This window comes from Procambarus clarkii, chromosome 5 (genome assembly GCF_040958095.1).
Source record: "Procambarus clarkii isolate CNS0578487 chromosome 5, FALCON_Pclarkii_2.0, whole genome shotgun sequence".
Lineage (NCBI taxonomy): Eukaryota > Metazoa > Arthropoda > Malacostraca > Decapoda > Cambaridae > Procambarus > Procambarus clarkii.
Window position 1 is genome coordinate 27706667 of NC_091154.1, and position 124405 is coordinate 27831071.

Here is a 124405-nt window from a genome sequence, read left to right on the forward strand (position 1 = left end):
CACCGCCCCTGAGGATGTCCAGCCACAGCCTCCGCCGGACCCAGAGGAGCCAGAGACTGAACTTCCTTCTGAGCCTCAACCTCCACCAGAACCCCAAACACCTCCAGGACCCCAAACTCCCCCAGAACCTCAAACTCCTCCCGCGCCCCAAGCTCCTCCAGAACCCCAAGCTCCTCCAGAGCCCCAAATTCCAGCAGAATCCCAAACTCCTCCAGAATCTCAAACTGCTCCAGAACCCCAGACCCCTCCGCGACCCCAGCAGACTCCTCCACGGCCTCAGCAGACCCCTCCACGGCCTCAGCAGACCCCTCCACAGCCCCAGCAGACCCCTCCACGACCTGGAGCACAGCCTCAGGGCCGTCCACCCAAGCAGCCACAAGCACAACCACCACCGCGGCGCCAGCGTCCAGCACAACAAGTGAACGCCAGTTCCGAGCAGCCGGGTGCTTCAGGTACTGAACGCCGATGACAGAAGAAGCGCAAAAAAGTCGAGTTTTCGTGCAAACTACGAAGTTTCGTTTGAGCGAGAAGCTGCAGGCACATTGGTAGAAGCTCCGTTTCACAGCGGCGCTCCTCCAATGGAAACGCAGCTTTCAGAAACAAAACTTGGAAGCTTGACAACAAAAACTCGTCTTTAAGATCTGTTCACACATGCAATCGCCTCGAGTACTTGTGCTCCACCGCCCCCCGTCTTCACGGCACCAGGAGAAGAGTTTCTCAACATACACGATTTTTCAACTGGCTGACCCTGAGTGCCTCACCACCCGCTTATTTATTTGGATACTTTCTGGTCTCTGCTTGGGTGGGGAATCTGTGCTTGACACCCTGGCTTAATCTCAGCAAGACATTCTTATAAATGGCTCCTCGTGGCTCTTCTGCGCTAATTCACATAGACTTTTTACTGTTTTATATTCACTTTTTAAACTTTCTTTTCATGATAAGTCCTACAATTAAAACTAAATATTGTCATCGCCATCAGTAGTAACAGCTAGTTTGATCACAGTTATGCGGGCCACAACAGGCTGGTTATACACACACACATGCACGTACAGGTAGTTATGAACACTCACTCATAACCCCCCCATAGGTCCCAGTGTGCAGTGTGCAGCAAGGCTTTATCACCCACATGCACTGAGGTCTGCACCCAGGGTAAGATCACCCACTGGCTGTCATGCTGAGTCCAGGCACTGGCTGTCATGCTGAGTCCAGGCACTGGCTGTCATGCTGAGTCCAGGCACTGGCTGTCATGCTGAGTCCAGGCACTGGCCGTCATGCTGAGCCCAGGCACTGTCTCACGGGTTGCTACTATGCACTGGCACCTTCATTGCAGCTAGCTCACAGCTTAATATCACGTTTTATGACTTATGTTTATAATTTAATAATTCAGTTTGTTAAGACATGTCGATGCTGACAGCGTGAACGAAGGCTTATAGTTTCACTGTCATATAGTCCCAGTAACCTGAAGCTTTCTCGGAAGTACCATCTATTATTTATATATAAAAAAAGAGCACAGGTAAATTTGTGTTTTATAGAGCAGCAATGTCATGTACAGAGATGTGTTAAATAGCACATTTTAGCAATTAATATATATATAACACTGATATGGGGATAATGTTAGAGCCATAGAGCCCTTATTATTTAAAAGAGCTCATAGAGTCAAAGAGCCATAGAGTCTTATCTACCGAGCTCCATGACTCGTTACTCATTGTGAGAAGGCACCAAGACTCAGTAATACTGAAGGTCAAGCCCGGAATGCTCATTACAGCACTAACAATGCTGTAATTAAGCATGCCAGTACCCATAAGAAGGCTGTATAGAAGGTGATATATTAATGTGTATATATATATATGTATTAGAAATGTATAGTTCACAACATATACTCGAAGACCACTGGAGAGCTCTGATGATGATGATTTAATGCATTTTTGATGTTATGAAAGAAGTTTGAGGCCAGACGCTTTCGGCTAGTCTCACCCAAATGTGCAGGAGGGAATATAGTCTCTGCGGTACGGGATAGACATAGGCTGGTCGGCGTAGTTCTCAGATAAATGTTTTAAGAAATACCAACAATTATAAACACCCCCCAAGGCCATTTTTCATGTTGTCTTTCATGGCGTCGTGTGAAATATGGCCTGGGATTAACGCGGGGTCGTCATAACAATGTAATTGCTTACACAATGGCAGTTGTTTCAGTGGTTTTTAATGCTACATTTTCTGAGAGGTAGGTAAAGGGGGGGGGGAGCGGGGATAGATATATGGGTACGTGGATGAATAGATAGATGGACAGATACATAGAAGGATAGATGGCTGGATTGATAAATAGATGAATAGGAAGAAAGATGCATAGACTGAAACGCAGGCGAGGAGTCACAATAACGTGGCTGATGTATATTGACCAAACCACACACTAGAAGGTGAAGGGACGACGACGTTTCGGTCCGTCCTGGACCATTCTCAAGTCGACTGTGATAATGTCGATCACAATCGACTTGAGAATGGTCCAGGACGGACCGAAACGTCGTCGTCCCTTCACCTTCTAGTGTGTGGTCTGGTCAACATGGACTGAAATGTAAATGGTTAAATAAGAGAGAGGCAGACCCGGCAAACGCCAGGTATCCCTCCTTGTGTATATATTTGATTCACTCTGGCCTTCGGAACCAACACTCCTTCATAAGGAAGAATTTCAGACACACACCTATCTGCTGAATGCCGACTGGGAAGGTATAAATAAACTTTATACCTTCCCTCGGGTGACTCTTTAGCATGAAGGTGTCAGGTGATTCCCGTCCTCAGTCACATAAACTGTTAATAACCATATGGTGGATAGTAACAGAACACTCGGGGCCTCGAACCCTACACCACAAACAGCTCTAGCTATAGAGCCATCAGCACCATCCTCCTATAATATATTTATATATATATATATATATATATATATATATATATATATATATATATATATATATATATATATATATATATGTCGTACCTAGTAGCCAGAACGCACTTCTCAGGCTACTATGCAAGGCCCGATTTGCCTAATAAGCCAAGTTTTCATGAAATAATTGTTTTTCGACTACCTAACCTACCTAACCTAACCTAACTTTTTCGGCTACCTAACCTAACCTATAAAGATAGGTTAGGTTATATATATATATATATATATATATATATATATATATATATATATATATATATATATATATATATATATATATATATATATATATATATATATATATATATATATATATATTAACCCATCCTCAGACCAAGTGCATTCCATCCAGCGGTCGACCCCAAAGAAGCATTCATCACTTTTAACATGCTGTTCATTCAAAACATGACTTTTCACAAATATAAATTAATATTATTATATGCTAGCTTATTGTGCATATTTAGGCATTAGTTAGGTTAGGTGTTTAGGTTGAGTTGACCATTATTGGTATTTGTAGTACGTAGGTGGAGCATTTACAGCGTTGTGGTTCGAACAAAAGTCGTCAGTAGCACTTGTTTGTGAAGTGTTCGGACGTCATTTATTTATCTGTTGTGAGTCGTGTGTCAGCGCGTCCTCACAAAGGCCAAAGTCCATTCCATGCACCTGCCAAACCTCTTGTTTATGATTGAAAAATGATTTACACACGACTCACAACTGATTTCGTTCGAACACTTCCGGAACAAGTGCTTCACTGACGAATTTTGTTCGAACCACAACGCTGTAAATGCTTCACCCACGTACTACAAATACAAATAATCGCCAACAGAACCTAAACACCTAACCTAACCAATACCTAAATATGCACAATATGCTAGCATATAATAATATTAATTTATATTTGAGAAAATTTATGTTTTGAATGAACAGCATGTTAAAAGTGATGAATACTTCTTCGGGGTCGACCGCTGGATGGAATGGACTTAATCTGAGGACGGGTTGAGTGTACACCGTATCGTGTTCTGGGAAAACATTTCACTGAAAACGTAACCGGTTCCAGAATCTGACCTGGTTCCAGTGTCAGGCCAGACACCTGAATTACATCATAAAAACGGCGAAACTATACAACTTTGACTCACATTCATCACTTGTACAGCTTACCATTGTATTAGTGTCACTGACTCATCTACTGTATCAACGGTTCGAGACGCTTGAGCGCATCACCGCCTCCTGAAGGGGCGGCCACTGACGCCTCTCTCCCGCCAGACTTGTGCGACTTCGGCAGCAGTCCGACGGTGTCCCTGTGCAACTGGACCAACCTGAAGGTGACGCAGCTGCAGTGGCAACCCTCGCAAGGCCAGAACGCCTACTGGATAGGAGGCCCGAAGGAAGACGTTAGTTATGGCGACGACCAGGGTAAGTCTGCAGGGGGCGGGGGGAAGGGGACCAGGGTGAGTCTGCAGGGGGCGGGGGGAAGGGGACCAGGGTGAGTCTGCAGGGGGCGGGGGGAAGGGGACCAGGGTAAGTCTGCAGGGGGCGGGGGGAAGGGGACCAGGGTGAGTCTGCAGGGGGCGGGGGAGACTAGGGGCAAGGACACAGTGTGGTAAATTTGGGCCAACGACCTGGGAAAGGTGAGTACAAGACCTGGGCGGATAGTATCGAGGCATCTCCCGGCGGAACCCTGGGTATGGGGAAGCCAGGTTCCGGCCGCCAAGCCACACCACCAAACGGCATATGTCTGTGGATTAGGCTGACGCCAGTTAGGTTAAGGATAATTATACATCTGAGGGATTAAGGTCATATCTGTGTGGTTGGCGTGACTAAGATCACGCGAGACCCCTCCCTATAATTATGGTAATTTTTCATAGTATAATTATATTTACACAATATACATAAGAACAAAATAGTGTTCATTAGGTGTTACAGAAAATGTTCATTATATAAAGCCACCAATACGTAAACACTTGCAATTCTTAACTACACAGAAATATACATTCCATACAGCTCTGAGTCTCTGAGTATAGCTTGTGTGTTCGAATCAAGATGTATCGCTTCGTGATACAGGTATACATATATGCCATGTATAGCCTTGTAACAGGTATATATATGCCTTGTATAGCTTCGTGATGCAGGTATAAATATGTCTTACTAGTATACATGAACCTTGAATAGCTTCATTGCACAGGTATGCATAAAGCTTGTATAGCTATATTACACAGGTATACATAAACTTTGTATAGCTGCATTGCACAGGTATACACAGACCTTGCATAGCTTCATGATAAACATACACAAGCGGTGACTTTTGCTACTCCCGCAGGAGGGTATGCCGTGTTCGAGACGTCCCAGATCCCAGAGAGACAGATCGGGCAGCCCAACTTCGAGTCTGCGATGCTCATGTCTCCTCTGAGGAAGTCCACGGGACCCAAGGGCATGTGTATAAAGTTCTGGTGAGTTGTAAGTCCCCCCCCCTCTAGTTATCTTCTCTCCAACCTACTCCATGGACAGGGTTACCCCCCACACCTGCAGGCATGCCCCCACACCTGCATGCATGCCCCCACACCTGCAGGCATGCCCCCACACCACCCAGCGTGCCCCCCACACATTTACCCACCACCCAGCTTGTTGAGTCACACTAAAATAGTGCTCTCAGAGAAGGTAATGAGCTTATAATACTGCCTCTCCAACGAAACCACCGAAGCAACAACTGTGCTACACTTTCCAATGGTCCTGGACAAATGCACCTGGACACTATCATCGGGTAACATATAGTTGAACCCTTTAGAAGATAATTGGCCACAGTGGCCGTCGGGTAAGCTTATGTATCTAACAGATTCCAACTTTTTCTTAAAAAAAGTGTCTCTCGGTATAGTGTGAGTGGTTGTTCGCACAGGTACTCGATGGCTGGCCTGAGTCCGGACCGTCTACGGGTCCTGCTGCACCCGGTGACCGGCAACATCACCTCCCGGGGCTCTGTGGTCGACATGATGCTCAACTACGACGGCAGTGACGACGAGGTGCTGTGGGAGGAGCGTGACATGACCATGGGAGACTGGAAGGAGGGCCAGATCTCCTACGCTTACGGCAAGAATCACACGGTGAGTTCTTGCTTGAGATTGTTAGCACTGTCTCCTTGGTGGAGGTGGGAGAGATTATCTTAATAAGCAAAGTATTTTTGTTGTGAAGTGAAACCACAAGAGATAACCCTTTAGGAACGCCAAAAAATAATGTGCCCAACATATAATATAAAAGTTAGATGTTGATCGATCGTTTTGATCTGAGCAATCGAGTGTCAAGCTTCTTCCTCCCTCCGTGGTTCTCTGCCGTATGACTACTCTCCATCTTTATATCCCTCTGATCCCTCTATCGACGCATGCTCGATCATCTCCTCGTATGGACCAAACGTCTTTGCATGCGCGCCACATGTCTGGTGTTCCGAAATGTGCGTCGCGCGCCTCTCCTCATGGTCACGCCCGTCCCCTCATGGTCACTCATGCCGTAGGTGATCTTCGAGGGCATCCCGGTGGACAACAGCGACATCAGCCGCAGGTTCCGGGGCTACATCGCCGTCGACGAGCTCAGCTTCGTCGACTCTGATCAGTGCAGCGTCTTCTGTAACTTTGAGGGAGGCACCTGTGGCTGGACGCAGGACTCCAATGATGACTTCGACTGGACGCTGGTAAATATTGTGTGTGCGAGTGCATGTGTGTGTGTGTATGAGCGTGTACCCAAATATGTGTCTTGGGGTCACGCTCCAACTATTAAAACGCAACCTTTTAGAGATTAGATGTTGAATGTAATGACTCATTTTTATGACTGATATCCCCCCCTTACCCCTTCTAATCTCCCCCCCAATACTCGCCAGAGTCGAGGAAGTCTGAACCCGTCAACAGGTCCCCCTCGAGACCGCTCCTCCTTTGCCAAGGATGAGATGATGGGAGGCTACGCCTTCATCGACTCCGGCTACCCAAGGAGGCCTGGTGACAGGGCCAGACTCATGAGCCAGGAGTTCCAGAGTACAAGTGAGTTCCCGAGTGTCGGGTGGTAAGCTTGCGAGTCCGCGAGTGTCGAGGGGGTAAGCTTCAATATCCTAAGTTCGCCGCCTTACTCTTATCATTTTACCCCCCAGACATCCTCATTAATGTGGCATCCATCAGTCTCAGGAGACTATGGAGTTGCACTCTGATGTCGGTCTGGAGTGGCCTCTCCAGGGCGCAAAGCCAGGGTAGGTTGATTCGGGGGAGAAGCTGTTACCCAGGCAGCAGGCCCCCCCCCTCTCCATGGCGCTGAAAGTCTCCAATGGAAAGGCATACGCCAATACGATTGGTTCCAGCACCGTCGCAGGAACTGTGAGTTCCGGGGTTGACCTCGAAGTTGAAGAAGGGCACAGGGACCTCCAACCCCGGAGACCGCCGTGGCCGGGGCCGGAGAAGAACCACCCCATCAAGGGTATGAACGACCCCAGCCTCCTGAAGCAGTGCCTGGGGGGCCGCACGACCCTCGGGAGGTGGGCGTCCCGGTCCCGCACCTACGGGTTCCTGACAATGATCGTCACAGCCCTCTTTCACCCGAGGCCGGCCTCCTTCAAGACCAAGTAGAAGGAAGAGTGATAATTATTAAATATAATAATTATTATTATAATAATGTACGTAATTAATGTACGTGTTTACATTCTCATTACCATCCTCACCTTGCCTCGTATTCTCATTTCTTCCTCATTCTCGTTGCAATTTTATACTCGTTTACCTTTTGTGTGTGTACATCCCTTTCGTAATCTCCCATTTTCCCTTCCCACACACGTTTTGTAACCCCCTCTCCCTCCTCCTTCAGACCCGGACAGCCCCATCTGCATGCGCTTCTGGACGCACATGTTCGGCAACGGGATCGGGACGCTGCGGGTGATCATCTACGACGTCAACACCGGCAAGGACATCGCTATCTGGAAGATCTCGGGCGAGGCCGGCAACGCCTGGTACCAGGGTCAGGTACCCATATCGTCGCCCGCGCCCTTCAAGGTACCACCACACTCTCTTGAGCTGCCCAGCTTCAAGGTACAATCGGGAAACCCAAGCCGGAGTTGCCACTGCATCTACGAACACACCTCGCTAACCCAGCCTCCCTCCCCCCTCCTCCCCTATTAGGATAAACACAGGATGGGGTGTAAATTTAGTAGAATATGGGATGTAGATTATGTAGATGGGACGTAGATTATGTAGATGAGTATAGATTCGGGAAATGGGAAGTAGATTCTGTACCTGGGCAACCCGTTCTCGCACTTTCGTACAGTCAATATTGACTTATTAAATAAGTGCATATGTGACATACTAATTTATTGTGAATATTTTAGTTTACCTTGAAAAGCTTCATAGAAAACACCGACCTTACCTAACCTTCTTAGTATGTTAAGATAAGCATCTTATTGCTTCGTAATTACAATTATTACTTAACCTATACCTATAATAGGTTAAGTAATAATTGTAATTACGAAGCAATAAGATCCTTATCTTAACATACTAAGGAGGTTAGGTAATGTTGGTGTTTTCTATGAAGCTTTTCAAGGTAAACTAAAATATTCACAATAAATTAGTATGTCACATATGCACGTATTTAATAAGTCAATATTGACTATACGAAAGTGCGAGAACGGGTTGCCCTGGGCTGTGTAGCATTGGTATATATGATGGTGGTGAAGTAGACGAGGTGTAGATGTAGATTAAGTATATGGGATGATGTAATAACGGTTATATATACACAAAAGGTTGTAGATTGTGAATATAGGCTGTAGATTATGTAGATGCTAGGTAGATTGTAGATGGTATGTAGATTTTGTAGATGAAATGGAGATTCGGTAGATATTAAGTATTTTGTGTAGAATATGGGTTGTAGATTATGTCGATAGGATGCCCAATATGTAATCAAGAATGTAGATTCTGTTGCGGACGGAATTAAGTAGATAAAATGAATTATGTATAAAATTTAATTATGTATAAAATGAATAGTAGACCATGCAGAAATGTAGATGTAGAGATGATGTGTGAGAGAGAGTAGCAAGAAGGGTGGTTTAGTTTACACACAGTTGATGAGTTAGGGGACGGTATATAACCGTTCCCGGGACAGGGAGACTTAGACGGGAGACATCTCCCGTCACGCAGGGTGCAGTTGCACCTCCACAGATCTCCAGTATCAGTTCTTGATACTGATAATGGCTCAGAAGGGCCACCACTTACGAGCTATTCATGCCCGTGTCACCTTTTGGGTGGCTTATATCTTTATCAATCAGGGAGACTTAAGTTACAGCCCCGCTCCTGTGCCAGGTAAGTCCACTACGGGCTCACCATATCCCGTGCTACTTGGAACATTTTGTTCCTAGAAGCTGAATCTTAAACAACAGCAGGGAGACTTATTACGGGCTATTCATGCCCATGCCACCTCTTAGGTGGCTTATATCTTTATCAATCGGGGAGACTTAGCACTGGACAAGACGAGGACAATAATACTCTCGCAATGTTTGGACTTTAAGGCCAATATCCACCTCTTTAGGGTTATTATTTTCACCACAACAGGTTATACTGACTAATCAGCAAATATACTGAATTCCGGGATATCGGATTATATTAAACTCTTAAGTGTATATACACCTAGAAGCTGTGTATAGTCTGTATACCGTCTGTATACCTCTTGAAGAGAAGAAAGATACTGAAGATTTTGTTGAAAATAAAGCTTTGTGATCGCAATGATAATTTTAAATATATTTGATGAAGGAAGTTGGCATAGCACGGACAATATATTGAAAAATACCAATAAAAATATTAGACAAAATAATACTATCGTAAGCTGAAATAGTAAGACTCTAGACTTACTAAGACTTGGTGAGCCGTAAATGTATTCCCGCTATAATTTTACCTGTGACTTGTTGCGAGAGTTGTGCTTGCTCCCCAAGCTTAGGATTAATCAAGCATTGTCTCAAGCCCTTAGGAAACCTGTACATCTTTGGTTAATTATTGTGGAATTTAATAAACGTTAACAAAGGTTCACAAGCCAAGGATATTATTCTGAACAGCCTCGTTGTGCTTCAGAGCTCGTTAACTGTTTAATAAATGCAAACAAAGCCTCCATGATTAAGGAAAGATGTAGGGGTTTCGTCAGTGGTGGCGTATATTATTGATTAACCTGCCAGAGGTTCAGGATTGGTTAGGTTGGTTGGCTGTCAGGAGACCGCAAGTACACGACTCCTCCCACGCCTTCCCTTCACCCACGTCTAGCCTACACCCATTACCACGCCTCCCATACACCCACTATTCATTCCATACTTTGATATACAGTGAACGTAATAAGTAAGAATCTTTATGTAGGAACGTGACACCCAATAGGCCTACGTAGATGTCAACTAGTAGGTCTAGGCAGGAACGTGACACCCAGTAGGCCTTCACATCATCAGTCACCCTCTGTCGGGGGCAGAGAAAAGGAAACTATCAGGGGAAAAGCGCCAAGCCATCACGACTATATAGCACTGGGAAGGGGTCAGGATAAGGATTTGGGATGGGACGGGGGGAAGGAATGGTGCCCAACCACTTGTGGACGGTCGGGGATTGAACGCCGACCTGCAGGAAGCGAGACCGTCGCTCTACCGTCCAGCCCAAGTGGTTGGACCGGGGGCAGCAAATGTTAAAACAAATTAAAATACATCCAAAGGAAAGGAAAGGAAAGATCAGAGGTAACAGAATAACAGGAAAAGATAAGCGGGATGCTGAACATGTTCACATCTCCTATATCTGTAACAGGCGGTGAATGTTCACCAATTAGGCAAGAGTTAGGCCTGGCACCTCCCTAATAACACTGCGCATGTTCAGGACTCCCTACGACCATTTTTATTTTATTTTTTTTTTTTTTTTAACTGCCACTTGGCTTTCCTTAGAGTATATTGAGGCTGGCTGCGCCACCACACTGTTGCTTCCACGTGCTGGTATGAGATGCAGTTGGCGTAGAGTCTGCTTGGTGCGTGCTTGAGCTGTCGTCTGCATGACACACTCTTGCCCCCTCACTGCTTCTTGTACTCGTAGTCACTCGTAACCTGAAACAATAAACCCAATTTTATTTTTTATAAGTAGAACTTATTTTACATTTTAATAGAAACATTAAACCACTTAAACTGTATAATTAGCTCGATTACTTAAAAACCCCTTTACTAATTTTCGTATGAATGCTTCTTTTCAGGAACCTTAATGCATCGTTTTTTTTTAATTATTCGTCCATTAGCTGCACGTTAAAGCTATATTGTTTTATGTTGAGGAATACTGATGTTCTGTGAATAATAATGACCGTTGTGGAGAGGGTGTTCAGACGAACACTAACTACTAATGTCTGTGGTTCAGATCGTGTTCGAGGGCGTGGTTGGCAACAACAACCTGGGCGATATTGCCATCGACGAGATCACCATCAAGCAGGGGGCGTGCCCCAGTGAGTATTGACCCCCCCCCACCCCTGCCCACCTCCCCCCTATTTTATGTAACGGTTCATTTCTCACGCTTTTATTATATTTATATATAGAATTTTTATTAGTTAACTATAACGACTTTTAAATCTAACCTATTCCACTTATTGACAGCTAATTACTTAAAAATTAATTCATTTGTATTAGTTATTCACTAATGCATTGTAATATTTTTATGATTTATGACATTAATTAAAACCATGTTTATGATGCATAACTAATTATACGATTTGTTGCTGGTGTAGAGAAAAGGCCATTGGGTGAACTACACTCGAGAATTATTTATACTAGGCTGTAGTGTGTTTTCCACAGCCTTGAAAGATTCCCAGTTTAGGTTTCTAAACGATGTTCTAATGTTTGCTAGCGTGTCATATGCTGCCGATGTCACCCTATTACTGTGACCCTTAGGTGTTGGTTTTGGAATTATATCCTCTCAAATCTTTCTCTTTCCAATTCTTGTAGTTGCCTTCTACTTGTCTAGTAGATAACCCCTGGGTTCTATTCCGCCCTTTCCCATCTTCATTACCTTACACTTGTTGCGATTGAATTTCAACAACCATTTGTTTGTCTACTCCTGACGATTATCAAGACCCTCTTGTAACATTCTTCAATCCTAATCAACTTTGTGCCATGTGGAAACACTTGTATGTACGTGCTCACTCCCTCGGCTTGGTCGTTGACATAAATAAGGACCAGCAGAGGGGGACCTAGGCCTTGTGGGACCCCACTTTTTGCATTGTTTCAGCTTGAAATCTGAGTGTAACTCTTAGCTTTCCGTCCTTCGGGTGCTGCTTTACCCAATGCAATGTATTCCCAGTTATGGCAGCCTGCCTCTCCACCTTGTACGCCAGCCTCTCATGGGGAAAACTGTCAAATGTTCTTGACAATATAGGAAAATACTGTATACCCAACCTTCCTTTTTCCTCTCCTATTTTAGTCACTATATCAGAACTCGAGTATTTGTCAGGCATGACTTCGCCTTTATAAATCCATGCTGACCTTTCGACACAAAACTGGTGCTCTCCAGGTGGGCCATCATTCTTCCCCCGAGTGCTGACTCCAGCGCTTAGCATAGAAGCCATCATAGCGTCATGATGCTCTTCTGTAATTGTCTCCTGTCTCTCCGTTTTATTTAAATACTGGAACTATTTTTTTCGGTAATTTTGGGGATTTCCATTGTCAGTGTGTAGAAATTTTTCATTGTGTCTGTCAGTGTAAATATATAATACAATATATCTTGGCCAAATAAAGCAACCTTCCACAATATCGTGACTGGTGCCACCTTGCAGGCGCACCACAGGTAGCGGCGGCGAAGAGTGGTGACTGTACCTTCGAGGTCGACGAGTGCGGGTGGTCGAACCCGGGTCCGCGGGAAAGACTGGATGAAATGGACTGGGTGAGAACCGTGGCAGCAGACAGTCGCGTCCCCATCAGAGACCACTCCATGGGCACCCAGCAAGGTGAGCATCCTCGGTCCTGTCTTTTACGAGGAACCGGACTGAGGTTTCACGAGTTGAAATATATTGTGCAAATATGTGCAAAGAGTCAGAATTCGGCAGAAAAATCTGGCTCAGGCGTCAGATTTGCGATATTTCCAGTTAGTCAGCTTGTGGGGTTGCATCCTGGGGAGGGTCAGTAATTCTACCCTGGATGGGACCTCGATTTAAGCCTAACATGTAATGTATATAATGGCTGCCTCTCCACCGACACAATGAATTGTTAATTAAATATGAGGCAACGGCTTCAACCTCCACAATGTAACGGGAAATATCAGGTGTGTTTTCAAAAAGTAATCGGCAAAAAAACCGTCCTCAGACCAAGTCCATTCTATCCAGCGGTCAACCTCAGTCGCATTCAACAATTTTAACATGCTGTTCATTTAAAATAGGAATTTTCTCAAATTAAAATTTTTACATATTAGCATAGTGTGCATATATAGGCATTGGTTAGGCTTAGGTTATGTTGGCTAGTATTTGTGTACGTGGGGTTGAAGCTTTTACAGCGTTGTGGTTCGAACAAAAGTCGTCAGTGAAGCACTTGTTCGATAAATGTTCGAACGTCATCAGTTGAGTAGTGTGTAGAGTTTTCCATTCATAAACGGGGGTTTGGCGGGTGCATGGAATGGTCTTTGGCCTTAGTTTATGAGGACGGGCTGTTTCCAGTGGTGTGAGCTTTAACGCCTGTAGTCTTGCCTCATAGCTCATACCTCTCGACCCTGGAATTTGCTTAGTGGTATATCTCTGAACTTTCCCAAGTTTTGTTTTGTGTTCAGCAAGATAAGGACTCTGGGGTAGTACCGCATATTCCAGAACTGGTCTGAGATAAACGATATACAGGATTCTGAAAGACTTTCTACTGATTCCTAAAGGCGGTTCTTATATTAGCCAACCTTCCGTATGCAGCTGCCGGTGTTCTTTCGATGTGGGGGATGTCACACCGGAGCTACATATTCTTGTACTAGTTTAACATAATAAATAAATAATAATTAATAAATAAATGTTTATTCAGGTAAGGTACATACTACAAGAGATTTTTACAAAAATTGCTAGGTTTATAGATAGAGCTAGTACATACAATGCCTAAAGCCACTATTACGCAAAGCGTTTCGGGCAGAAACGTAGTAGTTACATAAGTAGTGTATAATGCTCTGGAAGCTTCATGGGGTGTTAGTGGCAGAATACTGTGTAGCTGTATTTTGTAATGCTCTGGAAGCTTCCTGGGGTGTTAGTGGCAGAATACTGTGTAGCTGTATTTTGTAATGAGGGTTACAAGAGCAAGCACACATACATTTTAGTTACCCATGTTATGAATAGTACATTGTTTTCTTTGTATGTGCACCCTTGTGCCTTTTCAGCATTAACTGTTGCAATCAACAGTAGTATTGAATCAACCTGTCCTCTTAAAAAGAACGTCGCTTTTGGCCGTTTGCCCGTATGGCCGAATATGGACGTAATTTGAAAATGAAAAAATATTGAAAATAAATTTGGGATTTTTTTTTTCAACAACAGTAAGTTAAGGGTCCTCTAGTAGGTTAGGTGGGCAGGAAATTCTCATAAAGTTTCAAAATGGTATGAAAAACGTTAATGGAAAGAATCCTTTTCTAAGCTACCCGAGTAAGCCGGACGACTCAAACAGAAAACGGAACAGTACGTCACTTTTGTGAGTCGATTTCATTTCAAATTACGTCCAAATTTGGCCATAGTGCGCATACCAGCCAAAAGTGACGTTATTTTTAAGAGGACGGGTTGATTGATTAACACTATGAACAAAGCTATTTTTCAATATTTGATATCAAATGTTTAAACGATTAAGAGTTCATAATTCGCGTCAACTTATTTGAAACTATAATGCATGGTTCTGAACGAGAGGCATTGTGCACTGAGCCCAACTATGTATCTCCCTCTGTTCATGTATCATACATGTACACATAAATAAAATATTATGAGTGCACAATGCAATCGCATTAACGTGATGTATCAATGATAAAATCGGTAGGAGCCGTGAAGAGGACTCGAACCAGCACAGTTGGTACTCCCAAGCACCAGGAGTGCCTAAGACGTGGTCTAGGCCTCTAGGGCGTTTGCTTAGGAGTAAGTACCAAGTGAGCAGGTTCGAATCCTCCTCATTCTCGTACTGATTTTCTCATTATAGCACCAAATTATATAACCTTAGAAATGTTATGTAATTAGCTAATAAGTATACAGTATTTACCTTTTACGCTATTTTTGTATTTAAAAAGTTATTAAAGCTTGTGTTAAGACCTGCGTGTAGTGACTCTGGACGGTTGCCTACAGGTTACTACATGACGATGCCCCGAGGAACTGTCCAGAGAGGAGGAGACCGGGCCTGGCTCATCTCCAAGACCATGAAGGGCTCGACCCAACCCATGTGTATTATATTCTGGTGAGTCACTGTGCATTCTGGTGAAGCTGTGTGTGTGTGTGTGTGTGTGTGTGTGTGTGTTGGTCTCTGAAGCTGTGTGTATTGATCTCTGAAGCTGTGTGTATTGGTCTCTGATGAAGCTGTGTGTGTGTTGGTCTCTGAAGCTGTGTGTGTGTGTGTTGGTCTCTGGTGAAGCTGTGTGTGTTGGTCTCTGGTGAAGCTGTGTATGTATTGGTCTCTGGAGCTGTGTGTGTGTTGGTCTCTGGTGAAGCTGTGTGTGTGTTGGTCTCTGGTGAAGCTGTGTGTTGGTCTCTGGTGAAGCTGTGTGTATGTTGGTCTCTGGTGAAGCTGTGTGTATTGGGCTCCGGTGAGCAGTTAACCAATATAATCGGTACTATAACGATCAAACCCGTCCTCAAACCAAGTCCATTCCATCCAGCGGTCAACCCCCCTAGACGCATTTACCAATTTTAAGATGCTGTTCATTCAAAATAGTAATTTTCTCAAATATAAATTATTATAATAGCATATTGTGCATATATAGGCATAGGTTAGGTTAGGTGTTTAGGTTCTGTTGGCTATTCTTTGTTTTTGTAGTACGTGGGTGAAGCATTTACAGCGTTGTGGTTCGAACAAAATTCGTCAGTGAATCACTTGTTCCGGAAGTGTTCGAATGTCAGCAGTTGTGAATCGTGCGTAAACCGCTTTTCATTCATAAACAAGGGGTTTGGCGGGTGCATGGAATGGACTTTGGCTTTTGTTTATGAGGACGGGCTGCTGAATGATTATAAGAACTAGTTTGAATCAGAATTTCTTGTTTTTTTTAACTAGTACTTGATCTCCAACGGAGTGTTACTGCTTCAGTTGAAAAGAATTAATTGTCCCTTTTCATGAATATATGTTTATATATATGACTCTCACAAAATTTTAATAAATGAGGTGCAACGTGTGTGTGTATATATATATATATATATATATATATAATGACGAACAATTTGAACCAAAATGCAGTACTTAGCGTATTCATCAAAGCTGATAACTTCATCGCTGTTTCCGTCTACTCATATTCTTGACAACTTTTCTCAAGTCCATACTAAGAGTTAAGTTCACCTAATATTACATAAGAAGAGACAGTTATCTCTGAAGCCCGGGCTTCCGCCCTACACTACGCGTATACAGTGGCCGTCCCTCGCTCCAGGTACTTCATGTACGAGCCGTTCATCGACCCGTCGGGGCCGTCCCTCGGGTCCCTGATGCTGCACATGAGGTACGAGAACAAGGACGGGGACATGGTGCTGCAGCCGGTGTGGGCCCTCAAGAACCATCAGGGACCCAGCTGGATGCACGGCCAGGCCAAGCTCCTCAACGACAATGACTTTGTGGTGAGTCGCCACGACACTACTGTGTACTATATAGTGGGCATCCATCAGTCTCAGGAGACTATGGAGTTGCGCTCTGGTTGTCGGTCTGGAGTGGCCTCACCAGGGCGCAAAGCCAGGGTAGGTTGATTCGGGGGGAGAAGCTGTTACCCAGGCAGTAGGTCCTGGGTAACAGCTATGTACTATTATTACTATGGTAATATGTACTATATACTATATTATTATTTAACAAGTTCACAGGAGCCGTGATGAGGGTTCGAAACTATGCGTGGGTGTTCCCAGATGCCACGTTCTAGTAGACTGCGCCATGACATGATGATCTGAACATAGTCGCATAGGTTCGAACACTCATCACAGAGCATGTGGATTTGTTCATTGATATATCACAGTAATGTGATTTCTCTGTATATTATTACTAATATTTAAGGTGAAGATAAAGACGACATAAAGCATGTGTTATTAAACTAAACCTTCGGATGAAACCTACATCCTTTATCAAGGTCATGTCAAATATTCTTCTGAACAAAAACTCTAGGTCCATGTGTTTATATGTCTGGCGTAGCGCCTCGTGCGGCGTCCACCATTGGACGTAGCTATGATCCCTCCCCCCAGGTACTCCCAAGGGATGCCAGTATGTATCCTTGGGGAGCGAATAACAACGTCCAAAGGTGGATGCCACACGAGGCGCTCTGTCAAACATATCTCTAATACAGATGTGTGCAAATACAGAATCTGTAGTTCGAGCAGCACGGGAGACACACACACACACACACACACACACACACACACACACACACACACACACACACACACACACCTTAAACACAGATGCAAGATCACTCGTTACTCAATCTAATTAGTGCTAACTTGAGGGGACAAACGCCCTAAATAAGAAAATAGTAAACACGGAATATGCTGTCATATTCAGTCAAACTTACCATGTTTCCACACGTGTCATGTGTCGTGCATCCCTGCGTGTCGCTATGTATCGTGTTTCTTCAGATGGGGGTCACACATCCACGCATTGAGCATAACTCTTTTCACCTTTGGGTTATTACAGGCAATAAACACAGAGGGAAGGGGTCATGTCTGTTGTTCGAGGTTTTCATATTTCCAGTGCTAGTAGACACTGTAGTTGTGGCCGCCATTTACATAGTGCTTGACCATGGTTGTGTGGGGCAGGTGGCGTTCGAGGGAGTGTGGGGCAGCAGCCGGGGCACCGGGTTCATCGCCTTGGACGACATCACCATCTTCAGCGGTGACTGCTCCAGTGAGTACACGGGAGCCCCGACCTCGCTTCCTATACCACAGGGCTCCCCAACGGACTTTTAAAACCTTCCTCACCTTACCTAACACTGCCTAACCTTGTCATGGTTAGGCTGTGATTGATTCTTGAGGTTTGGGAACTCTCTGGTGATCAACTTTCTTAGTCCTGTGTTGCTATGCATTTTTTGTTATACATTACTGAACTGCCCTTTGTTACCGTAGTATTTTTCTACTGAAAATTTTTGATTGCAAATATTCTAATAGATTTTAGACTGTCTAGCAGTAAGATTCCACATGTAGGAGAAATGTCCCTGTAGTGAATATTATCCATGTGTTTGGCTCCCTGCTTCACCTGAAAGAGCGTCAGGGTCTTCCTAGTTGTGGCGCCAGAGAAATAATTTATGAATTGATTCAGTAGTCGACCTTACCTGCAGCCAAGCCACAGAAGGCGACGACGAGCGGCGGGGACTGCGACTTCCAGCGCGATGCCTGCCTCTGGAAGAACGTAACTACCGATGCAGACTTCCGCTGGACCACCGCCTCCATCTCCCGCCGACCTGCCAACCTTCCCGACCACACCTTCGGCGGCCCTAGTGAGTTCTTGTTTTCCCTGTAATATTTATTCTCTCACCTCTCACCGTTTCTCATGGCATAACCCTGGCCTTCGTAAGGGCCCAAGGACCTTGGGATACACCACACACACACACACACACAGATGAGTCAATAACTTGATCCAGTCCTGTATAATTTTATTGTCAACGACTCCATTGAGTCCTCCCTCAGCAACTTTGCGTCTCCTCTTGCAGTCGGATACGCATACTTCGACGTCTTCAACCAGAATGCTCGTCCTCAGAGTCTCATGCTCCTCTCCCCGCCCATGGACAAGACCTCGGACAATTCTCCCATCTGCTTCACCTTCTGGTACGCCTACTTCGGTGCCAGTGAGAGTACCAAGCTGAAGGTCACTAGGGAGTCCTACGACAAGGCCGCCGAAGAGGACAAGAGGACTGGTACTCCTGTTGAGGTAAGGTCCCTGGAAGTACTTTTGGGATCACTTGCTGGGGGTGCAACGGGCTGGAATGGTGATTCTTCAGGACGTGTCGGGGTAGTAGGTTGTGTTGTTACTATTGTGGGGTAGCATGGTTCATATCAGAGTACTATCGTTGGGGAGAAAGGATTGTAATTTGACTTCTCTGGTGTAGTAAGCCAGTGAAGAGACAAAATTGCACACCTTTGTGAATACATATGCACATGATACTGACAATATTGTTTCCTCTCTTTGTACATGATTTGTGAATAATGTACACTTTTTGTAATGTACACTTACACTGTTCATTGTTGAAATGTAAAGTAAATTTAGTGGCTTCAGTATGTGTTTAGCGTTAGAATACTTGATACAAACGCAGATGTTTACAGCTCTAAGGTGAGGCTGTTTTGGGTAAAGGTGATCAAGGAGAAAAGCTCCGTCAGTGTGACTATAGCACGTAAAGTATGAGGATAGAGTGAAGGAAATGTTTCTCTTAAGTGTGCAAACGGTTGTATGAATGAGCATATAAATGTGTACGTATTTTACGTTATTCTTGAAATATAATAAAAACACTTGGGAATCAGGCCTTAGTTCAGGCACTAGAACTAGTTAGGTTATTCAGTGCCACGTTTCCTCCCTAACACAATACGCAGATTGTTACACATCCTGGTTCCCTAATTACTAGTGGGCGCCCAGCAATGGATAGTGCCTCCAAGTTGCCCATTCCTTCCAAGGGTTCCCCCGCTCCAGGATAGTAGAGATCGTTACTGCCTTCGCTACCTTGCGAGGCCTCTGCAACATCCTCATTCTCGCTTTTGCTCTACTTTGGCTGTTCCAGCGGTGGACCTTGTTCCCATTTCACCATCTTCATTTTTCTGTTCAGATGTTTTAGTTACAAACTTCCCTTTCAAGTTGTGTTAGTAATGTCTTTCCTCATGTCGTTCCATCCTCGCCTCTTTAGCGGGGCCCCACTTATGGAGTTTTGCATGACTTTGACCCTCGTGATAAAGGCTTCTATCACTTCTGTTATGAAACGCTTGAACATTTTTCTTCGCACTCTCATTCTTTTGCTCTCTTTACAAATCGGCTTCAGTCTGCCGACGGTATTGCACCCTGTTGTCTCTCCAGTCCAAACATTCATGTGCCACCTACCTCCGGAGGCTAACATCTTCACACCCGAATTCTATGCTATCTTTTATGCCCTGTGTTGACTGCTTTTCCGTCGTTATCACTGTTGTCATTGTGGTAGACTATTGCAGTGCCCTAATGGTTTTGGAGTCATTTATTCCTATACGTCCTGTGGTAGTTAAAATCAAATATTGGCTGTTTTTAATCTCTAAAGGCCGCCGAAGAGGACGGCCTTTAGATTTTAGTAGTTTGAGTTTTGCTGGGTTCCCAGCCATTTTGGCGTTTCCTTAAATGAGCGTGCAGACACTGCTGCTAAGGAGGCTATTATCCACACTTGTCCTATTTCCCTCAAAAACATTCCTTATTCTGATTTCTACCCAGCCATTCAATCTTCGTCCTGTTCCCATTGGCAGGGTCATTGGTTTTCTTACTGGTAACAAGATACGTGCTATTAAGGGTAGTGTCCCCTTGGCCTTTGTCCTACCACCGTAACCGGTGGTGGGAAACGGCTCTGGTGAGGTTGTATTGTACCATACACGTTTAACCTATAGGCACTTAATGGAGCGCTGCCCTGCTCCTTATTGTCCAAACTGAATTATCTCTCTTACAATTGTGCATATCTTTGTTAAATGTCCGGACTTTCAGAACAGGCGTGTCTTGCTTCCCGACCATCCCTCACGGTCACTTCCCGCCAAACACACACCGAAATTACGACGTTGGTACAACATTCGGACTAGTTTAAACACCTCCTAACCAGTTATAACAACCAATATAGCAAGTTGTAACAACGTTCTAATACGTCATAAACACGTTAAGTCAAGATGTAACAACATTATTACAAGTTGTAACATGTGGAAAATAGAGACAGTTTTGGTTTGTGTTTCCAGGGTTGTCCCTCAATAGAATCCTTGGTAAATCTGATGACTTTAATATCACACGCCTTGTGCGCTTTTGTTCTCGTATTGACATCCTTAGTCATATTTAGTATTTTTTTTTTAATCTCTAGCGACTTGGATTGTGCTACATAGTCTCCCCGGCTTGGTGCCTTCTTTTGATAATTACTTACTTCAAAGGATTCAAACACGGGTCGTTCCTGCTTGAGGGTAGCTGGTGAGGGTGCTCACGATGTAATTAGTATTGTCGGAGTAAATAACTATGCACTGCTGTTCTTACCACCTGTTCAGCTGTGGGTGCTGGAGGCGAAGACTGTTGGGACGCAGCGGCCGGAGTGGCAGTTTGGACAGGTGGAGGTCGACGCCTCGACCGACTACAGGGTGTCCGTGGTGGGCATGGCGACCAACGGCGGCTTTGCCATCGACGACATCAAGACCTACAAGGGGGCCTGCCGCAGTAAGTCATCTTACTAGTGGATAACTGGTATCTTTATGACTTAACTAGTTCATAATGCTCTCGCATGATTTATCGACATAAATAACTTAAGACGATTGTTGATGGACGATGTTCGAATAAGTTTTGGCACGTGTCCGAGAAGCGCAGAGCCGAAATATCCTAGAGCCATTAAATGTTCAATAAGTCAACATTTCGTACTCTTTTTCAGTTCGGCCAACAGCTGCCAACCCAACGACGCCGCCTGCTGCACCAAACCCACCCACGTAAACCCCTGACATGGTCTCCAGTGCAAGTGGAGAACTAGTATTGGGCCTTAGAAAAAAGGAAGCGAAAGGCCTCATTCAAAATCCTTATACATAAGAGTGCACATTTATAATTCTTTTTCAAATTTGAAATGCATTAATCATTTACACAAGACTAGCATTAAAAATAATACTGATGATAATTATTAATTATTTTAGAACGGCAACGTCCTCTGTGACATATTGCATTAATTAAAACGACAATTTAAAGATCAGTGACAATTTTTAATTCTAACAACATTAATATACACATTATATAACCAGGAGAGAGGTTGGACGGGCTGTTGTGTCACGTCACGTGTCAAACTTGAATAACCTTCAAGCAGAGAGGGAGAAGGTGAATGAGAAGTGGACCGTCATTGATAAGAAAATCCTCGGATTAAAGAAGTGATAATATAACTTCAAACCCATTTACTACCCTTCATGATGAGGGCTGCGTGCATGAAGGGATGAAGGACCCTCATAAGGTGGTCTAATACGAAAGCTGCTCAGAGCCATGCCGACAATGAAAGTAAGAGTTTTAATACTTGGTGACTTTCATGAGGGATTAACATTGGCTGTTTCTTATCTCTAGTAAATTTAAATCCGTAGAGTTTTGCTGGGTAGATGCTCATAAATTGACATTTATGCTTATCCAATGTTTCCTTTGAAACGGTCATGCACTAAGCCTACTTAGTCTGTTTCAAATATTGATTGGATATGTGAGCGAGTTGAGCAGAGTTTAAGATAGCTGTTACGAATGGGCCAATTGGACCTTTGTTGTCCACAGTCCCCGTAACTAGCGCACCCGTCCACGCTCCCCGTAACTAGCGCACCCGTCCACACTCCCCATAACTAGCGCACCCGTCCAGTCTCCGTAACTAGCGCACCCGTCCACTCTCCCCGTAACTAGCGCACCCGTCCACACTCCCCGTAACTAGCGCAGCCGTCCACTCTCCCCATAACTAGCGCACCCGTCCAGTCTCCGTAACTAGCGCACCCGTCCACTCTCCCCGTAACTAGCGCACCCGTCCACACTCCCCGTAACTAGCGCACCCGTCCACACTCCCCGTAACTAGCGCACCCGTCCACACTCCCCATAACTAGCGCACCCGTCCAGTCTCCGTAACTAGCGCACCCGTCCACTCTCCCCGTAACTAGCGCACCCGTCCACTCTCCCCATAACTAGCGCACCCGTCCACAGTCCCCGTAACTAGCGCACCCATCCACTCTCCCCGTAACTAGCGCACCCGTCCACAATCCCTATAACTAGCGCACCCGTCCACTCTCCCCATAACTAGCGCACCCGTCCACAGTCCCTGTAACTAGCGCACCCGTCCACACTCCCCGTAACTAGCGCACCCGTCCACTCTCCCCATAACTAGCGCACCCGTCCACTCTCCCCATAACTAGCGCACCCGTCCACACTCCCCGTAACTAGCGCACCCGTCCACACTCCCCGTAACTAGCGCACCCGTCCACACTCCCCGTAACTAGCGCACCCGTCCACTCTCCCCATAACTAGCGCACCCATCCACACTCCCCGTAACTAGCGCACCCGTCCACACTCCCCGCAACTAGCGCACCCGTCCACTCTCCCCATAATTAGCGTACCCGTCCACACTCCCCATAACTAGCGCACCCGTCCACACTCCCCGTAACTAGCGCACCCGTCCACACTCCCCATAACTAGCGCACCCGTCCAGTCTCCGTAACTAGCGCACCCGTCCACTCTCCCCGTAACTAGCGCACCCGTCCACTCTCCCCATAACTAGCGCACCCGTCCACAGTCCCCGTAACTAGCGCACCCATCCACTCTCCCCGTAACTAGCGCACCCGTCCACACTCCCCGTAACTAGCGCACCCGTCCACACTCCCCGTAACTAGCGCACCCGTCCACTCTCCCCATAATTAGCGTACCCGTCCACACTCCCCATAACTAGCGCACCCGTCCACACTCCCCGTAACTAGCGCACCCGTCCACACTCCCCATAACTAGCGCACCCGTCCAGTCTCCGTAACTAGCGCACCCGTCCACTCTCCCCGTAACTAGCGCACCCGTCCACTCTCCCCATAACTAGCGCACCCGTCCACACTCCCTGTAACTAGCGCAGCCGTCCACTCTCCCCATAACTAGCGCACCCGTCCACACTCCCCGTAACTAGCGCACCCGTCCACTCTCCCCGTAACTAGCGCAGCCGTCCACTCTCCCCATAACTAGCGCACCCGTCCACACTCCCCGTAACTAGCGCAGCCGTCCACTCTCCCCATAACTAGCGCACCCGTCCACACTCCCCGTAACTAGCGCACCCGTCCACAGTCCCCGTAACTAGCGCACCCGTCCACACTCCCCATAACTAGCGCACCCGTCCAGTCTCCGTAACTAGCGCACCCGTCCACTCTCCCCGTAACTAGCGCACCCGTCCACAGTCCCCGTAACTAGCGCACCCATCCACTCTCCCCGTAACTAGCGCACCCGTCCACACTCCCCATAACTAGCGCACCCGTCCACAGTCCCCGTAACTAGCGCACCCGTCCACTCTCCCCATAACTAGCGCACCCGTCCACACACCCCGTAACTAGCGCACCCGTCCACACACCCCGTAACTAGCGCACCCGTCCACTCTCCCCCATAACTAGCGCACCCGTCCACACTTCCCATAACTAGCGCACCCGTCCACTCTCCCCATAACTAGCGCAGCCGTCCACACTCCCCATAACTAGCGCACCCGTCCACTCTCCCTATAACTAGCGCACCCGTCCACTCTCCCCATAACTAGCGCACCCGTCCACAGTCCTCAGACGTACTGATGCTATGCAGTTAAAAATCCTGGATGTTGACATTACTATATTTACACATTTTAGCCAATAGTGAACTTATTGAACTACACAATAATATTCAGGATTGATTTTGTAAAAAAAAAAACAACAACAACTAAACTTGATAAGATAATTAGCTGCGGGGATTGCTGCCAATTTTGACTGGGAACAAATTATTAAAAGTTGCGTTTGTGAACATTTTTTATGATTAATGAACATATTTTATGATTAATGAACATATTTTATGATTAATGAACATATTTTGTGATTAATGAACATATTTTATGATTAATGAACATATTTTATGATTAACCCTATTTTCGAAGGGTGTCTATAGGGAAATATAAACACAATCATAGATAGAACTGAGCCAACAGTTGTAACCAAATGCTATACGTAGCCAGCGATCCAAACTTCCTAAAGAGGTAATGCTGAACAGGAAATCCCGAGGCGTATAATGATTATGATAAAATAGTGTCACTTATAAACGTGAATAAAATAATCAAAATCGGCAATTTACAGAATGGAAAAAGATAATAACAAAAATAACTTGCCAGAGTTTGCAGGCGATGAGTCACAATAACGTGGCTGACGTATGTTGACCAGACCACACACTAGAAGGTGAAGGGACGACGGACGTTTCGGTCCGTCCTGGACCATTCTCAAGTCGATTGTCAGAGCCAGAGTTTGACTCGTTAAGATAAACAATTAGATATCGTCCTGCGCTCTTCTTATTGGCCTTAATGGTGAATGGTTCCACGAGAGAAGTCCCATGCTGTCGTACACATCATGGTCTTGTCTATTAAAAGTAAGCATAAAGTTAGCTTGAGCTTTTGCTGTATTTTGTAGAGCGCTCTCCGTGTTGGCAACACTAGGCGCTAACATTAGCAAAGTACCAAGTTCCTCAGCTCTGATCCACAACAAACTCTCGTCCAAAAACGTTAGCAGGTATAGCAACGACGGGTTGAACGTCCACAAATGGACTGTTGCAAAGAAAGAAAATTACGTTTTGCACTATTGCATTTTATACAAGAGGTAGGAGAAAGGCGGCAACAACCAAACCTAAACTTTCTTAGGCCTTGTGTAACACATATATGCAGTACATATAAAAATTAGGCCTAAGACAGCATATCTTAGGCCTAGGATAATTTATTCAAGCCGAGGATACGTTAGGTATTACAATTGCTGCTACTTTTGTTTTCCCTGCCAGTTTGGGGGTAGTCCAATAATAGAAAACGTGAACTTTTTTGCTGAATCAGTTCTATTTGTACGTTCACCGAAAGGTTGCTGTAGGTTGTAATAATTTGGGAGGATGGTTCGACCCCCCCCCCATTTCCCCCTCCCCCTCCAATATATACATACATACATACATTCTCTCTCTCTCTCTCTCCACTCACTACCAAGTATCGCAGTATTCGGAAGAGCTATGTATGAAAGATTCAGTATATTTTTACATGGTAGACTAGGCAAAATGTGATGCGATGCGTGTGCGGGATCCAGGCACGGTATATAACTCTTCCGACCAGTATTGTTTTCCACCCTTCTGAAATAAAATACAACCAAATAGTATTTTTGTGTTAGATATCCTTTATGTATGTATGTATATATTTCATTTCCTTAGGCACCCGGAGACTAACTGTCGACCCCACGCTGTGAGGCGGAAGCTCCTCCGTCATACACCGTGGGGTCGGCGGTTCGAGTCTCCTGGTACTTAAGGAAATGAAATGTTTATATAATGATATCGTGGAAATAGTCAAATGTTTTAGATTTAGTGATGAGTGTTGTAAACACAATTCATCTGTAGTAGAGAAATTGTGGCTTGATATAGTTATGATGCCGGTGTTTATATACAAACACGTTCCTTCCTGGGGGGTATGATAGATAAGGCAATGTTCGGTAGCGAATCTTGCGTTTCATCAAGAAAAATGGATTTAAAGGATTAGGCAAATTGGTGATAATATTGTTCATGTTATCTCTAGTGTGTGTAAGTGATGTCAGTGTTGCAACCCGTCCTCCTGAATGACACATTTGTGTACAAAACGCGGAGTGTTGCACCCGTGTAAATTGAGTAAATATAGAGGGGGAAAATAGACGAACCTAAGGTCTAATATATTAAATAAATGTAAAATTTTAGGGCTAGGGCTGCTTAGACCAGGTTGTAATTTAAGTTTCATTTTCCAAGATCTCCCTTTAGGCTTGTAATTTCACCAGTACAAAGTGTGACCTGTCAAACGAGTGCAACAGTCAACAAACAATCCCAGTAACACGACCACTATTTAAAAGGATACGTTGCTATATTCCTGATGTTTACACAGAGAATTTTGTGTTCTGTAGTAAATACTCACTTTCAGAACCTTTGCCGACATTTGTACTCTCATGAATGTAAACAAATAAATCGCACAGAAAGAGAACTTGTCTTAATCACCCGCGTCACCCCTTCCCCATTTGTTCCTAAGATTGTTACTCTCATGGAGGGGCGAAAATTACAAGGTGGTGACTGGCAAGATGGTTGCCTTGATGTGGTATGTACCTCCCTAGTCTGGCCCCCTCCTCATAATTACTCGATTTAAATTTTGCCCCGAGGGGCGAGTTTATTGGGCAGCGCTACTCATGCTGAGTGAACACACCGCCATAGTGACAGTATTGGGTAGCGCCACTCAAGCTGAGTGAACACACCGCCATAGTGACAGTATTGGGCAGCGTCACTCATTCTGTGAGTGGATACACCGCCATAGTGACAGTATTGGGCAGCGTCACTCATCCTGAGTGGATACACCGCCATAGTGACAGTATTGGGGAGCGCCACTCATCCTAAGTGAACACACCGCCATAGCAGCATGCATAGCAACACTTTCCAACAGGAAGAAAACCCGCTGGGTTGTTCATCCTGTCACTTGTACCCAGACAACTGGGACTGGTTAACTCGTGTGAACAACTTCTCAAACAAGATTAACATTTGTCAGCCCTTAAATCTTACTTTATCTTGCGGGTGCAAAATGGGGGGGGGATCTTTGTAGATGACAACTTAGTTCCTCTTCGATTATTTGCATAATAAAAAAATTGTGCTGGTAGCTTCAGCGGGTAGGCTGAAGCTTTATGCCTTTAAACCCTTTGGAGGTGAAGTCTCTGGGTTCAAGCAGTTTGTCCCCTTTTATGCATTACATTCGACCTTTAAGGTCCAAAATACTGAAGTTGGAGGACAAGCTCAGACTTTCCGTAAGTTTGATAGCCACATGGACTAGCAACGAATTTTTAGATTTACAGGCTTCAAATACATTTTTGTATAAATTTTTCCATTCTTTGGTACAGAAGTCCAGTGGATATACCAGTAAATGACATCAATAGGAATAGTTTGAATAACCACTTATAAGCCTTTGTTTCATTGTCATACTGCCTCGTATTTATCCAAGATTTTAAATGGACAAGCAAATCCAAAATGAAGTGGCAGATACGTCCAACATTTCTTCCAAGAGATCAACGGTACAGTTAATATGGTTTCGCGTAAGAGCCAAAAACTACGTCAGCAGCATCAGGGGGAAAACTTGTAACTCAATGTACACAAGTGGAACAAATCATGGAAAGAAAGGAAAGAAGGGAAGAAAAAAAAGTGAGATTAATGAAGTCAGCAATAAGGTAACAACGCAGGAGACTAGTAATTATCAAAAGAAGGCACCAAACCTTGTCTTGCTCCAGGGCTTCTCAACATGCGGGTCGCTACCCTTCAGTGGCTGGCCACGAACAAGAGCGAGGTTTCAGTAATCTGCAGTTGACGAGGCTGACGTTACTAGTGTTGCCAGGCCATTTGTGGCATTCTTATTTCTGCTATTTTTAATTAACAAAAACTTCACCGTCAACCAAGTTAAAAAAAAAACCATTAAAGGAAAAATCTTTCATCATATAATTAACAGATTGAACAAGCTCAAACACGGAACATGGGTGCATCAGTCTTTTGTTAATTAGTTTATTAAAATTTGGAATAAAAGTACATCCCTCTGAAGTTTCCTATGAAACTATTTAAAGTCTTGCTAGAATGTCATGCAAAACTTTTTTCCCCGCTGCGCCGCCCTCCCCACTTTTCCCTGTTTTTCTAAAACTAGAAGGTAAGGAAAGTAAGTAAGGTAATTATCAAGAGAAAGCACCAAACTGGGAAGGCTATGTAGCACCATCAAAGTGCGAAATAATCAGAGGGCGCTAAATATCACCAAGAATGCCAATACGAGAACTCTAAAACTAGAAACTTAAACCTATTCCATTGATAAACACTTATGATGTGTATAAGAAAAGTAATAGTTTAGAGATTTATTGCTCTACTATACTCGGTCACAATATAGAACGCAGTTCTGTGGTTAGAGAAATATAGGCAACTAAGGAAGTACTTTAGTTGCCCAGTTAGAAAGGATTTCAATATAAAAACCTGTAAAATGTTTTTAGAACACAGTCGAGCCAGCGTTCAAGTTTATTCCAGATACTAACTAGTGCTAAACAAGACAAGTTATTCATCGTAGATATCCAGTGAGGTCACTGGGAGCGAGGCCTGTGGGGAATTTTACCCACCATATATATTATTATCTAAGAAATGTATTATTTCTATATACCTATATCATATCTATATCATATCTATATCATATCTATATCATATCTAAATCATATCTAAATCATTATAGAATCACTATAGATTCATTATACATCTTGATCCTAGATGACAATGTCACTATGATCACATACACCATAGGGCCCTATAGGTGCCTACGTGACTTTGTGCATGATCTCTCAAGGATCCAGAAGCTTCTAGAAGGATTTCTTTATTAAAAAACTTTTGGAACATGATTCGATTTCCGGTAGGGATTATAAATCGAATCCTTAATAAGAATCAGTGGTACTATCAAGTACTACTTATAATCTTTATAATATAATTAGATATAGGATATAATCACATCTTCTCAATAATATGTCTAGACAGTAAAAATAATCAATATTCATTGAAAGTTACCCCTCTCAAGGAAGAGGGAGGGGTATCTCGGGAACAAGAAGCACCCACGACACCCAGCGGCACTATGCGTTTCTTGACAACGCAGTGAACAAGTGTGAGGGTACTTTAGCTAACATTACTTAGCTCAGGACACCTTATCGAATTATCTTTATCACCAGTGAACACACTAGAACTGGGGGAGTACCTGGACAATATCTAAAAGGAAAATTCCTAGAACATTTATATCTATAGAAGAGTATTGTGGAGCACAGTGACACTGCCTTCATCAACTATTATCCTTCTGCAACGCAGTTAAAGAAAAATCACATAGCAACGCTACAAGGTAAGGTAATTATCAAAAGAAGGCACCAAACTGGGAAGGCTATGTAGCACCATCAAAGTGCAAAATAATCAGAGGGCACTAAATATCACCAAGAATGCCAATACGAGAACAAAAACGCATAAGGCGAACAAAAACGCATAAGGCGAACAATATCAAAAGTATCCGATTCGCCTAGAATTCTATCGAGGGACAAGTGACCGCAAGGGACGGTCAGAAAGCAAGACACGCTCGTCCTGAAAGTCAGGACATTCAACAAGGATATGCACAACTGTAAAAGGGACAACGCAATTCAGACAATAAGGAGCAGGGCGGCACTATTAAGTGACCGTGGGTTAAGCGAGTATGACCAACCCACAGCCGTGCCAAAGCAGTTTCCTACCACCGGTTACGGTGGCAGGAGGAAGGCCATGGGGACACACTACGTTTGAGAGTACGCAGCTTGTTACCAACCACAGAGGACCAACAACCCTGCCAACGCAAGAATGGAAGAATGAATAACAGGATAAAAGTTGGAATAAGGAATACGTTTATGGGAGATGGGAAAAGAACGGATAGCTTCCTTAGCGGCAGCATCCGCACGCTCATTGAAACACCAATATGGCTGGGAACCCAGCAAAACTACCGATTTAAATTTACTAGAAATAAACAGCCAATGTTGAATCTCTCTGACCATCGGATGGACAGAATTAAAGGACCCTAGAGCCATGAGTGCACTACGAGAGTCAACTACAACCACAAAGGAGGAATGAGAAAGCAAGAGACGAAGAGCATAGAGAATAGCATAAAGTTCTGTCGTAAAGACGCTAGCCTCCGAAGGGAGGCGACACATACAAGTACGGTCAGGAAAAAACCACAGTAGCCCACACCGTCCGCAGACTTAGACCCATCGGTTTAGATGGAAATAGAGTGGGAGTGCGAAGAAAAGTGCTCAAGGAAGAGGCTTTTCAGAATTGTAGGAGGGGGTAAAGACTTTAGTAATACAAGTCAAGGATGTACAAAACTTGGGAAGGGGGACTCTCCACGAAGGTAAGGAAGGAACAATACAAGGAGAAACCATTAGAAATATGAACAGAAAGAGAATCCTGTAAGCGAGATAGCCAGACAGAAAATGGGGGAAAATGAAGAGGAACAGGAACCACAGGAGGAGGAAAAGTAAATGCACGACAGAGGTGAGAGGAAGGATGTTGGAAGGACCGCGCAAGATCGCGAAGACAGTAGCGATCACGGCGGTCCTGAAGAGAGAAAGCCAGTGTCAACATACAAACTAAAGGCGGGAGTCGAACGAAAGGCAACAGAGCCGAGATGCAACCCAGTATGGTGCAAAGCATCAAGACGGCGAAGAGTAGAAAGAGAAGCAGAAGAGTATGCAGGGCAACCATAATCGAGTTTAGACATAACGAGAGAGGAGTGCAAATAGAGGAGCGTGCGCCTATCCGCTCCCACAAGTATGGGACAAAACCTTAAGGAGGTTAAGGGCCTTAGAGCATTCAACTCTGAGGCAAGAGATATGGGCTGACCAAGACAAACGAGTGTCAAAGACTAACCCCAAAAGCTTCGCGGAATCCCTGAACACAAGGGGATGACCATAAAGCGACAAAGAAGGACGAAGAACGACATGCGTCCGAGTAAAAGTCATAGCACACGTCTTTGACGCAGAGAACTAAGCCATGATTGGTGGCCCAAGACGACACGGCATCAATCACAAGTTGAAGCCGCCGTTGAAGGAGAGGGGAATCATCACCGACAGCAAAGGGTAAGATCATCAACATAGAGAGCAGAGAAGACGCCAGAAGGAAGAAAGGAAAGGAGACTGTTGAGGGCAACTAGAAAAAGAGTAGTGCTCAGAACACTACCCTGGGGTACACCCTCATACTGCTGAAAAGGGACAGAGAGCAGTACCAAGCCGCACACGAAAGGATCGACGAGAGAGGAAGCTCAGGAGGAAGAGAGGGAGGTTCCCACGAAGGCCAAAAGAATGAAGTCGAGACAGAATATGATACCGCCAGGTAGTGTCAAGCCTTTTCCAGGTCAAAAAGGACGACAACAACAACAACGGAGGTCTTCGCAGCAAAAGCAGTACGAATATAGACCTCCAAGCTCACCAGGACATCTGTTGTGCTGCAGCACTTGCGAAAACCAAATTGAGAAGGGGAGAGGTGGTGATAGTGTTCCAAGAACCACATCAAACGAACGTTGAGCATACGTTCAAAGAGCTTGCAGACAACTCGTGAGGGCAATAGGGCGGAAGTCCTTGGGGGATGACCCGAGAGACCCTGGTTTCCGAACAGGGAGGACAACAGCATCGAGTCAGTCTTCAGGGACTGACGACAACTCCCAGACCCGATTGTACAGACTCAGTAAATACCGAGACGTGCACGGAGGGAGATGGCGAAGCATTTCATAATGCATGCCATCGGAGCCCACTTCCGTAGAACCAAAGGGCTAGGGCAGATTGAAGTTCATAGAGAGAAGGGATCATTATAGGGAAGGTGAAGACAAGTACAGAAATTCAAAGGAAGAGATTTAAGGAGAGGCTTACGAAGAAGGATTGGGGGAGATGAGAACCAGAACTAACAGGAGAAATGGGAACCCAGTTCGGTCGCAACCTGCAACGGGTCCGCCACAAGAGCACAATGGAGGCGAAGGACCGGCGAGACATCGGGAACGAACTTGCCCGCAATATTGCGGATACGCTTCCAGACCATTGGAAGAGGAGTTTCGAATGTAACGGTGGAGACAGACGCCCAGCAAGCACGTTTAGCCACACGGATGGTCCTACGGGCCACCGCACTCTCCTTCCAAAAAAAAAAAAAAAGAAAAGACTCTACCGTCTGCGATGTCTCTTCCAGGCTGCACGCTTACAGCGGACAGCCCGAGCACAGTCCAAACTCCACCAGGGAACGCACTTCCGCGTTCCGAGAGGAAGAGAGAGGAATAGAGTGGAGGGCAGCATCAAAGACAGTGTCATGAAGAAGGAGGAGGGCGCGAGGGAGAGGTCGGAAATAGTAGCACGGAGAGTAAAGAGGCGCCAGTCAACCTTGGCAAACCGCCACCTAGGGAAGGAGAGAGGAGGGCGAGAGGAGAAAAAAGTGACAAGGATAGGAAAATGGTCACTGCCATGGAGGTCATCAAGGACTCGCCACCCAAAATCTAAGGGATGATGAGCATAGAGAAAGATTGAGACAAGAAAGGGAGCAAGTCCGAGAGTCCAAATGAGTGGGCTCACCAGAATCAAGAAGGGACAGGGAAGAGCAACGCTACAAGAACAATCTACAGCAAAGCCGTTATATAAAATGTCGTGCCTAAACTCGACAAGTTAGAGTTATCCAGTCTGGCACACTGTCAGACAGGCACCCAGAGGAGTATATTTAAGGTTATTACAGTAGTGTATTAATTGGCCAATTGTATGCCTTTAATATCCTACAAGTCTGTCAGTTATAAAGCGAGGCAACATTTCATCAAGTTTATTAATATTGTAGTGCAGCAGTTGAATCTTTAAGCACCAAATCTCACAAGTGTCCATTGTGTAAGAAAAGATTCAATCAGGCTGACTGTACCTCATCATAAATCTAATATAAATACATCTGTATATATACTTTAATATATAAATTAAGTTAACAATTGCTTGCTTAGTTATACAAGTTCATTTAAGTGAATATAATCTTAATTACTTAGTTAACAGTACTTAAGACTACATTGAAGGTCATTTATCATACTTATACAATTTAAATTGTTGTTTATAATAAGAATATATCGGCTGTTAATAGTTATGGTGCTAGGCTAGACTATGTATATGTTTAAATTTCTGATTTAAACAGAGCCAGTGTTCAGTCATAACTGAATTTATTAAATCTTATCCTTGTATAAAATGCAAGCTGATGCGAGATCCCTGTCTGCAGGTGGACTGGAACGTCTATCAACCAATTCAATTCACCCCACCTGCCCCTTACAGCCCACAATCTGTCATTGGGAAAAGAGGAGCTAGGATTTACAAACCTAGCTAGAGATTTTAGTTGAATTAATTTGCAAACTGTAATTTTTAATTTAGTTCGGTACAAGTCTTTGGTAGTTCTCCTCATATCAATCTAGACAGGTTTTTCCCACAAGGCCCAAAATAAACAGATTTTACAAGTAATCCCCCTACACACTGGTCTGTGGATAGGGGGTTAATTGATGTACATTTAATGGTTCACATAACCACCCTTCCCCCTGCATTGTTCCAACGTCATGTCATTGTGACATTGACATCACAAGTCTAACAGTTCCACCCTTAACCGATTGAGTTTCGGATTTATTATTTTTCCCCCCTAATTAAAAAATTACCCTAACGACACTTTAGGTCCCTAGTAGCAAGTTCTGTAGATATTAAGCATTACGAGACCTCCTGGCTAAGATAAAGTTATGAGGTAGTTTAATATTTTACAACTACACCATTCAATAAACCAGGCCATTTTCTGTGAAAAAATATATCAGAGGCCGGTTTAACAGATGACAAACATTACTTGCTGACTGGTAATATCTTTCCACTTTATGCTGTTATAGATGATCTCCAGTACGAGACGGTCCTTGTCGTCTTCCTTGTTTGGCTGTGGTCGTCCGAGACTGGGGACAGGAGGGGCGAGTTATCAGAAATTTTGTTACACAGTAATCACAATTGCATGATGCATCAAATTAACAAATCCACAAGGGCCGTGATGAGGATTCGAACCTGCGTCAGAGAGCATCCCAGACGCTACCTTAATCGACTGAGCTACGACATGGTAAAAGGAGTTTAAACCGAAGTTCTACTGAACTTACTGGATCCTGCAGCCTCTCAGAGGCAAAACCCAGGGTTTTACACAACTCTCCATGCACTGGTTTGTGCCTCTGAGAGGCTGTAGGATCCAGCAAGTTCAGTAGAACTTCGGTTTCAACTCTTTTTACCATGTCGTAGCTCAGTCGATTAAGGCAGCGTCTGGGATGCAAGTTAGAATCATCGCCACGGCCCTTGTGGATTTTTTCAGAACAAGATAAAAGATTCTGTAAATCTTGTGACAAGTCGAGATTAACTTTCAAAGACGTCTTTACAGCCGTTTAAGCCCTTATGAGTAACCTGCACTTAAAAAATCTACCAAACACCCTGTATGTTATGACAATGTGGCTATATGACAAAGTAAAACAAGCCATACGGACCCTCCAGCGTGATACCAGTTGGTATAGGACAAGACTTTTTACCACCTCGAGGTCGTCATGCCTCGTTACCGCTTGTCACATTTAACTGGATCCCACCTAACAATAATATTACGTAGAGAAATTCTTGGCCATTTAGTAAATTAGTCCAGCAAGATGACCATATTAAAAGTTCAATGCAGATGCAGTTCAATAATTTATAACCATGTTAAACACAAACTCTTCTGGCGATAACGCTCTTTATGAAGTCTTTTCTTTGATACTAACTAGCTGAAGCCTATGCCACGACTAGCCGTAAGAGTCCGCTTGATCCTACCAAGCCAAGTGTTGATAGCGACGTCGCTTTTTGATCCTTCGATGTCTGATTTTCCTATCATTGTGAAGCAGAATTCACCAAGCGTTGGATTGTTCACCCACAAACTGGGAACTTTAGCTGGGTTTAGACCGTCGCGAGACAGGTTCGTTTTACCCTGTTCACGCATTAGTATTCACGCACCATGAGAAATAGTTTCTACCAGCCCTAATTACGCATGTCTGAAACGGTTTAAAATTAAGTTAATCTAAATTTGACTGAAAAGGACAAAGAAAATACTAGCCATGTTGAGGCTTCTAATCGGCATCTTTGTCACACCAAGCACATTACTAGTTTAAATCCCATAGATCAGAGTTTAGCCAACTCAAATTAGAACATTTTACCAAGTTATCAGGTATTCCACAGTATGGAGTGTAGAGTTTGCCGTGGCGTTGAAAGCAGAGAGATTTAAGTTGGGGCTGAGGGGCACATGGAAGCTCTGATACCTTGCATGCAGGAAGGCGTTAGAAGGACAAGGGTGCCGCTTGAAGACTTATTTTGCGTTCAAAACTTTAAAAGTTTAAAAGACTAAACCGTTTGCTTGCCAAGAATATATATATATATATATTATATACAATATATAATTATATATATATAAATTATACATATATTATACACAACGCATTAATGCTACACCCCTGTAGTAGCAGACTGCCTAGAATAGTCGTTTAGTTTACGTGTAAAAATGTAAAGTTAAAGCTTATCAACTATTTACATTTAACAGACTTGTCCTAGCAAGTGGAAAAAAATAGTCTACGTGCATGGCTATGCTGTAAATTACTTAACTACCTGAGCTGCTAGAGCAATCCACTGTGGGGAAGTGTCCAGAGATTAACATCAGAGTTTCTCAAGCCGTTTATAAAGCTTACCGCCTTTAGTAGACTCCGGGCCGCTCACCGCTGACAATTTCAATATTACGAACCACCGGTAGTTAACTAGCGTTCAGATGCAACGGTCAGGACGAATTATTCCATTAACTTTAAATTAGAACCATTTGAATAAACTACACTGAAGTCATGAATGATAAATCTACCGAAATGCTGCTCTACTTTAAGGCAATTTCATAGATATAAAGACAGGAAGTTATAATTAGCGTTGGTGGTTAAAAAAAAAAAAAAAAAAAAAAAAAAAAAAAAGACATCCTAAAAATTAACACCCCAATTTACAGAAAATGTTACTAGTTCCCGAGTATTAACATCTGATTAGAATTAAGTTTCTAGCGTGTTGAATTTTAGGCACGTTATCAAAACTTTTTAAATTTAGTTTTGAATTTGTAGCTTTAACGCTTTAGAAGCTAGTAACCACTTTTGTACATTGATATTGGCCCTATAAATTTAACCAAATTTTTAATGTTGAAGGCCAGATGTTAAGGGCTAGCCTCTCATACAAATGTGGTAAAGGAGCGACAGAAACCAGACTTATGGTGCAACACGCAGTATTATGCGCACTTAACCTTCCATTTGTCAAGGAAAATCTGAAATAATGTTAGTTTTCCCATACATTTCACTAGTTCCAATACGGAGGAACAAGGGAGGGGGATCCTCCACAAACGACTGAACTTCAAGAGACGAACCTGGAATTGGATACCAAAAGTGAGGTAAAACACACTGAAGTGCTTGTGATGGATAGCGAAAACGAAGCGAAAATGTCCAGAGAGCTGGCAAAGCTGGGGTGGAAGAACAAGGCGAGGATGCAAAAAAGCTTGAGCGAGGAACTGGAGACGAGGTGAAGAGGGAAGACTGAAGTGCATTTTGTTTCATCCTCCCTTTTATATCCAGCAAGCAACCAACCCCGGCCGCTGATTCGTTGACATTCACCCTAAAACTCATCCCATTGGTTAACATTTTGTGCGTCTGAAGTGTCAATTATCAATGGCCAACAGCCACTCCTTCACTTCCACACATACGAACGAGTCTCTAATGAACCAATAATGATCCCCGGCTTGTATGTTTGAAGTTGTTAATTTTAAATTCTAATTCACTAACCAAATAAAACATTCTATTGTAAATGTTGCAACAGGACAACAGGTACAACAGAGCAACAGAATCGGCAGTGAAGTATTAATCGGCCGTCAATCAAGAACTGTTAATGACTGCTCGACAACTACAATATACGGTGTATCAATAACACACTAAGAAACCCAACAACCCAAAGTTCCTGACACAACACTGGATGGTGTTAAATATTTGCTTTCAATTGACTTAAGATATTGCTCGTTAATGACAAATTAAGTGATTTTAACTTATTGAAGTGTGGACATTTATGCGTTATAATAACTATGAGCGTCCAGGATGCCGTTGTTCAGAATATTATTGTGCACAAGTAGCGTCCACTACCAACCAACAGGTGGTAGTGGACGTTGGTGGTAATGGGGTCCACTACCACCAACAGGTGGTAGTGGACCCCATAAACATCGTGTAACTTGTTGTGGACACTATATCCATCCTGTTTCCAGGATGTATGGAATGCAGGAATGACCCATAGACATTCCAACGTCACATCGTTTTCTGTTGACGTTTCTACAACCCATTATCTAAAATTGGCAAAGCATACACTAAATAAATAATAAATAAATAATTTTTTATTCAGTAAAAGTACATACATAGTTGATTTACAAACATAATGTTGGATTTATAGATAGAGCTAGTACATACAATACCTATAGCCACTGATACGCATAGCGTTTCGGGCACTATTGTATAATGTTGTTTAGCGAAAGCATCATTATTATATGTAATAATTTATAGAGTATACAGGCGATGAGTCACAATATCGTGGCTGAAGTATGTTGACCAGACCACACACTAGAAGTTGAAGGGACGACGACGTTTCGGTCCGTCCTGGACCATTCTCAAGTCGATTGTGATGAGGAGGTAGAGACAGGCAATAAATAGGCAAGAGAGAGCTGAGGAGGAAAGTAAGGTGTAGGGGATAGTAGTAATAATGAGAACTGCAGAAGGTCTATTGGCCCATACGAGGCAGCTCCTATTATAACCACCGAAGGAGATAGTAATAGGAAAAAGAAGAGGATAGCAAGGGAGCGTAGGAGAAGACAATGAACAGAAAAAGGGGAAAAGAGAGAAAGAAAAGGAAAGAGAAAGATAAATGGAAGGGGTAAGTTTATGTTAAGCCACGTTTGTTAGAAAGATTAGAGCATTTGAATATATACTGTGAAAGGGAAGAGTCCACAGCAACAAAGCCAGGACTCAAGTTCATGTTGGGTACATTGTGTATAAGAGCCGATTCTACAAGACGGCGTCTGTGTAGAGTAGAGGCAGGAAAGATTATTTTGGAGGAAGACCAATCAATGGGATGATTAGAATCCCTCACATGGCAGAAGAGAGCATTGTTAGTGTCTGCAGACTTAACACTTCTCTTGTGTTCTTTAAGTTTGTCATTCAGTTTCGCCAAAGTATTGGAGAGGACAAGATGAACAGGAAATAGAGTAGACACCAGCAGCATTAGAAGCAGGAGGAGCAGTGTGAACTAGATTGCTACGAAGTGTGTTAGTTTGTCGAAAGGCGAGTTTAATGTCAAGAGGACGAAAGGTATTGGTAAAAGTTTTGAGTTCAGATATGAAGGGAAGGCATAGTGTTGGAAGCAGGTTTAGGATGAAAGAAATTTCGTTTAGCTTGAGAGTAGGCACAGTTGATGAAATGCAAAGGATAACCAAGGCGAGAGAATGATTTGTAGATAAAGGCAATTTCAGAATCAAGAAACTGAGGGTCGCTGATGCGTAGAGCGCGGAGGAAGAGAGAGACGAGGACACTTTTCTTAACAGAAGGAGGATGGTAGGAAAAAAAGTGAATGTACATGCCACTATGCATGGGTTTACGGTAGACAGAGAAAGAGAACCCAGACACAGAGCTGTGAACATGAACATCAAGAAAAGGAAGAATTTATAGAGTACTTATTATAATTTACTGAGAAGCACCAAGATTTCTAGTAAGTGCTAATCTTTAACAGAACGCACTGTAGAATAATGGTTTAAATTATGGGGTTGAAACATTAGTTGACACAGAATGTTGAATTATTATAATTATTTTTGTTTAACTATTTTCAGTAAAGAGTAAACTAGTTTACTAAAGAGAGCATTAATCTGTCAACAGCTATCATCTTCGCTGACGACTTCACTACTCTCGTAATTATTAAGCCTTAAAATCATACAAATTACTAATATGGAGCCATAGATTGTAGCTATGTGTACCATAGGTGAACTACAACGTACATATAATTCACTGTGTCTGGGGACAGGAAGCCAGAGTGTATTTATTTTATTTATTTATATATATATACAAGACGGTACATTGGGATTGTGAGGATACATAGCATAGTAATTACATTCTTGTAAAGCCACTAGTATGTGCAATGGTTTCGGGCAGCTAGGTCCTTAATCTAAGAATTTAACGTGTAGTTTATACACGTTAGGATTATATCGAGGTTCCCCCCCTCACCAAGGCCGAGTTACTGACCTCCGCCCAGGATGTAACCCCACAATAAGCTGATTAACTCCTGAGTTCCTACTCACTGGTAGGTGAACAGAACTATTAGGTGAAAGGAAATGCGCCCGACCATTTGTCCCGCCCGGGATTCGAGCCCGGAAGTCTCGATTGTGCGTCGAGAAGGAACCAGAGTGTACTACCGGGATCCTAACACAGCACAGGGTGCACGTGGTGGCACAGAGTAAATGTGGGGGTAAAAAGTACATATGCGGTTGCAGAGAAAATGTAAGGGAAGGGGGAGGTAAAGAGTACATACAGGGGTACATATGGAAGAACAGGGTGCACGTGGTGGTACAGAATGCATGTGTTGGTAGTATTGGACCCAATACCCATTCTGTGGGTGTTATGGTTCCTATTCCCATCCCGTGGGGGGTTGAGGATCCCATGCCCATCAGGTGGGTGGTAGTGTAGTGTAGTGCACCCTACCATATGCGTTTTCTATCATACTTAATGTACGATCCATTTTTTTAAATTTGTTTAGAGCATATTCTATTGTATAAAATATAATTTGGCAGCACTTTTATTTTATTTATTTTTTTTTGAGATATATACAAGAGTTGTTACATTCTTGTACAGCCACTAGTACGCGTAGCGTTTCGGGCAGGTCCCTGGAATACGATCCCCGCCGCGAAGAATCGTTTTTTCATCCAAGTACACATTTTACTGTTGCGTTAAACAGAGGCTACAGTTAAGGAATTGCGCCCAGTAAATCCTCCCCGGCCAGGATACGAACCCATGACATAGCGCTCGCGGAACGCCAGGCGAGTGTCTTACCACTGCACCACGGAGACTTTATATTTAGACTGTAAATATTTACAGATAATAATTCATGGAATAATTATTATAATTTACTGAGAACTACTAAGATTTATCAGAATTAAACTACGAGCCTTCAATAGGATGTGTCTGATCCATGATATTCGAATAGGATGGAAAATATTACGCAAATTTCTCCTTCAGAAACTTGTGTAAGGAATCATTCAGAACCTTCCCTGGAAGCACAAACCGTAACAGTCCCTATTTTCCGCTTGTTACAACTTGTAATAAAGTTGTTACATCTTGGCTTAACCTGTTTATAACGTATTAGAACGTTGTTACAACTTGCTATATTGGTTGTTATAACTAGTTAGGAGGTGTTAAAACTTGTTCGAACGTTGTACCAACGTCGTAGTTTCGGTGTGTGTTTGCTGGGTTGTTTACCTCATAAGTCAGACCAGTACTGGAATATGCGGCTCCAGCCTGGATTCTGGAGGTAAGATTACTGGAACTGAACCTCACGAACCTGGAAGACAGAAAGTTAGGGGAGACATTATCACTACATATAAAATTCTCAGAGGAATTGACAGGGTAGATAAAGATAAAGTGTTTAACACGGGTGGTACGCGAACAAAGGGACACAGGTAGAGACTGAGTACCCAAATGAGCCACAGGGACGTTAGAAAGAACTTTTTCAGTGTCAGAGTAGTTAACAGGTGGAATGCATTAGGCATTGATGTGGTGGAGGCTGACTCTATACACAGTCTCAAATATAGATATTGTAACGGTTCTATTGTTACGTAAAGTATGGTGACAAATAAACACAGACACTAAGATACTATATATATATTTGGTCGAATATACAGAAGTACACAGGTGATACTTTGGTGTGAGTTGAGCGCACTGAGCGTCGGTACAGTATCTCGCAAGTGTCTGCTCTAGACCACACTTGAAAGTAGACTGGTTAATGTTTGCTATTCTGCTGCTTATATGCTCGGGCAACACCTCACCGTGTTGCCCGGGCAACGCCTCACCTCATTCATCTCCAAAGGTTGACAGGAATATTAACAATGCATTTGGAGCGAGTATATTATTGGGATAATCTACTCGCTACAATATGATAGAGCCCAGTAGGCTCAGGAATCTGTACACCAGTTGATTGACAGTTGAGACGCGTGACCAAAGAGCCAGAGTTCAACCCCCGCAAGCACAACTAGGTGAGGACACCAGAAGTGGGAACGGAAAATTTTCAATTATCGTTCTAAATTGATCAAACCGACTATTCTGGTGTCTACGGCGATGGGTCGGGTACTATGGGACGTGAGGAAGGGATGGTGTCTGGTGCTAATAACTGTAAATTTACAACAGGAAAACTATGAACATTAGCAGCATAGGAACTATATAAGCATTATGTGACATAAGTACTATGGTATCCCGAGGACAGGTGGCTCTATCTCCTACAAACCCCCACCCCTCTAGTCTCCCACACACACACCCACCCCATCTCCCACTATGCATGTCCTTCCAGATGTCTCCCTAAACACACCCTCCCCATCTCCCACCCTCACAACCTCCCCATCTCCCACCCTCACACCCTCCCCATCTCCCACCCTCACAACCTCCCCATCTCCCACCCTCACAACCTCCCCATCTCCCACCCTCACACCCTCCCCATCTCCCACCCTCACAACCTCCCCATCTCCCACCCTCACAACCTCCCCATCTCCCACCCTCACACCCTCCCCATCTCCCACCCTCACAACCTCCCCATCTCCCACCCTCACAACCTCCCCATCTCCCACCCTCACAACCTCCCCATCTCCCACCCTCACACCCTCCCCATCTCCCACCCTCACACCTTCCCCATCTCTCACCCTCACAACCTCCCCATCTCCCACCCTCACAACCTCCCCATCTCCCACCCTCACAACCTCCCCATCTCCCACCCTCACACCCTCCCCATCTCCCACCCTCACAACCTCCCCATCTCCCACCCTCACAACCTCCCCATCTCCCACCCTCACACCCTCCCCATCTCCCACCCTCACACCCTCCCCATCTCCCACCCTCACAACCTCCCCATCTCCCACCCTCACAACCTCCCCATCTCCCACCCTCACACCCTCCCCATCTCCCACCCTCACAACCTCCCCATCTCCCACCCTCACAACCTCCCCATCTCCCACCCTCACAACCTCCCCATCTCCCACCCTCACAACCTCCCCATCTCCCACCCTCACAACCTCCCCATCTCCCACCCTCACAACCTCCCCATCTCCCACCCTCACACCCTCTCCATCTCCCACCCTCACACCCTCCCCATCTCCCACCCCTCACAACCTCCCCATCTCCCACCCTCACACCCTCCCCATCTCCCACCCTCACACCCTCCCCATCTCCCACCCTCACAACCTCCCCATCTCCCACCCTCACAACCTCCCCATCTCCCACCCTCACAACCTCCCCATCTCCCACCCTTACAACCTACCCATCTCCCACCCTCACAACCTACCCATCTCCCACCACACACAGCCTCCTTATCTCCACCCTTCCCCACAATTAATGAGAAGAGTTATGACAGATGAGAATTGTAGGATCCTCCAAGAGGACTTAAACAGGATGCAGAGATGGTCCAATAAATGGCTACTGGAGGTCAACACGAGCAAATGTAAAGTTATGGAAATGGAATTAGGCGACAGGAGACCAAAAGGAAAGTACACAATGAAGAGGCTCTACCTACCTGTGACGATTCGAGAAAGAGACCTGGGAGTGGACGTAACACCCAATCTAACTCCTGAGGCACATATAATTATGATAACGACAGCAGCGTACTCTACGCTGGTAAAAGTCATAACATTATTCATAAACCTAAGTAAGAAAGGCATTTAGGGAGCTTTACACTGCCTCCGCGAGGCCAGTCTAAGAGTATACTGCTACGTCATGGAGATACACTTAAGGAGACTGGAAAATATACAGAAGTTTGTGAAGAGGCTGGTGCCAGAGTTGCGGGAGATGGGTTATAAAGAGCAACTGAAGGAACTGAACCTGACGACACTAGACAAAAGGAGGAAGCGGGGAGATATGATAGAAACATAAAATACTTAAGCGATAGAATGTAATAAAAATAAGGAGCAGGTTGTGGAAGCAAACTCTATTCAAAATTTTAAAAGTAGATATGATAGGGAAATAGGACAGGAGTCATTGCTTTAAACAACCGGCAGCTAGACAGGTGGGATCCAAGAGCCAATGCTCGATTCTGCAAGCACAAATAGGTGAGAACAAATAGATGAATACACGAATGCGTTCGTGTATTCATCTAAGGCAGTGATGTGGTGGAGGCAGACTCCATACACAGTTTCAAGTGTAGATATGATAAGAGCCCAGTAGGCTCAGGAATCTGTAGACCAGTTGATTTCACAGTTGAAAGGCGGGACCAAAGAGCCAGAGCTCAGCCCCTGCAAACACAACTAGGTGAGTACAACTAGGTGAGTACACACACATTTCCTGTATCTCCCCCCCCCCCATCACACACACCTACACCGGCTGACCTCATCACAATTTTTGCAACACTGTCTTCATCACTGGAAACATCATTACTCCAAACCCATCACCATTTACACACAGCTTTCCCATACACACCCACACATACTCTTCCCATGTTCCCTCTATCATTATAACCATTTTCACTACACACCGTGTAGATAGTGTGTGGTGAAAATGTAGTTATAGAGTGTAATGCTATAAAGATAGCAGTATATAAAAAAAGGGTGTTCATAGAACACAAATCTGTCATATATATGGAGATTCGTTTTGCATGTATCTGAATACACACACTAATATTTAAACGAACGTTAAACTCTACGGACATTTGGTTTCACATTTCATATCCACAGACCTCGTGAAGGGGTATGGAGGCCAATTTCCTTTGAAGGAGGACATAGGGGCTGATATCCACCAAACTATGAGACTCTTCACAAACTCTTTCAATCTTGGACAGAAAAACAAATAGACGTTCTCCGTTATAAATCGACTAGATTTATCAGTTGATTTAAAACAGAGGAATTGTTATAAACCGACTGAGGAATATCATCAGAGGAATTGACAGGGTAGATAAGGATAAGGTGTTTAACACGGGTGGTACACGAACAAGGGGACACAGGTGGAAACTGAATATCCAAATGAGTCACAGAGACGTTAGAAAGAACTTTTCCAGTGTCAGAGTAGTTAACAGATGGAATGCATTAGGCAGTGATGTGGTGGAGGCTGACTCCATACACAGTTTCAAATGTAGATATGATAGAGCCCAGTAGGCTCATGAATCTGTGCAAAAGTTGATTGACAGTTGCGAGGTGGGACCAAAGAGCCAGAGTTAAAGCCCCAAAAGCACGACTAGGTGAGTACAACTAGGTGAGGTGAATACACACCCAATCTTCCCCAAACATTCACCCTCCAGGTAAACCCCATAACACATCTTCCCACTTTTGCCACATCACTGTAACCATTTTCACTACACACATTCTTCGTGACTGCAAAAAAAAAAAAAAATCTACACACCATTCCTGTCTGTGCCCCCACACACCCCCTCTCCATCTTCCCCACATACATTCTGTCTCACCCACCCACACTCTGTCTTCCCACACATACACCCATCCCCTATCTCCCCTCGTAAGCAACTTTCCAATCTTCACAACACACATATCCTTCCTTTCTCGCCCATATACAGCCTGTCAGTCTTTAACCACATGAACCTTCCCGCTCTCCCCTCACTCACACTCCCTCCCCGTCACCCCTCCCTCATAAAAATCTTTTCCCAGTCTTATTTCATTACTGTAACCATTTTCACACCATACACTGTCTACATCACTGTAATTGAAAGATTGTGCTCGGAACGCAAATCTATCAGCTGAACATTTGTTTTGCATGTCAACAATTGAATTCACTAAGATTTAAACGAATGCTAAACTCTACAGGTCTTTGGTTATACATTTCATATTCAATGACCTCGTGAAGGGGGTAAAGGCCAATTCCCTTTTAAGAGTGGCATTGAGGCTGACCTCGACCACCCTATGCCACTCTTCATACAATCACCAATCATCATGCAAAGTTACGTAAGGTTAGCCTCAAGTATCTGGATTGCAACCTTGGACAGTCAGACTTTCTCTTGTATAGATAGATTAAGGTGGGGGGGGGGGGTACTCGGCTGCACCTGGGTCTCTCTCTCTCTTTTCCCCTTTCCTGATCCCCCTCTCTCCCAATCTCCCCCTCTCCCGCCCTCACCACCTCTCCCACCATTCTTCCCCCTTTCCTTTTATCTCCCCTCTCCTCAAACATCCGCCCCCTGTCCCTTCTTTCCCTATATCTGTCTCTGTGTTATGTCTTTCTGTCTCCATTTGTCCAAGTCGATCTATAGCCTCTTTGCAGGCATGTTTCTGAATGTATGTCTGTGTATCTCTGTTTTTTTTCTCACTCTGTCTGTCTTTATGATTGCTAAGTCTCTCTTTCCCTCTTGCTAAGAAAGTTTATTTCCCTATGGAAAGTTTATTTACTATGGACACTCAAATGCACATTTCAAGGTTCCACAGGAGTCATTGGTTGTTACAATAGGAGTCAATCCTACTGAAAGTAAGGTATGAGGTTAGAGTCCTACTACCTTATGGCACTCGCCATACAGTCCCAATTTACCATGGAATGATGCACGAGGCTAACCACAAGAGTCTGGCTTCCAACCTTGGACAAACATTTACCTCTTTTAGATATAAAAGGGTGTCGTAGTACAGTCGGCTTCATTCTTAACTCACAATTGGAGATCCTCGGTTTAATTGCCTTGCTGGACAGAAATGGTTGGGCAGGTTGCCTTTCACCTAATGGCCTAATCACCTAGCAATAAATTAGTACCCGGGAGTTATAGGCATCTGTTGTGGGGGTTTTATTCTGAAAAAGGTCAGAAGTCTGACCATGGGGACGACGTCTATAGAAGTTTATTGAGGTCGTCCCTAAGACGTAACCTGTAGACGTAACGTCTCCAAGACGTAACCTGTAATCTGTGTGTTTATGTGGGGGTTGAGGCTTGTGGAGAGTGTGGTGGAGGTGTAGACACGTACCCAGTAACACCCCCAGCCCGGCAGCGGGTCGTAGGGCCGAGTCACTAAGGGTTGTGTGGTGCCGCATGTGTAAGCTTCCATACTCGCCCTACAGCTCGTTCTAGCTGCACTGGCAGCCAAGTGAAAGGGAAGGTCTCGGGCGGCGTCCCTGGGTGACATTAGACGCGATAAGATACACATGCACCAAGGTCGGAGGGATGAGTACTGGACCGAGGTTGTCTAGGTCAGCGGTGGAGACGCAAGGGAGGGTGGGGAAATGAGGAGGTTGAAGGGGTGTTGTAGGGGAGGGGTTGATGGAGCGGCTGGTGATGATAGGCAGGTGATGATAGGCAACCATTCACCACTGAAAAAGACATTCGTTTTGCAGCATGATGTTGGTTCGTATCCCGCGTTGCCTGACACAAAGCTCAAGGGGGTTCTTGAGCCTTGTTCTTGGTAACCTGACTACTCTCCACCTTCGAAGACGTTATTTACAATCTTTGACGATGTTATCCTCGCCTTTTGACCTTCTAAGAGACAGAATTGGCAAAGTAAAAAAAGCATGTCGCAAGATATACTCGCCACGATCCCTTGTGGTAAATGTTATGAGGTCTTAGCCAACTGCGTTTAGAGTCGCCTTGACCTTGCTGTGACTTCCCCGTTATCAGCGTATCAAGGCAAGTTACCTTGTGTTATGTCCTCCACATTTGGAGTCCATTGATCGAATCTTGCTGACAAATCAACAAATGAACCTCCGGTACTACGTGTTTCGAACAAAATCCCTGTATGTCTGACTCGGTTGTATTTGGAACAATCTCCGCATATCTAGGGCGGAGTGTTTGGAAGAATCTCCGCATATCTAGGGCGGAGTGTTTGGAACAATCTCCGCATATCTAGGGCGGAGTGTTTGGAACAATCTCCGCATATCTAGGGCGGAGTGTTTGGAACAATCTCCGCATATCTAGGGCGGAGTGTTTGGAACAATCTCCGCATATCTAGGGCGGAGTGTTTGGAACAATCTCCGCATATCTAGGGCGGAGTGTTTGGAACAATCTCCGCATATCTAGGGCGGAGTGTTTGGAACAATCTCCATAAGTTTAGACTTGTATATTTACAAATTATGTCTAGTCAGGTTCATATGGAAAAAACGGGTGATAGATTAAAAAAACACGGGTGGTAGAAGTGAACATTCATACGTATTCAGAGTTAAATGGCAAGTTTTTCTCTGAATGCTCTGTATTCCCTTCTCGGAGGCTATGGGTCCCTACAATTACACAAGAAATGGTACTACTATATATATATTTTGTCAGCAGTCTTTCTTGTAGAGACATGTTGTTGAATATGACCGAAAGGGTAAGATTAATTATTTTAACACGAATCTTCTCAATATGTTTTTCTTCACTGCAGAGGGAAGTTGAAAAATTAAATATCTAAAGTTCATTTCCACATTATATTATGGTCTGACAGTTTTTTCTTATAGAAATAGACAACGTTATTCACTGATTTCGGGAAAACAACAAGAAATTTTCTGATATTCAAACTTCAGCCGTACTACCATAAACACAACTTCAGCACTGCTTTCTCTCCACCTGACTTCTACATCACGCCCCACTTGCCTCTACTAACTTGAGGTGTGACTACGGGCTCACCATAGCCCGTGCTGCTTGGAACTTTTTGTTCCAGGTAGCGAAGTCTTAAACAACAACAATTGAAGTGTGAGAGAGAGAGAGAGAGAAGGGAAGACAGACAGGGAGACCTGTTTATTCTATAAGCAAGACAGAGAGAGAGAGAGAGAGAGAGAGAGAGAGAGAGAGAGAGAGAGAGAGAGAGAGAGAGAGAGAGAGAGAGAGAGAGACAGTAGATAGATGGATTAATAAATGGATCTTGAGGTTATCTTGAGATGATTTCGGGGCTTTAGTGTCCCCGCGGCCCGGTCCTCGACCAGGCCTCCACCCCCAGGAAGCAGCCCGTGACAGCTGACTAACTCCCAGGTACCTATTTACTGCTAGGTAACAGGGGCATTCAGGGTGAAAGAAACTTTGCCCATTTGTTTCTGCCTCGTGCGGGAATCGAACCCGCGCCACAGAATTACGAGTCCTGCGCGCTATCCACCAGGCTACGAGGCCCAGTGGATGCATAGAAGGAATAGATAGACAGACAGTAGATAGATGGATTAATAAATGGATGCATAGAAGGAATAGATAGACAGATAGATAGATAGAAGGATGGATTGATAGATGAATATATAGATGGACAGAAAGACCCGGGCATTACCGGGTAGCCCCTATTATATAAACAAAACGTATGATAAAAAGAAAAAAGCATGAAGGACGTCAACTTACCATAATATCATTTTAAAATCTGAGTGAAGGTCGTACACAATCAAGAGAAACGAGTTATCTTGAGGACCACAACACAACCAAGAGTATAAACTGCCTCACCTCGCAACACATAACATGAAATACTCACGTTATAAACTTACAAAGCACTTTTAATATATTAAATAATAATAATAATAATGAACGTTAATCATAATCAATTTTAGTAATTTTTTTTATTTAAATCAAAAGTAAGTAAATTATGTAAGTAATAAACGAATAAGTGATAAAAATAAAAACAGACAAATTAGTCAATTATAATAATTAGTTAAACAATTAATAATAATAAATGAAAGAAAAGAAAGTTTATCAGACGTAATGGATGGCGCTTCAAACGTCGCGATGTGTCCTCTGCCCACACACCTGGTTCCAGACAGAGCAGTAGACTCGGCTGAATAGAAACTTGTTGATGTGTACTGACTGGAATTGTGCGCCCCTTGAGGGACTTGAAATAGCGGGGGGGGGGGGGGGGGGGGAGGGGGGGAAGGGGGGGGGAGGGGGGGAAGGGGGGGGGGAGGGGGGAAGGGGGGGGAGGGGGGAAGGGGGGGGTAGAAATAGCCTAAACTACTCTATCCCTTTGAGATGAGATATTTTATTGTCTCAGTTAACGTACTTGAACTTGAGCAGTAGATACATACACTCAGGCACGTACACACAAGAACATATCTAACATATATAACTTGGGAAACAGAGCTCAGAGGAAAGATGGCCCAAGACATGATGGACTACATCACGCAGAATTGTAAGGAGGCAGCAGGCAAGTTTGTCCCAGTCCAAAAGGAAAATAACGAAATGCAGACGATAAATCCATGGTTTAATCAGAGATGTAAGCAAGCAAAGCAACAAAGGGCGTGGAGAAACTATAAAAATAACAGGACACTAGGAAGCGGAGAAAGATACCAGAGTGACAGGAATGAATACGTCAGCGAGAAAAGAGGCAGAAACACAATACGAAAATGACAGCAAGCAAGGGAAAGATTCAATCTAAATTGCTGCACAGCCGCATCAGGAGGAAAACAACAGTGAAAGCACAGGTAGTGAAACTGAGGATAAAGGGCAGACAGATTCACTACAAACGACAAGGAAGTGTGCGAGGAACTCAATAAGAAATTTCAGGAGGTCTTCACTTTAGAGCAAGGAGGAGCTCCAGAGATAAGAGAGGCAATATCTAACCAGGCACCACTAGAGGAGTTTGTTATTACCTTTGGGGAGGTGAGGAACCATCTGCTAGAGTTGGATGTGACAAAGGCTATAGGCCCGGATGGAGTCACCATGGATACTAAAGGAAGGAGCAGAAGCACTGTGCCTGCCACTCTCCATAGTGCATAACAAATCACTGGTAATAAGTAAACTGCCAAAACTTTGGAAGACGGCTAATGTAGTCCCGATATTCAAAAAGGATGATAGACAGGAGGCACTGAACTAAAGGCCAGTGTCCCTTACTTGCATACTATGTAAGATGACGGAGAAGATTATGCAAGAAAGCTAGAGGAACATCTGGAGCAAAAGAACTTTGCAATACATCATCAGCATGGATTCTAGAATGAGAAATCATGCCTCATAGGCCACACACTAGAAATTGAAGGGACGACGACGTTTCGGTCCGTCCTGGACCATTCTCAAGTCGAATCGACTTGAGAATGGTCCAGGACGGACCGAAACGTCGTCGTTCCTTCAATTTCTAGTGTGTGGTCTGGTCAACATACTTCAGCCACGTTATTGTGACTCATCGCCTGCATGCCTCATAGGATTAATTGAATTCTATGACCAGGCAACAAAAAAGAGATGGCAACATAAGAGACTAGTGCACAAGCTGGAGATGCAGGCAGGAGTGAAATGGAAGGTGCTCTATTGGATAAGGGAGAAGCTATGCAACAGAAGAAAGCAAGTCACTGTGAGGAGTGAGGCCTCGAAGTGGCGAGGGTCACCAGTGGAGTCCCACAGGGATCAGTCCTTGGACCTATACTGTTTCTGATATATGTAAATAATCTCCCAAAGGGAATAGACTCGTTCCTCTCAATGTTTACTGATGATGCAAAAATTATGAAAAGGATTAAGACGTAGGAGGATAGTATGAGACTACAAGATGACCTAGACAAAGTGAAGGAATTTTCCAACAAATGGTTACTAAAGTTCAACCCAAGTAAATGTAAGGTAATGACATTAGGCGGAGGAAATAGGAGGCCAGACACAGGATATAGAATAGGAGATGAAGTCCTTCATGAAACGGACAGAGAGAAAGATCTAGGAGTTGATATCACACCAAACCTGTCTCCTGAAGCCCACATCAAAAGAATAACATCTGCGGCGTATGCGAGGCTGGCAAACATCAGAATTGCTTTCAGAAACCTGTGTAAAGAATCTTTCAGAACCTTATATACCACATATGTAAAGACCAATCCTGGAGTATGCAGCCCCAGCATGGAGCCCGTACCTTGTCAAGCACAAGACGAAGCTGGAAAAAGTTCAGAGGTATGCCACAAGGCTAGTTCCAGAACTAAGAGGCATGAGTTACGAGGAAAGGCTGCGTGAACTGCACCTCACGTCGCTGAAAGACAGTTTTCTGTTGCATATTAGCTTGGGGACCATTCAAGCTTCTTCGCACACACACACACACATATATATTTTATATATATATATATATATATATATATATATATATATATATATATATTGCCTCAAGAATTTGTAATCTTCTTGAATCTTGGGTTTTGTCTATTATGCAAGTATTCTTGTTCAACATTTCTCTTGTTATATATATATATATATATATATATATATATATATATATATATATATATATATATATATATATATATATATATATATATATATATATATATATATATATGTCGTACCTATTAGCCAGAACGCACTTTTATGCCTACTATGCAAGGCCCGATTTGCCTAATAAACTAAGTTTTCCTGAATTAATATATTTTCTCTATTTTTTTTCTTATGAAATGATAAAGCTACCCATTTCATTATGTATGAGGTCAATTTTTTTTATTGGAGTTAAAATTAACGTAGATATATGACCAAACCTAACCAACCCTACCTAACCTAACCTAACCTATCTTTAGAGGTTAGGTTAGGTGAGGTAGCCGAAAAAGTTAGGTTAGGTTAGGTTAGGTAGGTTAGGTTGTCGAAAAACAATTAATTCAGGAAAACTTGGCATATTAGGCAAATCGGGCCTTGCATAGTAGGCATAAAAGTGCGTTCTGGCTACTAGGTACGACATATATATATATATATATATGTGTATATATATATATATGTGTGTATATATATATATATATATATATATATATATATATATATATATATATATATATATATATATATATATATATATATATATATATGTATGTATATGTATATTCACCTAAGCACTAGGAGACTCGAACCGCCGACCCCACATGCGGGAGGCCAAAGCTTTATTCAGCATATTACGAGACAACCTTAATTAGGAACAACTCGAAAGACAACAACGCCTCACTCCGCAGTGTGCTGACACCCAGGACAGCAGCAGCACACTGCCCGTCTACCCCCAAGTTTCTTAACAAAGAAAGAAAGTAGCTTCAGTCCCCGGGCATAATATCCGGCGCCGGTGCGAGGCGCGTATCAGCTTAACCTAGAGAGAACAAGATATGTTATCTGCCGCCGCTGCTGGTGCTGATAGTCTCTGTCTCCAGTACTCCACCAAGCACATGCACCCGTCCCTGACGCCACTGTCAGTCTACCCCCCCCCACTCCCTCCCACGTGCAAGGTTATACCGTGTACGTGACAGTTTGTGTAACGTGTAATACACTGTGTCAGGTTCTGTTCTAAACATGTATAGTGTTCCATTAAACTGTGAAGGGGGTGTTCGATTTTCCCCTCCCTCTAATGTGATGGTCTATTCCCTCCATGTAATAGTCTATTCCCTGCATGTGCAGGTCTATTCCCTCTATGTTTATAATCGAAAGGGTGAGGACAGACCAGGTGGGTGAATGCTAGGTTGAATACCTTTAGCACCGTGGCCAGCAATGGTGAATTTTCCTTGATTCAGATTGATGGTGTTGTGGAGCTTGACGGTGTTGTGGTGTGTGACGGTGTTATTGTGTTCAACACCTGTAGACTCTATACATTAGATTCAACTGGTGTTTAAATATTAATTGATAAGTTCCACATTCCTGTAATCCACAAGGCGTCGTCTGTGTCCTCATGTGAGTGACACACAGATATCGCACGTGATTGGTTGATAAGATAACTTTTACCGATACACTACAAAAAAAAAATGATACTCAGAACTGGGCGAAAAAGAAGCACGTAAAATAGTATTAATCATGGCAGCAGCATAGAGGCGAGTGGGCGTCGGCTCTCACCACTGAGGCTATGTGTCACTAGGGGCGGGGACGGCCCCTCATTGATTGTTGATTGTTGCGGCCCCTGAACACCGCTAATCATGTTTCCTCTCCCTGATCACCTGACGCGACTGACCGCAAGTGTACGGAAGGGGTTAAAGTACACGACTGGACCCCAAGGCGTTACAGCACATGTACTGTACTCCCAAGTACCACAGATCACACTTCACTATACCAGTACTACCACCAAAATCGGAGGAATTATTGCCAAGACCGTAACACACCCTGGATTAAGAGGGACACGGAAGGCACTCAAAACTTACCAGAAATGACACACAATATGCAGATGCTGGAGTCACAATAACGTGGCTGAAATATGTTAATCAAACTACACACTAGAAAGTGAAGGGACGACGACGTTTCGGTCCGTCCTGGACCATTCTCAAGTCGATTCGATCCGTCACAATCGACTTGAGAATGGTACAGGACGGACCGAAACGTCGTCGTCCCTTCACTTTCTAGTGTTTGGTCTGGTCGACACACAATATGCAAAGTAGTTTTATTTGTCAACATAAAAAATCAAAAGACAAAATCGAGAAATAAAGTTACGTTATAGCCTTCTAATAGAGCCAAACTCAATACTGGTTGCGTTCCCAGAAACGCATGCGAGAGATTACCTGGGTAGAGAAATCAGGATCCTAAGTTATAGTTAATATAGCTGTGATAGAGTAAGTACATTAAATGAGAAGGTTTGTATATTAAAGAGGAACTTGTATGCACAAAGCTCTTAAACGTACCAAATGAGGCGGTAGACGTACTTGGAATCAAAGAACATAAATCATATTAATATTCTAATATGCAAACACCCAGATGGAAGAGCTTGGGAATTAACAGAACAGATAAATAAAATAGAACATTCCCTCGATAATCTAGCCCAACCACTTGAGCTGGACGGTAGAGCGACGGTCTCGCTTCATGTAGGTCGGCGTTCAATCCCCGACCGTCCAAGTGGTTGGGCACCATTCCTTTTCCCCCCGTCCCTTCCTTTTCTACCCCGTCCCATCCCAAATCCTTATCCTGACCGCTTCCCAGTCCTATATAGTCGTACTGACTTTCTCCTGATTGTTTCATTCCTTTCCATTCGTCGATAATCTAGAAAAAAAGGCGCCAAATATTATCTTCCTTGGAGACTTCGATCTACCCAGTTTCAGACGGAGAATATCAAACAAAAACAAACACTCTGGAAATAACGTTGGGCGCAAGAGATAAAACGAAATCCAAAATATTTTCCCATATGCAAAATATAAATAACGAACAACCACCAGTATTAGAACCTATACTTAAAAGCGAAGGTTCATGCACAGAGTTAACAAAATCCTAAAAAGACGAGGCTATGTTTAGCAGGGCGACAAAGAATTTAGCAAAATCCTAAAAAGACGAGGCTATGTTTAGCACCCCAGTAAACAGGAAAGTTGAAGGTCCGGACAACGTCTTTATGGACGGTATCCCAAACATTGACAGAATAACGAGCACAGCGGACTTTGAAAAAAATCAATTGACAACATGCCCTTGCACTCAGCCCCAACTCCTGGAATTCCATATTTATAATGAAAGGTAAAGTGCCAGTAGCAAGAGCGCTTAGTGAAATATGAAGAAAAAGCTTAGGTACAGGGGAGATACAAGAAGCACTTAAATCAGCAGACTTTAGACTTTAGACTTCACTGCACAAGGAAGAAACAAAGCCTTGCGGCTACCAACTACAGACCAGTCTCACACACAACACATAATGACCAAACGTTTAGTGAGCAAAATACAGCAAATATAGCATCAGGCAGGAAAATTATAGGATAGATTATGGGAACTTTTAAATCCTGGGATACCAACACAATGCTCCTACTTACCACATGACGTTCCGGCCTTGGGTACTGCTTGGTACCCAAGGCCGGAACCGAGTACCAAGGTAGTACCAAGTACTACTTGGTACTCTTCCGCTTTCAAATCAAGAGAGCAAGCTAAAATAAGTGGGAGAATAGTGAACATATATGTCATGCATATACATGATGATAAAGCACCTAAACTCTGGAGTACCAACGAGACGAGAAAAATATCACATAATATATACATAGAAGATACAGGAAAGTCAGGTTCCAGAAATATACAGTAAAATAACAACATACTGTAGCGAATGAAATGCTAGAAAATACATAATAGAACCAGTGAAGAGAGGAGGTGCCATAGGCACAATCAGAAAACATTGTATTGACATCAGACGCCCGCGACAATTCACTATATTCCTAGCAATATTTTTCCGGAAATATTGCAGGAACAAAAATGATCTTCTCCAAGATCAGTTAGACATGTTCCTGCAAGCAGTAACAGACCAACCGGGCTGTAGTGAATATAAGGGCCTGCGGGTCGCTCCAAGCAACAGTCTGTTGAACCAAGCTATCACGTCAAGCCTCAAGGCTCAAGGCCGACCTTGGGAGAGTGGAAGAACTCTCCTAGAACATGACATGTAATGTTGTTGACCAGACCACACACTAGAAAGTGAAGGGACGACGACGTTTCGGTCCGTCCTGGACCATTCCCAAGTCGATTGTGGTCTGGTCAATTGTGCTCAAGTCTGACTGTGGGCTCTAGTGTGTGGTCTGGTCAACATATTTCAGCCACGTTATTGTGACTCATCATCTGCACATGTAATGTTATAATAATGTCATTTACATTATTATAGAAAGTGAAGTAAATGTACAGGGGAATAACTGAGGCTGGCGGCAGCCTGCCTCATGTTATCTGATAACATGGAGTGACGTTACAAGGTGACACCTGTCGTGTTCCAGAGACTGGCACTCTGAACCAGCCTCACACCTCCTCCCCTTATTACTCACCAATCATTACCCACCACTCATTACTCACACTACATTACTCTGTGATCGTCCTCACTCGTCTCGCTCCTTACAGATGTGTCCTGTATATCCGGTTCTCATCCCCACAATTGGTAGTCCCTGCCGGGGAGTGATAGCTTTCGCAAGTGGCATTAATTTTATGTATATCATTGTTTATTTTTGTTTCTTCGAAGTTGGAGGCGAGGCACTTGGGGGCAATATTCAACAAACTTTACAGGGATTGTCACAGACAGACACAGACACCAGATCAATACGAGCACAATGGCAGCAGGTTATAATTTAGGCATGTTGCAGTGAGTATGATTGCATATTTTGTGTTGATTATTTTCTTATTTAGGGCTTCTATTCCTCTGACTAGTGCTCTGGCATCATAGTTTGATTGGAAGAGTATTTCTCCAAATGTCATATTTATTCGAGCTCTATAAGAATAAAAGTTAACTAGAATGTATTACACTTATTATAAATTTACACAGCGGTTCGAACCTACAAGGTTCATTCTCAAGTGAGGAGACAGGATGCTTGATGAAACTAAGCCACCCAAGAGATGGCACGGGCATGAGTAGCCCATAAAAGAGACAGTTGCTGTTTTATATTTAGCTACTCAGAACGAAATATCCATGTAGCACGGGCCATAGTGAGCCCATAAGATCCTGTGAAGAGATATATTCTCCTAGAGTCAGGAGTTGTTTTTGTTTTAGATTCAGCTACACGCAACAAACAGTTCCAAGTAGCACGGGCTATGGTGAGCCCGTAAGTGGAGGCTTTTGGGAGCCATTATCAGTATCAATAACGTACTGGAGATCTGGGGGATGGGGTCCGTGGACGCGCCAATCCAATCCAGGACCATAGGGCTGGTCAGACCAGTGAATTGATGGGGTACACACCTCGCTCACAGCTGAGTGCCACAGCAGTCAGCAGGGATGTCTGCGGGGCTGGTCACAGTCGGCCGGTCTAGGGGGAGATGTCCGGGTGTTACAAGAGGATTGGTTTCCTTATCCCAGTTCCCCGAAGTTGGTAGTCTGGTCGAATTTCCTTCTTCAAGATGTCTTGGTCGCAGCGTTCTTGAGGGACGACCATGCGAAGGATCCGTCCTGCTTCCCTGAACTTGTATTCCCAGTAGTCGTTGTGGATTATGGAGTTATCCTGCCTCTCCTCCTTGGATAGTGCGCAGCCACGTCGGATATACCCGGAGGAGGCAGCATGGAGCCTCTCAGTCCGGTCGGTGCCAATGCGGGATCTGGAGGGAGTGGGGGAGGTGCCCGGGAGGCCGCATGAGGGGCAGGAGAGCCGGTGACATCGACTGAAGCGCGGGAGTCGGTCGAGTCATTGTGGTCGAACCCGAGACAGGATTCATTAGTGAACATTAAGCCACCCAAGGGATGGCACGGGCATGAATAGCCCGTAAACAGGAGTTGTTGTTGTTGTTGTTTTAGATTAAGCTACTCAGAACAAGACGTTCTAGTAGTACGGGCTATGGTGAGCCCGTAAGTGGAGGCTCTTTGGAGACATTATCTGTATCAACAGCTGATACTAGAGATCTGGCGTCCGGCAAGCGCAATAAACAGGATGTTGTTCTTGTTATAGATTCAGCTACTCGGAAGTTCCAAGTAGCACGGGCTATGGTGAGCCCGTAACTTACCTGGCACAGGAGCGGGGCAAGTAGCACGGGCTATGGTGAGCCCGTAACTTACCTGGCACAGGAGCGGGGCAAGTAGCACGGGCTATGGTGAGCCCGTAACTTACCTGGCACTGGAGCGGTGCCCAGCGTGAATAAACAGGAGTGAATATATTGGACTTATACATATTGGATACTGCTGGAAGGTGAGGTACATACAAATAGGTGAGGGGTGAGGAGTAAAGGTCAATAACCTATGCCTACAGAGAGTAGCCAGTTACGGGCTCACCATAGCCCGTGCTACATGGACACTTCGTTCTGAGTAGCAAAATCTAAAACAACAACAACGAGTAGTCAGTAGTGGGCATGGCGTCCTGGGCAGTGACATCATCGTTGACATCTTCGCGTTCCCGTGTTGCTCTCACTCTCATGGTGGGTAGAGTGAATAGTTTAGTTGAGTATTTATGGTGAGTTTTTCGACTTTTATGTGATCTTAAAGTAGTAGTAGCGCTCATTTCCCAGGGTTTCACATACAGGGCTTTACTGATGCAGGACTCTGTCTGCCCTTTATTCTGTACTGCTGTATATACCTGTTTCTGTACTCATAACTCTCCATTTGTCTGTTTTAAAGTCCAGTAACTATTCTTGTGATCACTTCTGGACAAAAATGTCCACTATGTGTATGTTCTATAGTGGTTGCTTAGCCTTACCGAATACGTCAGACGTTGACGCGTCTGATCAGCCTTGCCGGAGATACGGACCAATGAAGGACTGATTTAAGACAATCGCATGTTTAATGGCCGCGGAACCCCCCGCCATCGTTTTCCAAAATTTGTCCAAATGGAGAGCAACCCTCGTTGTTTGTTATGGTCGAGTTGCCTCTAGGAACTGCAGAAGCTTGCGACCTTCATCTGAGGTGGTTTGCCACGAAGCTGATAAGGGATAGCGATTGCGTGGCGCCTCCAGGTATAAAGGGGGTGAGACCCGTACTTCCCGGAAGTGATATCAGTGAGATTGTTGACGGGAGACTGCGGCCTCATACTCACATGTGCCCTTTCATTTTAACTCTTGTCTTGCCTTCTTTAGTTATAATTTTAGGTAAGCATACTTAGTTCCATAGACACACACACTGAGATACGAAGATAAATATATATACATGCACACACACACACACACACAGACAAGCAGACACACGCACATATACACGCACGCACACACACACACACACACACACACACACACACACACACACACACACACACAGACAAGCAGACACACGCACATATACACGCACGCACACACACATGCATGTATACACGCAAGCACACACACACACACACACACACACACGCACAATCATCAGCTAGGCTTCACATGGTGCAACACCAGCCTGGAAGTACTTGTGCAACTCCAGCACATTAAGACGTCTTGCTATGCATTCAATGAGAATCTTCTTCAATTAAAGTTCTCTTGGATTCTTTATAATATCCATTTTTTATTATTTCTCTGACATATTATTTAACATTGAATTTAAAATGTTGATAATACGGACGTCGAGGATTGAGCATACTGTCAACAACTGCTGTCAACAACTGCTGTCAACAACTGCTGTCAACAACTGCTGTCAACAACTGCTGTCAACAACTGCTGTCAACAACTGCTGTCAACAACTGCTGTCAACAATTGCTGTCAAAACTTGCCATTTATTTATATTATATTAATCAGAGACTGCAGAAAGGGCGCAGCGGAGCCAAAGCGACGCGTCGCCCTCCTATGACAACAGACAACCAAAATACCACGACCACAACCACGACCAGTAATGCCGGCCGCACACCACACTCACCACACCCTCATCATCACAAGCACCATCAACAGGATCACAATGCAGGCGATGAGTCACAATAACGTGGCTGAAGTATGTTGACCAATCCACACACTAGAAACTGAAGGGACGACGACGTTTCGGTCCGTCCTGGACCATTCTCAGGTCGATTGATCGACTTGAGACCGAAACGTCGTCGTCCCTTCATTTTCTAGTGTGTGGATTGTTGAGACCGAAACGTCGTCGTCCCTTCATTTTCTAGTGTGTGGATTGTTGAGACCGAAACGTCGTCGTCCCTTCATTTTCTAGTGTGTGGATTGTTGAGACCGAAACGTCGTCGTCCCTTCATTTTCTAGTGTGTGGATTGGTCAACAACAGGATCACAACACCAGCTAGGAAATAGGTTTATTTAATTTATTTATTGTACACAGGAAGGTACAACGGGGTTATGAATATACATACATCGGTGTGTATATACATTCATACAAATGTACATACATTCTTGCAAAGTCACTAACACGCATGGCATTCTGGCCACGTCTCAAAGCTAAAAGACAGAATTTGCAGTAAAAAATCAATTACAAGGTGAAACAATCCATTGCGAACAGAAATATATGTAGAGACAGGTACATAATGACAGTATTTTACTTCACATAATTACTAGATTAATATAAAGCGCAGATAATAAGTAAAGTGATGTAGTTGTATTTCTAGATAGTAAAGAATAAGGTGATTGTGACAGCAGGTGATTGTGACAGCAGGTGATTGTGGCAGCAGGTGATTGTGGCAGCAGGTGATTGTGACAGCAGGTGATTGTGACAGCAGGTGATTGTGACAGCAGGAGATTGTAACAGCAGGTGATTGTGACAACAGGTGATTGTGACAACAGGTGATTGTAACAACAGGTGATTGTGGCAGCAGGTGATTGTGACAGCAGGTGATTGTGGCAGCAGGTGATTGTGGCAGCAGGTGATTGTGGCAGCAGGTGATTGTGGCAGCAGGCGATTGTGACAGCAGGTGATTGTGACAGCAGGTGTTTCGGGCAACATCCTGAAACGCTGATACCAGTTTTTACCACTCTGTTATATGCGTCACAAGATGGCACAACGTTTTGCGTGACATGTCTATTGTACTAACGCCGTTTGCGTCACGTGTCGACATGACTAACAATAATTGCGTCACACACAAACAAACCGCAACACCGTGTCACCATCAAGGGTCCCTGTAACTCATCATCTATAAATACAGCATCCTAAGATATTGCGTATGATCTACATTCTACAGCCACGACAACATATACATACACAGTGGTATACCCCCCCCCCCGCTTCTCGGTGTATATACCGAGAGTATACAAAAGTATAACTCCTGATTGATCAGCAAGAAATTGTGGTGGCCTATCCTCAATCATCCATACCTGCACAAAGAGGATTTATAATAGATTATAATGTATTATTATATGAGTATCCGGCAACCTTTTGTTGTAATCCGGTTACTACGCATCAGTTCCCGCGCACCCTCCCGGAGGGCATGTAAGGAGGTGCATGCGGCGGTTTCTGGTTCAGTGTGAGCCAGTCCGAGGTAGGGGTCACAGCGTCCTCCCCCCAGGCAAACGACACGTATAGCTGCCACGTACAAACACCAACCACACGTCCACGGTCAAGATGGTGAAGCCAAAAGACCAACCAGACCACGGCTTAGGTTAGTGTCGGCCCCTCTTACACAGACCTTGTTATATATGCTTCATACAGTGGCACTTTTATTTAACATTTGTACGATAATGCATAATGTATTTGTGGAGCCCACAGATAAGTCTCCCATAAGACATAGCCCACAGTACCCATAAGACATTAGAGTCAGGGAAGGGAGAGTAGACTATAAAAAAGGAGACTACATAAAAGTAAGAGAGTATCTGGGAAATGAGCGCTAGAAGGAGGAACTTAAAGGGGGAAGACGGTCCAGGAAATGATGGACCAAGTCAAAGTGGGTACAAGCCAAACTCCTCTCTTCTGTGGCAAGAGGCCGAAGAGAGGTTCATAACAACAAGAGAACATATAATAACCCGTGGTGCAATAGACAGTGTCAAGACGCAAAAGCGAAATGCAGGAGGGAGGGGAGAAAATACACAGTGGAAAGGACAGAGATAAACCAGAATAGATGCAACAGGGCCAGGAATGACTACATAAACATTAGAAGATTGACAGAGACAAACTATGAAAAAGATATTGCTTCCAGAGCAAAGAAACCACCAAAACTCCGACATGGTCATTCACTGTCATTTTCCTTCATATATGGCCAAGTGACTAGGTTACGAAAAATGGGAGGCGGGTATACAGAAAATGATAAAGACCTGTGTGAGGAGCTTAATGCCAGCTTCCATAAAGTGTTCACTATTGAAACGTGAACAGCACCCAGAGCTAGGGTGACAACCCCTGACGAGAGACTATTAAATATTGAAGTGACAGCAGAGGAAGGAAACAACTAGCATCACTAAACGTGATGCTAGTTCCCTATCCGGCCCAATACTATACCACGGGGATAGAGGATCCCCATGGAGGATAGAAGCGGCACAGGCCCTCAACATATCTCTAGCACTGATTTATAATGAGTCACTTACAAAAGGGGAATTACCCAGCTGCTGGAAGAAGGCAAACGTGGTGCCAATCTACAAGGAAGGAGGTAGAGAAGAGGCACATAACTAGAGACTAGTGTCGCTCACAAGCATCCCTTACAAAGTACTCTTGTATAATAAGGTTAAGACTAGTTCCACACCTAGGAAGAATTAGATATGTGAGCAAACATCAACATGGCTTTAGGGAAGGGAAATCATGCCTGACGGACCTACTGGAGTTTTATGATAAGGTAACGAAAATAAGGCAAGACAGAAAAGGCTGGACAGAGTGCGTGTTTCTGGTCTGCCAAAAAGCCTTTGATATAGTACCTCACAGATTACTATACAACCTAGAGAGGCAGGCGGGTTTGAGCGGAAACGCACTGAAACTGGTAAAAAATTACCTAACAGACAGGAGTCAGAGAAGGGAAGGGAATTATCAGGGGGGAAAGCACCAAGCCATTATGACAATATAGCCCTGGGAAGGGGTTAGGATAAGGATTTACGATGAGACCGGGGGAGGGGTGGGGGGGGAAGAAATTGAGCCCAACCACTTGGACGGTTGGGAATTGAACGCTGACCCACGTGAAGGAGCCCTCTGAATGGTGATCAACCGTCAGAAAAAAAACATTTTACATTTAAATATCTGAATTCTGTCGAGCAGATGGTAAAACGATCGACTTGGCACACCACCTTTCATCTCTACTGACCTCATGGGGGTCACCACAGGAGTCGATCCCTTTGAAATGGGCAACAGGGCTGACCCAGACCCGCCTATGAAAGTCCCCTAACCCTCACCAGTCACCCTGCAAAGTTTGATGAGGCTAGCCCCAAGCATCTGGCTTTCAACCTTGGACAGACAGCAAATACACACATATTCTATTTTATAGATATACATTTGTTTTGGTTTAAACAATTATTATCTGCGCGAGAGAATTAGATACGAGATAACGACCATACCTTCCGTTCCCTTCACAGAGGCAGTGGAGACGACAGTGCGCACATGCGCAGCCAACAGCAACAACGACTCCAGCGATAGCGACAGCAGCAGCAGCAGCAGCAGCAGCGGTCACAGCCACAGCTCAGGCGGAGGTGGCCACTCTTCAGACAAGAAGAAGAAGAAGAAGAAGAAGGACAAGAAGAAGGGTGACCACAAGCACTAACTACACGCCAGCGCCATCTAGTTCCTGTATATGTTACTGAACCACTAGTGTCTTGTCCGACCCCCAGCGCCATCTACATGTTGAGATGTTGAACGTGTTACTTAACGTTCAGCAGCTAGATAGATAGCGATGGGTCGACTGCCACTCTCTCTCTCTCTCTCTCTCTCTCTCTCTCTCTCTCTCTCTCTCTCTCTCTCTCTCTCTCTCTCTCTCTCTCTCTTGAGTCCTGACTGAATGAGCCGCTTGTGGCCTATTTCAGTAATAACTTGTGGCCAATATTTGTTGACGTTTTGTTCTGTCACTAGACGGTTCTAATGTATACAGAAAGGTGTACCCAACCTCTCGGTGTATATATATACACTCAGAGTTTACTTTTAGTCATGAACTCTTTATCACAACTAAAGTATACTTTAGTTACTATATAGACATATTCCTTGTTATTAATAAAAATTCCAATATTATTTTTAAAAATTTGTGTTAAAACCAATTAAATGTTTAAGTAAAAATAAAATAAAAAATATATAATTGCAAGAGCTTTGTTTATTCCCCTTTACTGAAGGGCAGACACATTGAGGACAACAATGATAATATACACACACAAGATCTTTAGGTATTTCAGTAGAAAAATGGAGATATACTGAAAATATATCCGACTTGATGTATCTCTTGAGGTGTGTCACGACATACCTCAGACCAGGGACAAAGGTATTTAGACCAGGGACAAAAGTATTTAGACCAGGGACAAAAGTATTTAGACCAGGGACAAAAACATTTAGACCAGGGTCAAAAACATTTAGACCAGGGACAAAAGTATTTAGACCAGGGACAAAAATATTTAGACCAGAGACAAAAGTATTTAGACCAGGGACAAAAGTATTTAGACCAGGGACAAAAGTATTTAGACCAGGGACAAAGGTATTTAGACCAGGGACAAAAGTATTTAGACCAGGGACAAAGGTATTTAGACCAGGGACAAAAGTATTTAGACCAGGGACAAAGGTATTTAGACCAGGGACAAAAGTATTTAGACCAGGGACAAAAGTATTTAGACCAGGGACAAAAGTATTTAGACCAGGGACAAAAGTATTTAGACCAGGGACAAAAGTATTTAGACCAGGGACAAAAGTATTTAGACCAGGGACAAAAGTATTTAGACCAGGGACAAAAGTATTTAGACCAGGGACAAAAGTATTTAGACCAGGGACAAAAGTATTTAGACCAGGGACAAAGGTATTTAGACCAGGGACAAAAGTATTTAGACCAGGGACAAAGGTATTTAGACCAGGGACAAAGGTATTTAGACCAGGGACAAAAGTATTTAGACCAGGGACAAAGGTATTTAGACCAGGGACAAAAACATTTAGACCAGGGACAAAAATATTTAGACCAGGGACAAAAGTATTTAGACCAGGGGACAAAAATATATTCGAATAAAGATCAAGATTGTTTTTATGTTCAAAACGCTCTGTGTAATATTAATAATTTAACATTTACCTGAATTTACCTGAGGGCCACCATCACTAGCGGCCTCGACGGGGGACAGGAAGCCGACAGCTTGTCAAAAGGTCTTCTTATAGTACCTGATGACCTTTTACACTGAATTTTGAACTACAGTACTATGGTGGCATTTATGGATACATAAACACGTGACTCCATGAACTCATACGTTCACAAAGGTGTTTTTCTTTTTGCAATTGTTCTATGTAATGTAATAAATATAAGTTTACAAAGGCCAAGTCCTGTCTAATTTACCTCTTGGTTGAACTCAAGAACAAAAGAATGTCGGCAAACAGCACGAGTCCTGTGCTATTCTTCAAGAACATTACACAGTTGGTACTGTAAGTAACCCATAACCCTTAAACTGCGCAACCTTTTTTTTTTAAGTATTACATCAAGGTGTGCATGTTAAAAGTAGTTAACAAATCAAATGGGTCAAAGAGAATCACATTATGGCGTTTGGAGCAATGTAAAGGTTAAGTAGGTTCTTGAACGAGACCTGAAAATAAAAAAAATCCCTGAACAGGTCCTTATATCCGTCGCTGCAACTAGCTCTTGAGTAGATGGAAATTAGCCTTAACTTGTTATCACGTAATTATGAGTTTGAACTAGACTTTAAATTTGTGCTGCACTTTCATCCTAAGGATGAAACTCCTGGATTAAGGAGGTGTGCACTCAGCATTAACACAGACGTCACACGCACTCAGCATTAACAGAGACGTCACACGCACTTAGCATTAACACAGACGTCACACGCACTCAGCATTAACAGAGACGTCAGACGCACTCAGCATTGACACAGACGTCACACGCACTCAGCATTAACACAGTCGTCACACGCACTCAGCATTAACACAGTCGTCACACGCACTCAGCATTTACACAGACGTTACTCGCACTCAGCATTAACACAGACATCACACGCACTCAGCATTAACAGAGACGTCACACGCACTCAACATTAACACAGACATCACACGCACTCAGCATTAACACAGACGTCACACGCATTCAGCATTAACAGAGACGTCACACTCACTCAAATGAAAACAGAAACAAGACAAAATGTAGTTAAAGCTGTGCTCGCCGGGCCCACAAGACCCACTGTACCTCACCACAGACATCTTAGATCCAAGAGCCCTGATTAGGGCATTAATAGACATCTGGGGCATTGCTATATGAGAAAAATGCCTCTACAGACAAACAAATTGTAAACCCTTCGGGGTCCTTCGGTCCGTCCTGAACCAATATCGAGTCGTGTGTGTGTGTGAGGAAGAGGTTGATTGATTGATTGATGAAGATTAAGCCACTCAAGAGATGGCACGGGCATGAATAGCCCGTAAATGAGGAAGGAATTGTTGTTGTTTTAGATTCAGCTATTCGGAACATGGAGTTCCAAGTAGCACGGGCTATGGTGAGTCCGTAGTGGACTTACCTGGCACAGGAGCGGGGCTGTAACTGTATGGAGGAAGGGAGGAAGGAACGAGTTAATAAAGAAAAGAGAGTGAGTTGGGGAGAAGGTAGGAGAAGAAGGTAATTTGTAGAAGAAGGGTAAGGTGAAAGGTAAGAATGGCAAGAATAATACGAATGGGATGAAGGGAGAATGAGAAGATGTAAGAATAAGGGGAAGGTAAGAAAAAGACAAGAGGGGTAAGAAAAAGGGGTAAGTTTAAGTCAAGTCACGTTTGTTAAGAAGGTTAGAGCACGTAGGTATGTACCATGAAAGGGAAGAGTCAACAGCAACAAAGCCAGGACTAAGGTTCATGTTGGGTAGGTTGTGTATCAGAGCCGATTCGACAAGACGGCGTCTGTGAAGTTAATAGGTAGGAAAGATAAGTTTAAAAGAAGACCAATCTACTGGATGATTAGAGTCCCTAACATGACAGAATAGAATATTGTATGGGTCTGCAGACTTAACACTTCTTTTGTGTTCCTTAAGTCTGTCATTAAGTGTATGGCCAGTTTCACCAAAGTATTGGAGAGGACAAGACGAACAGGAAATAGAGTAGACACCAGCAGCATTAGAAGCAGGAGGAGCAGTGTGAACCAGATTACTGCGAAGAATGTTAGTTTGTCGAAAGACGAGCTTCATGTCAAGAGGACGAAGGGTATTACTGAGATTTTCAGATAGATATGAAGATAAATCATGAGTTCAGATATGAAGGGGAAGGCAGAGTACAGTGCTACTAGTGTTTGATACGGGTTTGGGATGAAAGAAATTACGTTTAGCTTGAGAATAGGCACAGTTAATAAAATGTAAAGGGTAACCAAGGCGAGAGATAGATTTGTAAATCAAAGAAATCTCAGAATCAAGAAAGTGAGGATCGCTGATGCGTAGCGCACGGAGGAAGAGGGAGACGAGGACACTTCTTAACAGAAGGAGGATGGTGGGAAAAGAAGTGAATGTATATGCCACTATGCATGGGTTTGCGGTAGACAGAGAAAGAGAACCCGGACACAGAGCTGTGAACGTGAACGTCAAGAAAGGAAAGAGGGAATTAGATTTCCATTCAACTTTGAAATGGACAGAAGGAGCTAGATTGTTAAGAGAGGAGAGGAAAGGCTGAAAAAGACTAAGGTCATGAGGCCATAAGGCAAAAATGTCATCAACATAGCGAAGCCAGAGAGAGAGGGACGAGTATCAATAGTAGGAAGAAGAACAGTTTCGAAATATTCACATAGAGATCGACAAGAACAAGGAAAAGAGGGGAACCAAAAGCTACACCGAAAGTTTGAGAGAAGCATTTACCGCTGAAAGAGAATGAGTTAGAGTCAGCACAGAGTCTGATGAGTTTGATGAGTTCGAGGAAAATGTCAGTGGGAAGCGGGAGAGGTAGAAGGCCCTCAGTCGCCTTCAGTCTAAGGAAAGAGTAAACGTCATCGAGGGGAACATTAGTAAACAGAGAATCGACATCAAGACTAAGCATCTTACAGGAGGGCTGCAAGCGCAGTCTTTCTATGAAGTCCCGAGAGTGACGAAGGTGGGCAGGAGAAAAAGTGCCATGATAAGGCGTCACACTCCAGTAGATCTTCGGGGTCACACAGTAGAGGTTCGGGGTCACACAGTAGACCGTCGAGGGTCGCACAGTAGACCTTCAGTGTACACATTTGGGGTCACAGTAAAGCCCTACGGGGCCAGAAAGATGCCACATTTTAGCATCACAGCATATGACTTCAACGTCAGAAAGTAGACCATTCGGGTCATAAAGAACAGATCTACGGGAGCACAGACTTGACCTTAGGGTTACTGAGACGATCTTCGAGGTGACAGCTGTTGGTCCTATCAAAGTGGTCACCCTATGTACGAGGCAGTACAGCCAAAGGGGTCACCCTGAGACCAGGGTACGTGACAGTACAGCCAAAGGGGTCCCCCAGAGACCAGGGTAAGTGACAGTACAGTCAAAGGGGTCACCTGAGAGCAGGGTACGTGACAGTACAGTCAAAGGGGTCACCTGAGAGCAGGGTACGTGACAGTACAGCCAAAGGGGTCCCCCAGAGACCAGGGTACGTGACAGTACAGTCAAAGGGGTCACCTGAGAGCAGGGTACGTGACAGTACAGCCAAAGGGGTCCCCCAGAGACCAGGGTACGTGACAGTACAGTCAAAGGGGTCACCTGAGAGCAGGGTACGTGACAGTACAGTCAAAGGGGTCCCTCAGAGACCAGGGTACGTGACAGTACAGTCAAAGGGGTCACCTGAGAGCAGGGTACGTGACAGTACAGTCAAAGGGGTACCCCAGAGACCAGGGTACGTGACAGTACAGTCAAAGGGGTCCCCCAGAGACCAGGGTACGTGACAGTGCCACACACACTTCCTACTCAGCGGACTATGATAGGAGATAAGGGCAGGACGAGGCCATCAGACGGCGGGTGCCGGTGTTCGTGCGTCGCAATTGTGTTATCTCTTAATTCCCATAATGTGCCCGAGTTTCGACCTCGTTCCCTGCGCATAAGCTCTCACGCATCCCTGGCCTCGCCGGGTATAAAAGGATACGCGTTCGCTAGCCATACAAGACCTTCCACGCGTTCGCTAGCCTTACAAGACCTTCCACGCGTTCTTGCCATACAAGACCTTCCGCTTTTGTGGCGAAGCCAAGAGATTGACTGATAATTCAATATTTAATTCCAAAGAAAAGCGCACCAAGAGTGACATTTATCACAGCGGCATTAAGGCGGGAAGAGTCAGCCGTCGTCACTACGACCAGTCAGCTGTTCAAGTCGACCAGTCAGCTGTTCAAGTCGACCAGTCAGCTGTTCAAGTCGACCAGTCAGCTGTTCAAGTCGACCAGTCAGCTGTTCAAGTCGACCAGTTAGCTGTTCAAGTCGACCAATCAGCTGTTCAAGTCGACCAGTCAGCTGTTCAAGTCGACCAGTCAGCTGTTCAAGTCGTTCTTCGTGATGGGGAAGCTTAGAGACCTGCTTCACCAACCCGAGCAGCTCTCTGGTTTGTTTTGAATTTGTTTTGTTAATTATCTTCCCTTAAAATAAATTGTTGAGTGAGTAAAGTGAAATGTATTTGGTTTATTTTTTTTAACGAAGACATACATGCAGTTTCTTTAGGGTTGTAATTAGTATTTCTTTGTTTATATACAGAAAATAAATAAAAAGTTAAAGGCTTTAGGTCGAATAGTTTTTGTTACTCAGTTGTATTCAGGAAATAATTAGAATTGATACAAAGTTAAGCGGAAGTTATCAAGTGAAACAGTGATTGACGTATCCACAGGCCCGAGGGAGGCGAGGACCAGGACTCAGACAGTCAACAGCAGCAGCAGCAGCTGTAGCAGTTACTGCAGCAGCAGCACCTGTCCCTACAGCAGCAGCAACAGTATCGCCAGTCCTGCTTATGGGAGCAGCAGCAGTGTTGCCAGTACCGGCCACAGTACAGACGAGGGCGACTGTTCGTCTCTCAAGAAGATGAAGAAGAAAGTTGTTAAGAAGAATTCTGGACACAAGCACCGAGACGTGCTGTTGACCACCAGTCTCCTGTCTTACCTGTCTGTCGGTCGTTGACGGGAACCTTATATATTCCCATATGATTAAAACAACATATCCCACTGTACAGGTGACGTGGAATGGTTCAAACTCCTAAAAACATAAATATGTGTTCATATGTTAATAATGTGGTAAGTGTGTTAATGACACCACTCTCATGTCTTACCTGTCTGTCAGTTGTGGAGCACGAATCTCCTTATCTGTCTGTCAATCAATGGCGAAAGCCACCTTACTCGTTAAGATAAACTCCTAAGAAGTGCAAGTTTCTGAAACATTCAACAAGGCCTCAGTTGATGGAAGTTGATGGAGGCGTCGCCACTTTATCTTCTCAGGAACACATTCTTGGATTGTATCATAAATCGCACAAAAGTCATTCATTGTATAAACCTCCATTTATTATTAGTTTATGGTGTTGTACACTGATGAATTGTTCATGGTGTTGTACACTGATGAATTGTTCATGGTGTTGTACACTGATGAATTGTTCATGGTGTTGTACACTGATGAATTGTTCATGGTGTTGTACACTGATGAATTGTTCATGGTGTTGTACACTGATGAATTGTTCATGGTGTTGTACACTGATGAATTGTTCACGGTGTTGTACACTGATGAATTGTTCACGGTGTTGTACACTGATGAATTGTTCCCGGTGTTGTACACTGATGAATTGTATTGGTATTTGTGCAGTGTGTTGAGGGGTCGACACTGAACATATTTAACGAAGACTTGTTCAGTCTCTGAAAAACCGTATTTTTAACCTCGACTCACAATAACATTATACACTATTTTTGCATTCTCTTAAGATAAATACATATTAAGATTTTCCATACACTGAGTTTACTTCATGCCTTGCCAATGATAAAGAAAGCCTCGATGTGCATTTCATCACAAGCACTATCATCATCACGTGTATGTACGACGTGTATCTTAGGTCACCAGCGTTGAGCTGCCTGCAGACTCTTAAGTCTTAACAACGTGGGAGAAAATTCGAAATTCCACCCACACGCCTGAAACAAAAGTGACGACATTTCGGTCCATCTTGGACCATGATCGAGGCGTGTCAAGAAAACGTCGAGAGTCAATATAAGGGCAAAAGGTGAGAGCGAACCTTCGTCACTTCTCTTCTGAGGTGAGGGAGTGGAGTCAATGTCTTGGCTGTCTGGTTACAGCTTCGTGGCTACATTTGTCGTAGCTTTTTAATAACAAATTATTTCCTGGTGGGCGTCAGTGTAACACTTCTCAAGATACTGTGTGTTAAGGGATTTGAGGAGAGAGAGAGAGGGAGAGAGAGAGAGAGAGAGAGAGAGAGAGAGAGAGAGAGAGAGAGAGAGAGAGAGAGAGAGAGAGAGAGAGAGAGAGAGAGAGAGAGAGAGAGAGAGAGAGAGAGAGAGAGAGAGAGAGAGAGCGAGAGAGAGAGAGAGAGAGAGAGAGAGAGAGAGAGAGAGAGAGAGAGAGAGAGAGAGAGAGAGAGAGAGAGAGAGAGAGAGAGAGAGAGAGAGAGAGAGAGAGAGCGAGAGAGAGAGAGAGAGAGAGAGAGAGAGAGAGAGAGAGAGAGAGAGAGAGAGAGAGTCTTATATGTGTTCTGAGTGAAGGAGTTGCTGGAGACACTCTGGGTGGCACTCCTCGAACTCAGTAAAGAAGTTCCTGGAGACACTCTGAATGCCTCTCCTCGCATGCAATAATGACCTTATTCATGGCCTCATAAATGCTGCTCCTTATCAAGAATAAAGTCGACTTTACCACAGCAATGGGCCAGTTGTCAGACCCTAGCTGAATGGCGGTGATGTACCCAAGCTCACCAGAGGACGAGATGACGTGGCTGGCCTCTGATCACGCCACCTGGCGACTCCTGATAATAATAAGATAACCACAGGCGAGGTGCGGTTATCACGGCCCGGGTAGACAGGTGAGGTGCGGTTATCACGGCCCGGGTAGACAGGTGAGGTGCGGTTACCACGGCCCGGGTAGACAGGTGAGGTGCGGTTACCACGGCCCGGGTAGACAGGAGAGGTAGATGACATTATTTCAGATGACATTAAGACCGCACAATGACCATTCTCGAAACGTTGTGGAAATTATAAAAAAGTATAATACATTTTACAGTTAGTTTTTGTTCTTTAAGTCAACCTTGAACAAATATAACATTTGGATAAATCCTCTTCCAATCCGGATAAATACTCATCAAATCCGGATAAATTCACTTCCAATTAGGATAAATCTTCTTCCAATTAAACCAAGATGCAGGAGCACTAGTCAGAGCAATACAAGCCCTAAACAAGAAAATAATCAAAATAGAATATGAATTCATATTCAATGAAACAGTAACAATATTATTATTATTGAAAAAACTCAAATGGAGATCTGAGCTGACTTGACCCCTCGTCAAAGCAGAATTCTGTGTTGAGTTTCACTTACGAGATGGAGTATGATGGGAAGCTGCCCTTTCTAGATGTAACAGTCACGGAAAGGCAGGTGGGTACATGAGAATGGAAGTAAGTGCAGAGGGCCTATTGGCCCATACGGTGCCTTGAAGTGGGTTGTATATAGTTGTGCATTAATTGGCTGTTGATTGCTGGTGTTGACTTCTTGATGTGTAGTGCCTCGCTGATGTCGAGCCGCCTGCTATCGCTGTACCTATCAATGATTTCTGTGTTGTTTATTAAAATTTCTCTGATGATGGTCTGGTTGTGAGAAGAGATTATATGTTTCTTGATGGAGCCTTGATGATGGGGTGTGGTGATGGAGGGTAACGGTGCCAGGACGCTACCCAACAAGATCGAGAGGTGGAGACAGAGACGCTGGTAGATAACACCCAACACTCAACCCCTTGACCAAGATCGATCCCGGGGGCGTCGCGGCCCGTCGTCGTCAAGCACACCTGGCCGCCCCCCCCCCCCCGCACAGCTCTCGTGGTCAGCGACCCCTGAGTGGCACCTTCAGTACACCTCTCCTCTCTGCACTGTGTAATCAGCTGTTAAGTCTGTGACGTCATGCGTACGGTAGTATCCAGATCAGCTGATACGTCAGCCCAGCTGTTGTCAGGCAGGAGGCAGCTGTTGTCAGGCTGGAGGCAGCAGTTGTCAGGCTTGAGGCAGCAGTTTTTCAGGCTGGAGGCAGCTGTTGTCAGGCAGGAGGCAGCTGTTGTCAGGCTGGAGGCAGCAGTTGTCAGGCAGGAGGCAGCCGTTGTCAGGCTGGAGGGAGCCGTTGTCAGACTGGAGGCAGCCGTTGTCAGGCTGGAGGCAGCCGTTGTCAGGCTGGAGGCAGCAGTTGTCAGGCTGGAGGCAGCCGTTGTCAGGCTGGAGGCAGCTGTTGTCAGGCTGGAGGCAGCTGTTGTCAGGCTGGAGGCAGCTGTTGTCAGGCTGGAGGCAGCTGTTGTCAGGCTGGAGGCAGCTGTTGTCAGGCTGGAGGGAGCCGTTGTCAGACTGGAGGCAGCCGTTGTCAGGCTGGAGGCAGCCGTTGTCAGGCTGGAGGCAGCCGTTGTCAGGCTGGAGGCAGCCGTTGTCAGGCTGGAGGCAGCTGTTGTCAGGCTGGAGGCAGCTGTTGTCAGGCAGGAGACAGCTGTTTTCAGGCTGGAGGCAGCTGTTGTCAGGCTGGAGTTCGTGTTTACCACGTATGTTTTCATATGTTTACCACGTGCACGTTAGACATAACTTAAGACATCGTACATTTACGATGTTAGACATAACTTACGACATCGTACATGGAGGGTGGAGGACTGTTACTCCTGCAGTAGTCGCTGGTCTCTTAGGTTGTTACTGCTCTCCCACTGTCAGGTGAGCTGACGCCAAGCACCGAACCCGCGTCCCAGTTGTGCTGGGAGATGTTCCGTTACTTGTGAGGTGTTCCGGGACAGGTAAAGAGGTGTTCCGTTACTAGTAAAGAGGGTGTTCCACTACCAGGAGTGATGATCCCGCAGAAGTACATTCCCCATTACGGACAGACACTCTATAATATCTCAGATCATACAAGTCATCCCAAAAAGAAGTACATTCCTTTAATCGTTGCTTCGTTTACTGTCAGTGAAGAGCCAGCTGAGGCGCGGTGTGGTTACACCTTGACGACTGGTTACTGTTGCTGTGTGGCAGTCCTGTTCATTCTGCCTTGATGCTCAGGTGTTGGCAGGCAGGATAATGCTAGATAACACCTCCACCATCCCCCACCACACACACATCCCCCTCACACCCCTTCCCCCCACACACACCCAACTACGAACACAGTCAGAAATGGCCGTGCTTTAGGCTAATAATTGATCCCGGGGGAATGAATATATTTCCCATCATCTGTGTTCTGACTCTTGACCCAAACTTCGCCTCAGTAAGTTAGAAGACGTGGAGCATTGGCCGGTAATCTTGGTCATAACAATCACTTTCGCTCCCTCACACACAAACACACACACACACACACACACACACACACACACACACACACACACACACACACACACACACACACACACACACACACAGTTGAGACAGTGTGAGAGGCGGGACCAAAGAGCCAGAGCTCAACCCCCGCAAGCACAAATAGGTGAGTACATACGAGGATGACCTGTGGCTGAATGGACAGCGCTTGGGATTCGTAATCCAAGGGTCCGGGGGATCAATCCCCGCGGCGATGGCGGAAACAAATCTTTCAGAGTTCAATCTTTCAGGGCAGAGTTTCTTTCACTCTGATGCCCTTGTTCACCTAGCAGTAAATAGGTACCTGGGAGTTAGACAGCTATTACGGGCTGCTTCCTAGGGATGTGAAAAAAATAAAATCAGTTGATTGATCGATATTTGAGAGGCGGGCCGAAAGAGCCAGAGCTCAGCCCCCACCCCAAAGCACAACTGGGTGAATACAACTAGGTGAATACACACAGAATTGTGTAAGGAATCGTTCAGGGCCCTGTATACCACTTATGTCTGACCAATTCTGCAGTATGCAGCTCCAGCCTTGAGTCCATACCTAGCTAAACACAAGACAAAGTTAAAGAAGATTCAGAGGTATACCATCAGACCAGCCCCAGAACCGAGCGGTATGAGCTACGAGGAAAGGCTACGGGAACTAAACCTCCCGTCCCTGAAAGACAGAGGAGTAAGGGGAGACATGACAATCACCTACAATTCTCAGGGGAGTGACAGGAAGGACAAAGACAAACTATTTAACATAGGTGGAAACCGAACAAGGGGACACAAGTGGAAAGTGCGTACCCAAATGAGCCACAGAGACATTAGAAAGTTTTTTTTCAATATCAGAGTAGTTAACAAATGAAATGCATAAGGCTGATGTGGTGGAGGCTGACTCCATACACTGCTTCAAGTGTAAATATGATAGAGCCCAGTAGGCTAAGGAATCTAGATAAGTTGACTGACAGTTAAGAGACAGGACCAAGAAGCCAAAGCTCAACCCCCGCAAGCACAACTAGGTGAATACAACTAGGTGAGTACAAGGTTACCTGGACAAACTACTCAGCGTCAGGGCCACACACAGCGTTATCAGGTCCCTCCCACTATCAACCTTGCCTACTACCCCAGCCTTCCTCCAACCGTCTCTGCGCATCGTCTACTGCGCATCCTCCAGGGTTATGACTTAACCACCAAGGGGTATAAAAGGCCAGACGCGTTCGTGTAACTATCATACTTAACCCGATACTCCGAGCAGCAGACTCTCACACGCCCAGTAACGTCAAGTACTTGACTTACAAGAATTGAAAATCTCCATCAAGACTTCAAGAACAGCATCTGTCACCAAGACTTCTTAAAACTTACCAAGCCATCACCACACAAACCGTCGCTAACACCAGTAAACACTTTCTTCAGAAAGTTTCCTGTGAGCAGATCCCGTTCAGGATGGTGAAGCAACGAGACGTGCTGGAGGCGCCTCACCGTTACCCAGGTGAGTCAGGATGTCCTCATCTTTGCTAGACAAAGACTTACGATCCCATCGTTCCCTCTTCAGAGGGATCGATGATATTTGTTTTATTAACTCATATTTGTGAGTTGACATCTTTACCTTTCTTACAAAGCCAACAAGTCTCTAATCACTAATAATTTCTTTATCTTGACTTTCAATTGTTACCCCAGTGTGTGTGTTCGTAAGCACTCATAAGTCTAAATCGATATTCTTTTTCAAGACATTATAAACAAAAGTTAAAACCGGTTCTTGTAGAATTGTGTTTTATTTTGACGTAAGATCAGAGTACAACAAATACTTTTGTTTCCACAGAATCGATGGAGGACAGACTCCGGTCACACTCAGCCAACAGTACTGCCAGTAGCAGCAGTAACAGCAGCAGCAGCAACAGCAGCAGCAACAGTTGCAGTAACAGTTGCAGTAACAGCAGCAGTTACAGCCACAGCTCAGACGAGGGAGAAGGCTCGTCTCACAAGAGGAAGCATCAACAACACAAGAAGAAGACCAACAACAAACAGATCTTGACCCCACTGAACTACCTACATATATATCGTTAACTACAACTTGTACTAATTAAGCGGAGCTCGTGAATATCACTGTATAATGGGTGTGCTCTCTGGATTTTCTTTCAACCAATCCTCATGTAGGTGACCCGCAGAATACCCTCACAGGTATACCTGTGGTATACCTGAGTAGTATACATATTGTATAAATGAAAAGTAAATTAGCGGTATACCTTATATATTTCTATTGCTAAGTTGTAATTGTGTTGTCTTGTCTTAAAAGCTTTATAGGTTTTGTAATAATTTACATATACATATATAACATTGTGTACTTTTTATAAATAAAGGTTAATGTTGACTAATAACTGTTGATAATTGTACCCAAATGTCAGTTATGGAGTTAAACTTACACATGTTACTTGATAAGTAGCTTTGTAAAGTAACGAAACCACACTTCTTATAAATATGTTATTAGCGGGAGCAACTTCAATAGCGGGTAGGGAGGCTTTAACGTTAGTGTGGTGCACCGTTGCTTCTATTGTAACTTACTAATGGAACACCACTGCTACCATTGTATCTTACCAATGGAACACCACTGCTACCATTGTAACTTAGTAATGGAACACCACTGCTACCATTGTAACTTACTAATGGAACACCACTGCCACCATTGTAACTTACTAATGGAACACCACTGCCACCATTGTAACGTACTAATGGAATACCACTGCCACCATTGTAACTTACTAATGGAACACCACTGCCACCATTGTAGCTTACTAATGGAACACCACTGCCACCATTGTAACTTACTAATGGAACACCACTTCCACCATTGTAACTTACTAATGGAACACCACTTCCACCATTGTAACTTACTAATGGAACACCACTGCCACCATTGTAACTTACCAATGGAACACCACTGCCACCATTGTAACCTTAGCCCCCGTCACCCTTATACTCCTTGGTGTTCGGCCAACAAGTTGTACAAAGGCTTTAACCTGCAGCACATCATGTAATGGCTGACCTCCGCACTCAGTGATGCTGCACGAGGTCTCCTGTGGACACTCACAAGCTTGGCCAAGACGAACAAATCCACAAGGGCCGTGATGAGGGTTCGAACCTACGTCGGAGAGGATCCCAGACGTTCCTGACTGGGTGGCCCCCCGAGCTCATCCGGCTCCTCTCTGGTGATGCTTCCCTCTGTGCGCTTAACAAGAAGGATGGGGATTCAGGTCCTCTTACTGTCAACAACTCTCTCTGAAACCTCGCTGCTTCTCTCGTCCTCTCGAGTTGATAGGACGTCACGAATGCGATGTAGTAATTTGCCCGAACCTAACCTAACATAATTGATAGACCCACGCATAGAAAACGTGAATGGTTGTGAGTCGCTGTGATGTACAGTAGTACATCATATTTTGTCCGATGGAGATTTTGACGTTAAAATGCGATGAGGACATTTGAGAGGACAGTTTGGGTTGTTAAGGCCACCACGAGAATAGTCAGTCAACAAGTGGGTAATTCACTGAAACCAACTCAGCTTGGTCTTGGGTGGTGGAGGTGGCGAAGCGGCTGACAGAACAGCACTAGTGGTCCCGCCTCCGTGCTCTTCATCCACACTTCCATCCTCATTATCCATTCAAATTATCACGTTTGGCGATGTAAAGAAACATTTTTTTGTAAACACGAATTCAGCTCATTATATATTGATAGAATATCCAGCTTACACTGCCGGAGCCAACACCTACTAGGCAACTCCTCACTTTATGCTACATATATACAGTCATGTATACTCTAGTTAAGTTACAGTCCCGCTCCTGTGCCCTGTCAATCCACTACGGGCTCACCATTGCCCGTGTAACTTGGAACTTTTTGTCCCGAGTAGCTGAATCTAAAACAGCAACAAACTCTAGATGCTCTTACGGGCTCACTATAGCCCGTGCTATATGGATACTTCGTTCTGTGTAGCTAAATCTAAAACAACAACAACAATCTAGTTGTTCAGTTGCAACAGAGCCAAATTAGCGGAAGGCAGATGCTCTGCGATGTTGTTAAGGCCACTTAGGACCAGTAACCGGGTTCTGGATGGATTAATCTCTTTTAAGGTATCCGACCCCAAGTCGGTAGTTGGCTTTCAAGAACTGTAGTAGTGCAATGATTAATTAAGGGGGAGAGGGATGAACAATACACGCTTTCCTTCATCAATATATATATATATATATATATATATATATATATATATATATATATATATATATATATATATATATATATATATATATATATATATATGTCGTACCTAGTAGCCAGAAGTCACTTTTCAGCCTACTATTCAAGGCCCGATTTGCCTAATAAGCCAAGTTTTCCTGAATTAATATATTTACTATAATTTTTTTCTTATGAAATGATAAAGCAACCCTTTTCTCTATGTATGAGGTCAATTTTTTTTTATTGGAGTTAAAATTAACGTAGATATATGACCGAACCTAACCAACCCTACCTAACCTAACCTAACCTATATTTATAGGTAAGGTTAGGTTAGGTAGCCAAAAAAAGCTAGGTTAGGTTAGGTTAGGTAGGTTAGGTAGACGAAAAAACATTAATTAATGAAAACTCGGCTTATTAGGCAAATCGGGCCTTGAATAGTAGGCTGAGAAGTGCGTTCTGGCTATTAGGTACGACATATATATATATATATATATATATATATATATATATATATATATATATATATATATATATATATATATATATATATATATATATATATATATATATTATTAAATATGACCGAAAAAGTAAGATTAATAATTCTAACACGAATTTTCTCAATCTTTCGTACATTACGCTTCACTGTTGGAGGTAAATCAAAAATCAATTCTCCAAAATTCATTTTTATTTCTAGTCTGACGCGACACGGGCGCGTTTCGTAAAACTTATTACATTTTCAAAGACTTTAGTTCACAAATACACAACTGAATAGAACTTACGTATCTCCGATTTTATATCTACATTTGAGTGAGGTGGAAGGGGTGATGTGGCATTAACACAAGACAGAACAAAATGTGGTATTAATAGGGTATTAATTTCATCAACACAAGACAGAACAAGAGTATTAATAGGGTATTAATTTCATCAACACAAGACAGAACACGAAACAATGGATATTGAATAGAAGTGTTTGTAGAAAGCCTATTGGTCCATATTTCTTGATGCGTCCATATTTCTTGATAGCATCAAGAAATATGGACCAATAGGCTTTCTACAAACACTTCTATTCAATATCCATTGTTTCGTGTTCTGTCTTGTGTTGATGAAATTAATACCCTATTAATACTCTTGTTCTGTCTTGTGTTGATGAAATTAATACCCTATTAATACCACATTTTGTTCTGTCTTGTGTTAATGCCACATCACCCCTTCCACCTCACTCAAATGTAGATATAAAATCGGAGATACGTAAGTTCTATTCAGTTGTGTATTTGTGAACTAAAGTCTTTGAAAATGTAATAAGTTTTACGAAACGCGCCCGTGTCGCGTCAGACTAGAAATAAAAATGAATTTTGGAGAATTGATTTTTGATTTACCTCCAACAGTGAAGCGTAATGTAGGAAAGATTGAGAAAATTCGTGTTAGAATTATTAATCTTACTTTTTCGGTCATATTTAATAATATATGTCTACAGGAAAGACTGCTACCAAAATATACTAATATATATATATATATATATATATATATATATATATATATATATATATATATATATATATATATATATATATATATATATATATATATATATATATATATATATATATATATATATATTATTAAATATGACCGAAAAAGTAAGATTAATAATTCTAACACGAATTTTCTCAATCTTTCGTACATTACGCTTCACTGTTGGAGGTAAATCAAAAATCACTTCTCCAAAATTCATTTTTATTTCTAGTCTGACGCGACACGGGCGCGTTTCGTAAAACTTATTACATTTTCAAAGACTTCACAAATACACAACTGATTAGAACGTATCTCTGATTTTATATCTACATTTGAGTGAGGTGGGAAGGGTGATGTGGCATTAACACAAGACAGAACAGGAGGGGATATTAATAGGGTATTAAAAGTATCAACACAAGACAGAACAGAAACAATGGGTATTGAATAGAAGTGTTTGTAGAAAGCCTATTGGTCCATATTTCTTGATGCTTCTATATTGGAGCGGAGTCTTGAGGTGGGTAGGATATAGTTGTGCAATAATTGGCTGTTGATTGCTGGTGTTGACTTCTTGATGTGTAGTGCCTCGCAAACGTCAAGCCGCCTGCTATCGCTGTATCTATCGATGATTTCTGTGTTGTTTACTAGGATTTCTCTGGCGATGGTTTGGTTATGGGAAGAGATTATATGTTCCTTAATGGAGCCCTGTTGCTTATGCATCGTTAAACGCCTAGAAAGAGATGTTGTTGTCTTGCCTATATACTGGGTTTTTTGGAGCTTACAGTCCCTAAGTGGGCATTTGAAGGCATAGACGACATTAGTCTCTTTTAAAGCGTTCTGTTTTGTGTCTGGAGAGTTTCTCATGAGTAGGCTGGACGTTTTTCTGGTTTTATAGTAAATCGTCAGTTGTATCCTCTGATTTTTGTCTGTAGGGATAACGTTTCTATTAACAATATCTTTCAGGACCCTTTCCTCCGTTTTATGAGCTGTGGAAAAGAAGTTCCTGTAAAATAGTCTAATAGGGGGTATAGGTGTTGTGTTAGTTGTCTCTTCAGAGGTTGCATGGCTTTTCACTTTCCTTCTTATGATGTCTTCGATGAAACCATTGGAGAAGCCGTTATTGACTAGGACCTGCCTTACCCTACAGAGTTCTTCGTCGACTTGCTTCCATTCTGAGCTGTGGCTGAGAGCACGGTCGACGTATGCGTTAACAACACTCCTCTTGTACCTGTCAGGGCAGTCGCTGTTGGCATTTAGGCACATTCCTATGTTTGTTTCCTTAATGTAGACTGCAGTGTGGAAACCTCCGCCCTTTTCCATGACTGTTACATCTAGAAAAGGCAGCTTCCCATCCTTTTCCGTCTCGTAAGTGAAACGCAGCACGGAACTCTGCTCAAATGCCTCCTTCAGCTTCTGCAGATGTCTGACATCAGGTACCTGTGTAAAAATGTCGTCAACATACCTGCAGTATATGGCCGGTTTCAAGTATATATATATATATATATATATATATATATATATATATATATATATATATATATATATATATATATATATATATATATATATATATATATATATATATATAATATTAAATATGACCGAAAAAGTAAGATTAATAGTTCTAACACGAATTTTCTCGATCTTTCGTACGTTTCTTTTCACTGTTGGTGGTAATTCAAAAATCAATTCTCCAAAATTCATTTTTATTTCTAGTCTAGACTAGACTAGAAATAAGACTAGAAATAAAAATGAATTTTGGAGAATTGATTTTTGAATTACCACCAACAGTGAAAAGAAACGTACGAAAGATCGAGAAAATTCGTGTTAGAACTATTAATCTTACTTTTTCGGTCATATTTAATAATATATGTCTACAGGAAAGACTGCTACCAAAATATACTAATATATATATATATATATATATATATATATATATATATATATATATATATATATATATATATATATATATATATATATATATATATATATATATATATATACGGGGTGTGGTGATGGAGGGTAACGGTGCCAGGACGCTACATAACAAGAGTGAGAGGTGGAGACAGAGACGCTGGTAGATAACACACAACACTCACCCACTTGACCAAGATCGATCCCGGGGGCGTCGCGGCCCGTCGTCGTCAAGCACACCTGGCCCCCCCCCGCACAGCTCTCGTGGTCAGCGACCCCTGAGTGGCACCTTCAGTACACCTCTCCTCTCTGCACTGTGTAATCAGCTGTTGAGTCTGTGACGTCATGCATACGGTAGTATCCGGATCAGCTGATACGTCAGCCCAGCTGTTGTCAGACTGGAGGCAGCCGTTGTCAAGCTGGAGGCAGCTGTTGTCAAGCTGGAAGCAGCTGTTGTCAGGCTGGAGGCAGCTGTTGTCAGGTTGGAGGCAGCTGTTGTCAGACTGGAGGCAGCTGTTGTCAGGCTGGAGGCAGCTGGTGTCAGGCTGGAGGCAGCTGTTGTCAGACTGGAGGCAGCTGTTGTCAGGCTGGAGGCACCTGTTGTCAGGCTGGAGGCAGCTGTTGTCAGACTGGAGGCAGCTGTTGTCAAGCTGGAGGCAGCTGCTGTCAGGCTGGAGGCAGCTGTTGTCAGGCTAGAGGCAGCTGTTGTTAGACTGGAGGCAGCTGTTGTCAGGCTGGAGGTAGCTGTTGTCAAGCTGGAGGCAGCTGTTGTCAGGCTGGAGGCAGCTGTTGTCAGGCTGGAGGCAGCTGTTGTCGGGCTGGAACCAGCAGTTGTCAGGCTGGAGGCAGCTGTTGTCAAGCTGGAGGCTGCTGTTGTCGGGCTGGAGGCAACTGTTGTCAGGCTGGAGGCAGCTGTTGTCAATCTGGAAGCACCAGTTGTCAGGCTGGAGGCAACTGTTGTCTGGCTGGAGGCAGCTGTTGTCAATCTAGAAGCACCTGTTGTCAGGATGGAGGCAACTGTTGTCAGGCTGGAGGCAGCTGTTGTTGGGCTGCAGGCAGCTGTTGTCAGGCTGGAGGCAGCTGTTGTCAGGCTGGAGGCAGCTGTTGTCAGGCTGGAGGCAGCTGTTGTCAGGCTGGAGGCAGCTGTTGTCAGGCTGGAGGCAGCTGTTGTCAGGCTGGAGGCAGCTGTTGTCAGGATGGAGGCAACTGTTGTCAGGCTGGAGGCAGCTGTTGTCAGGCTGGAGGCAGCTGTTGTTGGGCTGCAGGCAGCTGTTGTCAGGCTGGAGGCAGCTGTTGTCAGGCTGGAGGCAGCTGTTGTCAGGCTGGAGGCAGCTGTTGTCAGGCTGGAGGCAACTGTTGTCAGGCTGGAGGCAGCTGTTGTCAGGCTGGAGGCAGCTGTTGTTGGGCTGCAGGCAGCTGTTGTCAGGCTGCAGGCAGCTGTTGTCAGGCTGGAGGCAGCTGTTGTCAGGCTGGAGGCAGCTGTTGTCAGGCTGGAGGCAGCTGTTGTCAGGCTGGAGGCAACTGTTGTCAGGCTGGAGGCAGTTGTTGTCAGGCTGGAGGCAGCTGTTGTTGGGCTGCAGGCAGCTGTTGTCAGGCTGCAGGCAGCTGTTGTCAGGCTGGAGGCAGCTGTTGTCAGACTGGAGGCAGCTGTTGTCAGGCTGGAGGCAGCTGTTGTCAGGCTGGAGGCAGCTGTTGTCAGGCTGGAGGCAGCTGTTGTCAGGCTGGAGGCAGCTGTCCTACAAGCGCGCTCACAACCTCCTTACCAGTTATGTTTCATTATACAGTACACAAAAAAAATTATAATTTGTTTCAGATTTATATTAATATATATTATTTCGTTGTAAATATTTTTTATGTAGAATAACAAATTATGCACGTTAGACATAACTTAAGACATCGTACATTTACGATGTTAGACATAACTTACGACATCGTACATGGAGGGTGGAGGACTGTTACTCCTGCAGTAGTCGCTGGTCTCCTAGGTTGTTACTGCTCTCCCACTGTCAGGTGAGCTGACGCCAAGCACCGAACCCCCGTCCCACTTGTGCTGGGAGATGTTCCGTTACTTGTGAGGTGTTCCGGGACAGGTAAAGAGGTGTTCCGTTACTAGTAAAGAGGGTGTTCCACTACCAGGAGTGATGATCCCGCAGAAGTACATTCCACATTACGGACAGACACTCTATAATATCTCAGATCATACAAGTCATTCCAAAAAGAAGTACATTCCTTCAATCGTTGCTTCGTTTACTGTCAGTGTAGAGCCAGCTGAGGCGCGGTGTGGTTACACCTTGACGACTGGTTACTGTTGCTGTGTGGCAGTCCTGTTCATTCTGCTTTGATGCTCAGGTGTTGGCAGGCGGGATAATGCTAGATAACACCTCCCCCTTCCCCCACCACACACACACATCCCCCTCACACCACTCCCCCCCCCCCCACACACACACCCAACTCCGAACACAGTCAGAAATGGTCGTGCTTTAGGCTAATAATTGATCCCAGGTGAATGAATATATTACCCATCATCTGTGTTCTGACTCTTGACCCAGACTTCGCCTCCGTAAGTTAGAAGACGTGGAGCATTGGCCGGTAATCTTGGTGATAACAATCACTTTCGCTCCCTCACACACACACACACACACACACACACACACACACACACACACACACACACACACACACACACACACACACACACACACACACACACACACACACACACAGTTGAGACAGTGTGAGAGGTGACTGTTGAGAGGCGGGACCAAAGAGTCAGAGCTCAACCTCCGCAAGCACAATTAGGTGAGTACATACGAGGGTGACCTGTGGCTGAATAGACAGCGCCTGGTATTCGTAATCCAAGGGTCCGGGAATCAATCCCGGGCGATAGCGGAAATAAATGTTTCAGAGTTCAATCTTTTAGGGCAGAGTTTCTTTCACTCTGATGCCCTTGTTCACCTAGCAGTAAATAGGTACCTGGGAGTTAGACAGCAGTTGCAGGCTGCTTCCTGGGGATGTCTGAAAAAAATAAAATCAGTTGATTCATTGATATTTGAGAGGCGGGCCGAAAGAGCCAGAGCTCAGCCCCCACCCCCAAATCACAATTGGGTGAATACAACTAGGTGAATATACACAGAATTGTGTAAGGAATCATTCAGGACCTTGTATACCACTTATGTCTGACCAATCCTGCAGTATGCATCTCCAACCTGGAGTCCCATCTAGCTAAACACAAGACAAAGTTAGAGAAGATTCAGAGGTATACCATCAGACCAGCCCCAGAACCGGGCAGTATGAGCTACGAGGAAAGGCTACGGGAACTAAATCTCCCGTCCCTGGAAGACAGAAGAGTAAGGGGAGACATGATAACCACCTACAATTCTCAGGGGAGTGACAGGAAGGACAAAGACAAACTATTTAGCATAGGTGGAACACGAACAAGAGGACACAAGTGGAAAGTGCGTACCCAAATGAGCCACAGAGACATTAGAAAGATTTTTTCAATATCAGAGTAGTTAACAAATGGAATGCATAAGTCTGATGTGGTGGAGGCTGACTCCATACACTGTTTCAAATGTAGATATTATAGAACCCAGTAACATCAGAAATCTGTACATCAGTTGATTGACAGTTGAGAGGCGGGACCGAAGAGCCAGAGCTCAACCCCCGCAAGCACAATTAGGGAAGTACACAACCACACACACACAGACCCGCACACACACACACACACGCACACACACACACACACACACGCACACACACACACACACACACACACACGCACACACACACACACACACACACACACACACACACACACACACACACACACACACACACACACACACACACACACACACACACACACACACACACACAAGGTCACCAGGACAAACTACTCAGCGTCAGGGCCACACAGGGCGTTATCAGGTCCCTCCCACTATCAACCTTGCCTACTACCCCAGTCTTCCTCCAAGCGTCTCTGCGCATCGTCTACTGCGCATCCTCCAGGGTTATGATCTAACCACCAAGGGGTATAAAAGACCAGACGTGTTCGTGTAGCTATCATACTTAACCCGATACTCCGAGCAGCAGACTCTCACACGCCCAGTAACGTCAAGTACTTGACTTACAAGAATTGAAAATCTCCACCAAGACTTCAAGAGCAGCATCTGTCACCAAGACGGCCAACTTACCAAGCCATCACCACACAAACCGCCGCTAACACCAGTAAACACTTTCCTCTGAAAGTTTCCTGTGAGCAGATCCCGGTCAGGATGGTGAAGCAACGAGACGTGCTGGAGGCGCCTCACCGTTACCCAGGTGAGTCAGGATGTCCTCATCTTTGCTAGACAAAGACTTACGATCCCATCGTACCCTCTTCAGAGAGGATCGGATCGTAAGTCCTGCTTGTCGAAGGTGGTTGTAGCTGCAGTGTTTTGTAAGTTATATGGATATTCGCATCATTTGTTATTCATATATGCCTAGAGATACATGCAAGTGTATCGACGCACTCATGTATACTATGCATCCATGTACACATGGTTGTAGGTGATACGTGCACATTTTACACACTCGGGTCACATATTACTATTAAATAGCATTTATGTAATATTCCATATTTGTGAGTTAACATCTTTACCTTTCTTACAAAGCCAACAAGTCTCTAATCACTAATACTTTCTTTATCTTGATTTTCAATTGTTGCCCCAGTGTGTGTGTTCGTAAGCACACATAAGTCTAAATCGATATTCTTTTTCAAGACATTATAAACCAAAGTTAAAACCAGTTCTTGTAGAATTGTGTGTTATTTTGACGTAAGATCAGAGTACAACAAATACTTTTGTTTCCACAGAATCGATGGAGGACAGACTCCGGTCACACTCAGCCAACAGTACTGCCAGTAGCAGCAGCAGCAGTTACAGCAGCAGCAGTAACAGCAGCAGTTACAGCCACAGCTCAGACGAGGGAGAAGGCTCGTCTCACAAGAGGAAGCATCAACAACACAAGAAGAAGACCAACAACAAACAGATCTTGACCCCACTGAACTACCTACATATATATCGTTAACTACAACTTGTACTAATTAAGCGGAGCTCGTGAATATCACTGTATAATGGGTGTGCTCTCTGGATTTTCTTTCAACCAATCCTCATGTAGGTGACCCGCAGAATACCCTCACAGGTATACCTGTGGTATACCTGAGTAGTATACATATTGTATAAATGAAAAGTAAATTAGCGGTATGCCTTTTATATTTCTATTGCTAGGTGGTAATTGTGTTGCGTTGTCTTAAAAGCTTAATAGGTTTTGTAATCATTTACATATACATATATAATATTGTGTACTTTTATATAAATAAAGGTTAATGTTGACTAATAACTGTTGATAATTGTACCCAAATGTCAGTTATGGAGTTAAACTTACACATGTTACTTGATACGTAGCTTTGTAAAGTAACGAAACCACACTTTTTATAAATATGTTATTAGCGGGAGCAATTTCAATAGCGGGTAGGGAGGCTTTACCGTTAGTGTAGTGCACCGTTGCTTCTATTGTAACTTACTAATGGAACACCACTGCTACGATTGTAACTTACCAATGGAACACCACTTCCACCATTGTAACTTACTAATGGAACACCACTGCTACCATTGTAACTTACCAATGGAACACCACTGCCACCATTGTAACTTACCAATGGAACACCACTTCCACCATTGTAACTTACTGATGGAACACCACTGCTACCATTGTAACTTACCAATGGAACACCACTGCCACCATTGTAACTTACCAATGGAACACCACTTCCACCATTGTAACTTACTAATGGAACACCACTGCTACCATTGTAACTTACCAATGGAACACCACTGCCACCATTGTAACTTACCAATGGAACACCACTTCCACCATTGTAACTTACTAATGGAACACCACTGCTACCATTGTAACTTACCAATGGAACACCACTGCCACCATTGTAACTTACCAATGGAATACCACTGCCACCATTGTAACTTACTAATGGAACACCACTCTACCATTTTAACTTAGCAATGGAACACCACTGCCACCATTGTAACCTTAGCCCCCGTCACCCTTGCACTCCTTGGTGTTCGGCCAACAAGTTGTACAAAGGCTTTAACCTGCAGCACATCATGTAATGGCTGACCTCCGCACTCAGTGATGCTACACGAGGTCTCCTGTGGACACTCACAAGCTTGGCCAAGACGAACAAATCAACAAGGGCTCACCATTGCCCGTGTAACTTGGAACTTTTTTTTTTTATATATATATACAAGAATTGGTACATTGTTGTACATTCTTTCACAAGTTACATTCTTTGTTCCGAGCAGCTGAATCTAAAACAGCAACAAACTCTAGATGCTCTTACGGGCTCACTATAGCCCGTGCTATATGGATACTTCGTTCTGTGTAGCTAAATCTAAAACAACAACAACAACAATTTAGTTGTTCAGTTGCAACAGAGCCAAATTAGCGGAAGGAAGATGCTCTACGATGTTGTTAAGGCCACTTAGGACCAGTAACCGGGTTCTGGATGGATTAATCTCTTTTAAGGTATCCGACCCCAAGTCGGTAGTTGGCTTTCAAGAATTGTAGTAGTGCAATGGGGGAGAGGGATGAACAATACACGCTTTCATTCATCAATATATATATATATATATATATATATATATATATATATATATATATATATATATATATATATTTATATATGGAAGTCTTCTCATTGATATTAATCACAATAGTGTGATTTCTCGGGAGGGTGTGGTGTTGGAGGTACAGGGTGTGGTGTTCGAGGTACAGGGTGTGGTGTTGGAGGTACAGGGTGTGGTGTTGGAGGTACGGGGTGTGGTGTTGGAGGTACGGGGTGTGGTGTTGGAGGTACGGGGTGTGGTGTTGGAGGTACGGGGTGTGGTGTTGGAGGTACGGGGTGTGGTGTTGGAGGTACGTGGTGTGGTGTTGGAGGTACGGGGTGTGGTGTTGGAGGTACGGGGTGTGGTGTTGGAGGTACAGGTTGTGGTGTTGGAGGTACGGGGTGTGGTGTTGGAGGTACAGGGTGTGGTGTTGGAGGTACGGGGTGTGGTGTTGGAGGTACAGGGTGTGGTGTTGGAGGTACAGGGTGTGGTGTTGGAGGTACAGGGTGTGGTGTTGGAGGTACAGGGTGTGGTGTTGGAGGTACAGGGTGTGGTGTTGGAGGTACAGGGTGTGGTGTTGGAGGTACGGGGTATGGTGTTGGAGGTACGGGGTGTGGTGTTGGAGGTACGGGGTGTGGTGTTGGAGGGTAACGTTGCCAGGACGCTACACAACAAGAGTGAGAGGTGGAGACAGAGACGCTGGTAGATAACACCCAACACTCACCCCCTTGAACAAGATCGATCCCGGGGGCGTCGCGGCCCATCGGCATCAAGCACACCTGGCCGCCCCCCCCCCCCGCACAGTTCTCGTGGTCAGCGACCCCTGAGTGGCACCTTCAGTACACCTCTCCTCTCTGCAGTGTGTAATCAGCTGTTGAGTCTGTGACGTCATGCGTTCGGTAGTATCCTGATCAGCTGATACGTCAGCCCAGCTGTTGTCAGGCAGGAGGCAGCTGTTGTTAAGCTGGAGGCAGCTGTTGTCAGGCTGGAGGCAGCTGTTGTCAGGCTGGAGGCAGCTGTTGTCAGGCTGGAGGCAGCTGTTGTCAGGCTGGAGGCAGCTGTTGTCAGGCTGGAGGCAGCTGTTGTCAGGCTGAAGGCAGCTGTTGTCAGGCTTGAGGCAGCTGTTGTCAGGCTGGAGTTTGTGTTTACCACGTATGTTTTCATATGTTTACCACGTGCACGTTAAACATAACTTACGACATCGTACATGGAGGGTGGAGGACTGTTACTCTTGCAGTAGTCGCTGGTCTCTTAGGTTGTTACTGCTCTCCCACTGTCAGGTGAGCTGACGCCAAGCACCGAACCCGCGTCCCACTTGTGCTGGGAGATGTTCCGTTACTTGTAAGGTGTTCCGGGACAGGTAAAGAGGTGTTCTGTTGCTAGTAAAGAGGGTGTTCCACTACCAGGAGTGATGATCCCGCAGAAGTACATTCCCCATTACGGACAGACACTCTATAATATCTCAGATCATACAAGTCATTCCAAAAAGAAGTACATTCCTTTAATCGTTGCTTCGTTTACTGTCAGTGAAGAGCCAGCTGAGGCGCGGTGTGGTTACACCTGGACGACTGGTTACTGTTGCTGTGTGACAGTCCTGTTCATTCTGCCTTGATGCTCTTGTGATGGCAGGCGGGATAATGCTAGATAACACCTCCCCCTTCCCCCACCACACACACACATCCCCCTCCCACACCCCTCCCCCCCCCACACACACCCCCCCACACACACACCCAACTCCGAACACAGTCAGAAATGGCCGTGCTTTAGGCTAATAATTGATCCCGGGGGAATGAATATATTTCCCATCGTCTGTGTTCTGACTCTTGACCCAAACTTCGCCTCTGTAAGCTAGAAGACGTGGAGCATTGACCGGTAATCTTGGTGATAACAATCACTTTCACTCCCTCACACACACACACACACACACACACACACACACACACACACACACACACACACACACACACACACACACACACACACACACACACACACACACACACACACACACACACACATGCACACAGTTATGAGGAAAGGCTGCGGGAAATGCACCTTATGACACTGGAAGACAGAAGAGTAACGGGACACATGATCACAACCTATAAAATCCTCAGGGGAATCGACCGGGGTAAACAAGGATTATTCAACACTGGTGGGACGCGAACAAGGGGACACAGGTGGAAACTGAGTGCCCACATGAGCCACAGAGTCGTTAGAAGGAACTTTTTCAGTGTCAGCGTAGTTGACGGATGGAATGCATTAGGCAGTGATGTGGTGGAGGCTGACTCCATACACAGTTTTAAATGTAGATATGATAGAGCCCAGTAGGCTCAGAAATCTGTACACCAGTTGATTGACAGTTGAGAGGCGGGACCAAAGAGCCAAAGCTCAACCCCCGCAAGCACAAATAGGTGAGTACAAATACGTGAGTACACACACACACAAAGGGGACCTGTGGCTGAATGGACAGCGCTTGGGATTCGTAATCCAAGGGTCCGGGATCAATCCCCGGCGATGGCGGAAACAAACATTCAGAGTTCAATCTTTCAGGGCAGAGTTCTTTCATCCTGATGCACTTGTTCACCTAGCAGTAAATAGGTACCTGGGAGTTAGACAGCTGTTACAGGCTGCTTCCTGGGGATGTGTGAAAAAAAAATCATTTGAATGACATTTGAGAGGCGGCCGAAAGAGCCAGAGCTCAACCCTCACCCCCCAAGCACAACTGGGTGAATACAACTAGGTGAATACACACAGAATTGTGTAAGGAATCGTTCAGGACCTTGTATACCATTTAAGTCTGACTAATCCTGGAGTATGCAGCTCCAACCTGGAGTCCATACCCAGCTAAACACAAGACAAAGTTAGAGAAGATTCAGAGGTATACCATCAGACTAGCCCCAGAACCGAGCGGTATGAGCTCCGAGGAAAGGCTACGGGAACTAAACCTCCCGTCCCTGGAAGACAGAAGTGTAAGGGGAGATATGAGAACCACCTACAATTCTCAGGGGAGTGACAGGGTGGACAAAGACAAACTGTTTAACATAGGTGGAACACGAACAAGGGGACACAAGTGAAAAGTGCGCACCCAAATGAGCCACAGAGACATTAGAAAGATTTTTTCAATGTCAGAGTAGTTAATAAATGGAATGCATAAGGCAGTGATGTGGTGAAGGCTGACTCCATACACTGTTTCCAGTGTATATATGATAGAGCCCAGTAGGCTGAGGAATCTGTACATCAGTTGACTGACAGTTGAGAGACGGGACCAAGGAGCCAAAGCTCAACCCCCCGCAAGCACAACTAGGTAAATACAACTAGGTGAATACAAGGTCACCGGGACAAATTACTCAGCGTCATGGCCACACAGGGCGTTATCAGGTCCCTCCCACTATCAACCTTGCTTACTACCCCAGCCTTCCTCCAAGCGTTTCTGCGCATCGTCTACTGCGCATCCTCCAGGGTTATGATCTAACCACCAAGGGGTATAAAAGACCAGACGCGTTCGTGTAACTATCATACTTAACCCGATACTCCGAGCAGCAGACTCACACGCCCAGTAACGTTTAGTACTTGACTTACAAGAATTGAAAATCTCCATCAAGACTTCAAGAGCAGCATCTGTCACCAAGACCAGCCAACTTACCAAGCCATCACCACACAAACCGCCGCTAACACCAGTAAACACTTTCTTCTGAAAGTTTCCTGTGAGCAGATCCCGGTCAGGATGGTGAAACAACGAGACGTGCTGGAGGCGCCTCACCGTTACCCAGGTGAGTCAGGATGTCCTCATCTTTGCTAGACAAAGACTTACGATCCCATCGTTCCCTCTTCAGAGAGGATCGGATCGTAAGTCCTGCCTGCCGAGGGTGGTTGTAGCTGCAGTGTTTTGTAAGTTATGTGGATATTCGCATCATTTATCAATCATATATGCCTAGAGATACATGCAAGTGTATCGACGCACTCATGTATACTATGCATCCATGTACACATGGTTGTAGGTGATACGTGCACATTTTACACACGCGGGTCACATATTACTATTAAATAGCATTTATGTAATATTCCATATTTGTGAGTTAACATCTCTATCTTTCTTACAAAGCCGACAAGTCTCTAATCACTAATACTTTCTTTATCTTGATTTTCAATTGTTGCCCCAGTGTGTGTGTTCGTAAGCACACATAAGTCTAAATCGATATTCTTTTTCAAGACATTATAAACCAAAGTTAAAACCAGTTCTTGTAGAATTGTGTGTTATTTTGACGTAAGATCAGAGTACAACAAATACTTTTGTTTCCACAGAATCGATGGAGGACAGACTCCGGTCACACTCAGCCAACAGTACTGCCAGTAGCAGCAGCAGTTACAGCAGCAGCAGCAGCAACTGCAGCAGCAGCAACAGCAGCAGCAGTAACAGCAGCAGTTACAGCCACAGCTCAGACGAGGGAGAAGGCTCGTCTCACAAGAGGAAGCATCAACAACACAAGAAGAAGACCAACAACAAACAGATCTTGACCCCACTGAACTACCTACATATATATCGTTAACTACAACTTGTACTAATTAAGCGGAGCTCGTGAATATCACTGTATAATGGGTGTGCTCTCTGGATTTTCTTTCAACCAATCCTCATGTAGGTGACCCGCAGAATACCCTCACAGGTATACCTGTGGTATACCTGAGTAGTATACATATTGTATAAATGAAAAGTAAATTAGCGGTATACCTTTTATATTTCTATTGCTAAGTTGTAATTGTGTTGTGTTGTTTTAAAAGCTTAATAGGTTTTGTAATAATTTACATATACATATATAATATTGTGTACTTTTATATAAATAAAGGTTAATGTTGACTAATAACTGTTGATAATTGTACCCAAATGTCAGTTATGGAGTTAAACTTACACATGTTACTTGATACGTAGCTTTGTAAAGTAACGAAACCACACTTTTTATAAATATGTTATTAGCGGGAGCAATTTCAATAGCGGGTAGGGAGGGTTTACCGTTAGTGTAGTGCACCGTTGCTTCTATTGTAACTTACTAATGGAACACCACTGCTACGATTGTAACTTACCAATGGAACACCACTTCCACCATTGTAACTTACTAATGGAACACCACTGCTACCATTGTAACTTACCAATGGAACACCACTGCCACCATTGTAACTTACCAATGGAACACCACTTCCACCATTGTAACTTACTGATGGAACACCACTGCTACCATTGTAACTTACCAATGGAACACTACTGCCACCATTGTAACTTACCAATGGAACACCACTTCCACCATTGTAACTTACTAATGGAACACCACTGCTACCATTGTAACTTACCAATGGAACACCACTGCCACCATTGTAACTTACCAATGGAACACCCCTTCCACCATTGTAACTTACTAATGGAACACCACTGCTACCATTGTAACTTACCAATGGAACACCACTGCCACCATTGTAACTTACCAATGGAATACCACTGCCACCATTGTAACTTACTAATGGAACACCACTCTACCATTTTAACTTAGCAATGGAACACCACTGCCACCATTGTAACCTTAGCCCCCGTCACCCTTGCACTCCTTGGTGTTCGGCCAACAAGTTGTACAAAGGCTTTAACCTGCAGCACATCATGTAATGGCTGACCTCTGCACTCAGTGATGCTACACGAGGTCTCCTGTGGACACTCACAAGCTTGGCCAAGACGAACAAATCCACTACGGCTCACCATTGCCCGTGTAACTTGGAACTTTTTTTTTTTTTATATATATACAAGAATTGGTACATTGTTGTACATTCTTTCACAAGTTACATTCTTTGTTCCGAGCAGCTGAATCTAAAACAGCAACAAACTCTAGATGCTCTTACGGGCTCACTATAGCCCGTGCTATATGGATACTTCGTTCTGTGTAGCTAAATCTAAAACAACAACAACAACAATTTAGTTGTTCAGTTGCAACAGAGCCAAATTAGCGGAAGGAAGATGCTCTACGATGTTGTTAAGGCCACTTAGGACCAGTAACCGGGTTCTGGATGGATTAATCTCTTTTAAGGTATCCGACCCCAAGTCGGTAGTTGGCTTTCAAGAATTGTAGTAGTGCAATGGGGGAGAGGGATGAACAATACACGCTTTCATTCATCAATATATATATATATATATATATATATATATATATATATATATATATATATATATATATATATATATATATATATATATATATATATATATATATATATATTTATATATGGAAGTCTTCTCATTGATATTAATCACAATAGTGTGATTTCTCGGGAGGGTGTGGTGTTGGAGGTACAGGGTGTGGTGTTCGAGGTACAGGGTGTGGTGTTGGAGGTACAGGGTGTGGTGTTGGAGGTACGGGGTGTGGTGTTGGAGGTACGGGGTGTGGTGTTGGAGGTACGGGGTGTGGTGTTGGAGGTACGGGGTGTGGTGTTGGAGGTACGGGGTGTGGTGTTGGAGGTACGTGGTGTGGTGTTGGAGGTACGGGGTGTGGTGTTGGAGGTACGGGGTGTGGTGTTGGAGGTACAGGTTGTGGTGTTGGAGGTACGGGGTGTGGTGTTGGAGGTACAGGGTGTGGTGTTGGAGGTACGGGGTGTGGTGTTGGAGGTACAGGGTGTGGTGTTGGAGGTACAGGGTGTGGTGTTGGAGGTACAGGGTGTGGTGTTGGAGGTACAGGGTGTGGTGTTGGAGGTACAGGGTGTGGTGTTGGAGGTACAGGGTGTGGTGTTGGAGGTACGGGGTATGGTGTTGGAGGTACGGGGTGTGGTGTTGGAGGTACGGGGTGTGGTGTTGGAGGGTAACGTTGCCAGGACGCTACACAACAAGAGTGAGAGGTGGAGACAGAGACGCTGGTAGATAACACCCAACACTCACCCCCTTGACCAAGATCGATCCCGGGGGCGTCGCGGCCCATCGGCATCAAGCACACCTGGCCGCCCCCCCCCCCCCCGCACAGTTCTCGTGGTCAGCGACCCCTGAGTGGCACCTTCAGTACACCTCTCCTCTCTGCAGTGTGTAATCAGCTGTTGAGTCTGTGACGTCATGCGTTCGGTAGTATCCTGATCAGCTGATACGTCAGCCCAGCTGTTGTCAGGCAGGAGGCAGCTGTTGTTAAGCTGGAGGCAGCTGTTGTCAGGCTGGAGGCAGCTGTTGTCAGGCTGGAGGCAGCTGTTGTCAGGCTGGAGGCAGCTGTTGTCAGGCTGGAGGCAGCTGTTGTCAGGCTGGAGGCAGCTGTTGTCAGGCTGAAGGCAGCTGTTGTCAGGCTGGAGGCAGCTGTTGTCAGGCTGGAGTTTGTGTTTACCACGTATGTTTTCATATGTTTACCACGTGCACGTTAAACATAACTTACGACATCGTACATGGAGGGTGGAGGACTGTTACTCTTGCAGTAGTCGCTGGTCTCTTAGGTTGTTACTGCTCTCCCACTGTCAGGTGAGCTGACGCCAAGCACCGAACCCGCGTCCCACTTGTGCTGGGAGATGTTCCGTTACTTGTAAGGTGTTCCGGGACAGGTAAAGAGGTGTTCTGTTGCTAGTAAAGAGGGTGTTCCACTACCAGGAGTGATGATCCCGCAGAAGTACATTCCCCATTACGGACAGACACTCTATAATATCTCAGATCATACAAGTCATTCCAAAAAGAAGTACATTCCTTTAATCGTTGCTTCGTTTACTGTCAGTGAAGAGCCAGCTGAGGCGCGGTGTGGTTACACCTGGACGACTGGTTACTGTTGCTGTGTGACAGTCCTGTTCATTCTGCCTTGATGCTCTTGTGATGGCAGGCGGGATAATGCTAGATAACACCTCCCCCTTCCCCCACCACACACACACATCCCCCTCCCACACCCCTCCCCCCCCCCACACACACCCCCCCACACACACACCCAACTCCGAACACAGTCAGAAATGGCCGTGCTTTAGGCTAATAATTGATCCCGGGGGAATGAATATATTTCCCATCGTCTGTGTTCTGACTCTTGACCCAAACTTCGCCTCTGTAAGCTAGAAGACGTGGAGCATTGGCCGGTAATCTTGGTGATAACAATCACTTTCACTCCCTCACACACACACACACACACACACACACACACACACACACACACACACACACACACACACACACACACACACACACACACACACACACACATGCACACAGTTATGAGGAAAGGCTGCGGGAAATGCACCTTATGACACTGGAAGACAGAAGAGTAACGGGACACATGATCACAACCTATAAAATCCTCAGGGGAATCGACCGGGGTAAACAAGGATTATTCAACACTGGTGGGACGCGAACAAGGGGACACAGGTGGAAACTGAGTGCCCACATGAGCCACAGAGTCGTTAGAAGGAACTTTTTCAGTGTCAGCGTAGTTGACGGATGGAATGCATTAGGCAGTGATGTGGTGGAGGCTGACTCCATACACAGTTTTAAATGTAGATATGATAGAGCCCAGTAGGCTCAGAAATCTGTACACCAGTTGATTGACAGTTGAGAGGCGGGACCAAAGAGCCAAAGCTCAACCCCCGCAAGCACAAATAGGTGAGTACAAATACGTGAGTACACACACACACAAAGGGGACCTGTGGCTGAATGGACAGCGCTTGGGATTCGTAATCCAAGGGTCCGGGATCAATCCCCGGCGATGGCGGAAACAAACATTCAGAGTTCAATCTTTCAGGGCAGAGTTCTTTCATCCTGATGCACTTGTTCACCTAGCAGTAAATAGGTACCTGGGAGTTAGACAGCTGTTACAGGCTGCTTCCTGGGGATGTGTGAAAAAAAATCATTTGAATGACATTTGAGAGGCGGCCGAAAGAGCCAGAGCTCAACCCTCACCCCCCAAGCACAACTGGGTGAATACAACTAGGTGAATACACACAGAATTGTGTAAGGAATCGTTCAGGACCTTGTATACCATTTAAGTCTGACTAATCCTGGAGTATGCAGCTCCAACCTGGAGTCCATACCCAGCTAAACACAAGACAAAGTTAGAGAAGATTCAGAGGTATACCATCAGACTAGCCCCAGAACCGAGCGGTATGAGCTCCGAGGAAAGGCTACGGGAACTAAACCTCCCGTCCCTGGAAGACAGAAGTGTAAGGGGAGATATGAGAACCACCTACAATTCTCAGGGGAGTGACAGGGTGGACAAAGACAAACTGTTTAACATAGGTGGAACACGAACAAGGGGACACAAGTGAAAAGTGCGCACCCAAATGAGCCACAGAGACATTAGAAAGATTTTTTCAATGTCAGAGTAGTTAATAAATGGAATGCATAAGGCAGTGATGTGGTGAAGGCTGACTCCATACACTGTTTCCAGTGTATATATGATAGAGCCCAGTAGGCTGAGGAATCTGTACATCAGTTGACTGACAGTTGAGAGACGGGACCAAGGAGCCAAAGCTCAACCCCCCGCAAGCACAACTAGGTAAATACAACTAGGTGAATACAAGGTCACCGGGACAAATTACTCAGCGTCATGGCCACACAGGGCGTTATCAGGTCCCTCCCACTATCAACCTTGCTTACTACCCCAGCCTTCCTCCAAGCGTTTCTGCGCATCGTCTACTGCGCATCCTCCAGGGTTATGATCTAACCACCAAGGGGTATAAAAGACCAGACGCGTTCGTGTAACTATCATACTTAACCCGATACTCCGAGCAGCAGACTCACACGCCCAGTAACGTTTAGTACTTGACTTACAAGAATTGAAAATCTCCATCAAGACTTCAAGAGCAGCATCTGTCACCAAGACCAGCCAACTTACCAAGCCATCACCACACAAACCGCCGCTAACACCAGTAAACACTTTCTTCTGAAAGTTTCCTGTGAGCAGATCCCGGTCAGGATGGTGAAACAACGAGACGTGCTGGAGGCGCCTCACCGTTACCCAGGTGAGTCAGGATGTCCTCATCTTTGCTAGACAAAGACTTACGATCCCATCGTTCCCTCTTCAGAGAGGATCGGATCGTAAGTCCTGCCTGCCGAGGGTGGTTGTAGCTGCAGTGTTTTGTAAGTTATGTGGATATTCGCATCATTTATCAATCATATATGCCTAGAGATACATGCAAGTGTATCGACGCACTCATGTATACTATGCATCCATGTACACATGGTTGTAGGTGATACGTGCACATTTTACACACGCGGGTCACATATTACTATTAAATAGCATTTATGTAATATTCCATATTTGTGAGTTAACATCTCTATCTTTCTTACAAAGCCGACAAGTCTCTAATCACTAATACTTTCTTTATCTTGATTTTCAATTGTTGCCCCAGTGTGTGTGTTCGTAAGCACACATAAGTCTAAATCGATATTCTTTTTCAAGACATTATAAACCAAAGTTAAAACCAGTTCTTGTAGAATTGTGTGTTATTTTGACGTAAGATCAGAGTACAACAAATACTTTTGTTTCCACAGAATCGATGGAGGACAGACTCCGGTCACACTCAGCCAACAGTACTGCCAGTAGCAGCAGCAGTTACAGCAGCAGCAGCAGCAACTGCAGCAGCAGCAACAGCAGCAGCAGTAACAGCAGCAGTTACAGCCACAGCTCAGACGAGGGAGAAGGCTCGTCTCACAAGAGGAAGCATCAACAACACAAGAAGAAGACCAACAACAAACAGATCTTGACCCCACTGAACTACCTACATATATATCGTTAACTACAACTTGTACTAATTAAGCGGAGCTCGTGAATATCACTGTATAATGGGTGTGCTCTCTGGATTTTCTTTCAACCAATCCTCATGTAGGTGACCCGCAGAATACCCTCACAGGTATACCTGTGGTATACCTGAGTAGTATACATATTGTATAAATGAAAAGTAAATTAGCGGTATACCTTTTATATTTCTATTGCTAAGTTGTAATTGTGTTGTGTTGTTTTAAAAGCTTAATAGGTTTTGTAATAATTTACATATACATATATAATATTGTGTACTTTTATATAAATAAAGGTTAATGTTGACTAATAACTGTTGATAATTGTACCCAAATGTCAGTTATGGAGTTAAACTTACACATGTTACTTGATACGTAGCTTTGTAAAGTAACGAAACCACACTTTTTATAAATATGTTATTAGCGGGAGCAATTTCAATAGCGGGTAGGGAGGGTTTACCGTTAGTGTAGTGCACCGTTGCTTCTATTGTAACTTACTAATGGAACACCACTGCTACGATTGTAACTTACCAATGGAACACCACTTCCACCATTGTAACTTACTAATGGAACACCACTGCTACCATTGTAACTTACCAATGGAACACCACTGCCACCATTGTAACTTACCAATGGAACACCACTTCCACCATTGTAACTTACTGATGGAACACCACTGCTACCATTGTAACTTACCAATGGAACACTACTGCCACCATTGTAACTTACCAATGGAACACCACTTCCACCATTGTAACTTACTAATGGAACACCACTGCTACCATTGTAACTTACCAATGGAACACCACTGCCACCATTGTAACTTACCAATGGAACACCCCTTCCACCATTGTAACTTACTAATGGAACACCACTGCTACCATTGTAACTTACCAATGGAACACCACTGCCACCATTGTAACTTACCAATGGAATACCACTGCCACCATTGTAACTTACTAATGGAACACCACTCTACCATTTTAACTTAGCAATGGAACACCACTGCCACCATTGTAACCTTAGCCCCCGTCACCCTTGCACTCCTTGGTGTTCGGCCAACAAGTTGTACAAAGGCTTTAACCTGCAGCACATCATGTAATGGCTGACCTCTGCACTCAGTGATGCTACACGAGGTCTCCTGTGGACACTCACAAGCTTGGCCAAGACGAACAAATCCACTACGGCTCACCATTGCCCGTGTAACTTGGAACTTTTTTTTTTTTTATATATATACAAGAATTGGTACATTGTTGTACATTCTTTCACAAGTTACATTCTTTGTTCCGAGCAGCTGAATCTAAAACAGCAACAAACTCTAGATGCTCTTACGGGCTCACTATAGCCCGTGCTATATGGATACTTCGTTCTGTGTAGCTAAATCTAAAACAACAACAACAACAATTTAGTTGTTCAGTTGCAACAGAGCCAAATTAGCGGAAGGAAGATGCTCTACGATGTTGTTAAGGCCACTTAGGACCAGTAACCGGGTTCTGGATGGATTAATCTCTTTTAAGGTATCCGACCCCAAGTCGGTAGTTGGCTTTCAAGAATTGTAGTAGTGCAATGGGGGAGAGGGATGAACAATACACGCTTTCATTCATCAATATATATATATATATATATATATATATATATATATATATATATATATATATATATATATATATATATATATATATATATATATATATATATATATATTTATATATGGAAGTCTTCTCATTGATATTAATCACAATAGTGTGATTTCTCGGGAGGGTGTGGTGTTGGAGGTACAGGGTGTGGTGTTCGAGGTACAGGGTGTGGTGTTGGAGGTACAGGGTGTGGTGTTGGAGGTACGGGGTGTGGTGTTGGAGGTACGGGGTGTGGTGTTGGAGGTACGGGGTGTGGTGTTGGAGGTACGGGGTGTGGTGTTGGAGGTACGGGGTGTGGTGTTGGAGGTACGGGGTGTGGTGTTGGAGGTACGGGGTGTGGTGTTGGAGGTACGTGGTGTGGTGTTGGAGGTACGGGGTGTGGTGTTGGAGGTACGGGGTGTGGTGTTGGAGGTACAGGTTGTGGTGTTGGAGGTACGGGGTGTGGTGTTGGAGGTACAGGGTGTGGTGTTGGAGGTACGGGGTGTGGTGTTGGAGGTACAGGGTGTGGTGTTGGAGGTACAGGGTGTGGTGTTGGAGGTACAGGGTGTGGTGTTGGAGGTACAGGGTGTGGTGTTGGAGGTACAGGGTGTGGTGTTGGAGGTACAGGGTGTGGTGTTGGAGGTACGGGGTATGGTGTTGGAGGTACGGGGTGTGGTGTTGGAGGTACGGGGTGTGGTGTTGGAGGGTAACGTTGCCAGGACGCTACACAACAAGAGTGAGAGGTGGAGACAGAGACGCTGGTAGATAACACCCAACACTCACCCCCTTGACCAAGATCGATCCCGGGGGCGTCGCGGCCCATCGGCATCAAGCACACCTGGCCGCCCCCCCCCCCCCGCACAGTTCTCGTGGTCAGCGACCCCTGAGTGGCACCTTCAGTACACCTCTCCTCTCTGCAGTGTGTAATCAGCTGTTGAGTCTGTGACGTCATGCGTTCGGTAGTATCCTGATCAGCTGATACGTCAGCCCAGCTGTTGTCAGGCAGGAGGCAGCTGTTGTTAAGCTGGAGGCAGCTGTTGTCAGGCTGGAGGCAGCTGTTGTCAGGCTGGAGGCAGCTGTTGTCAGGCTGGAGGCAGCTGTTGTCAGGCTGGAGGCAGCTGTTGTCAGGCTGGAGGCAGCTGTTGTCAGGCTGAAGGCAGCTGTTGTCAGGCTTGAGGCAGCTGTTGTCAGGCTGGAGTTTGTGTTTACCACGTATGTTTTCATATGTTTACCACGTGCACGTTAAACATAACTTACGACATCGTACATGGAGGGTGGAGGACTGTTACTCTTGCAGTAGTCGCTGGTCTCTTAGGTTGTTACTGCTCTCCCACTGTCAGGTGAGCTGACGCCAAGCACCGAACCCGCGTCCCACTTGTGCTGGGAGATGTTCCGTTACTTGTAAGGTGTTCCGGGACAGGTAAAGAGGTGTTCTGTTGCTAGTAAAGAGGGTGTTCCACTACCAGGAGTGATGATCCCGCAGAAGTACATTCCCCATTACGGACAGACACTCTATAATATCTCAGATCATACAAGTCATTCCAAAAAGAAGTACATTCCTTTAATCGTTGCTTCGTTTACTGTCAGTGAAGAGCCAGCTGAGGCGCGGTGTGGTTACACCTGGACGACTGGTTACTGTTGCTGTGTGACAGTCCTGTTCATTCTGCCTTGATGCTCTTGTGATGGCAGGCGGGATAATGCTAGATAACACCTCCCCCTTCCCCCACCACACACACACATCCCCCTCCCACACCCCTCCCCCCCCCCCCACACACACCCCCCCACACACACACCCAACTCCGAACACAGTCAGAAATGGCCGTGCTTTAGGCTAATAATTGATCCCGGGGGAATGAATATATTTCCCATCGTCTGTGTTCTGACTCTTGACCCAAACTTCGCCTCTGTAAGCTAGAAGACGTGGAGCATTGGCCGGTAATCTTGGTGATAACAATCACTTTCACTCCCTCACACACACACACACACACACACACACACACACACACACACACACACACACACACACACACACACACACACACACACACACACACACACACACACACACATGCACACAGTTATGAGGAAAGGCTGCGGGAAATGCACCTTATGACACTGGAAGACAGAAGAGTAACGGGACACATGATCACAACCTATAAAATCCTCAGGGGAATCGACCGGGGTAAACAAGGATTATTCAACACTGGTGGGACGCGAACAAGGGGACACAGGTGGAAACTGAGTGCCCACATGAGCCACAGAGTCGTTAGAAGGAACTTTTTCAGTGTCAGCGTAGTTGACGGATGGAATGCATTAGGCAGTGATGTGGTGGAGGCTGACTCCATACACAGTTTTAAATGTAGATATGATAGAGCCCAGTAGGCTCAGAAATCTGTACACCAGTTGATTGACAGTTGAGAGGCGGGACCAAAGAGCCAAAGCTCAACCCCCGCAAGCACAAATAGGTGAGTACAAATACGTGAGTACACACACACACAAAGGGGACCTGTGGCTGAATGGACAGCGCTTGGGATTCGTAATCCAAGGGTCCGGGATCAATCCCCGGCGATGGCGGAAACAAACATTCAGAGTTCAATCTTTCAGGGCAGAGTTCTTTCATCCTGATGCACTTGTTCACCTAGCAGTAAATAGGTACCTGGGAGTTAGACAGCTGTTACAGGCTGCTTCCTGGGGATGTGTGAAAAAAAATCATTTGAATGACATTTGAGAGGCGGCCGAAAGAGCCAGAGCTCAACCCTCACCCCCCAAGCACAACTGGGTGAATACAACTAGGTGAATACACACAGAATTGTGTAAGGAATCGTTCAGGACCTTGTATACCATTTAAGTCTGACTAATCCTGGAGTATGCAGCTCCAACCTGGAGTCCATACCCAGCTAAACACAAGACAAAGTTAGAGAAGATTCAGAGGTATACCATCAGACTAGCCCCAGAACCGAGCGGTATGAGCTCCGAGGAAAGGCTACGGGAACTAAACCTCCCGTCCCTGGAAGACAGAAGTGTAAGGGGAGATATGAGAACCACCTACAATTCTCAGGGGAGTGACAGGGTGGACAAAGACAAACTGTTTAACATAGGTGGAACACGAACAAGGGGACACAAGTGAAAAGTGCGCACCCAAATGAGCCACAGAGACATTAGAAAGATTTTTTCAATGTCAGAGTAGTTAATAAATGGAATGCATAAGGCAGTGATGTGGTGAAGGCTGACTCCATACACTGTTTCCAGTGTATATATGATAGAGCCCAGTAGGCTGAGGAATCTGTACATCAGTTGACTGACAGTTGAGAGACGGGACCAAGGAGCCAAAGCTCAACCCCCCGCAAGCACAACTAGGTAAATACAACTAGGTGAATACAAGGTCACCGGGACAAATTACTCAGCGTCATGGCCACACAGGGCGTTATCAGGTCCCTCCCACTATCAACCTTGCTTACTACCCCAGCCTTCCTCCAAGCGTTTCTGCGCATCGTCTACTGCGCATCCTCCAGGGTTATGATCTAACCACCAAGGGGTATAAAAGACCAGACGCGTTCGTGTAACTATCATACTTAACCCGATACTCCGAGCAGCAGACTCACACGCCCAGTAACGTTTAGTACTTGACTTACAAGAATTGAAAATCTCCATCAAGACTTCAAGAGCAGCATCTGTCACCAAGACCAGCCAACTTACCAAGCCATCACCACACAAACCGCCGCTAACACCAGTAAACACTTTCTTCTGAAAGTTTCCTGTGAGCAGATCCCGGTCAGGATGGTGAAACAACGAGACGTGCTGGAGGCGCCTCACCGTTACCCAGGTGAGTCAGGATGTCCTCATCTTTGCTAGACAAAGACTTACGATCCCATCGTTCCCTCTTCAGAGAGGATCGGATCGTAAGTCCTGCCTGCCGAGGGTGGTTGTAGCTGCAGTGTTTTGTAAGTTATGTGGATATTCGCATCATTTATCAATCATATATGCCTAGAGATACATGCAAGTGTATCGACGCACTCATGTATACTATGCATCCATGTACACATGGTTGTAGGTGATACGTGCACATTTTACACACGCGGGTCACATATTACTATTAAATAGCATTTATGTAATATTCCATATTTGTGAGTTAACATCTCTATCTTTCTTACAAATCCAACAAGTCTCTAATCACTAATACTTTCTTTATCTTGATTTTCAATTGTTGCCCCAGTGTGTGTGTTCGTAAGCACACATAAGTCTAAATCGATATTCTTTTTCAAGACATTATAAACCAAAGTTAAAACCAGTTCTTGTAGAATTGTGTGTTATTTTGACGTAAGATCAGAGTACAACAAATACTTTTGTTTCCACAGAATCGATGGAGGACAGACTCCGGTCACACTCAGCCAACAGTACTGCCAGTAGCAGCAGCAGTTACAGCAGCAGCAGCAGCAACAGCAGCAGCAGCACCAGCAGCAGCAGTAACAGCAGCAGTTACAGCCACAGCTCAGACGAGGGAGAAGGCTCGTCTCACAAGAGGAAGCATCAACAACACAAGAAGAAGACCAACAACAAACAGATCTTGACCCCACTGAACTACCTACATATATATCGTTAACTACAACTTGTACTAATTAAGCGGAGCTCGTGAATATCACTGTATAATGGGTGTGCTCTCTGGATTTTCTTTCAACCAATCCTCATGTAGGTGACCCGCAGAATACCCTCACAGGTATACCTGTGGTATACCTGAGTAGTATACATATTGTATAAATGAAAAGTAAATTAGCGGTATACCTTTTATATTTCTATTGCTAAGTTGTAATTGTGTTGTGTTGTTTTAAAAGCTTAATAGGTTTTGTAATAATTTACATATACATATATAATATTGTGTACTTTTATATAAATAAAGGTTAATGTTGACTAATAACTGTTGATAATTGTACCCAAATGTCAGTTATGGAGTTAAACTTACACATGTTACTTGATACGTAGCTTTGTAAAGTAACGAAACCACACTTTTTATAAATATGTTATTAGCGGGAGCAATTTCAATAGCGGGTAGGGAGGGTTTACCGTTAGTGTAGTGCACCGTTGCTTCTATTGTAACTTACTAATGGAACACCACTGCTACGATTGTAACTTACCAATGGAACACCACTTCCACCATTGTAACTTACTAATGGAACACCACTGCTACCATTGTAACTTACCAATGGAACACCACTGCCACCATTGTAACTTACCAATGGAACACCACTTCCACCATTGTAACTTACTGATGGAACACCACTGCTACCATTGTAACTTACCAATGGAACACTACTGCCACCATTGTAACTTACCAATGGAACACCACTTCCACCATTGTAACTTACTAATGGAACACCACTGCTACCATTGTAACTTACCAATGGAACACCACTGCCACCATTGTAACTTACCAATGGAACACCCCTTCCACCATTGTAACTTACTAATGGAACACCACTGCTACCATTGTAACTTACCAATGGAACACCACTGCCACCATTGTAACTTACCAATGGAATACCACTGCCACCATTGTAACTTACTAATGGAACACCACTCTACCATTTTAACTTAGCAATGGAACACCACTGCCACCATTGTAACCTTAGCCCCCGTCACCCTTGCACTCCTTGGTGTTCGGCCAACAAGTTGTACAAAGGCTTTAACCTGCAGCACATCATGTAATGGCTGACCTCTGCACTCAGTGATGCTACACGAGGTCTCCTGTGGACACTCACAAGCTTGGCCAAGACGAACAAATCCACTACGGCTCACCATTGCCCGTGTAACTTGGAACTTTTTTTTTTTTTATATATATACAAGAATTGGTACATTGTTGTACATTCTTTCACAAGTTACATTCTTTGTTCCGAGCAGCTGAATCTAAAACAGCAACAAACTCTAGATGCTCTTACGGGCTCACTATAGCCCGTGCTATATGGATACTTCGTTCTGTGTAGCTAAATCTAAAACAACAACAACAACAATTTAGTTGTTCAGTTGCAACAGAGCCAAATTAGCGGAAGGAAGATGCTCTACGATGTTGTTAAGGCCACTTAGGACCAGTAACCGGGTTCTGGATGGATTAATCTCTTTTAAGGTATCCGACCCCAAGTCGGTAGTTGGCTTTCAAGAATTGTAGTAGTGCAATGGGGGAGAGGGATGAACAATACACGCTTTCATTCATCAATATATATATATATATATATATATATATATATATATATATATATATATATATATATATATATATATATATATATATTTATATATGGAAGTCTTCTCATTGATATTAATCACAATAGTGTGATTTCTCGGGAGGGTGTGGTGTTGGAGGTACAGGGTGTGGTGTTCGAGGTACAGGGTGTGGTGTTGGAGGTACAGGGTGTGGTGTTGGAGGTACGGGGTGTGGTGTTGGAGGTACGGGGTGTGGTGTTGGAGGTACGGGGTGTGGTGTTGGAGGTACGGGGTGTGGTGTTGGAGGTACGGGGTGTGGTGTTGGAGGTACGGGGTGTGGTGTTGGAGGTACGGGGTGTGGTGTTGGAGGTACGTGGTGTGGTGTTGGAGGTACGGGGTGTGGTGTTGGAGGTACGGGGTGTGGTGTTGGAGGTACAGGTTGTGGTGTTGGAGGTACGGGGTGTGGTGTTGGAGGTACAGGGTGTGGTGTTGGAGGTACGGGGTGTGGTGTTGGAGGTACAGGGTGTGGTGTTGGAGGTACAGGGTGTGGTGTTGGAGGTACAGGGTGTGGTGTTGGAGGTACAGGGTGTGGTGTTGGAGGTACAGGGTGTGGTGTTGGAGGTACAGGGTGTGGTGTTGGAGGTACGGGGTATGGTGTTGGAGGTACGGGGTGTGGTGTTGGAGGTACGGGGTGTGGTGTTGGAGGGTAACGTTGCCAGGACGCTACACAACAAGAGTGAGAGGTGGAGACAGAGACGCTGGTAGATAACACCCAACACTCACCCCCTTGACCAAGATCGATCCCGGGGGCGTCGCGGCCCATCGGCATCAAGCACACCTGGCCGCCCCCCCCCCCCCCCCGCACAGTTCTCGTGGTCAGCGACCCCTGAGTGGCACCTTCAGTACACCTCTCCTCTCTGCAGTGTGTAATCAGCTGTTGAGTCTGTGACATCATGCGTTCGGTAGTATCCTGATCAGCTGATACGTCAGCCCAGCTGTTGTCAGGCAGGAGGCAGCTGTTGTTAAGCTGGAGGCAGCTGTTGTCAGGCTGGAGGCAGCTGTTGTCAGGCTGGAGGCAGCTGTTGTCAGGCTGGAGGCAGCTGTTGTCAGGCTGGAGGCAGCTGTTGTCAGGCTGGAGGCAGCTGTTGTCAGGCTGAAGGCAGCTGTTGTCAGGCTTGAGGCAGCTGTTGTCAGGCTGGAGTTTGTGTTTACCACGTATGTTTTCATATGTTTACCACGTGCACGTTAAACATAACTTACGACATCGTACATGGAGGGTGGAGGACTGTTACTCTTGCAGTAGTCGCTGGTCTCTTAGGTTGTTACTGCTCTCCCACTGTCAGGTGAGCTGACGCCAAGCACCGAACCCGCGTCCCACTTGTGCTGGGAGATGTTCCGTTACTTGTTAGGTGTTCCGGGACAGGTAAAGAGGTGTTCTGTTGCTAGTAAAGAGGGTGTTCCACTACCAGGAGTGATGATCCCGCAGAAGTACATTCCCCATTACGGACAGACACTCTATAATATCTCAGATCATACAAGTCATTCCAAAAAGAAGTACATTCCTTTAATCGTTGCTTCGTTTACTGTCAGTGAAGAGCCAGCTGAGGCGCGGTGTGGTTACACCTGGACGACTGGTTACTGTTGCTGTGTGACAGTCCTGTTCATTCTGCCTTGATGCTCTTGTGATGGCAGGCGGGATAATGCTAGATAACACCTCCCCCTTCCCCCACCACACACACACATCCCCCTCCCACACCCCTCCCCCCCCCCCACACACACCCCCCCACACACACACCCAACTCCGAACACAGTCAGAAATGGCCGTGCTTTAGGCTAATAATTGATCCCGGGGGAATGAATATATTTCCCATCGTCTGTGTTCTGACTCTTGACCCAAACTTCGCCTCTGTAAGCTAGAAGACGTGGAGCATTGGCCGGTAATCTTGGTGATAACAATCACTTTCACTCCCTCACACACACACACACACACACACACACACACACACACACACACACACACACACACACACACACACACACACACACACACACACACACACACACACACACATGCACACAGTTATGAGGAAAGGCTGCGGGAAATGCACCTTATGACACTGGAAGACAGAAGAGTAACGGGACACATGATCACAACCTATAAAATCCTCAGGGGAATCGACCGGGGTAAACAAGGATTATTCAACACTGGTGGGACGCGAACAAGGGGACACAGGTGGAAACTGAGTGCCCACATGAGCCACAGAGTCGTTAGAAGGAACTTTTTCAGTGTCAGCGTAGTTGACGGATGGAATGCATTAGGCAGTGATGTGGTGGAGGCTGACTCCATACACAGTTTTAAATGTAGATATGATAGAGCCCAGTAGGCTCAGAAATCTGTACACCAGTTGATTGACAGTTGAGAGGCGGGACCAAAGAGCCAAAGCTCAACCCCCGCAAGCACAAATAGGTGAGTACAAATACGTGAGTACACACACACACAAAGGGGACCTGTGGCTGAATGGACAGCGCTTGGGATTCGTAATCCAAGGGTCCGGGATCAATCCCCGGCGATGGCGGAAACAAACATTCAGAGTTCAATCTTTCAGGGCAGAGTTCTTTCATCCTGATGCACTTGTTCACCTAGCAGTAAATAGGTACCTGGGAGTTAGACAGCTGTTACAGGCTGCTTCCTGGGGATGTGTGAAAAAAAATCATTTGAATGACATTTGAGAGGCGGCCGAAAGAGCCAGAGCTCAACCCTCACCCCCCAAGCACAACTGGGTGAATACAACTAGGTGAATACACACAGAATTGTGTAAGGAATCGTTCAGGACCTTGTATACCATTTAAGTCTGACTAATCCTGGAGTATGCAGCTCCAACCTGGAGTCCATACCCAGCTAAACACAAGACAAAGTTAGAGAAGATTCAGAGGTATACCATCAGACTAGCCCCAGAACCGAGCGGTATGAGCTCCGAGGAAAGGCTACGGGAACTAAACCTCCCGTCCCTGGAAGACAGAAGTGTAAGGGGAGATATGAGAACCACCTACAATTCTCAGGGGAGTGACAGGGTGGACAAAGACAAACTGTTTAACATAGGTGGAACACGAACAAGGGGACACAAGTGAAAAGTGCGCACCCAAATGAGCCACAGAGACATTAGAAAGATTTTTTCAATGTCAGAGTAGTTAATAAATGGAATGCATAAGGCAGTGATGTGGTGAAGGCTGACTCCATACACTGTTTCCAGTGTATATATGATAGAGCCCAGTAGGCTGAGGAATCTGTACATCAGTTGACTGACAGTTGAGAGACGGGACCAAGGAGCCAAAGCTCAACCCCCCGCAAGCACAACTAGGTAAATACAACTAGGTGAATACAAGGTCACCGGGACAAATTACTCAGCGTCATGGCCACACAGGGCGTTATCAGGTCCCTCCCACTATCAACCTTGCTTACTACCCCAGCCTTCCTCCAAGCGTTTCTGCGCATCGTCTACTGCGCATCCTCCAGGGTTATGATCTAACCACCAAGGGGTATAAAAGACCAGACGCGTTCGTGTAACTATCATACTTAACCCGATACTCCGAGCAGCAGACTCACACGCCCAGTAACGTTTAGTACTTGACTTACAAGAATTGAAAATCTCCATCAAGACTTCAAGAGCAGCATCTGTCACCAAGACCAGCCAACTTACCAAGCCATCACCACACAAACCGCCGCTAACACCAGTAAACACTTTCTTCTGAAAGTTTCCTGTGAGCAGATCCCGGTCAGGATGGTGAAACAACGAGACGTGCTGGAGGCGCCTCACCGTTACCCAGGTGAGTCAGGATGTCCTCATCTTTGCTAGACAAAGACTTACGATCCCATCGTTCCCTCTTCAGAGAGGATCGGATCGTAAGTCCTGCCTGCCGAGGGTGGTTGTAGCTGCAGTGTTTTGTAAGTTATGTGGATATTCGCATCATTTATCAATCATATATGCCTAGAGATACATGCAAGTGTATCGACGCACTCATGTATACTATGCATCCATGTACACATGGTTGTAGGTGATACGTGCACATTTTACACACGCGGGTCACATATTACTATTAAATAGCATTTATGTAATATTCCATATTTGTGAGTTAACATCTCTATCTTTCTTACAAAGCCGACAAGTCTCTAATCACTAATACTTTCTTTATCTTGATTTTCAATTGTTGCCCCAGTGTGTGTGTTCGTAAGCACACATAAGTCTAAATCGATATTCTTTTTCAAGACATTATAAACCAAAGTTAAAACCAGTTCTTGTAGAATTGTGTGTTATTTTGACGTAAGATCAGAGTACAACAAATACTTTTGTTTCCACAGAATCGATGGAGGACAGACTCCGGTCACACTCAGCCAACAGTACTGCCAGTAGCAGCAGCAGTTACAGCAGCAGCAGCAGCAACAGCAGCAGCAGCACCAGCAGCAGCAGTAACAGCAGCAGTTACAGCCACAGCTCAGACGAGGGAGAAGGCTCGTCTCACAAGAGGAAGCATCAACAACACAAGAAGAAGACCAACAACAAACAGATCTTGACCCCACTGAACTACCTACATATATATCGTTAACTACAACTTGTACTAATTAAGCGGAGCTCGTGAATATCACTGTATAATGGGTGTGCTCTCTGGATTTTCTTTCAACCAATCCTCATGTAGGTGACCCGCAGAATACCCTCACAGGTATACCTGTGGTATACCTGAGTAGTATACATATTGTATAAATGAAAAGTAAATTAGCGGTATACCTTTTATATTTCTATTGCTAAGTTGTAATTGTGTTGTGTTGTTTTAAAAGCTTAATAGGTTTTGTAATAATTTACATATACATATATAATATTGTGTACTTTTATATAAATAAAGGTTAATGTTGACTAATAACTGTTGATAATTGTACCCAAATGTCAGTTATGGAGTTAAACTTACACATGTTACTTGATACGTAGCTTTGTAAAGTAACGAAACCACACTTTTTATAAATATGTTATTAGCGGGAGCAATTTCAATAGCGGGTAGGGAGGGTTTACCGTTAGTGTAGTGCACCGTTGCTTCTATTGTAACTTACTAATGGAACACCACTGCTACGATTGTAACTTACCAATGGAACACCACTTCCACCATTGTAACTTACTAATGGAACACCACTGCTACCATTGTAACTTACCAATGGAACACCACTGCCACCATTGTAACTTACCAATGGAACACCACTTCCACCATTGTAACTTACTGATGGAACACCACTGCTACCATTGTAACTTACCAATGGAACACTACTGCCACCATTGTAACTTACCAATGGAACACCACTTCCACCATTGTAACTTACTAATGGAACACCACTGCTACCATTGTAACTTACCAATGGAACACCACTGCCACCATTGTAACTTACCAATGGAACACCCCTTCCACCATTGTAACTTACTAATGGAACACCACTGCTACCATTGTAACTTACCAATGGAACACCACTGCCACCATTGTAACTTACCAATGGAATACCACTGCCACCATTGTAACTTACTAATGGAACACCACTCTACCATTTTAACTTAGCAATGGAACACCACTGCCACCATTGTAACCTTAGCCCCCGTCACCCTTGCACTCCTTGGTGTTCGGCCAACAAGTTGTACAAAGGCTTTAACCTGCAGCACATCATGTAATGGCTGACCTCTGCACTCAGTGATGCTACACGAGGTCTCCTGTGGACACTCACAAGCTTGGCCAAGACGAACAAATCCACTACGGCTCACCATTGCCCGTGTAACTTGGAACTTTTTTTTTTTTATATATATACAAGAATTGGTACATTGTTGTACATTCTTTCACAAGTTACATTCTTTGTTCCGAGCAGCTGAATCTAAAACAGCAACAAACTCTAGATGCTCTTACGGGCTCACTATAGCCCGTGCTATATGGATACTTCGTTCTGTGTAGCTAAATCTAAAACAACAACAACAACAATTTAGTTGTTCAGTTGCAACAGAGCCAAATTAGCGGAAGGAAGATGCTCTACGATGTTGTTAAGGCCACTTAGGACCAGTAACCGGGTTCTGGATGGATTAATCTCTTTTAAGGTATCCGACCCCAAGTCGGTAGTTGGCTTTCAAGAATTGTAGTAGTGCAATGGGGGAGAGGGATGAACAATACACGCTTTCATTCATCAATATATATATATATATATATATATATATATATATATATATATATATATATATATATATATATATATATATATATATATATATATATATATATATATATATATATATATTTATATATGGAAGTCTTCTCATTGATATTAATCACAATAGTGTGATTTCTCGGGAGGGTGTGGTGTTGGAGGTACAGGGTGTGGTGTTCGAGGTACAGGGTGTGGTGTTGGAGGTACAGGGTGTGGTGTTGGAGGTACGGGGTGTGGTGTTGGAGGTACGGGGTGTGGTGTTGGAGGTACGGGGTGTGGTGTTGGAGGTACGGGGTGTGGTGTTGGAGGTACGGGGTGTGGTGTTGGAGGTACGTGGTGTGGTGTTGGAGGTACGGGGTGTGGTGTTGGAGGTACGGGGTGTGGTGTTGGAGGTACAGGTTGTGGTGTTGGAGGTACGGGGTGTGGTGTTGGAGGTACAGGGTGTGGTGTTGGAGGTACGGGGTGTGGTGTTGGAGGTACAGGGTGTGGTGTTGGAGGTACGGGGTGTGGTGTTGGAGGTACAGGGTGTGGTGTTGGAGGTACAGGGTGTGGTGTTGGAGGTACAGGGTGTGGTGTTGGAGGTACAGGGTGTGGTGTTGGAGGTACAGGGTGTGGTGTTGGAGGTACAGGGTGTGGTGTTGGAGGTACGGGGTATGGTGTTGGAGGTACGGGGTGTGGTGTTGGAGGTACGGGGTGTGGTGTTGGAGGGTAACGTTGCCAGGACGCTACACAACAAGAGTGAGAGGTGGAGACAGAGACGCTGGTAGATAACACCCAACACTCACCCCCTTGACCAAGATCGATCCCGGGGGCGTCGCGGCCCATCGGCATCAAGCACACCTGGCCGCCCCCCCCCCCCGCACAGTTCTCGTGGTCAGCGACCCCTGAGTGGCACCTTCAGTACACCTCTCCTCTCTGCAGTGTGTAATCAGCTGTTGAGTCTGTGACGTCATGCGTTCGGTAGTATCCTGATCAGCTGATACGTCAGCCCAGCTGTTGTCAGGCAGGAGGCAGCTGTTGTTAAGCTGGAGGCAGCTGTTGTCAGGCTGGAGGCAGCTGTTGTCAGGCTGGAGGCAGCTGTTGTCAGGCTGGAGGCAGCTGTTGTCAGGCTGGAGGCAGCTGTTGTCAGGCTGGAGGCAGCTGTTGTCAGGCTGAAGGCAGCTGTTGTCAGGCTGGAGGCAGCTGTTGTCAGGCTGGAGTTTGTGTTTACCACGTATGTTTTCATATGTTTACCACGTGCACGTTAAACATAACTTACGACATCGTACATGGAGGGTGGAGGACTGTTACTCTTGCAGTAGTCGCTGGTCTCTTAGGTTGTTACTGCTCTCCCACTGTCAGGTGAGCTGACGCCAAGCACCGAACCCGCGTCCCACTTGTGCTGGGAGATGTTCCGTTACTTGTAAGGTGTTCCGGGACAGGTAAAGAGGTGTTCTGTTGCTAGTAAAGAGGGTGTTCCACTACCAGGAGTGATGATCCCGCAGAAGTACATTCCCCATTACGGACAGACACTCTATAATATCTCAGATCATACAAGTCATTCCAAAAAGAAGTACATTCCTTTAATCGTTGCTTCGTTTACTGTCAGTGAAGAGCCAGCTGAGGCGCGGTGTGGTTACACCTGGACGACTGGTTACTGTTGCTGTGTGACAGTCCTGTTCATTCTGCCTTGATGCTCTTGTGATGGCAGGCGGGATAATGCTAGATAACACCTCCCCCTTCCCCCACCACACACACACATCCCCCTCCCACACCCCTCACCCCCCCCCACACACACCCCCCCACACACACACCCAACTCCGAACACAGTCAGAAATGGCCGTGCTTTAGGCTAATAATTGATCCCGGGGGAATGAATATATTTCCCATCGTCTGTGTTCTGACTCTTGACCCAAACTTCGCCTCTGTAAGCTAGAAGACGTGGAGCATTGGCCGGTAATCTTGGTGATAACAATCACTTTCGCTCCCTCACACACACACACACACACACACACACACACACACACACACACACACACACACACACACACACACACACACACACACACACACATGCACACAGTTATGAGGAAAGGCTGCGGGAAATGCACCTTATGACACTGGAAGACAGAAGAGTAACGGGACACATGATCACAACCTATAAAATCCTCAGGGGAATCGACCGGGGTAAACAAGGATTATTCAACACTGGTGGGACGCGAACAAGGGGACACAGGTGGAAACTGAGTGCCCACATGAGCCACAGAGTCGTTAGAAGGAACTTTTTCAGTGTCAGCGTAGTTGACGGATGGAATGCATTAGGCAGTGATGTGGTGGAGGCTGACTCCATACACAGTTTTAAATGTAGATATGATAGAGCCCAGTAGGCTCAGAAATCTGTACACCAGTTGATTGACAGTTGAGAGGCGGGACCAAAGAGCCAAAGCTCAACCCCCGCAAGCACAAATAGGTGAGTACAAATACGTGAGTACACACACACACAAAGGGGACCTGTGGCTGAATGGACAGCGCTTGGGATTCGTAATCCAAGGGTCCGGGATCAATCCCCGGCGATGGCGGAAACAAACATTCAGAGTTCAATCTTTCAGGGCAGAGTTCTTTCATCCTGATGCACTTGTTCACCTAGCAGTAAATAGGTACCTGGGAGTTAGACAGCTGTTACAGGCTGCTTCCTGGGGATGTGTGAAAAAAAATCATTTGAATGACATTTGAGAGGCGGCCGAAAGAGCCAGAGCTCAACCCTCACCCCCCAAGCACAACTGGGTGAATACAACTAGGTGAATACACACAGAATTGTGTAAGGAATCGTTCAGGACCTTGTATACCATTTAAGTCTGACTAATCCTGGAGTATGCAGCTCCAACCTGGAGTCCATACCCAGCTAAACACAAGACAAAGTTAGAGAAGATTCAGAGGTATACCATCAGACTAGCCCCAGAACCGAGCGGTATGAGCTCCGAGGAAAGGCTACGGGAACTAAACCTCCCGTCCCTGGAAGACAGAAGTGTAAGGGGAGATATGAGAACCACCTACAATTCTCAGGGGAGTGACAGGGTGGACAAAGACAAACTGTTTAACATAGGTGGAACACGAACAAGGGGACACAAGTGAAAAGTGCGCACCCAAATGAGCCACAGAGACATTAGAAAGATTTTTTCAATGTCAGAGTAGTTAATAAATGGAATGCATAAGGCAGTGATGTGGTGAAGGCTGACTCCATACACTGTTTCCAGTGTATATATGATAGAGCCCAGTAGGCTGAGGAATCTGTACATCAGTTGACTGACAGTTGAGAGACGGGACCAAGGAGCCAAAGCTCAACCCCCCGCAAGCACAACTAGGTAAATACAACTAGGTGAATACAAGGTCACCGGGACAAATTACTCAGCGTCATGGCCACACAGGGCGTTATCAGGTCCCTCCCACTATCAACCTTGCTTACTACCCCAGCCTTCCTCCAAGCGTTTCTGCGCATCGTCTACTGCGCATCCTCCAGGGTTATGATCTAACCACCAAGGGGTATAAAAGACCAGACGCGTTCGTGTAACTATCATACTTAACCCGATACTCCGAGCAGCAGACTCACACGCCCAGTAACGTTTAGTACTTGACTTACAAGAATTGAAAATCTCCATCAAGACTTCAAGAGCAGCATCTGTCACCAAGACCAGCCAACTTACCAAGCCATCACCACACAAACCGCCGCTAACACCAGTAAACACTTTCTTCTGAAAGTTTCCTGTGAGCAGATCCCGGTCAGGATGGTGAAACAACGAGACGTGCTGGAGGCGCCTCACCGTTACCCAGGTGAGTCAGGATGTCCTCATCTTTGCTAGACAAAGACTTACGATCCCATCGTTCCCTCTTCAGAGAGGATCGGATCGTAAGTCCTGCCTGCCGAGGGTGGTTGTAGCTGCAGTGTTTTGTAAGTTATGTGGATATTCGCATCATTTATCAATCATATATGCCTAGAGATACATGCAAGTGTATCGACGCACTCATGTATACTATGCATCCATGTACACATGGTTGTAGGTGATACGTGCACATTTTACACACGCGGGTCACATATTACTATTAAATAGCATTTATGTAATATTCCATATTTGTGAGTTAACATCTCTATCTTTCTTACAAAGCCGACAAGTCTCTAATCACTAATACTTTCTTTATCTTGATTTTCAATTGTTGCCCCAGTGTGTGTGTTCGTAAGCACACATAAGTCTAAATCGATATTCTTTTTCAAGACATTATAAACCAAAGTTAAAACCAGTTCTTGTAGAATTGTGTGTTATTTTGACGTAAGATCAGAGTACAACAAATACTTTTGTTTCCACAGAATCGATGGAGGACAGACTCCGGTCACACTCAGCCAACAGTACTGCCAGTAGCAGCAGCAGTTACAGCAGCAGCAGCAGCAACAGCAGCAGCAGTAACAGCAGCAGTTACAGCCACAGCTCAGACGAGGGAGAAGGCTCGTCTCACAAGAGGAAGCATCAACAACACAAGAAGAAGACCAACAACAAACAGATCTTGACCCCACTGAACTACCTACATATATATCGTTAACTACAACTTGTACTAATTAAGCGGAGCTCGTGAATATCACTGTATAATGGGTGTGCTCTCTGGATTTTCTTTCAACCAATCCTCATGTAGGTGACCCGCAGAATACCCTCATAGGTATACCTGTGGTATACCTGAGTAGTATACATATTGTATATATGAAAAGTAAATTAGCGGTATACCTTTTATATTTCTATTGCTAAGTGGTAATTGTGTTGTCTTGTCTTAAAAGCTTAATAGGTTTTGTAATCATTTGCATATACATATATAATATTGTGCACTTTTTTATAAATAAAGGTTAATGTTGACTAATAACTGTTGATAATTGTACCCAAATGTCAGTTATGGAGTTAAACTTACACATGTTACTTGATAAGTAGCTTTGTAAAGTAACGAAACCACACTTGTTATAAATATGTTATTAGCGGGAGCAACTTCAATAGCGGGGAGGGAGGCTTTAACGTTAGTATGGTGCACCGTTGCTACCATTGTAACCTACTAATGGAACACAACTGCTACCATTAAACGTACCAATGGAACACCACTGCTACCATTGTAACTTACTAATGGAACACCACTGCCACCATTGTAACTTACCAATGGAACACCACTGCCTCCATTGTAGCCTTAGCCCCCGTCACACTTGTACTCCTTGGTGTTCGACCAACATGTTATACAAAGTCTTTAACCCGGAGCACATCATGTAATGGCTGACCTCTGCACTCAATGATGCTGCACGAGGTCTCCTGTGGACACTCACAAGCTTTGCCAAGACGAACAAATCCACAAGGGCTCACCATTGCCCGTGTAACTTGGAACTTTCCAAGTAGCTGAATCTAAAACAACAATATACTCTAGTTGCTCTTACGGGCTCACTATAGCCCGTGCTACATGGACACTTCCTTATGAGTAGCTAAATCTAAAACAACACCAACAGTCTAGTTGCTCAGTCACAATAGAGCCAAATTAGAGGAAGGAAGGTCCACTGTGATGTGGTACGAACAAGCCACTGGGTACTCCTCTTACAAGCCTGGCAAAAAGATATCCAGAGACACTGGAGTAGCCATACACAGACTGAGACTTGGGTACAAGTGCTGCTGGGAGGTAATAAATCCAATAGTTAAAGAGTGTCATGTCTGTGGAACAGGTGCAGAGGTGCCACTATTAAATTAGTTTCTGGAATGTTAAGCAACTGAAGCCCTGTGCATCAAACTCAACCTTCATGCAACAAGAGCAGCTGCATTAGATGCAAAATACACAGCAACTACAATAGTTAGAAAAGCAATTGAAGAACGGGACACACTAATGAACACTGCATTTATATCCGCCACCGAGATAAAGTTATTAAAACAAGACTAAAACCAGTATGCAATAAACAGAAGCGGAAAAGAAAGAGGAGAAAACCCCCACCTCCATTTAAAACTTTTACCCAAATATTACAGGAACAAGATTTTCGCGAATAACCGAACTCAATTACAGGCTCACTATAGCCCGTGCTTCATGGATATTTCGTTCTGAGTAGATAAATCTAAAACAACAACAACAACAATCTAGTTGCTCCCCCGCTCCTGTGCGAGGTAAGTTCACTACGGGCTCACTATAGCCCGTGCTACTTGGAACTTTTGTTCCGAGTTCCTGAATATAAAACAACAACTCTAGTTGCAATTATCTCAACTTTCCCCATCTTTTCCCCATCAGCCTCTTTTGTCAAGTTGTTGACGACTTCAATGAAATGCATCATTTATTTAACTATTTCCATATGATTAAGTAACATTTGCCTACCATATTTCATTCGGCTTGTGAACAAGCCGAATTTCGTACAAAAAATAACGTGTCGATTGACAACAGTAATTAATTTAATTAATAAGTAATTATATATTAAAAAAAAAACTTATTTACCAAACATACATAGACCTAGTGATCCTTAATGGTGTCTACTCTGAGTAAAATTTGACCTAGCGAAGTTAGTAAATTGTATCTTTATTGTAATTAGAACAAGGCCTTTCATAATATATATTTTTGGAAAAAAATTTCTACTGACGAGTTTTGTATTAATATTGTTGTTTAAAACTTGCTTTTTCTTGTGTATTTTCGTTTAATTAGCTTAAGGAATATTTAACTTTTTCATGGACTATTATACACAAATAAAGAGTCGTAGCTTCATTACTTTACACAACTACATAACTGACATTTAGGTAAAATTTTAAACATTGAATAAAGTCAACAGTAACATTTATTTGTATAAAAGTACATCAAAATATATATATGTAAATAAGAACACAACATTTAAATCTCTTTACACCAGACAACACAAACACAAACATGTTAGTATGACACATGAAAGGTATACATGTATACCTCTCATGTATACCAGGCGTATGGGAACATTAGCTTGGTAAACTATACAATGATTACTTAAAAAATAAATCCAGAGAGCATATCCATTATACAGTGATATTCAGCAGCTCCGCTTAATTAGCGCAAGTTGTAGTTAACGATATATATGTAGGTAGTTCAGTGGGGTCAAGATCTGCTTGTTATTGGTCTTCTTCTTGTGTTGTTGATGCTTCCTCTTGTGAGACGAGCCTTCTCCCTCGTCTGAGCTGTGGCTGTAACTGCAACTGTTACTGCAACTGTTGCTGCTGCTGTTGCTGCTGCTACTGGCAGTACTGTTGGCTGAGTGTGACCGGAGTCTGTCCTCCATCGATTCTGCGGAAACAAAAATATTTGTTTTACTCTGATTTTACGTCAAAATAAAACACAATTCTAGAAGAACTGCTTTGGTCTTTTATTTACAAACTGTTGCACAGGAATATCGATTCAGACATAAATGTGCTTATAAATACACTCTGCAGGAATTGAGAACTCGAGATCGAAAAAGCATCAGTGAATATATTGCTCGCTACTTTGTAAATTAAGTGAAAATGTTTAATCAGGAATAAGGAAAATTGCATCAGTGTTTATAAATGGTAATCTGTGACTCGGATGGATAAAATATACATATATCGTCTTCAATCATCTGCAAATGGATAAATGTAGCTTTGAATCCGGTTTTCGTTCGAGCGTCGACGTGACATCCACAAAACAAACAAAACTGGCTCACCTGAGTAACGGTGAGGCGCCTCCAGCACGTCTCGTTGCTTCACCATCCTGACCGGGATCTGCTCACAGGAAACTTTCAGAGGAAAGTGATTACTGGTGTTAGCGGCGGCTTGTGTGGTGATGGCTTGGTAAGTTGGCTGGTCTTGGTGACAGATGCTGCTCTTGAAGTCTTGATGGAGATTTTCGATGCTATAATTATAGTTATGAAGTTATTTGACGTAGGAGGGATTATGTTAGTTCTTTTCCGCTCAGTGTTTAGGGCTTGGAATGATGTATAGACGAACGCGTCTGGTGTTTTATAGCCCTAGGTGCTGGCCACAACCCTGGGGGGATGCGCAGTAGACGATGCGTAGTGACAATGAACGGAAGGTCGTTGTTTCGAGGCAAGGGGTGCAGTGGGTGGGACCTGATAACGCAGATGATACCATCTGTGGTTCACAAGTACTGGAGAATACTTTATCTCTTGTGTGTGTGTGTGTGTGTGTGTATGTGTGTGTGTGTGTGTGTGTGTGTGTGTGTGTGTGTGTGTGTGTGTGTGTGTGTGTGTGTGTGTGTGTGTGTGTGTGTGTGTGTGTGTGTGTGTGTACTCACTTAGTTGTGCTTCCGGGGGTTGAGCTCTGGCTCGTTGCGCCCGCCTCTCAATTTTCAATCAACTGATATACATTAGATTCCTGAGCCTACTGGGCCCTTTCATATCTACACTTGAAACTGTGTATGGAGTCAGCCTCCACCACATCACTTCCTAATGCATTCCATTTGTCTACTACTCTGACACTGAAAAAAATTCTTTCTAACGTCTCTATGGCTCATTTGGGCACTCAATTTCCACCTGTGTCCTCTAATGCGTGTACCCCTTGTGTTATATAGTCTGTTTTTATCTAACCTATTAATTTCTTTGAGAATCTTGTATGTGGTGATCATGTCCTCCGTAACTCTTGTGTCTTCAAATGACGTGAAGTTTAATTCCTGTAGTCTCACTTCGTAGCTCATACCCCTCAGTTTGTGTACTAGTCTGGTGGATAAGCTTTGAAACTTTTCCAGTTTAGTCTTATGCTTGACTAGATATGGACTCCATGCTGGAGCTGCATACTCCAGGATTGGTCTGACATATGTGGTATACAAAGTTCTGAAGGATTCCTTACACAAGTTTCTAAAGGCCGTTCTTATGCTGGCCAGCCTGGCACTTTCCATGATATTATCCTCTTGATATGGGCTTTAGGGGACAGGTCTGGTGTGATATCAACCTCCAGATCTTTCTCTCTCTCTCTCTCTCTCTCTCTCTCTCTCTCTCTCTCTCTCTCTCTCTCTCTCTCTCTCTCTCTCTCTCTCTCTCTCTCTCTCTCTCTCTCTCCCTCTCTCTCTCTCTCTCTCTCTCTCTCTCTCTCTCTCTCTCTCTCTGACTCTTGAAGTATTTCATCATCCAAATGATTCCTTGTTTCTAGTCTCCTGCTCCCTACACCTATCTTCATTACATTACATTTTCTTGGGTTAAACTCAAATAACCATTTGTTGCATCATTCTTTTAGCTTGTCCAGGTCTTCTTAGAACCTCAAGCTGTCTCTTCTATCTTAATCCTTCTCATAATTTTGGCATCGTCAGCAAACATTGAGAGTAATGAGTCTATACGCTCTGGGAGATCATTTACGTATATCAGAAATAGGATAGGTCCCAATTCAGAGCCCTGTGGGACTCCACTGGTAACTTCACGCCAATCTGAGGTCTCACCACTTACTGTAACTCTCTGCTTCCTATTGCTTAAGTACTCCCTTATCCACTGGAGCACCCTAGCAGTTACTCCTGCCTGTTTCTCCAGTTTATGCATCAGCCTCTTATAGGGTACTGTGTCAAAGGCTTTCCGACAGTCCAAGAAAATGCAGTCCGCTCATCCTTCTCTTTTTTGCTTAATCTTTGTCATCTGATTGTAAAATTCCATGTTGATGGGTTGTCACGAAGACCCTTCTCTCTAGATGTGTTACTAACTTTTTTCTCCATCACCTTGTATGGTATACAAGGTAAGGACACTGACCTGTAGTTCAGTGCCTCTTGCCTGTCGCCCTTTTTGTATATTGGGACTACATTAGCCGTCGTCCATATTTTTGGTAGGTCTCCCGTCTCCAGTGTCCAACTATACACTATGGAGAGTGGCAAGCAAAGTGCTTCTGCACACTCTTTCAGTACCCATGGTGAGATTCCTCCCGGTCCAACAGCCTTTCTCCCGTCCGGATCCAACAGATGCCTCTTGATCACATCTCTTGAATTTCGAACCATTCCAAGATCGCCTCGTTTACTGCCACCTCTCCTAACACAGTGACCTCACCTCGTTCTATTGTGAAGACCTCCTAGAACCTCTTGTTGAGTTCTTCACACACCTCTTTCTCGTTCTCTGTGTACCTGTTCTAAGTTTCATCACCTGTTCCTTCACTCTCGTTTTCCTCCTGATGTGACAGTGGAGTAGCTCTGGTTCGGTCTTGGCTTTATTAGCTATATCATTTTCATCCTTTTTCTCGGCTTCTCTTCTCACACTAACATATTCGTTCCTCGTTCTCTGGTATCTCTCTCTACTTTCTGGAGTTCTGTTATTTCGGAAGCTCCTCCACGCCCTTTTGTTCAGTTCCTTTGCTTTCATACTTGCCCTATTAAACCGCGGATTCTTCTTTTGTTTCTCGGTTTAGGGCGTGTGTGTGAGCGTGTGTGTGTGTGTGTGTGTGTGTGTGTGTGTGTGTGTGTGTGTGTGTGTGTGTGTGTGTGTGTGTGTGTGTGTGTGTGTGTGTGTGTGTGTGTGTGTACTCACCTATTTGTACTCACCTATTTGTGCTTGCGGGGGTTGAGCTTTGGCTCTTTGGTCCCGCCTCTCAACTGTCAATCAACTGGTGTACAGATTCCTGAGCCTACTGGGCTCTATCATATCTACATTTGAAACTGTGTATGGAGTCAGCCTCCACCACATCACTGCCTAATGCATTCCACCTGTTAACTACTCTGACACTGAAAAAGTTCTTTCTAACGTCCCTGTGGCTCATGTGAGTAATCAGTTTCCATCTGTGTCCCCTTGTTCGAGTACCACCAGTGTTGAATAGTTTATCTTTGTGTGTGTGTGTGTGTGTGTGTGTGTGTGTGTGTGTGGCAAGGTCATTGCGACGAGTGGGCCAGAAGGTCCCAGAGTTCAAAAATTGGTTCACGCCCGAACAGAGTAACTACACACACACACACACACACACACACACACACACGCACA

At 44.6% G+C, this 124405-nt stretch overlaps 3 protein-coding genes and 8 long non-coding RNA genes across 12 annotated transcripts in view; 10 read left to right on the forward strand and 1 right to left on the reverse strand.

Annotated features, from left to right (window-relative positions):
- Positions 1–26970, forward strand: part of LOC123765837 (MAM and LDL-receptor class A domain-containing protein 1) — a 74012-nt gene extending 47042 nt beyond the window's left edge. Inside the window, exons 4-19 of one of the 2 annotated variants that reach the window (XM_069300043.1) lie at positions 1–452; positions 4202–4351; positions 5256–5385; positions 5829–6033; positions 6438–6614; positions 6801–6957; positions 7766–7950; positions 11308–11392; positions 12716–12886; positions 15221–15329; positions 16507–16690; positions 17870–17957; positions 18388–18546; positions 18760–18977; positions 21293–21458; positions 21667–26970. The exon at positions 1–452 is cut by the window's left edge and continues 16 nt beyond it. In XM_069300043.1, the coding sequence (XP_069156144.1) occupies positions 1–452; positions 4202–4351; positions 5256–5385; positions 5829–6033; positions 6438–6614; positions 6801–6957; positions 7766–7950; positions 11308–11392; positions 12716–12886; positions 15221–15329; positions 16507–16690; positions 17870–17957; positions 18388–18546; positions 18760–18977; positions 21293–21458; positions 21667–21725 (2695 nt within the window). In that variant the 3' untranslated portion in view covers positions 21726–26970. The remainder of the gene's footprint in view (positions 453–4201; positions 4352–5255; positions 5386–5828; positions 6034–6437; positions 6615–6800; positions 6958–7765; positions 7951–11307; positions 11393–12715; positions 12887–15220; positions 15330–16506; positions 16691–17869; positions 17958–18387; positions 18547–18759; positions 18978–21292; positions 21459–21666) is intronic. The other variant, XM_069300045.1, reaches the window with a different exon arrangement.
- A 31420-nt stretch (positions 26971–58390) lies between these two features.
- Positions 58391–64100, forward strand: LOC123762371 (uncharacterized). Its single transcript, XR_006773343.2, has 3 exons — positions 58391–58405; positions 59699–61496; positions 63385–64100. It is a non-coding gene; the product is annotated as an uncharacterized lncRNA (long non-coding RNA).
- Positions 64101–68759: 4659 nt separating this feature from the next.
- LOC123762379 (uncharacterized) lies at positions 68760–70889 on the forward strand. The gene is made up of 2 exons (XR_006773344.2): positions 68760–69509; positions 69789–70889. It is a non-coding gene; the product is annotated as an uncharacterized lncRNA (long non-coding RNA).
- Positions 70890–75610: 4721 nt separating this feature from the next.
- Positions 75611–76823, forward strand: LOC138352383 (uncharacterized). Its single transcript, XR_011222791.1, has 2 exons — positions 75611–75937; positions 76268–76823. It is a non-coding gene; the product is annotated as an uncharacterized lncRNA (long non-coding RNA).
- Positions 76824–86125: 9302 nt separating this feature from the next.
- On the forward strand, positions 86126–87222 carry LOC138352384 (uncharacterized). The gene is made up of 2 exons (XR_011222792.1): positions 86126–86418; positions 86951–87222. It is a non-coding gene; the product is annotated as an uncharacterized lncRNA (long non-coding RNA).
- Positions 87223–92264: 5042 nt separating this feature from the next.
- On the forward strand, positions 92265–93367 carry LOC138352385 (transmembrane protein 40-like). The gene is made up of 2 exons (XM_069304867.1): positions 92265–92533; positions 93066–93367. The coding sequence occupies exons 1-2, from the start codon at positions 92488–92490 to the stop codon at positions 93308–93310; spliced, it is 291 nt and encodes a 96-aa protein (XP_069160968.1). The 5' UTR covers positions 92265–92487; the 3' UTR covers positions 93311–93367.
- A 5060-nt stretch (positions 93368–98427) lies between these two features.
- On the forward strand, positions 98428–99530 carry LOC138352387 (transmembrane protein 40-like). Its single transcript, XM_069304874.1, has 2 exons — positions 98428–98696; positions 99229–99530. The coding sequence occupies exons 1-2, from the start codon at positions 98651–98653 to the stop codon at positions 99471–99473; spliced, it is 291 nt and encodes a 96-aa protein (XP_069160975.1). The 5' UTR covers positions 98428–98650; the 3' UTR covers positions 99474–99530.
- A 5061-nt stretch (positions 99531–104591) lies between these two features.
- On the forward strand, positions 104592–105744 carry LOC123761654 (uncharacterized). Its single transcript, XR_011222795.1, has 2 exons — positions 104592–104910; positions 105443–105744. It is a non-coding gene; the product is annotated as an uncharacterized lncRNA (long non-coding RNA).
- A 5041-nt stretch (positions 105745–110785) lies between these two features.
- Positions 110786–111938, forward strand: LOC138352400 (uncharacterized). The gene is made up of 2 exons (XR_011222796.1): positions 110786–111104; positions 111637–111938. It is a non-coding gene; the product is annotated as an uncharacterized lncRNA (long non-coding RNA).
- Positions 111939–116990: 5052 nt separating this feature from the next.
- LOC138350003 (uncharacterized) lies at positions 116991–118128 on the forward strand. The gene is made up of 2 exons (XR_011221973.1): positions 116991–117309; positions 117842–118128. It is a non-coding gene; the product is annotated as an uncharacterized lncRNA (long non-coding RNA).
- Positions 118129–120283: 2155 nt separating this feature from the next.
- On the reverse strand, positions 120284–121586 carry LOC138352406 (uncharacterized). Its single transcript, XR_011222797.1, has 2 exons — positions 121172–121586; positions 120284–120777 (listed from the first exon to the last, which is right to left on the reverse strand). It is a non-coding gene; the product is annotated as an uncharacterized lncRNA (long non-coding RNA).
- Between the last annotated feature and the right edge of the window lie 2819 nt (positions 121587–124405).

Excerpts from the sequence above, each read along its gene's own strand:
- LOC138352385 (XM_069304867.1), top strand. The coding sequence starts at position 92,488 with ATGGTGAAACAACGAGACGTGCTGGAGGCGCCTCACCGTTACCCAG. Across the intron at positions 92,534-93,065 it reads GGCGCCTCACCGTTACCCAG|AATCGATGGAGGACAGACTC; the intron begins GTGAGTCAGGAT and ends TTGTTTCCACAG.
- LOC138352387 (XM_069304874.1), top strand. The coding sequence starts at position 98,651 with ATGGTGAAACAACGAGACGTGCTGGAGGCGCCTCACCGTTACCCAG. Across the intron at positions 98,697-99,228 it reads GGCGCCTCACCGTTACCCAG|AATCGATGGAGGACAGACTC; the intron begins GTGAGTCAGGAT and ends TTGTTTCCACAG.